The sequence below is a fragment of the Cryptomeria japonica genome, chromosome 10 (assembly GCF_030272615.1).
Source record: "Cryptomeria japonica chromosome 10, Sugi_1.0, whole genome shotgun sequence".
In the NCBI taxonomy this organism is placed as follows: Eukaryota; Viridiplantae; Streptophyta; class Pinopsida; order Cupressales; family Cupressaceae; genus Cryptomeria; species Cryptomeria japonica.
The window spans coordinates 492020976-492165154 of record NC_081414.1 but is presented as its reverse complement, the minus strand read 5'-3'; the positions used below and the strand labels follow the sequence as shown (position 1 = coordinate 492165154).

General features: G+C 37.2%; 1 protein-coding gene across 2 annotated transcripts; it reads left to right on the top strand.

The window, feature by feature from the left end:
* The first annotated feature begins 45216 nt into the window (after positions 1-45216).
* Positions 45217-120191, top strand: LOC131039444 (uncharacterized). Of its 2 annotated transcripts, XM_057972222.2 has the most exons (5): positions 45217-47219; positions 47388-49601; positions 88572-88849; positions 116071-116700; positions 117030-120191. In XM_057972222.2, the coding sequence occupies exons 1-5, from the start codon at positions 45969-45971 to the stop codon at positions 119590-119592; spliced, it is 6936 nt and encodes a 2311-aa protein (XP_057828205.2). In that variant the 5' UTR covers positions 45217-45968; the 3' UTR covers positions 119593-120191. The 2 variants fall into 2 exon arrangements, with proteins under 2 accessions (XP_057828205.2, XP_057828204.2); XM_057972221.2 differs by having other exon boundaries at positions 45217-49601.
* The last annotated feature ends 23988 nt before the right edge of the window (positions 120192-144179 follow it).

Sequence of the window (144179 nt, the reverse complement as noted above, 5' to 3'; positions counted from 1 at the left end):
ATAAATTCTACTTCCCCTGAAGATCAGTGGGGGCATTAATTTTAGTAAACAAGATATATTCCCCAGTCTCAAGACTAGAGGCAACCCCGAATAAAGAATATCTGGAAGTGACCCACCAAATAGGACAAATCCTCAAGGGGTTCCAAAGACAGGGCACCCCTCTCGAGGAGCCAACTGCCCCAATACACTGACACTCGCCTCTCCCCCATAGCTTCGGCACCACACCCAACATACTTTCCACAAAAAGTTTAGTTTCCTGCAAGAAAAGGACATCAGGAGAATGACTCCTTATCAACTCCCGAACAACTTTTTGTCTAGGGCCACTATTCAAGCCCCTCACATTCCATGATAGCACAATCATTTCGGAGGATTGAAAAAATGAGAATCCAGAGTCTTTATTGACCCTAACTCAACCAAATTCTCCCCCATCAATTTGATCTTATCCAGATCCTTCTTTCTACCAACCTTTGAAATCTTCTTCGTTGCTCCTTTCTTAATGTCTTTCTAATGAAGACCCAAATGTAAGGAGATCTTGTTACTTTTGACCCTAGCAGGTTCCAATTTCTGAGCTGCAGGAGAACCATCCCCCCCAGCCAACTTCACTTCAACATCTGAACTGGGTCCCAATTGAGCCACTACTAGTTGATCCATCTCCATTTGCTAACTCCCAACCTCTTGCAGAGTTTGGGTAGAGTCCCAATTCACACTATCAGGGACCAACCATGATGCACCTTGATCCAAAGGAATTAACCCTAGGTTCACCTCCTATTGGCTAAGGTCATCCAAGGCTTCAAATTTGTTAAAGGTATCCTCCTCATGTCTCTCCTGCAAGGACCTCTTTTATCCCTGATTCTTGTTATTTGTCTTAACTGAGACAAAGCCATCAGCACCGACTACCTCATTAGACATGGCAACTTTTCCTTTATCATCCCCATCTAGGTTACGGGTTGGTTGTTGAGGTTGGCGCACCACTGGTTTATACCTAGGACACTTGCGCTGAAAATGACCATACTCATGACATAGACGACACCGAAATGGTAAAGTCTCATAATCCAACTGTCGAACCCAAGAATAAGATCCCACACACATATCTATAGCATCTAGCAAAGGCTTACTAAGATCAATTTCAACACAGATACGAGAGAAAGTCATTACCTTTCTCCCCAAGGTTTGCGTTGAAGATCCAACTGGCTTCCCAAGCAATGAAGAGAGCATCTGCAACACATCCTCCCGACAACATTCCACTAGAAAGCATGGTAAATGAACCCACACTAGGGCCCTATTCAGGAGCTCCTCCAAAGGGTTAAACCCCACATGCCAAGGTTCGATGAACAACCCCATCTGGTTGTAAAAATATGGGCCTCCTTCAAAAACCCAATTGTGATCCTCTATGTATTTGAATGTAACCATGAAGTAGTTGTTTGCCAACAACATAATCTCCATTTCCCCTTTCGGTGCCCAAGTCCTCTGAGCCCAGTTCTCCAAAAACTGCAGAGAAACCCTCATCCCCAAAGACTTGCAATATAGCAAGTGTTTAGAAAAGTATTCAACATCTTCAGCTATCATCTCCAAAGGAATAACCAACCTCGGCCTCTCACTGCATCTCTCCAGATAGCCATTAATCTTCGTAATCCGAGAGCCACCAGCACTGCCAAAACCCGAATCTCAGACAAAAATATTATTATCAGGTCTTGATACTTTGGGATGGGGATTTTGAGCCCACCACAGCACGAAAATCCATAATAGGAGGTGCCTTCGAGGCCTCTCTACCAATACTAGACATTTCACCTCACAGTAAACACACACCCCAAAGGGAGATAAGCAAGGGATCCACACACCCGTGCAAGGCACCAAACACCCACCCCTCCCAAGCACCACCAAAGGGCAGATCAGACACAGCCCCCTTTCCCCACATGCTATCCATGAACCTGCAGGGAAACTTGAGCCCCTGTCGTGTGCAGCACAGACCCACCTCCCACAGGCCACCACACCTCCACCAATACCGGCCACCCCGTAAGCAGATCCTCCCCTCCCTGCAAGAAAACCCACAGTCCTCCCCCAAATGCACCAATAAGCAATGACCACCCACGAGCTAGGGCATCAATGCCCTAGCTCAAACCCTAGAACCTTCCTTCACACACGACGCCATCCATTTCTTGATCATTGAATGTTCAAGAATCATTTTATTTACTTAAGTGTTATTTTATAGTTAGCTTATTACTTTAAAGCTTGTTTTATTTTATTTTATTCACTTAACAATTACTTTATGATTTTAGTTTTAATATTTATTATTCTTGTATTTCGCTCTAAAGTTTTTAAAATAGTTTTTGTTAACACACTTACATCTCACTCCATGTTGCTACTATAGTTACACCTTTCTGTGTGGTGAAAATATATGGCTAAGGATTTAAACGATAAAATTATGCAGGTAAAAGGAATGAGTTGCAAAGGATGAATGTAACCATAGCTATATAAATAGTTGGTGAAGGTTTGGAAGAGGTTAAAGGAAGTAGAGGTTCCTTGTTAAAGTTGTGAAATACAACCTCATAGAACCCAATGAACATCTATATGCAAATAACCTGTACAAACAAAGGAAGATTCACACAAAAGTTTCTTTGAAACCCTAGAGAAAAAATATGCAATAATGATAAACAAATAAAGAATTACAAAATTGATCAATCCTTATAAAAGGAGATCAAACCTAAAACATAAACCCTAAAAGCAATTATTAATTAATAATGAATTAATTATTAATGGGCCTATGTTTAGCTTCCTAAATTTAGCTTAAGTGAAAAATAAAGTAAAAGGTCACTTAATTAAGAAATCAATATGATTTAATTAATTAAGTAAAGAGCCTTATTCTTATTACTCCAACACCCCCCCTTAAGATGAACTTAGGGAGAAGCTAAAAAACTAAGGACTAGATGCATGAAAGAAAAACATGGGTCCCGACAATAAAGCCTGATGAGGTACCCAAGTACAATGAAATCTCTATAAAGTGGAGAAAAGGAGAAAACCCTATAGGAAAAAAATCCTCTCCAAGAAGAGAAACACAAGTGAATAAGAAGCCTCCAAACAAGAATGTTCCAAAAGATAGGAACAAAACACAAGCATGAAGAATCACTGAAGCATTAAGAAGTTGCAAACATTGTTGTAGAATGAATGCTAAGAAGCTTAAATAAGAACCTCCTCTAAAACAAAAGATGATCAAGATCAAGAAGACATGAATCTGCATGAGTTCCCTTAATGACACTACTCGAATTTGAATCAGATGGCAAACACAGACAAAACATCTAGAACCCGAAGATACAAATGACACAAGTACCAATAGCCTGAAGAACTGATCAAGTGAAAAAATGGGAGGTTGCCTCCAAAAATAGGAATGCAAGAGTGTCCATATGGTAAGTATTTCATCTCACCAAAATACATGGGTAACCAGCCACTGCATCCGCCTAGTACATAGGAACAAATACTTAATACATAGGTCACTCCAACATGAAACCAAGGAATCATTAGCACAAACAGTAGAAACCCCCCCATAATGCTTACAAGGGAGAGGTATGACAGGTACACTGAATCTAAAAGGCATAATGTACTGCATGAAGAAGAACCAAGAACATCTGACTGTGCAAACATGAAAGTACAAGCAAATACAAATGGTGTGCAAACCATGCCACACATGCATGAGAAAGGTATGAAGGCAAAACAAAGGCAAACATCAAACCCCCATGGCACTTTATTTCATAGTGTGAGTACAATAAGGCACAAAACTGATGTGAAAGATCCCATAATACATGTGCAATACAGAGGGACTTTATCTCAATGCATTTATAAAATAATAAATGCTTCAATGGAAGCTCATAATGTCAAAAAAAGATACAAGACTGGAAATACATGAAGAACAACCAAAAAATGAGTCATCCCATGCAAACGAGAAGTTTCCACGAGCTCATATGTCCAAGTAATTCACTAGAGTGTGAAAACACAAAAAATTGAATAGATTGTACCTGGAGTAAAACCTGGAAAAAGTGCATGGATGGTTGTGAAGAGCTCTGAAACATTGTCCCAATGCCGCTGGAATCATGAAAAATGGAGAAACTAGCGAAAAATTATGAGCTTGGGACTGAAAACAACACCTCTAACTTCAAATGGTTGTAAAATGTACAAGAAGCAAAAAATGTGATGAAACCCACATATCTAAAAAGTAGATAAAACTAGCTTTTCGACAATATCTCGTTCGCCAAAAAATGATATTGTATGCCCAAGATATGGCCAAAAGAAAAATAAAAACACCTCTTTTAGGGCACAAAGAGGGCCATGTAGCAGTCCGTACTACTGACGTCAGTAGAATATTCCCTTCTGCTTGAAAAAACTTTGCCGAAAAAATTTTGTTGACAAAAATTTGCAGCTACTGCAAAAAGTGACGGTGCCGAAAAAAAGGGTCACTAGGGGCCAAGAAAATCGAACGACGCTGGAAAAACCATTGGTGTCAGGAAAGGGCCGCCGGTCAGAAAGTTCATTGGCCGCCAAAAAAATTTTGTAGGGTGCCTAAAATAACCGCGCAGGGGGGGGTGGGGCAAAAGTTTCTGTTGACGTGCGTTTTGACACACCCACCTACAGTCAAGTAGTTTATGCAAACACTCACCACCTCTCCTGAAAAGTAACAAGTTTAGAATAACTCACTACCCCAAGGTCTCTGTAGTCAGGTCTCAACGATGATGGATAGCTCAATGGTTGATGTGGTTATACCTGTAAAGGAGCCTGCTGGTTAGAAATAAATCTCGCTGGTTTACGAACAATTGCACTTCTTCTTTTTTTTGTATTTTATGATTTAAGACTCTCTGGGGAAATAAAATGCGAAGCGTAAGGGAAACAAGAAAATAACAATAAAGATTAATACAATGACAACTCAATACACTATTCAATTAGTTCCCTATAATTCGAGCAATTATCAGATATTATCCAAGTTAGCATTCAACAATGGACATCCATAAAACATGCAAAATCATCAATTTCACAAATCTGTGGACATAGAATCATCAACAATATGACCTATCACGGTAATTCCCATACACCACTGATGTGCGCAATATGGTTCATATCATAATAGACAAAAAGATTACCATATTGCTAACTCAAAATGATAGACGTTACCAATTACACAGAACAACTTGGTAGAATATAGATGTAAATCAGACAATCTACAAGCTGCTTTTCATATTAATCTCCATGAATGTATAGCAAAAATAACTCAAACTTCTTAACAATTTGCAAAAATCTCTAAAAATCTCTAAGTGGGCCACAAATCATCAATTTGGGGACCCCTACAAATGAATTCAACTTCTCAATTTATAGAAGTTTTTCACCCTATTATTTAGGAAATAACTCTATCCTAAATTAAGAACTAAAATTAGGAGTCGCAGTTAACTTACAAGTTTCTGCCTGGACACTCCACTTAACAACTACGAAACGGACGCTGCATGAGCATTACGAAGACCATGCTAGGTGAGCCACGCTTTTGTAACCATGTAGGATTTCTTTCAAAATTGGGACTTGAGTAAGAGGAGCAGTTTTAAAATCAAGAAAAAGCTTCGCTATCTTTAGCAATTGTGTGCCTAGCTTTTTTTTATTTCTTGGCAAATGCCTTATAATTTTCAATTATACATGCAACTGCTTGGACTGGCGGATTGGCTACATGCTTAATTCTAAATTTATACTTCTTCAAAGTCTCCTTTGCATGTACTCCTTGTTCCTCTAACTCCTTTACCGTATCTGCCACCTCTTGACACTGAGTAATCAGTTGTGTGTATCTATCCATAAGGGCAGCATCGAACTGGGCAGCAGGTCCTAAGTTTTGTGCCTCATATGCATCCCATTGATTCAAAACTTGTTACTAGTCCATTATTCTAGTATCAGCTATTCCAAGGCCAAAAGGCCCTAGTATATTCGTTACAAAATTTTCATATGAAAAAATCTCTATGAGAAGAGGGTCCCGAATATTAGTCATCTCCTTGACATACTACTGATACATCTCTACTTTCAACTCCAAAATGTATATGTAGGATTGTAGATTCTCACAACTATCCCCTCCTAAGAGGTCTTCTTGTACTATCAGCTCTTCTCCTAACTGTAGTATCCTTTTCAAAATTTGGAGTTGTTTATTAAAGGTGTTCTCCTTCCGCTCCCATTGTGTGGAACGGGTTGCCAAAGCTCCACCTGCCTATACCGCTTTATGGTATATTTCCATCGTGTCCTATAGAAACAACCTAATTTTGGCTGCATTTATTTGAGTCCAAGACTTAGTGGCCATAGCTACTCATCTCACCTCCAATAGTGCCTTTACATCTCCTTCTGGCAAGGATGAGGTTGTAGGTAGGTCATATGTCCTACAGGAGTCCAAAGGGTGGGAGGATGAAACGCGTTTAGCTCAAGTTCTTGTCTCGCTTTATCAAGGGAGGGCCTTCCTTCCATTCACCACAAGAAATATGGGAAGGGTTTCTTCTTAATTCTATACGATGAATGAATAGCAAGGCCATCTCAATTCCTCATTCCAGCCGGAGGCCCTGGGACTCTTCATGTGGTGAGGGGGGTCGGCTCATGTACCAAATCGAGTCGCCGGGGTGGGCAATAGTCTGAGGATTGTTCTCGATTGGGGCAATGGACTCAACCTACTCGAGGGAAGATTGTTGATACGCCAGCTTACCCGCAATCCCCTACGTCGGGACAACGACCTCTTCTTTGAGTCTGATTAGATCCAATGCATAGGTCGATCTTCCCATTCCCAGATCCGAAGAGCGGGACCTAACATCGGGCAGGAAACGAAGTCGAAGAGGCGGACCCCCAAGGATTTGAGATAAACTTGTCACTGACCAGGAGATGGAACAATCTGAAACCTATAGATCGGACCTCCTGCCCGCCAACTCTGAGTGCTTGCTGATTGGGACCGACACCCCATTGCTGGAAAGGTGACTCGACAGGAATTGTTCTTAGAGGCAGAGCACCTGATGCTTTGAGCTTACCAGAAAACCTTTGACATGAGTCACACTTCCTTACGTACCAAGAGGTGTTTATACTGCCCAAGCTGCGCTTTAAGTTCTACATTTGAGCTATGCTCCTTTTCCACGTGCCCTCTGACAACGCTTGTGGCTAGTTCCAAGGTATCTAACTCTCCCCACTTGGTCTGCTTACCTAGGTTTATCTGTGATACTTGGTATTTGGGAGAAGCTTGTCCCTCAGCCTGTGATGGAACCGCCACATCTGCAATCACTTCATCGGAAATAGTTTTCGACAGGTGGCGAACCATCTTCAACTTCTTAATCTTTGGTGGTTCCTCGGTGATTTCTTGTTGTAGAGTAACCTTGGGAAGCTCTGGTTTTCTCTTTTTCTTTCCAAAGGTAAACTCTAACCATTCTGGTATATCTTACGCTTTATCACCTTGATGTGATACAATCTCAGCAGTTATAACGTGCACCTCTGTTTGCTCCTCTACCTGCTCCTCTGCTTCAACTCCCGTTTGGCCAGGAACCTGGAATGATGAAATTTGGTGGGCTAAGTTAGCTTGGAGAGCTTTTTGTTTGTGTAACTCTCCTACCTTACCACTAACTTTCTCATTGAGTGTCATTTCTTCATTCCCTATCTCCATCTTTTCTTTGCCCAACTTCTATATCCTTAAGCAAGTCTTCTTGGTCTTGAGGAGTTAGAATCAACCTTTCATTCAGGATATCCTCTACTTCACCTCCTTCTTGCTCACTACCTAGAGGTTGTTGTTGGTTGAGATCCTCTTCCTCTTGGTCAGAGTTAGACTCAACATTTCTAATTTTCACTTTCTCAGTAGTGGATGTAAAACCTTGCACTCCAGGCTGCCCTGTGGATACATTAACAAATGGTGGTGCGGGAGCAATGGTGCCCGAAGCACTTGTTGTACCTGTGGAAGGTGGCTGAACAGGTACCTCCTTGGTGGCCTCTAGGTTCTCTTCCTATCCTTGAGTATCTTCTCCTTCAGAGTGGCCTATAGCAGTCCTTGGTGGGAGAACTCTAGCAAGTGGGACGACGCCTAGCCCATCGGTCACCCCTAGGTCTGCAGCCTTCTTCAGTAGTTCACACTCCTTCATCTTTTCTTGGAGTTTCTTTAGCAAGTCCTTAGTGCTTTCTTGAGGCTTGTCTTCCTCACTTGGGTCAGTGGAGGTATTCTATCTTGAAGCCGACCTTATTTTTCGGGCATACTCTTTATGGCCTCTTGACTGTGGTACCCCTGAGGTGGATTCCTTTTGCTTTGTTTTTGATGCACTGGGTCTGACCCTCTGGCTTAACCATTGTTTAGTCCTATTGATGACCACCTGGGAGACCTTCTCCATATCTGTATCTTTGCTTGCAGACCATTTTACTGGGGAGAGGGGCCTCTTGTCTATTCCTGATTCTTTATAAATTGGATCGAGTAACTCTCCATCATCCCTCAGGTCTTTAGGGAGGTTAGTCTCGATACCAAAGTCTCTAACCTGCAGCACAGAAAACCTATTATAATTCTTCTCCCTGACTTCAAAACTGTCCTGCAAGTTGGCCCAAAAGTCTTCCAAGTTGGGCCTATGCCCCTCATATGCCTTAGGCATAGCTTTCTTAAGTTTCTCGTAGGGATCATAAAATTCCCTAGTATGATTATATTCTTTCAGGTTCAAATCCTGAAGCTCTTGCTCGACCAATTTTGCCACTTGTATTTTAGAACAGGCGAATTACCCAATGGACACCGAGAAGTCAATACCTATTTTGTGTTTAGAAGATAGCAGTGATTAGAGAGCAAGAAGTTGTCTTACATACTCCAACAGGATTACCCTATCATTGCAATAACGAGGCAACAACATTGGATTCCCTGTGGATCCACTAACTCTTATGTAAGTGGAACGCGGGTTTTGGATGAACCAACATGCCCATTCCCGGATAGTAGCCATGGCTTCTGGGCTTATCCGATATCCTACATCTCCAGTCAACTTAATGATTATAGGGAAGATGAAGGCATCATTAACCCTCTTGTAGTGTGTCTTTGCATTTGTTAGAGTGAGCTGGGAATAATATTCCCATATCTTCTTTTGTCCCTCCTTCTCTCCTAACTGCCCTTCTACCTGTAGGCCAGGAAACTTTCCAGCTCTGGCAGCTACCCAAATGACATAGGACGTGAAAAAGAACTTTTGGGTGTGTTGCACCTCCTTCATCTGCTTACAAATGTTATCTGAAAGTATTTGCGACCAATCAAAGTATTGCTTTCCTACCAATATGGTACTCATAAATTGGAACATCTAAGGGTGGAAATGCTTGCAGTCAGGCTTGCCGAAGGCCCTGCTGAGCATAATAATCAATTCTCTTTGAGGCTCTTTGAAGTCTACCCTCAGGACCTCTATAGCTTTGAGCCCTGTTTTCCTCTCCTCTTCCAACCAGTTAATATTCATGTGTCTTTTGCTAGCTGACACCTTCTCGTTCCATGTTTTCAAGGCCTCTTCTTCCATGAGTAAGAATGCCTCTTCCCTAGTTGGGATTCCAAAGACGAACCCTAGCATATCCAGTGACAAGTCAATAACAGTCTTTCCATTTGCATCCATACACTTTCTTGTCCCTGGATTATAGAATGGAGCGATGGTCATTATAAACTCTGGTGCTTGAAGTGACTGCTGGAATACAGTAGCTTCCACAAGACCTGACCTCTTGATCCTTCGGTGGAGAGCATCTAGGTTAGGTTTATACAATTGGGTTCCAATATCCCCAATCTCTATGTGTCCCACTTCGGTGTCCATGACCCATTTAATTTGATAGTCCAGCTTTGAAACATTGACCTATTCCTGATATTGGTACTTCATGGTGGCTGGAAGTCTATCAATTTCTTTACCTCTCTTGTTGGCAGATGAGTCCATCTAACCACTGTAACCTGCAAGCAAAACACAAATTTTAGTCTTCAATACTAAACATAAAACTTGATCCATTTCGGGACTTCGGGGTCCCGGGGTAAGCACAAAGGAAAAAGGCTCAGAACTTTGGGGATCCGGGGTTATGGGGTGGAAGGCAAAATGAAATCCGAAACTCCAGGGATCCGAGGTGGAAGGCTAGGGCATGCCCACAAACAACAAACACAAAAGAACAAAAAAGAACAAAAACACGAAAAAAGACATCTAATCTAGAAAAACACAAGGAGAGAAAACTAATTCGCCAACCTAGTGAATCGAAAATCGAACGGACGCCAAGAGAGAAAGCTCGGGAGTCCAGAGGTTCGCGACTTGGAGCTAGGGAGGAGAAACTCTGAATGCACAAATGAACTCAAAAAGTTCATTATCTCCTATATATAGCCTCCCAAAACCCTTCCATACAAAAACCATAAACAGGACCCCGAGACTTCGGGGATCCGGGTTTCCGGGGTGGAAGGCTAAATCAAAACCACCTTGGGACTCCGGAGTATCGAGGTCGAAACAACAAGGAACCTCGGGACTCCGGGACTCCGGAGTTCCGAGGTAAAACCAAAAAGAACCTTGGGACTCCGGGATTCCGGAGTTCCGAGGTGAAACCAAAAAGAACCTCGGGACTCCGGGATTCCAGAGTTCCGAGGTGAAATCAAAAAGAACCTCAGGACTCCGGGATTCCAGAGTTTCGAGGTAAAACCCAAAAGGGACCTCGGGACTCCGAGACTCCGAAGTTCCGAGGTCGACACCAAAAAGGGAAGAAAGAAAGAAGAAAAAAGGGGGCCATATTTTGACTCAAGGAAACCAAAATGGGGAAATAGATATGCTAGGCATAACAGTTTCCACGAGCCCTATAGGGTCCACGACCTGCAGCAGTCCGTATGGACTTGCAAGGGTGAGACACCCCCCTTTTTGATAAAATAAAATTAAAAAAATTTCATGGTTTGTTTATAATATTTTTAAAAATTGTTCTAGGAAAAATAAACCAGAAAGAAATATTTTTAAAAATACCAGTTTTCTCAAAGTGCGTGCAGGCGGCGATACAACCGTACAGGTATTTGTTTTTTTACCTTAGAGGTCAACGATGCCCAAATATATCAAATTATATATCAAAATTTATGGAATCGGCCTCCTGAAGCCAACTATGCCATCCTTTTTTTCCCAAATTGCTCCAAAAAACAAGAGCCCTCTGAATCACAAAAAAAAGAACTAAATTTTCAAACCCTCACAGATCTGGCCCCATGAATCAAAAATTGAGAAACAAGAGGTCAATCTTGACTATTTAGCATGTGTGGATTTAATGGTGAGGTCCAAATCAGCCCAAATTGCACAAAAGACCTATTATAGGTAGAATCCCCCAATCAAATGAACAGAAAAACCTTAGTTTTGAAGCTCTAATACCATTTTAAAGTTGTGAAATACAACATCACAGAACCTACTGAACACCTTTATGCAAATAGCTTGTCACAACAATGGTAGATTCAGACAAAACACAAAAGTTGCTTTGAAACCCTAGAGAAAAAATATGCAATAATGATACATAGATAAAGAATTACAAAAGGGATCAATCCTTATAAAAGGAGATCAAACCTAAAACATAAACCCTAAAAGCAATTAATAATTAATAATGAATTAATTATTAATGGGCCTAAGTTTAGTTTCCTAAATTTGGCTTAAGCGAAAATTAAAGTAAAAGGTGACTTAATTAATAAATCAATATGATTTAATTAATTAAGTAAATAACCTTATTACTCCAACACTCCTAAATTATAATGTGGGAAAGATGAGAAAGTAGAAGAAGTTGGATCTATCAAGTAAGTGTTAGGAAAAGGAATGAGCTTAGGAACTTGTGAATTAAATAGGTAAGGAGTAGGAGGGGAAGGAATAATATTATCAATAGACATATTAATAGGTTGGGAATTAGGGCATAAGCATGGACAACATGTCTAACCCAACCCCCTCTATCATCCTTTATTTCATTATATAGTCTTGGACACGTCTCTGATATTGAAAATAGGCAATCTGGAACTCCGGTTCAGTGAATTTGTCTTCTACCTGCAAGGTTCTTTGATAATATTTTCGTTGTCTTCTTTGTTCAGCTCTCCTTCCAGATCCTGAAATCTTAAATTTCACTCTGCATGGCATTTCATTAAATATATTGCAAATCTAGCATTCATCTACGTGATCAATTAGAAAACTAACTAAGGTCAGAAATAAAGAGGCGACACAGTAATAAACAAAAATGATTTAAATGCTTTTCCCTACCTTAATATGGAGCGCATGCGAAATGCTTGAATCATGTATGTGAAACTCCATCTCAACACATGTGGAACACAATCTCAACACATGCGAAATACTAATCGTATTCATGTGAAAACCTGTGTGCAATTGTGAAATTTTGTACGTTGTATCTGCAAAGAACACATAAAATAAATAGAAAATTTAGTTTTTCATAGGTTCACGTTAGGTTCACCAAATGTGTTACTATAAAATTCATCATTGCTAATCTAAATAATAGGAAAATCACGAATCCTATCTATTTAACGAATTCCAAAACATCAATAAAAGCATGCAATCAAGAGAATAAAGTTATGGAATTATTCAATCAAAACTCCCTATTGCATAGATGCAAGTCACTTCCATTGTCCTTTTGCCTTTTGTGGTATGATGGCTCTCAGTATTGCGTTGCTAACTTGCAATGTGATACAAGAATTCAAAGTTCATGATTGTTGAAAATAGAGAATGAATGCTCAATTTATAGATTTTTGGGAGACATTGATCAATTGAGAGGTGGAATTGAAGTGAGCTAAAAAATTTGATTGATAGTTGAACTAAATTGATTGAGAGATAAACTGATTTGATTGATGAGTCAAGTGAATATATTGATTAGATGACTAGATAGATTGATTAGTTAATTTAGTTAACTGGTGAGATAACCAATTTGATTGCATTGTTAGAAAAAGATAGTTTGGAATTGAAAAGGTGATTGAGGATTTAACTGAGTTAACTGGTGAGATAACTGAATTGATTGATGAGTTATAATTTTAGCACATACTATAGGATTTTTTATTTGAAATTCAAATTCACTTGCATTTGATTTGAATTTTGATTTTCAAAATAATGAAATTGAAATGCACATTTATTGAAATTTGATGAAATTAGAATTTGGGGATTTGAATTAGAAGAATGAATTAAAATGAATTAGCTAATTAAATAATTTAAAGAAAGTATTTAATTATTAGAAATTGGAATTTAATTAAATAATAAATATTTAATTAATATAAAAGAAATGAGGTTAAATGATTAAATGATTAAGATAGAAATTGAATAATTAGTAATGTGGAAATGATGATTAAATTATTTTAGAAGAATTTAATTAGTTTAATTAAATAATTAAATAATTAATTAATAAAGGTGGACAATTAGCATGTTAATAATGAGACATTTTTAGGTGTCTACATTAGGCATAAGGTCTTTTACATGACACCATGAATTCAGTATCAATTATTTTGGTAAACTAAATATGTTTTGTCCTCTCTCGTTGCCTATATATGTGGGGTATGAAATAGCGATTTCGTATTATTTCTACAAGTATACAATGGTTGTAAGAGTGAAGAGAGTGTTAGTGTGTTATATTTATCTATTTGTTGAAGATTAATACTTGTTCTTTTTTTCATGTGGAGGTTTTCTTGAAAGGGTTTATCCATGTAAATCCTATGTTCATATTGTTTGATAATTTTATTCATATTACTTATTTCATTCAATCATATAACCAAAACACAATAATTATTGTATAAAAATATATATATAAGATTTTTATTCATACACTTGTAAGATATTTACTTGCAATAGATTCACCTTTTTTCTCGAGATTTAGCAGTGGAGCTAAAGGTTCTCCATAGAGAGGGACACCCTTTTATGAAGAGTTGAATATTTTTTATTTTTTGTCTTTCTATCACTCCATTAACCATGAAGGGAATATATTTTGAGGCTTCGAAGAGGGAAACACATGTACTTTCCCTCATGGATACATGTTTTTTCAATAATATGATCGACACAGTCTTCAAATACCTCTACTTCATTTTTTGAAATTGAATCTTTATGTAAAACCACTTCTATGTAGTATATTTTCCCTTTACCCAAGCATTTGTGACTAGGAGTTCATGACTCTCTATAAGAGAAACATAACTTCTACCTCCTAAGTTCATTCTTTGTCTCATCCATCTTGCTCTTTTTTGGGGGTAATGCCTTAAGTTGAGGGATGCTCTTAAAGGGAGTCTTTTGTTGTGGCATCAGTAATGCACTCTTGGAGTAGGATTTTATTTTGTTCACCAAGTCCTCCAAACTCAAAGCTCTTTTGATGGCTTCTTACAAGGATTTCAAATTAAACACATTTATCAAACCCTCAACGATTTGAAAAGGTCTTCTATAAAAATAAATATGAGTCTCCTTTGTGTCACATCTCAGACCATCATTGATAGCCTCTGAAATTTTACCACATAACACACTCAACTATATATACTTACCTTAACTGTGCTATATCCTTGAAGTAAATCTTTAGATCCTTCCTATCAAACCTTTCTATCAATTTTTTACTACTCTTCTAGGTTTATAATTGAGCTATGTCCTTAGGTTACCATAACATGGTACCACAATTCATGGGCCAGACCCTCTATGTGTAAGGTGACAAACTTAATGCTTCTTTTTCAAGCATGGGGTTCAAGAAGAGATATGTATCCAAATTTTGCAATCAAGCCTTGGTTAAGCAACTGCATGATCCATCAAATGTATTATATTGATCTTCGTCAAGTGATATTGAATGTATTTATGGGGTTTATCCTCATATCTTCATCTCCCTTATCCTTTTATTTAATACACGATACTATGCAAAATTCATGTCTTGATGGATGATTGGATCTAGGAAATTGTATTTGATGTGATACCCCACCACTTCATCTTGTTACTAGGTATGTGTGTGTTGTTCTTCCTCTACGGTTCTATATCCCATATTTCTAGAAATTTGGCTTTGAATATTTTTTGGGGCGGGTCAATTGAAAGCCTCAAAGTCATATTATTGATCCAATATTTTCTTCTTACCTCTACCCCGAATTCCATGGATATCTTATTAAGTGGCTACCTTTGATGTTTCTCTCTCTCTCTCTCTCTCTCTCTCTCTCTCTCTCTCTCTCTCTCTCTCTCTCTCTCTCTCTCTCTCTCTCTCTCTCTCTCTCTCTCTCTCTCTCTCTCTCTCTCTCTCTCTCTCTCTCTCTCTCTGACTTAGTTGCATACAACTCAATAACTTAGTACACTAGTAGGACTATTTCTCTAATAAAATTCAAATGTCCCTTTCTAGATTTCTAAAGAAAACAACAAAATTGCAACAATAAACAATATCTAAACACCAAATATTTAGTTATAAATTCAATAACATGAATCAAACTTGCTAGTTGACATGTACAAATTTGAACATAATAACACAAACTCTTGCAAAATAATGTATTGATTTGAATAATATCTCTATGATAATGAACTATTATAGCAATAACATGAGTAACTAAAAATCTAAACTACAATGCTCACACTAGACTTTCATGAAAATTGTTACATTCCAATGCACTCCTTGATTGAGAATATCTCCAAGGAATCAAAAGGTTTTCATCCTCTAATTCTATTAATCAATGGGTTTTTGTCCACTAATCACAATCTCTTGTGTTTTCATCCATAAAAGATTACTTGAACACAAATGGCCTAGAAAATACATAATATTTCTTATTAATTACACTTGAAATATTTCCTATGTTTAAATGCAGCCCAACCAAGAATAAACTAGTAAACCAAGGCCCAAAATTTAATACACACACTACATCATAGGTTGGCCTTATAGGCCTTACAAACTTTTTCATTGTCCCTATTGATTAGACACATGTTGTGTCACACCCCTCATATTGGATTACTATTGGTTTTGGGGCACACATCAGGCTACAGTACCCTTGATTGTTGACCATCATTGGATCCTAAGCATATGTTGGGGTACACCCTTGATCCCCAACCTCTAAAGGTTCCTTGACATGCACCGGGAAACAATGTTGACCCTCAACCTCCGATAATCCTTGGCACGGGTCATATTGTAGCTTTGATCATGAACTACAAAAGGGGACATTACAGTAAACTATAGTAAATCATGATAATACAACAAGGTAAGACCTCCTTATCACTATATCAAGAGAACATATGACATCGATAATGTTCATAATCATTCGTATACAACAAGCTTTTGGATCTCAACTTCAACCTCATGTAGTCTAGAGGAGAAGACAAAAGGATTAGATGATGATCTTGTAAGCCCCATTATTCATTTTGGTTATCTAGTAGACTAGATGAGTTTTAAAAATCAAAATAACACAATCATATCTTTAAGTGTAGGCATTTGAAGATTTTTGTCAAATTGATTGAGGCTCTCATAAGCCCCACTATCATATTAGATTGCTTGAATAAATTAACATAGATTATTAACATGACTTTTGAAACAATTCAAACAATTTGAATAAGTTAAATCAATTCAACCCTAATTGATACAAGAACGTATTCTAGACTACATAAATTCAAATATAGTTATACCTCTTAAACTTGATATTCTTTCACTAAAATGAGTCTAAGTTCATATGTCCAAAATATGTAGTCACACAAGACATTTTTGTGGATTTACATAGACCTGTGTCCTTAGAGTCATTAATTTCCCACTAACATAAATAATAAATCACAGTCAATAATTCATGGGTTGTGATGGAGGTGAGTCGCTAGTAGGACCTTACCCTTAAAGTTGAACCCCTCTCAAAAGCTAACAATTTTTTTATTTTTTTTAACTGATTTTATTTCCTTTCCTTATGTATTACACCCATGCCATTTAAAATTTTTAATCCTATTAAGTAGGCTAAGAAATTGTGGTTTCCCAACTTTGTTTTCATCGGGCCATCATCAATTACAAAATTTGAATACGAATTATTATTTCCCATTTATAATTTTAAAATGTATTTCATTAGCAAGCCATGGATAGTTAAAATAAAATCAACCCACCAAGATCAACACAAAAGACACATAAACACCAACACTCATACTGGGTGAACATCAATTGCACATCCAATTGACTCTAAACAAGTTATATGACACCATACACACTTAAACAATTATGAAGGACTACAATCTAGAATCTATATAAATGACATTGATAATGCTTATCACATGACACCAAATACAATGACAACACAACCATCAAGAAATAAGATGAATTCTAATAGGGATAAGTTTTCAAATGAGTTTCAATTAGCAACATTGACTCTTATAAATGGCCTTACCAAAATCAAAATAAAAAACCATCATTTTGATCTATGTTGTTGTAATAGTGTGACAACATATTTCTATGATACTCTTCCTTGTCAGGGACAAAACCTTGCACAAATAGAGAGACAAAATATTTGTCCAAATGGTAAACACATATCTAACATTTTTCAACATATACTAATTAGAAAAATGAATAATAAAGTCATCAATATAACTTAAAAAGGTTGATCATGTTTATTATATCCAACCATCACAAGATTAGACACAAACACATAATAATTAGTATTAAATATAGCGAACAATCCTCCTACAATAGTAATCATTGACTATCTATGCTACAAGCCAACAAATATTACAAGTTAATAATAGTTTTTTAAAGTCTAAAATAGGCTATTATAGGGAGGTTTTAGGTAGGAGAATATGATCACCTACCAAGTCACAAGCACCTTAAGTATTTTCTTAAAGAACACTTTAATGGATTTAGATATCATAAAAAGCAAAAGACGAATTCATTTATAGGCACACCTCCTTAGTTTAATCTTCACAACATATATCAATTTCATATGTAAGATTAAGTTCACAATAGTGAGGATTAAAATTATGAAACTTTAGATCAATCTTTATCATCTTCTATGCCAATTTGGATCTCAAGATAATCATGAAATTAAGACCATTAATTTTTTGATCTCCCCATTTAATTTTAATACATTTATTATAACTATTTCCAACCCTATTATTATTAATATTAATTTAATTAAATAATCTACGTAATGCAATTATTTTCATTATAATTAGTAAAAACACACATTTCTCACCCTACTTGGAAAAAGTTGAATCGCTAGAGGAAGAGCACCAGTAGTGGATCGTTTTTTGTCAACCTAACCCCCCATATTTTATAGTCATTACATAATTTTAATTAAACCAATAAATATTCTCTTATACACCAATACATGTTCACTAGATAATGTGGTGTAGACCAAAAAAAATTGAAAAACAAAACCACTATTGCTACATTTATTATTCCCATACAAGGCAAGTTGCACAAAATAAACAAAATTTTCATTTATAAAAAAGATTTATGTTTACAATTACCACTCAAAACAAGTGGCTCAAAAGTCTAAATACATTGAATTTACATTTACATGTGCATAGCTATTGGTGCATAGTATGATATAATGTAAAAAAACAATCAACTTTTCAAGGATGAAAACTACACTTTCTCCCAGACCTCCTTTCACCTCATCGTGTATTATCTCCATCTACTTTTGGTACCTGCATTTGCAATAACAAGTGTAAGGCTCCCCAATAAACAAAAAACAAGCATAAAATAAAATATAAAATTGAACTCATTGAAGCCATCGTAGAAATGAGACATAAATAGAATATAAAACTCAATTAATTGAAGCCATTGTAGAAATTAGACATAAATTGTAGATGCAAGTATGAAATGAATGATTGTTTCATACATATATTCAAATTTGAAAATTAACTACCACAAATTAATGCATTCATTCTCCACATTCAAATGATTTAATAAAAGGGAATTTCCAGGGTCATTTTCATTATGAATTCTTCTCTGTATTCAATAAATATCCTATACAATATTCAGAGCTCAGAAAGGCACCCTCTACAGATTCCTAGTTATTCAGGTTGGTACCTAGATGCTAATGCATCATGTTTTCATAAATTGATATACTATTTTGAGTCAATTTACTTTTATTATTCTTAGGGTCCAAATATATTAACAATAACATCAGTCATTTTTTAATCACATGCGAGTTGCATTTGTATCACCTGCATCTTATCAGTCATGTCAAGCAGCAACAATATCCATTTTTCAATCACATCACAGTTAAATCTTTAACTCTTGCATCTCCTGCTTTTATTCTGTCCCTGGTTTATAATAACGAAATTTAATGGGTATAGGGTTCTTGTCTACACACACATACGCACACACACATATGTACAATATATAAAAACTTATATCACAAACATATATACATTTCATTTACTATTAAATGATGATTTGTATGACATGGAGGGTTTCATTCAAATGATATATATATATATATATATATATATATATATATATATATATATATATATATATATATATATATATATATATATATATATATATATATATATATATATATATATATATATATATATATATATATATATATATATATATATATATATATATATATAAAATTCATATACATACATACATACATACAAACATAATCCATATACATACATATAGACATAATTTGATGTTCAATGTTGAATTCTGCTCCTTCCTGCATGCAATTTGCTTAGTTTTTTCATCATTTTTGTTTATGGTGTTGAGGGTTTCATTTCAATGATCTCTGTCACTTTATAATGTGAAAATTAATAAACATATTTATCAAATTTGTATCAATGATATGATTTCATGTAGGGTTTAAATACATAGAGTTATTGTCACAATATTTTCACTGATTTTTTCATCATTTGTCAAAATATTTTGACAGAGTTTCAATTCAATGATCTCTCTCACTTTATAATGCAAAAATCATTACACAGAATATAAAAAAAGATAGATTATTGTTTGCTTTTATTCGAAACCCCTGATTTTTAATCATCAAATTTAAAGGGAATATTGTTATTATTTCAATTAATGATATCAAATTTCCACAATCCATGACGATAATTGCAAAAATGTTTCTGGATTCAATTGTGTCAAAGAATTTTTTGCATCCATGTTTCAGATTACACTCTATGATCCATCACCAAGATGATACAAGAGAGCATAAGGAAAAAAAAGATGGATCACTGGTTGTGATCTGAAACGTTGATGCAAAATTTGTTTTGACACAATCAAATCTAGAAACATTTTTGCAATTATTGCCTCAATTTCTGACTTAGCGTGTACACCTATTATTGTCTCCACTTATAATGTGAAATTCATTACACCTATTTTGTCAAATTCACATCAATGATGTGATTTCAAGTAGGGATTAAATATACAAAGTTACTGCCATAACACATTTTAAATAGATGAGTACCAGTATGGGGGTAGTACCTCCATTCATTGATAAAACAAAAACAAAAACATTACATCAATTGCCATGGTCCAGGGATAAGGAAATTCCCGCACCAAACTCTTAGATACATTGCATATCCTCTTCAAAAAAGAGCTCAAGATTAGATACATGAAATATATCAATTGGGCCAAAATCATTCTTCATCACATAATGCTTGAAAATGGACCAAGCTTTGTGCATCTTCTCTTCCTTACCCTCCCTATTCAAATCAAAGATTTGTCCTAGATATCCAGAAATCTCACCCATCTAGATATCATCCAAAGCTTTTGAAATAGAAGGCTAGTTATCTTTAACAACCAACTTCCTCCCAGCCTTTCTTGCCACATCCAAGGAGCCAACCATCTAGGCTAGTGGAGTGAAAATTTGTCTACACACCTCTCCATCATGAACATGTTTATTAGAGGCATGACACCTGCCCGCCTAGCCTCATTATCCTCACAATTAAAGAGCCTTTCACATTGGTCTTCAGTGCTTTCATCACACTTACATTTTGCACCAAATATAGTTGTCATGGTTGCCCTTTGAATTTATAGTTGCTTAAAATGAATTTTCCCTTTCACTGACTATTGCTATCTGTAGAAATAGTCAATTGTCACAATGTCAAACAACAAATTATGTGTCTATTTTCCATTGTTGTTGTGGACTATTTTAAGGCCTTAATGACACCTGACATATGTATGCATATGTTTATTTTTCATTGTTGTTGTCCAGAATATATATGTCTACATATGTATGCATATGTTTATCTTCCATTGTTGTTGTCCATAATATATATGTCTACATATGTATGCATATGCATACGTATGATATGCATACATTTACTAATTTCAATAAAGAAGAGAACACACATATGCCCCAAATTTGCCAAAAAGAGATGTTTTTAGGGATCACTTAATATTTGAAATGTGTACCAACCAAGCTATATACATGGCTAATGGTGGACATAAAAGGGTGCTCACATAATTAAATGGCCACACACTCCTAACATTAAAGTGAAAAATGTGAGCGGGCCTAAATGGTAAAAACTTAGAATTAGGTGTTATTTAATTTTGTAATTGGTTATTTTTATAATTCTTATTGTTGTTTTCATACATATATCACTGTATATTACATTTTAGTCCCAAGCCTTACAGATTACAAAAAAATCACGACACTGTATATTACATTGTATGGGTGCAAGTTAAGTGAAATCACGACACAAGGTAAAAAGGGAAACAGTTCAAGAGGAAGATTAAGAGGAAGGCGATCGGTTAGAGTCACTTGTGGGGTACACTTCACTTAGGAAGTGAGTATAGAGCCCATTGTTGAACAAGAGCCTATTGTTGAACAAAAGCCTATTGTTGGAACTATTGTTCAACCTATTCATGAATCATGTAATGTGCAACTGCCCTTGAAGGTGTCCCTATAAAAGTGGTCAGTAGATGATATGAAAAGAGTAGTTGCTAGTGTATACTTGACAACAACATGTTAGTCATAGCTACACAATCAAGTATGGTATCCCCAATACCACTTTGAGGTCATGGGTGATGGAAATTACAAGCACAAAGAGGAGGGAACCACGTACCATCTTATCTATAGAGGAGGAGGTTGAAGTTGTCCAATGGTGCAAGGACATGGCTGAAATTGGCCATGGACTACAGGTAAACTAACTTCAATCTACCATCGCCCAAATTACTGGAAATAGTGCCAACTCGTTCACAAATGGGATGCCAGAAAGATCATGGTGGGTAGGTTTTCAATAGAGGAACCCTGATTTGACAATCAAAACAACCAAAGGTGTGGAAACTGATAGAGAAATCATGCTACAATATTCAATTGTGGCATCATTCTATGACAACCTGGAGAACATTTACAACTTGCATCAGTATGGTTCAAGCAGAATTTGGAACTGCGATGAGATTGGCGTGCAAGATGGTAAGAACTGTGGCATGAGGGTGAGTGCCAGATTGGGATAGATATATGCACCACACCTCATATAAAAAATTAAAGAGTGGATCACAATTTTGGCTTGTGTTAATGCAATTGGGAAAAGTATTTCTAGGTTTTACTTGTTCAAATATAAGAGACATGTATGTGAAACTACATTGTAAATTGTGAGCTAGGGGCATGCATGGTAGTCCAAGAATACTCAAGGATGACAAATGAGTTATTTCTTAATTGGTTAGAACATTTTGTAGCTTCAATCCCTGGTGGGGATTCACCCACTAATAGGGCCCTTCTTAACTTTGATGCTCATGGTAGCCACGTGGCCTTCAAGACAATTGAAGAGGCGAATCATTTAGAAATTGTATTACTAACACTATTTGCTCATACCAGCCATATAACCACTTGATGTGAGTGTTTTCTCACCTTTCAAGAATTATTCAAACAACAAAGGACCATATGGATGGAAAACAACTAGCACATTGAAATCAGATGAGAAGAGTTAGCAACTCTTGCAAGCAAAACAGTCAGGTAGACTTTGACACCATGGAACATTGTAAGTGGCTTTCGTAGGACTGTAATTTGGCCACTAAATCGGTCTACTCCTAAAAGGGATATGAGCCCAAGCGAGGCCTTTGATGTTTAAGAGGATGTTCAAATTGTTGGAACAAAGGCTGATGTAGTTACAATGGAGGATCAACTAGAGCACATTGTAGTAGAGGCCTGCTTGCAGTTGTTTGGTTACACTAAGGATCAGATTGATGTATTTGTTCAAAATTACAATGCTTCCAATGAGGGTAAACATATTGCACTAAAGGTGTCAGTTTGCTACAACAAACCAACCAACCAAACATCCTTGTTGTGCAAGTAGTCTACAATGAGGGTATGAATACTACATCAGGTGGTCTTAGCTTGCCAACACAAACTAGCCAACCAGAATGGTTTAAGGAGGAAACCACAAATATTGGATTGAAAACAAATTTTGGTACTGATGAAGTATCCCTTTCCATGCTAACCCTACCACAAATTGTTCCTGTTGAGGTAATCATTACTTCAAAAATGGAGCAAACTAGGACCAACAAACTGGTGTTGATTATGAAGATGAAAATGAAAACAATATTAGTGATAAAGAAGTTGACTTTGTGCCAAGCACCCAAGAGGATGGGCATCAATTGATAAGATAAACCACCCAATTCTTGAGACTTCCAGTGCACTAGGTGAATCAAACATCACGGGGAGGTCAGACATGAGTGCTTCGCCTTAGTAGGCAGTCTCAAATATTGACATCCGATGACTACATTGAAACACTCAACGAGAAAGAGGTGCAAAGGAAAATAAATGAAGAATTGCAAGAGCGTAAAAAGCAACAAATGAGGTAGAGGAAGGTAAAACATGAAGAATATTAGTTAGAAAGGGAAGCAATTAGGGTGGAGAAACAAGCAAGAAAAGTGCAAGAAGATAGGGAGAGGTTGATTAGAAAAGAGGAGAAGGCAAGGAAATAACAATAGGATAAGGTCGATCGAGAACAAAGGGAAGCTAAAAAGGAAGCAAAAAAAGAAAAGAGAAATAGACATATGTATACAATAGAGGATCCTCTATCCCCCCAACACCCAATTTTGATTGATATGATCAACCTCTTGTCCTTGACCTTTACAACTATCAATAATATGCAAGTTGGGACTGGCCCTGACTGCTCATACCACTAGAAACTAAATTCTTAGGCAAACCAAACAGTGCTTGCTTGTATAGCAAGTTGCATTCAATCCCCTCGTAACCAGTAAATTGCACCTACAACTAGACTGAAGAGTGTTGCCCATGGATACATGACACCTCCTCCTTTTCCTACTCATATGGACAATTGATTAAGTCTAACGAATTTTGCATTTTGATCGATGTTGCAACGCATTTTAGGCATCTGTTATACAAAGTAGATAAGATATTTTTGTTGCATACATGTTAATTTTGTGCAATCTATTGATGCAGACAGAGTTAGGATATAACTCTTATATGATTAAAAATTGTCATAATGTCGATGTAATATTTCAGACCTCACATTTGTAATGTCAAATGTTAAATTTGTGCTATCTATCATGATTATAAAATGTCATGATGCTACTATTGTTATATGTTGAACTTATATATCATGATTTATATATTGAACCTATTATAGTCATATGTGTTTATTGTTTTCTCAGTTTATTGTCTATGTTTCAATCATATATGTTATTGGCTATGTTTCAGTCATATATGTTTACTATTTTCTCAGTTTATTGTCTATATTTAAGTCATATATGTGTGCGTATATATATATATATATGCAAACCATACATATATGTGTGTGTACATGTGCATACAATTATTCATTTGAGTTAAAAAGAGATATACATTTTAGTAAAGAAGAGAACAAACAACAACATGTATACATGTGTATGTATACATATGCATATGCATACATTTATACTATCTAGTACAAAACAAAACAAACATGCATATATTTAGGTAAAGAAGAGAACATTTATACATTTGAATAAATAAAAGAACAAACATAAATACATTTAAGTAAAGAAGAGAAAAAAACATACAAATGAATGCATATGTATACATATGTATGCATATGGTATGCATAAATATGAATACATATGCATAAAATTCTACATTTGAGTAAAGAAGAGATATACATTTCAGTAAAGAAGAGAACAAACATACATATGCATACATTTATACATTTGAGTAAAGAAGAGAACAAACATAAATACATTTTAGTAAAGAAGAGAGCATTTATACATTTCAGTAAATAAAAGAACAAACATAAATACATAAATACAAAACACATTGTCTATTACGTCATTGCCAAAGTAAAGTCATAAAGACTTTACATGTCGTAAAGGCTTGTAGTCTTTTATATATTTTAGAGAAGTCCTTAATGCCTACCAAAACACACAAATGCATACACGTATCATACAAACATATTAGAAGAAAAAGTTTATGAGCAAAATGAAATCACAAAATACAAAATATTAAAGCCTATAGAGAAAAATCTCCCATAAAAAATTAAGTGTGTTAACAAACAAAATTACATGGAAGGCTTGATCAGCTACTTAGTTCATCTCTCAACGCTCTCACATGCCTAAATTTTTTTTGTAATAACTAGGGGTAGTAATCTCACATGAAATCATCCTTACAATATTGCATGCAATTGGATCCTTAATAAATTCATACATATCCATGCTGAGAAATTTATATCCATATGCATATGTATATATGTATATATGTATGTGCATGTGCATATACATATATACATATGCATATGTATATATGTATATATGTATATATGTATATATGTATGTGCATGTGCATATACATATATACATATGCATATACATACATACATACATACATACATACATACATATGCATATACATAGATACATATAGTTCATTGAAAACAATATATAGATCGCAAATAGTATATTGATTTATGAAACATGAAGATATCCTCATATCATAGAACTTGCATTCCTCGGCTCTGAATATTGCAAAGGATATTCAGTGAAAACATAGAAGAATTTGTAATGAAAATTACCATGGAAATTCTCCCTTATTAAATTATTTGAATGTGGAAAATGAATGCATTAATTTGTGGAAGTTTATTTTCAAATTTGAATATATGTGGGAAACAATTGGTCAATTCATACTTGCATCTGCAATTTATGTCTGATTACTACGACGGCTTCAATGAATTCAGTTTTATATTTTATTTTATGTTTATTTTGGAAGGCTTAGGACTAGAATGTAACTAGAATGTATCATGACTATATGTATACATCTATATGTAGACATAAATACACACATGTATATGTATGTATGTATGATGTATGAATGTATGCATACAATAATATTTTTTCTAAAAAATATCCAATTACAAAATTAAATAACACCTAATTCTAAGTATTTATCCATACAAACCCGCTCACATTTTTCACTTTAATGTTAGGAGTGTGTGGCCATTTAATTATGTGACCACCCTTTTATGTTGACCATCTACTATGTACATAGCTTGGTTGGTACACATTTCGAATATTAACTGAGCCCTAAAAACATCTCTTTTTGGTGAATTTGGGGAATATGTTTGTTCTCGTATTTACTTATATGTATAAATTTATGCATATCATATGCATACATATTTATGCATATTCATATGGATACATATGTATTCATATGTATGGTTATGCATACATACCCATTCATATGTATGTTTGTTCTTTTCTTTACTCAAATGTATAAATGTATGCATATGCATACATATTTATGGTATACATATGTACACACACATATATGACTGAAACATAGACAATAAACTGAGAAAACAATACATATATGACTGAAACATAGGCAATAAATTAAGAAAATAATAAACATATATGACTAAAACATAGACAATAAAATGAGAAAATAATAAACATATATGACTGAAACATAGACAATAAATTGAGAAAACAATAAACATATGGTTGAAACATATATGACTGATACATAGACAATAAACCGAGAAAATAATAAACATATATGACTGAAACATAGACAATAAAATGAGAAAACAATAAACACATATGACTATAATAGGTGTACTTAATTTCACCTATAGCCCAAGATGGAATCAAATCATGGATACGAATTTGACAAAATAGGTGTATTGAATTTCACATTACAAATGGAGACTACAATTTAGGTGTACACGCTAAGTCAGAAATGGAGACAATAACAATATACCCATTAAAATTCATGATTAAAAATTTGGGGTTTCAAATTAAAGTAGACAATAATCAATATTTTCTATAAGATTGTTAAGCAAATTGCAGATGCCATGGATACAATGGTGAACAACCTTGATAGTATGCAACAGGACAAAACTTTTGTTACCATTGGAGATGATAATGATGTGATCCAGGCTGACAAAGGACCCAATAAGAGGACTCGAGGCAATATGAAGAAGAAAATGACCACTCAAAATGTGGACTGCAAGGAAATGAAGGTTGTAGCTTACAAGATGAGTATCCTAGAGGTGGAGGTGGTTGAACCCTCAAGTGCATCATGTAGTTGGGTTGTTGGTTCTGTTAGTTTGTGGGTTCGGTCTTTGTGCTGGTTTTTTGCTACCCGTCTGGGCTTTTGCTATCTTTTTGGCTGCTATTTGTAATGTTCTATACTTCACAACCTATCTTGTTTTGGATACTTTTTATAAAGCTTTGATTCTAAATCTTTTAGAATCCTTTTTGTAAAGGGTTTCAGGGCCCCTTCAAAACTTGTTTTTGCCTTAATCCAAAACATAGACAATAAAATGGGAGAACAATGAACATATATGACTAAAACATAGACAATATCGATAAAACAATAAACATATGGTTTCTACAAAGACACTAAATTGAAAAAACAATAAACATATATGACTTAAACATATACAATAAATTGAGAAAACAATAAACACATATGACTGGAACATAGACAATAAACCGAGAAAACAATAAACACATATGACTATAATAGGTGTACTTAATTTCACCTGTAGCCCAAGATGAAATCAAATCATGGCTGCGAATTTGACAAAATAGGTGTATTGAATTTCACATTATAAATGGAAACCACAATTTAGGTGTACACGCTAAGTCAGAAATGGAGACAATAACAATATACCCATTAAAATTCATGATTAAAACTTTGGAGTTTCAAATTAAAGCAGACAATAATCAATATTTTCTGCATTCTCTATAATGATTTTCACATTATAATGTGAGAGACATAATTGAAATGAAACCCTCAACAACATAGACAAAAATGATGAAAAAATCGGTCAAAATATTGTGATAGTAACTCTACATATCTAAACCCTACTTGAAATCATATCATTGATGTGAATTTGACAAAATAGGTTTAATGAATTTCACATTATAAATGAAGACAATAATAGGTGTACTGCTAAGTCGGAAATGGCGACAATAACAGTATACCCATTAAATTTCATGATTCAAAAATTAGGGGTTTCGAATAAAAGTAGACAATAATCAATCTTTTTTGCATTTTGTGTAATGATTTTTGAAATATAAAGTGGGAGAGATCATTGAAATGAAACCCTCAACTCCATGACAATATTCCCATTAAATTTCATGATTGTTTCTGTAGTCACATAAATCTGTCCACTTAATTAAATGAATATTTAATATTTATTTGATTATTTAACCATCAATTAATAATTAATTACATTAATATATTTAATTAATTCATCTTAACCCTCTTCTCCTATTAATTAAATAAATTATTCAATTTATTTGATTTAATTCATTTAACCAAATTCAGACCATTAATTAAATAAATAAATCATATTTATTTAATTAAATATTCTCTCATATTTAAATAAATTAAATCCCCCAAAATCCCACCTCTCACATTTAAATAAATTAACATTTATTTAAATCACCTTTATCCTCTACCCACTTGCATTTTCCTACAAATGCAAGTTGCACAATTATTTTAAATAAATAATTTATTTAAATCACCTTTATCCCCCACCCACTTGTAGTTTCCTACAAATGCAAGTTGCACAATTATTTTAAATAAATAATTTATTTAAATCACCTTTATTTTCCACCCACTTGTATTTTCCTACAAAAGCAAGTTGCACAACTATTTTAAATAAATTATTTATTTAAAATCCTATTTATCCTCACCCACTTGAAACCTTTAATGGTTTCCCTTAAAGTCTTCAAAACTTGATGGCTTTAAAGCCTTCAAACTTGATGGCTTCCTTCTATAGTCTTCTTAAGCCTTTAATGGTTTCCCTTAAAGTCTTCAAACTTGATGGCTTTAAAGTCTTCAAACTTAATGGCTTCCCTTAAAGTCTTCTTAAGACTTTAATGGTTTTCCTTAAAGTCTTCAAGCCTTTAATGGTTTCCCTCAAAGTCTTCAAGCATTTTAATGCTTTATCTTCCTTTTTCTCATTTAAATGAATTAATATTTATTTGAATATTTATCCAAATGCAAATTACACCATTTAATTGAAATAAATGATTTTATTTTAATTGAAAATACCAAAATTTCTCCCACTTGCATTTTCCTACAAAATCCACTTGCATGCCTAAACCCCTTCTAGATTCTTCTAAACCCTTCCTAATTAACCTAATCCATCCCCTAAATATTGTCACATTCCTAAGCATATTGGAGTCACTTCTCAAAGACTCCAAAGTCTTTGAAAAGCAATTAATGCTTTGTGTGTTCAACAAATTAACCTCTAAAGTCTTCCAAACCACTTATAGCTCTTACATGACCATTAATGGTTAATTCCACTTGCACCCATGGTTAAGGACTTTGACCCCTAACTTAACCCTCATGTAACCCATGCGTCTCTTCAAAGCATTTATTTCTTTGACTAGGGTAACCATCATGTCCCCTCAAACATTTAATGCTCATTATCTCTCCTCTCAAGCCTCCTCATGGTGACACTTGTCAACATGGGATTGGGTTGAAAGTCTCACATGGATTGAATATCTTTCAATCATAACCCTTGTTAAGATTACTCAATCTTAACCCTTCATTTCCCCATTTCTTCTATAAATAGAACCCTTCTCCTCAAACAAAAAAGAGAAACATTAGAGTATTGTTGTTATACTGGTATTAGCATAGAGCTTTTTCATAGCATCACTATCTACACTTGCATAGCATTTGCTTATCATATTCAACTATCTTGAATCTCCATATGGCATCCATGGCTAGTGCTAAAAGCTGAGAGCTACACTCATTTGGGACTTGGAGAGGGGAGGAACAAGGGAGGAGCAACTATGAGCATCTTGATTAGCTATTTTATTCTATGTTTAGATGCTTTCTATTTCATGCTTAATATCTCTCTTGATATGCCTGTTTAGGATAATCTTTTGTTGCTAACACTAATGTTTGTTTTTTGTGCTCTTGTGTGTGTTGCCATCAAACAGATTTTCTAATCCTTTTTGCAGAGCATCATTTGGTGAACCCGACGTGAATCCAAACACCAAAAAGATCAACTTTTTTTTTTAACCAATAACATGTTTGAATGTTGAAAATGTCACATAGGTTGCGCTTTTGACACTATTTTGGTGCGTTTGACATTATTTTGGCGCTATTCACCCTGTTTCAATGCTTTTGCCTTCTCTGTCTTTCCCTTTCTTTTAGTGCGTTTGTGTTAAATAGTGCCTCTGTTCAAACGCAGACTAGTGCTATTGTAACAAAACGTTGTACAAATCACCTTGTAACCAAAAATAAAAATTAGGCTTGTAGAAGCCCACCAAATAGGCCGATTTTACTAACTATTTTTCTCTTTTGTGCAGATTTAAATTATATTAAAAGGTAGATTTATATTTTTTACTAACTTGTTTTTGAAGTTGGTTTTAAAAATAAATTCACTTTTTATTTTGGTTTAAAATTAACTTCACATTTCAAATTTGGGATTTTAAAAAAGAATCACACATTTGTTTGGGGCTCTTAAAAAGAATTTCATTGTTCCAAGGTAAAAAGAACCACAAACTTATACAAAACAACTTTATTTCTTGCAAGTTAGGAAACAAACTTCGTTTTGGTGCTTAAAATCAACAAGGCAAATTTTATTTCTTGCATCAAGATAAAACTCACAATCCACACTTCCATTTTTGGTGCAAATAAAATTCACAATCAACTTGTCTCATTTTTAAAGCAATTTTACTTCATGCAAACGTGTTTTTCATTAAGTTGACCATGATTTTCAAATTCTAGTTTACTCAAACAATTGCCTTTGAAAATTAAAAAGAACACCATGATTGTTGGAGCAACATCTCCAAATAGTTAGATCACATTGCAATGATAGATTAAAAAGAACAAGTGTTTTTCGTGCTTGGCACACTTGTGCAAAGAGTTGGTCGAGTGGTCCTACTTCTAACACACACTATCCTCTCCCTTGGCTTTCGTGGTCCTAGGTGCAAGAGAAAAGTGTTAGTAATACTCAAAATTTTATCTTTTTAAGAGAGGCCTGCCAAGAGACACATCACTCTTGGGAACGACCTTGAGCGGTAAATCCTTCGAGCCGCTATAGAAATCAGGTGAGAGCGAAAGCTGTAGCCTTGGGTATAGCTGTTCCTACAGTGTAACTGGCCGAAAGGACAAATGGGCCCCACCACCAGTTACAAGGCTCTTAAGTGAGTCACTGCAGAATGAACTTATGTCCAAAAACATCGAACATGACTAAACGCCTTTAAGTAGTAGCCCACCTGTTCTATTGATTGAGGATATTTGCGATATAATTTAGTGCAAGAGCATAGATGGTTTTGCTCCCAAGATACTCACCATACATATTTCCTTGAGTAGAAACATAGCTTTTTGAAAAGTCACTTGTGGCTTGATAAAAGTGGTGACTCCCCCATCATAGGGATCATCTATTTGTTATGCTCGTGCAAGACTTAGTATATCACATCCTTACCTGCCACGACGGGATTCATAAGGTATGTAATACCAAAGTCGAAGAAATATCAAGATGTGGGCTAAATTTATCACAACTAGCCATTTGATCTTAGGGATAAAAAGTGTTTGAAGTGTGTTCGTTTTACAGACCAAGTGCAAATTGAGCCGACTTCGGGCTTTGGAAATACACCTTAAAATACATCTAAAGGAAGGGTCATATACAAGTCCAAGGATTGGGTTAATATAGACCCATACTCATTTGTGCCTTTGGGGCAACATTCTTGTGTTTGTGTGCTTGCTTTGTTTTCTTGTCAAAGAAAAATCAGAAAATCACTTCCCAAAAACAAAGTATTCATCCAACCAAACATCTATCCAAACAACTAAAAAACATCAAAAAAAAAAAAAACAAGGTACAAACAACAAAAAGTCAAATTTTATGACCATTCTTCACATCTTGCGAAAGAAGTGTCATCAGAATATCAACTTGAAAAGAAGACCATTAAGCTCAAAGGCTTTGATCAAAAGGAGGAAATTCTTCTATATCAATCGACAAATCTTTGTCTCCCATAGAGTCTTTCTACATTGCATGCGTCTATACCTTCAAGGTAAAACAAACGAATTTGATTCAGAATCATTGAACCGTAGAGCTTTTATGCAATATAGAGCTCTGAGTTATCACAAAAATCAAGGAGGAAAGATTAATCCCAACTTTTTCCCCAAATCTGCATCACCTACAACACAGCTCGAGAAATACCTCCAACACCTGAAAGAGAAGAGGTAGAGTTCGTTCCATTTGTAACACAAAGCTTTTATTGAAGTTGAAAACACTTTCATCCATCATCTTTCTCATCCATCATCATTTCATCATCAATCCATTCCAACTCTCAAAACATTAAGAGGTTCTTGTCCCAAAGTTCTCTTTTAGATATTGCTTGAAATCAAACACATCACATCACTTTTTAGATTGTTTCTACATCTAGGATAAACTCATCCTAAGAAACACATCTACGCAGGTTAAAACTAGTTCATGAGTGAATCCTCTCATTACTAGGTAGTTAAATCTGTAACACATCTCAGATTTCTCTACACCTTATCACATCCAATCTTATCAAACAAGTAAGCAATTCAAGGAAGGAATTTCGGTTACATCTACCTTAAAAGTGCTAGAGATCCACATACAACACAATTCACCAACCATCAACCTCTCATTTCATCAAAAACTCATCATCATTTTCACTCAACTTCAACAAAGACTCATAAACAAAATGGCTCAAACCCGATCACAGTCCAAGCAACGAGAAATAGAAAGGGAAGAAGAAGAAGAGGAAAATCTCAATGAATTTCAAGAAGCACTTGGAGGAAATGCAGATGACGAAAACCCAAGTACTCCCACTCCTGCAACAATAGAAAGGGCTCAGCATAACCCTCTCTTTAACAGATTGTTTGACGAAATACTCAGGAGCAATGCGGATGCTCACTTCTTAAGACTCGCTCAAGAAGGAGCCAAACTCCCCTCTGACTTTGATCTTGCCCAATTAAGACAAGCATCAAAAAGACAAAGTCATCATGAAGAGGAAAGAGGTAGAGATCCCATCAGATATAACATTCCTCAAGGTAACCCACCACCTCCTCCTCCAAATGAAATGGAGATGTTGCGGCAACAAGTCGAGACTCTCGCCCAACAGCTTCATAGTGGTGTCAAGATTAACCAATTCTCCCTCAATGACATCTGTCCCTATCCTTTTGACAGGAATCTTTACATGCCACCCTTTCCAAGAGGATTCGAAACACCCAAATTTGAAAAATATAGAGGAAAGGGAGATCCTCGTGATCATGTCAGAGAATTTCATTCCGCTTGTCTTGAAGTGGCATATGAAGACACCTACCTAATGCGCCTTTTTCCCCAAAGCTTGGGAGGAACAACCACATCATGGTTTTCTCGACTACCAGGTGGCATTAGAACATTTGAGGAACTCATCCAGAAGTTCCTAGCTCATTACTCTCATAACATTGAACGCGACATCACCATGGCGGATCTGTGCAACACTAAACAAAAACCAAGTGAACAATTCTCAGTATTCCTGCAACGATGGCATCAAATGTCTAGCAGACGTTCTCTTCAGTTACCTAAACGAGAACTAGTGGAAATATTCATTTCCAACTTAAACGAAGAAATGGAATTTCACCTGGATGTCAAAGACACAGACTCTTTTAATGATATGATCACCAAGGGTTTAAAATGTGAACGAGCACTCATCAAGAAAGGACTCATAAAAATCTTTAACGAACCAAAAGATGGTCCTCTCCCACGCTTCAACAGCGATAAACCAAACTTCTGGAATAAAAACAAGAATATCGTCAACGATGGGGTTGTGGATGCCCAGACTATCCAAAATGCACAACCTGTGGTTTGGTTTGTAGGACAAAATCCTCCACCTCAGAATAACACAAATGTTCCGTCCAATCAAGGTCGCATCACATCTCATGATGAACCTAGACCTCGTCAGCAAAAACAGAAACGCACATACACTCCCTTAGGGGAACCCATTGAAACAGTGTTGCGACAACTCCTCTCTCAAAATTTGGTCACTCTACCTAAACTATCAAACTATGAGCCTCAAGTCAAACCAGCATGGTGGAGAGATACTGAACACTGTGAATTCCATCAAGGAAGAGGACACAAGACAAGTAATTGTCACCGATTGAAAGATCTCATTCAGGATCTTATTGATCGAGGAGAAATTGAAATTGAAGGACATGACCCAAAAACAACAAATAATGATCATTTGATGTTCAAAAATCCACTTCCATCACAAGATCAAAGGGATCCTTCCACTTCCAGGTGAGGCACTGATACCACTGATTATATGCAGGCTGCGTATAATTACACTGTAAATCATCTGTATGATGCCAATGAACAAATTGCAACTATAACCTTCAAAAATCCCAACTCAAATTGCAATGTTGTTACGCGTCGCGGCAAAGTTACCATCAAGGCAGCTCCACAAGGCACCACCTCCATCCCAAAGCAGTACAATCTTGTGGAACAATTAGACAAAACCCCTGCACTTATATCCATTTTAGAGCTTCTGCGCCTATCACCCTCTCATAAAACTATCTTGGATCAAGCAATCCAAGAGGCGTTAGTCCCTGCAAATCTGAATACAGACCAATTTCAAGCCATGGTTGGAAGTCTAAAGTCATCACCTTGTCTCACTTTTTCTGAAAGTGACAACTCTTCCTTCCAACAACCGCATAACGCCTCACTCCACATCGAAGGATTTATCAACCAGCATAGGATCAAGCGAGTCTTGATCGATAATGGAGCAGGCCTAAATATTTGTACACTGCAGTTGGTCACAGCATTGGGATATGCGGTAGAATCAGTGGATCCTCGTCAAAAGATCACAATCAAAGCCTATGACGATGCGGAGCGTTCATCCAAAGGAGCAGTGGTACTACCAATCCGAGTGGGCCCCGTGGTAAAGCACATCATTTGTCAAGTTCTGGACCTTCCTCTGCCATATAATCTATTGTTAGGAAGACCTTGGATACATGCCATGCAAGTCGTTCCATCTACCTACCATCAATGTATCAAGTTCCCACATAACGGTGTAGAGATCACAATCCTGGGCGATGCAAATCCCTTTGCATTTTTCCATAATATCAGCCATCAACCAAAGATTACCATTCCTAATAATAGAGAAGCCATTTCCTCCACATCATATATAAGTCCTGCCTCTCTTGCCAGTTCAAACACCACTATACCGAAGCAAGAAAAGCTTAAGATGAAGATCGTAGAGGAAGGTCCTGGGGAATACAACTTGAGTCAACTCTTTTGTGTGGGACAAATGCCCACTTCTCCTAGAACTCATGGTAAACCACAACAGGTACTCCAGCAACCACTAAACATACCAGCATGTGCTTTGACACCTTTCGTTCTTGGAAAGAGTCAAGAAAAAGAAACCCAAGATGAGGACTTAGCGGACTGGATCTATAAAGATCCCATCACCACTAATATACCGCAAGTTAGACTTCCTACAGATCAGTATGGCAAAGGTCTCCTCATTATGCAAAGAATGGGATATGATGGTCAAAGTGCTTTAGGATATTGCAAACAAGGACGACATGAACCTCTGCTACCAGAATTAAAGCCCAAAGGTAATACAAGCCTAGGCTTTGAAAAAGAGATCCTTCCTAAACTCAGATTCAAAGGAAAACCCAACAAACCATTTTGCCCACCTACTGCAAAGAGGACACATTTCATTATCAAAGCAGCTTCAAGCACCATCCCGACTGCCCCATTGAGGCTCACAACCCCATCACAACCATCTACAATACCAAACATCCCACCAATCAAACCAGTAATCCCATCCACAACACCCATCACATCAATAACACCGGTAACAACAACAACTATATCAGAACCCGCAGCAGCATCTATGGCACTAGCAGTTCCAGCAGAAGCAACTGAGTCAATATTACCGATACTCCCTGTACCATATTCTTTTATCCCCATCAATCTTCCTGCAACACCGATCACTACAAAGGTACATCAACCAATCACACCTGCAGTATTTAACTCAAAGGACATCCCAGTATGGTATAGTAATCGGATGCTAGAAAGTGACTCAGAGACCGACTCACATGAGTGGGAATTTGATTCTGTATAGCTTAACACTTCAGATGAGGAAGACACATCACCACCTCCACCACGCAAAGACATCCCTGTTTACGGAGAAGCGCAGATAAAGACCACTTGGGTTCCTGAACTGGAGACATCTTCCACAGACCCTACGTCTCATCCTATGCCTGATTCTGACAGGGAGAGTACCATTAATGACCTTCACCATAACGTCTTAACCTTCACTGATACATCTAACGCACTTAACCTAATCGATGAAGTAATGCCCATTATCCACCCTGAACTCATCGAATGGAACCAACCAAATTCCCCATGCCTTGACTCCTTCCAAAACGATGAGGCCATCATTGACTTTTTGGAATTAAGGGATAACCTACCAAGCGGGGATCACAAAGTTGGATTCGCCATCGAACTTAATAGCGCAGCATACTTCGGGGCGGATGCCAAACCTTTCAGCTGCAAAAATATAACAATAAAACATGGATCTTCCAGTGAAAACCACACTGTGGCACTGTTTGATCCAACAAAAGTAAAAGGAAAGAGCGTATCCAATGGTGAAAACCTCTCTGAGGTGCCTGAGGATGAAGGGTTTGACATTCTCCCTGCTAGTACACAACAGGAACGATCAACGATTCTCATCAAGTAAACCAAAGAATACAATGTGGGGACTCCTGAAAATCCTCATCTCATACATCTAGCATCTCTTCTCACTCTAGAGGAACAGCCTAAGTTTATAGAATTCTTCCAGAAGCGTCAGATCAACTTTGCATGGTCTTATGCAGACATGCCTGGGCTTGATCCCGATTTAGTCATGCATCACCTCACCGTCGCAGAAGGAGCCAAACCTGTCAAGCAGAAGCTTCGTAAGATGCATCCTCAGATTGCAGTACTAGTCAAAACAGAACTCAAGAAACTCCTAGACGTTGGTTTCATTAGACCAATTGATTACGCGGAGTGGATCTCCAATATTGTGCCTGTTGGCAAACCAAAAGGGGGCATCCGCATTTGTACTGACTTCAGAGATCTGAATAAGGCATGTCCTAAGGATGACTTCCCCCTTCCAAATATCAACATCATAGTGGATCTGACAGCAGGACATGCCATGCTTTCACTCATGGATGGCTTTTCAGGATACAATCAGATAAAGATCGCACCAGAAGATCAGCATAAGACAGCCTTCACCTGTCCATGGGGCACATATTGCTGGAATGTAATGCCTTTCGGTCTCAAGAATGCAGGAGCAACCTATCAGAGAGCAATGACCACCATCTTCCATGACATGATGCATACCATGATGGAAGATTATGTGGATGACTTACTAGCAAAATCACTCACCAGAGAAGGACATCTCCACATCTTAGATAAAATCTTTGATAGACTGGAACAATACCATGTTCGACTCAACCCAAAGAAATGTGTCTTTGGAGTAACCTCCGGGAAACTTCTAGGATACATTGTCTCAAACAAAGGTATTGAGGTCGATCCAGCAAAAGTTAAGGCAATCATGGACATGCCACCACCACAGAATATCAGTCAGCTAAGGACATTACAAGGACGCCTTCAATCCATTCGAAGATTCATCGCACAATTGGCTGATAAGTGTCACCCATTTACACATCTACTACACAAGAACATCTGCTTTCAGTGGGATGCCCGATGCCAACAAGCATTTCAGATGCTTAAAGACTATCTCATGAATCCACCATTGTTGATGCCACCAGATCCAAGTAGACCATTGTTACTCTATATCTCGGCAACAAGTACAACATTGGGTGTACTACTGGCACAACATAATGCAGAAGGCAAAGAGTGTGTTGTATACTACATCTCTCGCACACTGGTGGGCTATGAACTCAATTACACACCTATTGAGCGAGCTTGCCTAGCAGTAATCCTAGCAGCTACTAAATTGAGGCACTATTTGTTGACACATAAGGTACAACTCATTGCTTGATCCACTCAAGTATTTACTTAGCAAAGCAGCCTTGACAGTTCGCTTGGCCAAATGGGTGATGATTCTAAGTGAATTTGACATTGAGTATGTGGACCGAAAGACTATCAAAGGTCAAGTTATTGCAGATCAGTTGGCCGATGCACCCCTCACAGGCGATCATCCTCTTATTTCCAATTTTCCAGATGAAGAGATATTCATGATCACAACAGCACATCCATGGAAACTATATTTTGATGGGTCATACACTAGGCATGGCTCGGGGGCAGGCATTCTGTTTATCACACCTCAAGGTGACAGCATCCCGAAGTCTTACAGGCTCACATTTCCATGCACCAACAACATAGCAGAGTATGAGGCCTTGATCACAGGACTCAGGCTAGCCGTACAATGGAAATTACAAGAACTACAAGTATATGGCGATTCCCAACTAGTCATTCGACGAGCAACAGATGAATATCAGACCAAAGATGATAAACTCATGCCATATAAGCAAATGGTAGACAGTCTAAAGACATCATTTACTACTATCACTTTTGAGCAGATACCAAGAGATCAGAATCGAGCTGCTGACGCCATGGCTACCATCGCATCTCTCCTAGATCTTCCACAAAATTCAACACGCTACGAATTCTTGGTCGAACAGCTTTGGATCCCCGCTTATGATATCCCTGAATCTGAGATGATATGTCACCTTGTCGGTTCTGAATCCCCATGGTACGGTGAGTTCTACACCTATTCCGTGATCACACCCTTCCCCCCAACCAATCAAATAACCAACGAAAAACCTTCATTCGCCAAACTGCTCGATATACCATTATTGCCGAAACCCTATACCGACGCGGTCTTGATGGTACTCTCCTTCGATGTTTGGAACAAGATGAGATAACAAAGGCTTTGGAAGAGGTACATGAAGGAATTTGCGGGACTCATTCAAGTGGTCCATCACTAGCCAAGAAACTCCTGCGAGCTGGATATTATTGGCCATCTATGGAAAAAGATTCCTACTACTTTGTCAGGAAGTGCAAGAAATGCCAAGTTCATGGCGACCTGATACATGCACCAGCTCAGGAACTGCAACCAATCACGACACCATGGCCTTTTTGTCAATGGGGCCTTGACCTTGTGGGTAAGATTCATCCATCTTCATCTAACGGCCATAAATTCATTATTACCGCCACCGAATATTTCACAAAGTGGATCGAAGCTGTTCCACTTACCCAAGTCACCGGCAAGCAGATCGCCTCATTCATCCTTAATTACATCATCTGCCGGTATGGTGTACCCATGTCCATCATCACAGATAACGGTCTTCCTTTCAAAAATCAGGATGTCCGCGAACTTTGTGAAAAATTTCATATCCAACACCGCTTTTCCACTCCCTATTACCCACAAGGCAATGGTCAGGCCGAAGCATCCAATAAAAACATATTGAGGATCCTAAAGAAGACAGTCAATGATGCCGGCCGTGACTGACATGTTCAACTAAATCCGGCACTATGGGCATATTGAATTAGCATTCGAACCCCTACAGGTGCAACTCCTTATTCATTGGTCTATGGTGCAGAAGCTATCTTGCCTATTGAGGTCGAGATACCATCATTACGGGTTTCCTTGCACAATCTCATCGATGACGAAGCCCACAGAGTATCCCGTCTTCAGGACTTAGAGTTACTTGATGAGAAACGACAAGCTGCATACAATCACCTCAAAGCCTATCAGCAGCGCATGAGCAGAAGCTACAATCACCGAGTTAGACCTCGTACATTTGAGGTAGGTGATCTTGTTCTTTGAGAGAATCCTCGCAACCAACCAAACAAAGAACATCAGGGCAAGTTTGAATCAAACTGGCTGGGCCCATATGTTGTCACTGCTGTATTCGGATCCGGGGCATATCAGTTGGCTACTTCAGAAGGAGAACCGCTCGCAGATCCAATTAACAACATGCACCTCAAACAGTTTTATACCTAAGCTGAACAAAGCATCAGGCTCCCCTGCATACCAAAAAATACCAAAAACATTCAGAAAAATGTCCTGAAGAAAATACAAAAACATTAAAAAAAGTAAAGAAAAATCATGCATCCAAACGGTGAACAACCACTCTGGTGGCACCTTGGGTAAGTACGATGGTGAAAACCTGGAAAACAGGCACCACTCGTAAAGGCTATGGCTCCATTGTCTTTCAGACTTGTTGCGATCACATCTACTTCATACATACATCCATCCATCCGAAAACCATGGCTTGTTATTTCTCTGTAATTATGATAAATACTTCATGCGTCTAAGCATCCCGCTTTTTCATAGTCATGTCTAAAACTGGGGGCAATTCCCTTAACCTATTGATGGAAGTGGATTCTACATTGTATTATGATTCATTAAAGTTCTTCATTTAAAACTATCTCACAAAATCCAAAAAACATTCAAAACACTTCAAAAAACCAAAAAATTCAAAAACAATACAAAATCCAAAAAACATCAAAAAACATCAAAAATAAAACAAAAACATGGCAAAACATTGTACATACTCATCCGCACAGATGCCAAACAAACATTGTGATATACTCCACAAAATGATCACTTATCAATCGACCACACAATCAACATCAACACTCAAAACTGTCTTCAACAAGGATGCATCCTTCCTTACCAAAACAAAGACAAGATGAAATTTTCTTTGACAAGAAAATTTTGTTTATGCTATCGAATACTTGGTTGATTTATGGTCTAGTAATTTATATCAGGTTCCTACGGCATTGTTTGTGTATCTTCGACACATTATTCTGATGAAGTTCTGGGGCATGTACTAATGGTGTCTACGTGGGAAGTTCACTAAGTTACGTGATCATAGGCAAAAATACAGTCATAGATCACTACGGCTTGCTGACTACAGCGTATACCTCGACCATATGAGCATGAACCATTACCAAGGATCCTTATTCTTTATTCTTTATGTATATACTGTTTGTTTGCAGGTACAATGCTTTTTCTTTGGTTCCTCCTACCTCATCCAAACTGGATAAAGGTTTTATCTCTTATTACGGTATGCACTTGTCTCAGGATATGATCAGTCTAAGATCAAGGAGGACGTTCCAAGTCATGCATGAAAGGAGATAATCCTTGCTTGTTCTGCAAGCAATACTCAGGTCAACTTGATCCATTATATCAAGTTGCTTGTATTAACTTGCTATATCAAAATCCATGTAAGAAATACTCTGGTCATCTTGAATCTTTATGTCAAGTTGCTTGTATTTTCTTACAACATTTTAAAGCTCAATGATGAAAAATAAAACACCATGGATTATCATTCCATCTCATTTGTATATATTGCATTCCATCCATCCATACATTCATAAATAGCTGCATATCAATCATACATAGTAATGACAATGGATACTCTATTTTCCTCTTTTTCCATAGGAATGTAATAGGTCCTCCATTTCTTCTATCTAACATTGAACCCCTCCCCACCCTCCCCATCTCGATAATCACCATCACATACCCTATATCGTGTCCCAATCAACCTAATCAAGCCACGTTCATCACCATCCATCTCTAAATAGGAGGGATTGTGTTTCCTATCCTAAGTCATCCAATAAGTCAAGAAAGTTACTCTATCTGCACAGATACATCGACTCACACACACCTAGACTATCAACAGATACTTTGATCAAGTATCTTCGGGTCTCAACAGGTAATCCATTATGGTAATCCTATACTACATCAGCCATTTATCATAATGACCTGGTCTCAACGGGGCTGCTATGATTCACCACAATCATCCATCCCACGCACACACTATCAATTGATCAACCAATCAAACACAATTCAATGGACAATTACATCAATTGTCTAAGTCTCAACGAGTATTTTGCTTCATATACCTTGACTTCAACGGGCAATTACATCAATTGTCTAAGTCACATCAGGTCACTTTGATTCACTTACTCAGACTTTATCATGTCCAAGCGACCAACTGACATCAACTGTCACGCTTTGACTTGACCGGGGCAATTAAACCGATTGCACCAGATTGTCCAACCAATTTTGATCAATTGTATAGCATCAATCCAAACCCCACACTACATCTGCTATGTATCTCTTGCATGACCTCGGGGTACTCGTTGGCTTGTTGTTTCTTCATATTCACTCCATTTTCTCCCATTCTTTCATCATTAGTTCTAATTTCTTCTATTCTACCTCCCTTCCACTTTTCATTCTTTTTCGAGAGATCGCCCGATTTTTCAAAAAAAATTTAGCCCATCTCTCGAGGGGGCATACCACCCATTAAATTTACATTTTATGGGGCATTTCTTCACACCTATTTTTCTTTCTTTGAAACGACGCGATAAAACCGCACCGTCTCAAAGAGGGGCAAATGTAGTCATATAAATCTGTCCACTTAATTAAATGAATATTTAATATTTATTTGATTATTTAACCATCAATTAATAATTAATTAAATTAATATATTTAATTAATTCATCTTAACCCTCTTCTCCTATTAATTAAATAAATTATTCAATTTATTTGATTTAATTCACTTAACCAAATTCAGACCATTAATTAAATAAATAAATCATATTTATTTAATTAAATATTCTCTTATATTTAAATAAATTAAATCCCCCAAAATCTCACCTCTCACATTTAAATAAATTAACATTTATTTAAATCACCTTTATCCTCTAACCACTTGCATTTTCCTACAAATGCAAGTTGCACAATTATTTTAAATAAATAATTTATTTAAATCACCTTTATCCCCCACCCACTTGTAGTTTCCTACAAATGCAAGTTGCACAATTATTTTAAATAAATAATTTATTTAAATCATCTTTATTTTCCACCCACTTGTATTTTCCTACAAAAGCAAGTTGCACAACTATTTTAAATAAATTATTTATTTAAAATCCTATTTATCCTCACCCACTTGAAACCTTTAATGGTTTCCCTTAAAGTCTTCAAAACTTGATGGCTTTAAAGTCTTCAAACTTGATGGCTTTAAAGTCTTCAAACTTAATGGCTTCCTTTAAAGTCTTCTTAAGACTTTAATGGTTTTCCTTAAAGTCTTCAAGCCTTTAATGGTTTCCCTCAAAGTCTTCAAGCATTTTAATGCTTTATCTTCCTTTTTCTCATTTAAATAAATTAATATTTATTTGAATATTTATCCAAATGCAAATTACACCATTTAATTGAAATAAATGATTTTATTTTAATTGAAAATACCAAAATTTCTCCCATTTGCATTTTCTTACAAAATCCACTTGCATGCCTAAACCCCTTCTAGATTCTTCTAAACCCTTCCTAATTAACCTAATCCATCCCCTAAATATTGTCACATTCCTAAGCATATTGGAGTCACTTCTCAAAGACTCCAAAGTCTTTGAAAAGCAATTAATGCTTTGTGTGTTCAACAAATTAACCTCTAAAGTCTTCCAAACCACTTATGGCTCTTACATGACCATTAATGGTTAATTCCACTTGCACCCATGGTTAAGGACTTTGACCCCTAACTTAACCCTCATGTAACCCATGTGTCTCTTCAAAGCATTTATTTCTTTGACTAGGGTAACCATCATGTCCCCTCAAGCATTTAATGCTCCTTATCTCTCCTCTCAAGCCTCCTTATGGTGACACTTGTCAACATGGGATTGGGTTGAAAGTCTCACATGGATTGAATATCTTTCAATCCTAACCCTTGTTAAAATTACTCAATCTTAACCCTTCATTTCCCCATTTCTTCTATAAATAGAACCCTTCTCCTCAAACAAAAAAGAGAAACATTAGAGTATTGTTGTTATACTGGTATTAGCATAGAGCTTTTTCATAGCATCACTATCTACACTTGCATAGCATTTGCTTATCATATTCAACTATCTTGAATCTCCATATGACATCCATGGCTAGTGCTAAAAGCTGAGAGCTACACTCATTTGGGACTTGGAGAGGAGAGGAACAAGGGAGGAGCAACTATGAACATCTTGATTAGCTATTTTATTCTATGTTTATATGCTTTCTATTTCATGCTTAATATCTCTTTTGATATGCCTGTTTAGGATAATCTTTTGTTGCTAACACTAATGTTTGTTTTTTTGTGCTCTTGTGTGTGTTGCCATCAAACAGATTTTCTAATCCTTTTTGCAGAGCATCAGTTTCGAATAAAAGCAGATAGTAATCTATCTTTTTTACATTTTGTGTAATGATTTTTGAATTATAAAGCGAGAGAGATAATTGAAATAAAACCCTCAATGCCATAACAATAATCCCATTAAATCTCATGATTAAAAATGAGGGGTTTCGAATAAAATTAGACATTAATATATCCTTTTCATTTTCTGTGTTATGATTTATGCATTATAAAGTGAGAGAGATCTTTGAAATGAAACCCTCAACGTCATAAACAAAAATGATGAAAAAACAAAGCAAAATGCAAGTACGAAGGAGCAACAATCCATCATTGAACATGAAAATTAGGAGGAAGGATGCACAAACGTTATTTGTGCAGGTGCTATGAGGAAACGAAGTTTGTTGCACAACCATGGTGGGAGGAAAACAACGAAGAAAATAATCCCCAAATTTGCCAAAATGAGATGTATTTAGGGCTCAGTTAATATTTGAGATGCATGCCAGCCAATCTATGTACATCGCTGAGGATGGACATAAAATCGTGTGCCACCAATTCGATGACCACACATTCATAATGCTAAAGTGAAATATGTGAATGGATTCATACGGATAAACAATTAAAATTAGATGTTATTTAATTTAATAGTTTAATGAACCACTATTGATACAAAGTCTATCACATATCTGTCACTTTAAAATTATCACTTTTTAACCTTTTCACAGATAATAAATTCAAAGTACATCATTACCTTAATTATAAACAATCAAGTCGCATAGAAAAACATCGAAATGGAAATCCACTTCTGTGAGCTTCCCCTAGACCGTGTGCTTATGATTCCAGCAAACCTGAGTTGAAGGCACTCTCCGCGACAGGCTGCAGCGTTCACCAAGTCGGGAAGATTGCAGGGGAATCTGAGCTCATTGTAGTATTGGAATTTCAGCATCAAGGAGCTTGTTACTCAATGTAAGGTGAGCGAGCATTTCAGCCTATTTATCTGTATGCACGCTAATTTTTACGTTTAGCGATTTTGGATCCTCAGCATATTGAAATAGTGTTTCAGCAGCCATTCCCAAACCCTTAGAAAATAGGCCTTTAGAAGTTATACCTATCAGCTTTTAAGAATTCAGGAAGTAAAGTTGGATAATGTCGCAGTTGATTTTGATTGAAAGTTGCCAGAGGAGTTCATTTATTTTGTCCCCAGATTCTTCATCCATTCGGTGAGTCTAAAACCTATACCCCAACAAAATAAGAATTTGGTGGTCACATACATTTGCCTCTTGAAATCTCACGAGGGAAAGTTGGAATCAGTCACAGTGAAATTTTGGTTGAAAGGTCTATTGATATTATACCCGGTGGGGAGAAGTTACTGTATGTTCATGGAAAAGTGATGGAAGGGATGCTGGATTAGGAAGTATCCGTCTGCGATTACGCCCATAACGAAGTCTGTTCTGAGATGTCTATTTAATTTAGAAGGCTGTTTGCTATTTCCGAAAAATAAAAGTTAGCGAACATGTCGGCAAAATGGAGAGCACTTCAACGTCGGCACCAATGGACTTATGACTCGGTGATTCTGCCACCCGCATATATTGAATCTTTGCATTCTCTTTCTCCTCCAATTGCCAAGCTAAAGTTTATTGACGAGTTATGCAAATTATCAGCACTTACTTCAATTCATTCTCAAGTTACAGAATTTAAAAAAGTTGTAGCTGCCTTTTCAGAACTTGTGGTCAAGTCTAACACAGATGAGTATCTTCGTGCTGCGATGCCATTGTATCTTGAGATATTATTTGTGGAAAACTCTTTGCCATTGCATCGGAGTCTCCTTTCAGCTTTTTCTCAGAACTTCCCAATCAACCACCAGTCTCTTGTCAAAGACTGTTTTGAACATCTGTGTAAAGAATATGGATTAACGGGAAAAAAATGTCGTAGGTTTGGGTTGGCACGTGTAGCAACATCCATTCTTAGCCTGCCTAAATCTGGATTTTTCAAAGAAGTAACGGAACGATGCTCAACTATAATCTCCCTTCATTTGTGCAATGGATTGCAGTCTGTACTAAAAGAGGCTAATGAGGGAGTTTATCCTTCTCCTGCTACCATGGAACAATGTCAAGATGGCATGTCTTCTGTCTATTATTTGCTTCAACAGTTTCCACACAAATTTGCTCCACAAGTTATCCATGACGATTGTATTTCATTTTCAAATTCTCATCATGAAGGCCAAACTATTTATGAGATAGTTGTAAGCACCATTTTGGATGTTTTAAAGTCCTCTGTGTTTTCCAGGGACTGCATGCTGGCTGCAGGGGTCAGTTTTTGTGCTGCTGGTCAAATAATTTCTGAGCCACAACTTGCACTTTTGGTTTCCAATGCAATTTTTGAGCAACTGGACATTAAATTTGCTGTTGTTACATCTGATTTAGGTATAATTGAAACTTGTGATGGAGGGTGTTTAGAGGCTGTGGTTATGAAACTGTACAATAGAAATTTGGCTTCACAGGTGAAGCTTTTTACCGACTTTGGTAGACTATGTTTATTAAGGGGAATGCTAACTGCTATTCCGAGGTCTGTTCTGAACACAAATCTTCTTTTGTTTGAAAAAGACACAATTAAGGGCAGCAATACAGAGGACCAGAGAGTTTGGAGTCTTTGGACTATCCTGTTTGATGGCATACTGCCTTTCTTGTGCAATCTCTGTGAAAGCTCTGTGGACAGTCACTTTAATTTCCATGCAGTAACTGCATTGCAGATTTGTTTACAACAGGTAAAAGCTTCTTTTTTAAGTCATCTTCCCACCATTGCAAAAGGGGAACTAGATAATGCATTGAAACTGCACAGTATTTCTGTCAAACCTTACAATCCTTTTACAGAAGTTATGGTTTATCGTATACTAAAAATAATATGGAATAACTGGGAAGATCCTCTCAATCAGACTGTGAAACAGGCACAGGTTGTTTTTGAGTTACTGATAGATGTACAACTCCATCTCACCAAGAATTTGAAGAAAAAATCAGTGGAAATTAATGCAAAAGCTGAATTAAAAGAAGGAAATGATGTGTCAAGAGAATTTTTACACAGAATTACATCTGAACTATTATTGGTTGGTGGGCATCGCAAGGGGAGGTATATGCCCCTTTCAATCCTGACTCAGCGGTTAGGTGCCACCAATCTCCTAAACATGAGCCCAAATTTGCTTTTTGAGACTGTTCAAGCCTATGTAGATGATGATGTCTGCTGTTCTGCAACTTCATTCTTGAAATGCTTCCTTGAGCGCCTGCGAGAAGACTGTTGGAGTTCTGAGAGTGAGATTGAAGAGGGATATAGAGCCTTTAGGCGCCTATGGATACCTCCTATTATTTCTGGGTTAGTTTCTGGATCGGTCAGGCTCCGGTCTAATCTGAACACCTATGCTCTGCCAGTTGCACTGCAGATAGATGTTGATGGGATTTTTCCTATGCTTGGTTTTATTTTCAATAGTGAAACTGTTACGAATGACATACTTAGCTGGCATGAACTGGACGGTGCAGTTGGTCTTCCAGGAGCTTTAACCATTAACCAGAATGTGGCTGCAAGTATCTCTTTGTTGAAGGTAGCTCGTTTACTTGCTTTGGTTGAAGGTGATATTGACTGGTACCACCATCCTTCAGAACTTGCAGACAATAATAATGGTCTTGCACAGGAAAGCTTGGGCAGCTTGGCTGTGGTTCATATAAAAGGATTGGAGGTTCATGTGCCTGTGGAGTGGCTAAAGCTTGCATTGACACACATTGATGAGTCCCTTCGTATAGATGCTGCAGAATTGCTGTTTTTAAATCCCAAGACATCGAGTTTGGTCTCCACATTAGAACTGAATCTAATGCGAATTGCAATTCCTTTAAATATGCGCTGCTCTTCTACAGGTTTTCGAATGAAGTGGACCAGCCTTTTTAAAAAGTATTTTTCACGTGTACGAACTGCTATTGAAAGGAAGATGAAACAAGCTGCACACCAAACACATGTAAGTTCTAGCTGTTGTGAATCCCATAAGGGTCAAGGAATAGGCTGTTCATTGATGACAAATTGTAGTAAGAACGAGAATAAGAGTATACTGGAATCAGGGGTGAAGGAACTTGATCAGTTTATGAAGTGGTTGAGTCGTCTTCTTGTTTTTTCCTTATATCCTTCTGCTCCCTATGAAAGAAAGAGCATGGCTATGGAGCTTTTTTTGGTTATGATTGATATCTGGCATGTTAATCAACCTTTAAAACAAGAGAATGGTCATTTTGCATTGTCATCTTCTCAAGAGACTTGTCACTACTCTCCTTATGATGAAGGATTGCTTTTAGCAGACTCCACGTTGGTAGTGGTTGGAGCAATTGTAGATAGTTGGGATAAGTTGAGAGAAAATGCATTTCAAATCCTTTTACAGTTCCCAACGCCTCTACCTGGTATTTCTAATAAAATGGCAGTTCATGAAATTATATTGTGGGCAAAATCTCTTGTGAGTAGTCCACGTGTTAGAGAAAGTGATGCAGGAGCTTTGATTCTGCGTCTCATTTTCAAAAAGTATGTTCTAGACCTGGGGTGGATTGTCAAAATAGCTGAAAACTATGTTTCTGACTGTCAATTGTTTGGATGTAATTCACACTGCAATAGTGTTACAGAAACTAAAAAGATCAATTCACGTGACTATAATATTGGAACCCCAGTTGGGGAATACATCTTGTCCTTGGTTGACTGGTTGAATATGGGTATTGAAGAGGGTGAGAAGGATCTGGTCAAAGCGTGTGAACACAGCTTCATTCATGGGATATTGCTTGCGTTGCGATATACTATTGAAGAACTGGATTGGACTTCTGCTAGTACTCAAGCAAGTGCCTCTTTGCTGCAGCTTGCCATAGAGAAGCTGCTTGGGCTTGTGGTTCGTGTTTCAGCACTGGCACTTTGGGTAGTTTCTTCAAATGCATTGAGTGTGCCAGAAAACATAGAAAGTTTAATTGAAGATTTACATTCAAGAAGTCAGAGTTTGCCAGATGATGTAGAGGAGAAAGAATCAGTGAATGCAATGCAAGAACAGGATGCTGAAGATAATGATGCTGAAGCTATCGAGGCTGTGGGACCAGTGGATCAGGTTGTCATGGTTGGTTGCTGGCTTGCCATGAAAGAGGTCAGTATTATTGTGCAAATGTTCTATCTCTGGGTTTTGTATATCTCTAATCTGTCTGATGCACATGACATGTTTCATCAAATTAATTCTCTGACGTTCTGTATCTGCAACAAGATTTTGCCAGCACTTTGATAGGTGATAATTATATATTTGGAAAATAAGGTACAAATTAAATTCCTTTGATCTTATTAATTTAAGGAAAACGTAATTTATAATTAGTTTATAACTGGAATTGTCCCCAAAATAAGTTTAAATGGTTTAACGAGTTTCAATCAGGCAGGACTTAGGATTCCAGTTTAATTTTGTTAAGTTTTATGCTTTTTTAATGTTGGGCATGCATGTATATGGAAACATAAAGTAATCTTAAATGCGTTTTTAATTTTTTTTTTAAAATAAGGGTTTGTAAATAGAAATGAAATGGTAACATATGAACATCGGTCTGTATTTATGGGGGTGTGCAGTTACAGGATTTGGGGATTGCATGTAACCATAGGAGGAATAAATTATATCAACTGTCATATGGTATTTCTTAGACAAATTTGTATGAACATTGTCCATGGACATGGCGTTGTTTAGAACGTGGGACTAAGCTTGTTTGTACAGAGAAGTTGGTCTTACAGTGATTCAAGACAGCAAATTTAAATATCTAGTAAAGGTGTACTAATAACAGTGAAGGGTTTTTTGGTAATTTGTTGCATACTGAAATGCTCTGATATCAGTCTTATGTTTCTGATAATAATCTACTGCTGGAAATACTCTGCACAAAAAATCTGAAATTCAAAAATCTGAAATTTGAGTACTGGAATCTGCTGACAATGGCAATTCTTCCAAGATACCTGCTACTATAATTGCTCCAATCTGAATCGAAGAATTCTGATTTAGAAAGCAATTAAAATATAGAACATGGAAGATAGATTGAAACGATGAAATTTGCTTTTTCTTTCTTTCTTTGAATTGAGTCTGGAGTTTATGAGGCAAGTCTAAACTATTTCAACAGCAAGGTGGAAAACACCAATATAATTCAAACTACAAAATAAGGCTTAAATATCATCATAATTAGCAATTTAGTAAAAGTACATAAGATTAAAAAATAAATTTCTGAGAAGGTTTGGGTGCCAACCTGATCCAATCTAAGAGGAGTATTGGTGTTGCACTTGTCCTTGAACAGTCCTTCCATGCACTATCTGCTTACTGCCATTGGCATTCTAAGAATTTGGGATCCTCAAGTGGGATGCTAGATAGTTAAAGAGCCCTTAAATGACTTGTTTCTTCCATGTGGGATGGTTGATTCTTTAACTTCCTCATCATGGTAAAATTCTCTTCAACTCTTTAGACACCTAAGATATATTTTACCTCTCATTTATCCTTGGTAACTCCCACGACAAGATTCCTTTTTAACTCCATTGTGACCTCTATGAAAAGATTTTCTGTGACCACTATGATAAGATCCTTGTAAGCCCTTTATTATGGCCTCCATTATGGCGCTGGAAAATCAAGAAAATCCTTTTTGGCTTGCTTGTTATAATGTCTTGTTTAAATTTTCCTTATTTTTCTTTACATAATAAAATCTAACTCAAAATTATAGCAGCACAATTAATTATAGATATGATATCAACTTCAGAAACTGCAGTTTTAACAGTTTATTTTAATTCAGATATAAAATATAAATATACTTCAGAAAGGAGGGAATATATCCTTTGCATCTGCTGTTAATTATCCCAAATCTGCAGTGTTCTATCTCACTAAAATGTCTTTGAAATGTCTCAACTCTGTCTGAGGGTTTTTTGTCCTCTAATTTCAGACCTTGAGAGGTTTTGTCCTCAGGTTGTTGAACAACAGTCCATGTTCCGCAAAGGGTAAGATTTAGATATACAAAATTTAATAATTTATTCAATGATGCTTCCTTCTCCCTTTTGATCTCTCTTATATACCTTCTTTCCCTCATAGACATGACTCTTTATAATGCTCCTTGACTTTTGATAAAATTAAACTCTAATTTAATTCCAGTTTGTTATAAGTTAACCACTCAATGAAATTGCAGGTACCCTCCCTTTTAAAGGTTCAAAATATGGATAACCATTGCTGGCCTAGAATGGTTGTGGATTAAGTTGTAGGAAGAAAACATGGATTAAATAGGACGACAAATAGATGAATAAATGGGAGGTGAAGTTGCAAGAGTGTCCTAACACCAATGAGGAAATAACAAAATATGTGAGAGAAAAATATATGATAGATGACAAAGCAAATTGGTTGAAAGAAAGCTTATCACGTCAAAATATTTAATGCCACTTGGGAACATGATGAAAAGCTTACTTGAAAGCTGCAATTAAGGGGAAAGCAAAGTTGTTAATTGCACAGTTGAAGGATGGATCACATCATCTTAGGTGTGAGATTGGTAGATGGATTGTAATGTCGCCAAATTGGGGTATACTTGATTTTTTCCCGAAGTAGCAATTCCACAACATAATTTGTTTACAAATAGTATTCTATATTTAAATCATATAATAGCTATTGAACTTTTAAATAAATAAGCAATTAAGTTAAATAACATCACATATTTTAATCTATAGCTTCATTTTCTATAATCAACCATAGTAGGGATTGGAGATAAGAGCACGATAGGGTGCTCAGAACATTCGCTGCAACTAAGGTCAAGGGCGTGATATGACACCCCTTGGCCCACAAGGGGTGGGCTACTTAGATGGAGAACCCATTTCTGCCCTCCCAATTGTTTCTCCTTACTAACCCATACATGATTGCTTCTAACACCAACCATCATAGGGATTGGAGAGGAAAGCATGATAGGGTGCTTGGAACATTTGCCGCAACTAAGCCCAAGGGTGTGATATAACACCCCTTGGCCGACAGGTGGTAGTAACTCTTGTCCATCCAACATGGGGTGGCCTACTTAGATGGGGAACTCGTCTCTGTTCTCCCAATCGTTTTTCCTTACTAATCCCTACATGAACGTTTGTAGGAGAATAAATAGATAGATTAGCAATTCTCATTATTAACTATATCAAAAATTCATAAGAGATTATATGTTAAACAATATCATCACATTGCATACCACAACACCTGTTAGATTCAAGACTGCTGTATTCTGAAAGCAGATTACTGCTATCAAATTTGATCTCCTTTGATGCCTTTCTTCAAAGGAAGTTCTGCCATATATAGCCTTTAAGAGGAACGTAGAGACACAACTCTTACCAAGAGTCTCTTCACAAAGAGGCGTCCTTTGATAATTAATGGCTGTCTCTTCCCTTAATCGCAGCTGCTTGGAAATGGTTTGGTTTAGATATTATTCTTTATGCTACACAAATTGCTGCTTTGACAAAGCTGATCCTTATTGTAATACTCAGATCCAGGGTGTATATATATATTTTTTCATATATTGTCTTTTACTCCTTAGGGTCGGGGCATGACACTGATGATACTAAATCAGATTTCGGTTTTTTATTGGTTATTTCCTTATTTCCTATCAATGCTTGTTTCATTCCTTTATTATTCTATTTTCCCTTTCTGGATTTCTTATACAGTTGATGTTTCAGATTTATTATTCTTCCTTTCCCTTCATCATTCGATGTCCTCTACAATTTGCTGCTTACTCCCTTTTATACCCCTCATGGTGGAAAGGTCGTGCCTTTTTATTTATGAAGGGATGCACTGATTCAACGGCTGTCTTTTCATTACACCTGCTGCCTTTTGATTGTTATTACTTACGGTTGGGGAATGACACTTTCTTAATAGGTTTCCTTTATTCTTTTGCTTTTTAATATATTTTGTCTTCTAGTGTCTTTTGTCTGATAGCATCTTTTGTCTCCTTGTGTGGCTGAGCGGTTTGTCTTATTTGGCAAAAACATTTAATCATTTTTGTTTCCTTTAGGATTCTAGGGGAGATGTACAAGAGGTGTTGGCTAAGGGATGTTGATTAATTTCTTTCAAATTTAGGGATATTACATGGATCAAGAATCTCATCTGAAGTAAACAATGGGGGCTTCTCTTTCTACCTTGTTCAATTGCTATAAGGATCAATGTCATCCAAATTAATGACCTCCTTTGATTTGTCCTCTACCTTTCTTGTGCGAAGCAGAATGTTGTACTGTACAAAGACAAGGTCATTGAGGCATTTTTTGAATTAATTTATTCCACTTCTTCATTTGGATGGCCTCAAACAAACAACAGTTGCACTCATAGCAAGATGCGCTACAAGGCCGACTTTAAATGCTGAGTGCTAATCTTTGAAGATTTGGAGTATCTGCACCCCAATCTGCCAACCAAGAACCTACAAAATAATAAATTCAAGAGTTCGTAAGCAAACCATATTCTATCAATAGTTGTAAATTTGAAATTTGTAACTTGTAAGATGCATGTAATGTAAATACTTCAATTTTTGTTACTTTATGATTGAGTGGTTCTTCCTTGAATAGCTAGAGATTACCCCTATCGGTTCTCTAATTTTTCAATTCTTGACAATGAGGTCTCTCACCTCAACCTCGAGTGTCATCCTCTCAATGCATGTCATGAGGCCCTCCATAACCTATTCATTAGGGTTAATGAAGCCACTCAAATAGAAAAAATGGGGGTTGGGAAAGTACTCCGTTGCCTGAATCCACCCTATCTTCTTTAAGCTTCTTTGAATATGATGAGTCTAGCTATGCTTGACTCACAAACATTTGTTTCAAAGAAGTCAACAAAACAATAATACTTTGCGATGTTAGGAAGATCATTGCAAATCTTGTGACACTCGATCACATTGGCTTTTTCCTTTTGGTGTGACCTCTCATTGATCATTAATAAATTTTTTGTTATGCTTTTTGCATCTACTACACCCAGTCTCACCCAATCAATTTTGTCTCTATCCTCAAAAAGAAGGTCAAAGCAATGTGTTGCACAAGGGTTCCAAAAGAGTGATGGATGCCTCTTTAGGAGCAATCTCCTAGCCACCACACACACTGCTGTATTGTCATTTATAATTTCCACTACATTATCTATGCCCACCTCTAAGGCAACTTCCTCCAACTTTAGACTCTTTTTGCATTTTTTACTTTGTTAGATGCATTAATTGACTTCAAAAATATTACCTCAATCATTTGAAGCTACCCAAAAGTTGATAAGGGTGCAGTTCTTTGCATCCGTCCACCCCCATCTAAAAGAATAGTTCAACCATATTTTTGCTATTGCTTCTTTTGTTCTTCCACAACTAACTTTGCCTCTTTAGTTGCATCCACAGGCAACTTTCCACTTAAGTCTTTTTGAGAAGGTGTGTTGTAGCCTTTTCTTGAAATTGTCAATGCAGCTACCAAATTCTCCTAGTAAGAGTTGTTTGCAACATTGAAGGGAAGGTTGTTGAAATACTACAAATTAATTGATGCCTTATTTGCTTCTTAGTGCAGCTCCCTATTCCACCTTGTACCTGTTGACGGGTGTTTTATGACCACACCAACACAAAATAAAATACCAAGGTACCTTATCCTCTCTTGAGCAAAATCTTGTGTATGCTAAGATTGCGAAAGATCATACAGGTGACTCCAAGATTCATCTCTGTCAGGTACTAACATGTGGATAAGCTCAATGGTCGTAGTGATATGCTGGTAACACAAAGGGACTTACACTTGAATCGTTCTTCACTTCTTCTGCAGTGATGGCTAGAACCTCTTCACCAAATATTGCAATCTTGGGATGCTTCTTCTTCAAATGAACACAATGGAAATGAACTAAAATTAAAGGGGAAAGGGTTAGAGAATCTATTCTACTCCTAAGGACAATGATGTCAATGGATAGTTCTCTAATGGACAAATTCCAAATAAACCAAGTTCTGCTTCGCCAAGATCAACTACAACTCCACAAGAATTGGTGCAATCTTCCAAGGATAATGAAGGATTTTCACATCGAGAAAGTGCATTTGAATACCCAAAATGACTCAATCCAAATGACTATCCACAATCGAACTTAGCACAAATTTGGTGGCTCAGGCTAACTTTACATTGCAACTTATAATCAACAAGATGCAAAAAGTATGAACCATGGAAATTCATCAAACACCATTACATTCTCCATTGAAATCAAAGCACTTTATTTAACAATTAAGACATTGGAAGAACACCATGCAACAAGTTGAAATAAACATGAATCCACCATATCTTCAATGAAATCAAATTTTATTTCTCCAAATCTTACAACAATGTCTTCTCCTTCTCCTATTTTACTTCTACTTTAACGAGCAAGAGCTCTCTGCTTCTAATGAGCTAACTATCTAATGAATTACAAATGAGAAGACAAGCCTTTTATAGAGATCCTCCTACAAATGAATGACCAAGATTGATTTGAAATCGAGGGCCGAAATTACAAGATGCAAAACCCTAATTAGGGTTTGACCAAAAATGAACCCTTTGTGGTGCCAAGTAGTGGGTCTAGTAATAAATAAGGCATACGCCTACTTTGCATTAAATGACCCATTATTCCAAGTAAGGTGACCACTATGCATTAAATGAGCCGCCACTCCATCAAGCATTTAATAGATTCTCGCCCAAAATAGCACACCCACTATCCCTCTCCTTGGTGGCAAATGCATTGAATTTGGTCATGACGGTTTGGAAACACATGATTGGCCGGAGAACATGACAGGGCGCCACCTCAACATGTTGGACACCTAGTGGACCCGGTAATTCATTAAAAAGAATATTCCATTTTGATTGATTGTGATGGGAGTATATTCCCAAATTGCATCATTTGGACCGACAGTCTAACTTTGATCAACTTTTCTGAAATTATCCTTCCTTGATCATTTTCTTCCTTCCATGTACTTGCTTGGGAATTCACCTTCTTGGAATATCTTTCCGTGTTGACAATTCTGTCAATCTTGAAGTCTTTCATACTTGAACTAGATCTCATGAACTTTGAATGATTAGAATTGGAATTCTTCCTCCTTGCTCTTTCTTGACTGGGATCTTGGACCTTCGAAAGAAATTCAAGATAGTCGTAAATTCTTCTCATCTGAATTTGTTTGAATCTTGAGGTCTTTCAATTGGCGTTCTTTGGAATAGAAATCGTCCTCCATGAACTTCCTGAGACTGGATTTCTTCTTGAACTTGGAATGCCATAAACTAGATGTGCTCATCTTGGACCCGTTGACATGTTTTTTATGACAACACCTAGCATAGAATAAAGTTACCCAACGGTCACTTCACTCTCTCTTGATCAAAGTATGATTGTATGCTAAAATTGCAGTAAGTTCAAACAATCGACTCTAAGGTTCCTATATGCGACGAACGTGACTCAATTGGCTTGATGTGAAATGTTGGTAATCCAAGGGGACTTACGTTTGAATCATTCTTTCACTTCTTTGTTGTGGTTGGAACTTTATCATCAGATATAAAAATTCTATGATGCTTCTGCTTCAAATGAACTGAACTGGAATGAACTGAAATTAAGGGGGAAAGGGTTTAGAAGGATCTAAATCTACTCCTAAGGGCAGTGATATCAACAAATAGTTCTCTAATGGACGAATTCTAGATAAACCAAATTCTGCTTCGCCAAGATTAACTACAACTCCACAAGAACTGGTGCAATCTTCCGAGGATGTTGAAGGATTTTCAAATCGAGAAAGTGCATTTGAATACCCAAAATGGCACAATCCAAATGACTATCCACAACCGAACTCAGCACAAATTTAGTGGCTCAGGCTAACTTTACACTACAACTTATAATCAACAAGATGCAAAAAGTATAATCCATGGAAATTCATCAAACACCATTACCTTTTCCATTGAATCGAAACACTATTCTACTTCTACTCTGAGGAAGGTGAAACCATGCAAGTTTTGAAAAATAACTTAAGTGGACACCATCAGAGAACAATGTTTCATTGTTATTATCTCGAAAACATATCGCAACAATTCCATTCAAATCTCCCTTCTTTTACAAATGAGAGGGGCCACCCCTTTATGTAAGCTTCAAGCCTTGAGGACATGCAAACCCTAATTAGGGTTTTCCCTAAAAGATTCTCCACACATGATGCAACAAGGTGGGAATCAACAATAAATGCCCATTATGCCCATATACAATTAATTCCAGCCTATTACAATTGGTATCTAAAATGCATTAAATGCACCACTCTTCACTAAATTCGCCCAACATGCAATGAATATTCCTCCATGCAAAAATCGCCCATACTGTCGTAAATGTTCATCATCTCCTAAATACAACGGCTACATGCAAAAGATGCTCCATTAGTTCAGCATGCGTTGACCCAACCGCCACTTGGTCAAATATTCCTGCCATGAATGCGCCACTACGTCATGTAGCCAAAAGATTCTCACCATGCAAATGGATTTTGCCGTCATAGGCACTTTATAATTTTCCGGGTTGTGCTTCATCAATGGAGAATATTCTCCTTGCTTGTTACCAATTCATCCTTTACAAGAATCTTTCAATTTCGGGTTCACAAAAGATACTTTAGAAGATTTTCCTGCCTTGGAACAATCTTTTCACTTTTGAAGAATTCTTGAATGCCTGGAAATTTTGGAGAGAGAATTTTCTATCTTGAAGGAATTTTTTCGTGTTTTTGAGTTCATCTTGTCCTGAAGGATAATTTTGATCAATTTTCCACATTTCCTATTTTTTAGGATTTTTTTCAAATTTTAGTTCCGGGGTCCAGGAGAGAGAAAACTCTATTTCTTAGCCAATTTTGTCGTCACCTTGAAATTTGGACAAATTTTCTCTCCTTAAAGAGGATTTTCCGAAATTTTTCACAAGGGGATTTTCCTTTCTCATTCTTATCCTTGACTTCAAATTTCCATGCCTTGGAATTCAACCTTCAATCTTGGGTGATGGAATGACCCTGTGGAGGAATTTGACTTCAAATTTCCATGCCTTGGAATTTGACCTTCAATCTTGGGCGCTAGAATGACCTCGTGGAAGAATTTTCTTTGGAAGGAAAATTCCTTGACTTCAAATTTCCATGCCTTGGAATTCAACCTTCAATCTTGGGCGTTGGAATGACCTTGTGGAGGAATTTTCTTTGGAAGGGAAATTCCTTGACTTCGAATTTCCATGCCTTGGAATTCAACCTTCAATCTTGGGTGCTGGAATGACCTTGTGGCGGAATTTTCTTTGGAAGGGAAATTCCTTGACTTCAAATTTCCATGCCTTGGAATTCATCCTTCAACCTTGGGCGTGGAATTCATGTCATGGAGGAATTCATGTCCGAAAGGAATTCCTTCCTAACCTCCCCCTAGCGCTCCACAACATGTTTGGGTGTGAAAATTACCAAGTGGAGGAATTTATGCTTGTGGATAGAATTCCATTACCCCCTCTGTTTGGCGCCCTGAAGTGCCTTGGGTGGAATTTTGGTAGCACGGAGGAATTTGTGTATGTTTTAGCACTCCCCCTTGCTCTTAGGCATTGTTTTGGTGTGGCCATGGAATTTTGGGGGTGGAGGAAAATTCCTCCACCACCCCTTTCTAGCACCCACTTTTCCTTTCGAGCGCCAAATTCACCTTGTGCTGGAAAATTTGCCATGGAGGAAAATTCCTCCATGGCCTCATTTTGGCACTCACTTGCATTTGGATGCATTTCTTTGGTGAGGGATTCTTGCTTGGTTTTTACCTAGACTTAGCCATTTTTGCTCTTCCAGATTGGGATACCATCTTGGATCGAAGTGGATTTTCGTGCCAGACTTAGAAGATTTTTCAATGCTTTCCCCTTTTGGAATGAATTCCACACATCCATTTCTTGATCAATTAGCCTGCTTTTTCAACTTTCTGGATTTAGAAAAATATTCTGGAATGCCCAGTCTTTAGTGCCGGAACCCCTGCTTGTGAAGAACTTGCCAAAAATAGACTTACTAAAACCAGTAAGTACTTCAAAATGTTATTAGGGCAAAACAAGACAAGATAACACTTACTAAAAATAGAAACTCCTAAAAATTGTAAGTTTAATTTTTGGCAAAATAAAGACAATCCGGAAGGCAATGAAATCCCTAAAAAATAGGAACTTTTTGAAAATAGAAAGTTGCTCAGAATTCACTCAAATATCACTGGTAGGTTCTTTGAAGGGTCTTGATTTCAATGCAATGCTCATTTTTTCCAAAACCCTAAGGAAAAGACCTCAAATCTAAGTCTGAAGGGTGAAACCCTAAAATGGACCACAAGAGTTCCAGACTTAGCCAAATTCACTCAAACGACTTGCTGACTTGATCAAATTCACCCAAAACACTTGCAAACCGAGGAGATCGAAGAGATCATTTTGAAAAGACCCAAAGAACCAAAACCAAAAGACCAAGAGGACCTAAAAAGTAGGGGGTTCCCATTTGCAATGGGGCAATGTGTGAAAACATCACAGTAGGACCTTTGTGTCTCTTGACGCCTTGATGTTGTCATTGGATTGGATAGATGAATTCTTGATGCTTTATCATTTTTTAACATTTTGCAGATGAGCGCATTTGGAGCTTGGAGAAGGAATTTCTTCATACTTAGTCAAATTTTTGAGTTTCCATTTCCGAGGAATCCTTGAGTGCCTGTCCATCTTGGAGAAGGAAAACTCCTTCCTGTGTGAACTTTTGCCATTTCATGTTCTGTGAATGCCTGTGCGTGCTTTGTCCTGAAGGAAGAATTTTCTAACACTCAACCACTTTTTTCCCATTTTCAAGGAATTCTATCCAGTCTGGAGTCCGGCGGAGGAGGATTCCCGACACTTAGCCATTTTTTTCACTTTCCAGGAACTCTACATACTTGGGCCCATTTTGGCATGGAAGGAGGAATTTGGTCTAGGAGGAAAAAATCCTCCTTAGCAGTGGAATTGTGCCCTCCATCTAGTCCTAGGCGCACTTGGGGTGAAGTGGAGGATTTTCCAAAAAATGGAAAATTCCTTTCTTGCTTGTGTTTTGCGCCCTCCACTTGGCTGTGAGTGCATTTGAGGGGTAGTGGAAGAATTTCCTCCAAGAGGAAAAATCCTCCTTGACATGTATTTGACGCCCTTCACCTTGCCTTGAGTGCATTTTGCTGATGGAGGAGGAATTTGGGGGATTTTGGAAAATATTTCTTGCCTAGTGAAATGCGCCCTTCATTGAGTCCAGGTGCCATTTAGACCTGGAGGAGGAATTTTTAGATCATGAAGAATCCTTCACTACTTGGATTTTGTGCCCAGGAATAGACTTTTTCATGCCTTGTTATTTCGGAATTGAATTCCAGACAACCAAAATTTTGATCTTCAGCCTACTTTTCAGCTTTTCCAGATTTAGAACTAGATATTTAGGAATGTTCTGCCGTTGGTGTCCTGCCAGCTGCCAGAGATAGACTTTCAAAAAATAGTCTTACTAAAAATAGTAAGTTCTTCCAAACATCAAATTAGGGTAGACTGGGACATAGTGACACTTACTAAAAATAGGCATTGCTAAAAATAGTAAGTTTGTTTAAATGCAAAATTAAGCCAATCTGGGCCGTAGTGAAATTCTCAGAATTCGCTCAAATTTTCACTGGTAGCTTCCTTGAAGGCTTCTCATTTCAACGCTTTGTTCAAATTTCACTAAACCCTAGTCTATTGACTCCATTTCTAAGTCTAAAGGATAAAAACCCTAAAATAGACAATACAAGCTTCCAGACTTAGCCAAATTTCTCCAAAACACTTGCAGACTTAGCCAAAATTTGGCTGTTTCTCTTTCATTTCTTCATATCAATTTTCAGGGTTATCCTGACACTTAGCCAAATATCCATCATTCCATTCCTCTGCACGTGCATTCGTTGTTCTATCATTGCAATCTCTTCCTTGGATGATGATATCATCCACTCAATGATGTCCTCCTTTTAGCATCCAAAGTTCTACTCTCCGCAATGTACCTGAAAAAGACAAGGAAACATTATGAAGTACAAGTATCAATCAAGTTCATAGTTAGCAAAATGCAAACTTCGAAGGCTATAGCAATAATCACTATGTAAAGTTTTATTCAATTGCAATAAAAGAACAAATTATATATGTGAGAATTTTATATGATTATATTGTCTGATAATCTGATTGTTTTGTTGCAGGCTGAAGGAGAGAGATCATTAATATTTTTATATATCTTCTCCAAATGATTCATGTCGGGCTTTATATGTTTTAGAAGACCGGTCAATAGATGTCTTGATCGGTCATGTCTTTTAGACATGACCGATCAAGGCACCTATTGATCGGTGTCTTTCCATATCCCGATTTCGGTTATGTTTGGTAACTAACATTTAATACTTAAACACTCGGTTGAAACGGTGTTAGTTATGATGCTTTGTTAATGGCACGATTATAAATGTTTATCGGTATGAACTAAACCCGATAACAAATAGCTTTACATATGCTATCGGGTTAATACCCCGATAGCATATTAATGCCGATTCATAAATGAATCGACATTAATATGCTATCGGGTTATTAGCCCGATAGCATTTAGATCGACGCTTAACTATGTTAAGCAAGTCGTAGCCCGATAGCATTTAGATCGACGCTTAACTATGTTAAGCAAGTCGTCGATCTAATCCATCTTTATCCAATGCCAATATCATAATCAGGATCAATGTTACAATCTGATAAACATATTCAGTTCGGAAAGCATAAATCAGATAATCTAATAGCATAGATGAATAAACCATAACAGAATAAAGGAGATTAACGGGTTAGAGAAGTCTTATCTTGCAGAAGCTACTAATGCATTAACACACAATGCATTTCTCAATACATCAAAATCCTAATTCTCAACTTGATGACATTATTAAGACTGTATCCTGTCTAGGCTGTATATTCCTTAAGAATCCATTCCCTGCTTGGTCATTTTATTACTTTCAAAGATCAAAATCTAGAACGACAAGACCTTACAACTCATTCCTTAGGGACGGGAGACGACACAAATTACAAAAGACTTGGTTTATTCAGCAAAAAGAGGGATCTCCATTTGCAATGGGGCGATGTGTGAAAACGTCACAAGTACCCTTCAATGACGGTTGTGCTCCAGCTATGTTTTTGGGTACAAAAATGCTATGTGGTGTTTGTGTAGGCACTCTTGCTGATGCTCTTCATATTTGTAGACCACGAATGAAGCCCACAATGCCTTTGAATATTGTATTTTCATTTGTTTCGTCTTGCAATTGAGGACCATGAGCACTAGCTGTGGATGTTGCTATGGCTGCTCATCTTGTCCTTTGTAATTTTTTTACTTCTCATCTCTCATTTTATCTCGTTTGTGGTTTTGTCACAAGGCTTCGTATAATGATGAGTAATGCTTGCAGGATGGATTTGAGGCAATTAATTATTCCATGGTATAGGTTTTGGCATCTTATGTAAATGAGTGTCCCAAATGTCAGTCCCTGTACTACATATTTCCATGTGGAGGCTCTAGCTCTAGGGGGATGAGTTCTTGTAACCAGCATCAATTGGGTTGAGCCTCAGCTTGATGCAGAGTGGGAGCTTGTTCTAGAGGCTAAGGCATCTCTATATGCCATTGTATCTAACGTACAAATACAAAGTACAACATTATACTTTTTAGATACAAAAAAATTACCATAAATTCAACAAAAAATACTATAAATCAACACAAATTTAGCATAATTTAGTATAAATCAGCATATATCCTATTGGTTTTATTTCCAAAAAGAGTAAATAATCAGAAAAATAATCTGTTTATACAAAAAACAATGATTTTATTCAAAAAACAGTATAAATGAACAAAAAAGTGTTCATAAATCCAATATTTTGTAAGTAAAATTGTAAATACTACTAAACTTGTAATGGAAATCTGTCTTGTTTGTATGCAAACAGAGTTTACATCTGTCCATTTTTGTGGTGAAAATCTTTTCTGATTCATGGATGAAGGGATGGGCAATATAAATTTTATGGGATGATGCCTAAGCTGTCATACACAGTGAAATGTTTTGAGAAGTCAACAAATTTGAGTTCTTTACGAAGAAGTAGGGCCTAATTGGACATATAAATCGGGATGATTACTATTTTCTTTTATTCTAATTTTAACAATTGGCGAAGTATATGAATAACAGTTCTTGTATAGAGAGTAGGGCGCTAGGACTTATAATGAGCTTGTAATATGAATGCAATGTGGCATGTTTAATTCTTTGCTTAGAAATGATATGGGAAGGTAATATAGAGAGATAGTTTACTTCATATTATAGAAGTTGCAGATATTGAAATACCATACATGCGTTTCAAAAGGTACTTGAACGTAGCAGGGGTCTTGTAATGTGGGGTGGTTTGTATTTCCTAAGATCTATTGCAACTGATGCATTGAATTTTGCAAATTGACAAGCCATAAACTGTTACCCAATGCATATTATAACACTGGCAAAAAATCAATAACTTGAGCTCAACCCATCATCCAAATTTGATTTGTTTGAGTGTTTTTTTGAACTTTTTTGTTCATTTATATTGGAATTAGTTTACAAAAATAGCTCATATGAGCACCCAATCACAAAGATGTACAGATCAAATCTCAAGATACAAAATAGAACAGAACCACCCCATCAGTCCAAACAACAGTCTACTCCACCCTTCAAACATACCAAAAAAAGGGGGCAAATTACAAATGCTTAGCAAAATCATCAAACTGTAATATCCCTTGCCAAATCTGATTGAAAATTTCTGATTTAAATGCTCAAGGAATATTGTCAAACACTTGTCATGAAACTTCTGTACTTGCTGATTGTGGTTTCTTTTTGATATTCTGATTTCAGAGATGATAATATGCATTCATTGAACTCAAAAGGACATATATCAAAGTCTGAAGTTAAATGAGAATGCAATGTAACACCTACCACTAACCTTTCAATGACAATGTGTGACTGAAATCGTATGAAATATGCATCTACAGCTGCTAGACATTTCTACGAACATTTGGCATGCATTCTAAGAGACCAAAATGCACTTACAGCAGATTGTCATTAACACAAACACTTGTCATACATACATGTAATTCCCACGTGCCAATGAGTGGTACTAACAGCAATAAATGTAGCCTCCAACAATCTGAAATCGCTCTTCAATCCCCTTTGAATTTATGTAGATTAACTCTTCTAAAATGCATTAGTACTGTAGTGTTTACTATTCACGGGTATTGTAGCGATTTACTATTCACAGGTACTGTAGCGCACTGTTCACAGGCATTGTAGTAGCAAATAAATCTCTGAATATAATCCCTTTCAATCTGCAAACAAACTCTGAAATAAACCCTCCAATCAGCTCAATATTGACTTTTGAATGAAGCCAACTCTCACAAGCATAATCAGATGATATCGCACACCCTCTATATGTTGTTACAATGAAGAAGTCACGTTCTCCAATGCCGATGAGCCTTGAATCCTGCAGAAACCCTTGGTATTCTACACTTCAATGCTCTAGAGAAACTTCAATTAAAAACTCCCATCACATAATGAAGTTCGATTCCTTTTGCACACTTATATTTCCTCCAGTAGTTCAACTTCTTCAAAAAGTTCTTAATTAACATTAAAATGTTATAATATTTCATTGGCATCAATAATGTAATTAAACCTTGGGTTATGTGCTCATAAATTATTAATAAACTTGGCCCCCTTCTCATGATAAATAGATCCTGATTTAAGTGCTTTATAATATAAAGTCATTTTATAACTTAATAATATAATCTCCAAATAATTAATGTTTAGTTGAGCCAATTAAACATTAATATCTCCATGAATACTCTGTATTTTCGAACGCCGTCTGAACTGGGAGCTAACATGAGGAGACTGCATATGACCATACCCCCTTTACTAAAAATAGCAGGGGTCCATCTCTAACATCCCAAGACTTACTAAAAATAGTAAGTAGAGCAAATGATGTCCGAATGATGCCAAACGAAGACCAAACTGAAGCACTCTGAACATTGGGGATGATACCAATCCTCAAAAGACCCTCTAACCAATCGCATTAGCCTACGAGGGTCAGGGTAATAGGCTAATCCTCTCTAAAGAATTGATGTCAACAAAAAGGGGACATCACAGTCTGCCCCTCCTAAGATTGCTTGTCCCCAAGCAATCTCGACGGCAAATAAAATTCTCCACCCGGATCTCGGGGCAATCTATACACACATCCATCCATACCATGGAGATAGGAATACTTGGAAACATCTGCCACGCAACGTCCCTGCACAACCTCTGCTAAATTCCCATGGATGTGATATCCAACTAAACCATGATGCCTACTGTCACCATAGTCTCTCTGAAGCCATGTATCCAAAGATAGTCGCTGTGTCACAGGAGTAACAATCTCCACCAGATACACATCAGCATGATGGGAAACTGAACACTGATCCAGTAAGTAGCCCCCAACAAACAACTGAGTCGGGTACTTGTGACTGCTAATTCCATCTACGGAAGATGGTAACTCTCCATCCCACAATGGATGGTATACCCTTGAAGCCAATCCACACTGATGCATCACCAAGTCCTCCACATGTGGATCAAAGGAAAAGTGGTGAGCACTCCTCACAATGTAATTCCTGTAGCAGGCTCCAACCTCGATCAACGACTCATCACTAACAGCTCTGGAATCAAAAGATGACTCCAAACTCTGGCCCCGAAAAGCGGATTGGGTAGGGCCTCTGGCAACATGCTCAATGAACCCAATCGCAAAACTTCTATTTGGAAGTATTGTAGCCAGAGTATCTACAATTGCTCCCACAAGACGCCTGATGGCATGAGAACCTCGAACGAGAGTATCCCCAGTAGCTCCATACAGACCATCCTGAAACTCGGAACTCTCAAGTAAGTGCTCAACAAATAAGTTGGCGCCGTAAAAACGAAATAAGGTTGAGTCAACCTTATCTCCAGAAACCTGCAGTGGATGACTCTGACTGTGAGTCGCAACAAGCTGTCCACCCAAATCAACTGCATGAGATGAGGAAACAGATTTGGTTCTAGGAGAGGGAAACAAATTAGTGTGAGAGCCATACTCCCAACCAGGTAACGCTTTACCAGTCACTTGTGTAGATGAGGAAGTGTGACGATGCACCAACTCACAACTCTCTGGAGAACCCATCACCGCCATACTAGCACTATCAACAATTTGACCTGCATCACCTGTTGTAGCACCGATCATTGAAGAACCTGGTGCAACATGCGGTTCTCCACTGCTCTCAACCAAGATGCTCATCCCATCTGAATCAACTCCACCTAACTCAGTGATGGAGACAACAACATCCTCAACATATCCATCACCACATCCTTGATCCGTGGATATAAGACCATCACCAACTGCCACTGTAGGAGACTGTACTGTATATGTAATTGGTGAAGACTGAGCTTGGCTCAACTCCACAGTAAGATTATCAACCCGTGCCTGCGACTCCTGAAGGGCCAACTGAGTGCTCTCCAACGAGTCCAAAGTCACCTCAAGCTTGTGAGTGAGCTCGTCAACCTCCTCTTCCTTCCCCCTCAATGCATCATAATAGATACTGTCAAGCATAAGGAGATGATCTCTATCTGATAATATTTGTAGGTAATGATTCCGCATTACCCCAACGACATCTCTTAGCGACTGAAACTCTGCAAGGGTAAGCCCACCATCCAAGTGCTCACATATACCAGGAGTCCAACAACAATGTGCCACCAATTGCTTCACAACATTGAAGTGTTCTAAGGCTGAAGTTATCATACTTTCGTTCACCTTTAGTTGCCCTACTAAATGGTGAGAACCCTGGAACTTCTCACTTCCATTCAAATTTCCTGGTTTGAAATCTACACTCTGGTAAGAGGCGGAGTCGTCATCGCTCACTAAGTGATAAGCATCATCATGTGTGCTATCTACTTCGCACACATCCTCAATAAGTGTACCGCTGTCATGTACCTCTTGGGATGGCTTGAATAACATGTTAGAGACCGCTGAACCGCCAATGTCAATGCTCACGTTCCCTATCCATATAGATGTGTGCACATCGGTCAAACAATCCTCGAAACCATCACCAGTAGGCAAATTTTCGGATTTGTTTTCCATGGTCTGATTGGAAAAATCAGACTTGTTGTGGTTTGAATCAACAACACCTATGGCCTCAACATCACCCGTAACTTGAGTGTCTGCATTAGGTGCCTCCACACAACCATCAATCTCACCTGAGATGGCTGCTAACTCACGATTAGGAAATGAAATATGACTGCTATTGCAAAAATCAGAATTGTTATCATGACTGATAACGACTTCTAAAGTGCTATCAGTGTCAACATTCTCTTCAAATCTGACCCTCACTTCCTGGACATGTGCCTCCTCACTCTTGGAGTCATCATGAAGTGTCTTGTGCCAAACATCTTTCTCCATGTAAGTCTGATTTTTGCTCGCCATAGGTACAGCTGTATGCTGGTCACAAGTTGCTAGAAATTCATTACAGAGGTTTCTAGATACTTCCTATGTAAAGTCCTCTTGTTTCTCCTTCCCCTTAAAAATAGATGTCATGTACCGAGCAATTCTATCAAGTTTTGCAGGGTGTGAAATCAATTCATCCAGCTTCTTTTGGTTTTGTTTTAACTTTTCCAATGAGGAATACACTTGCTTCATATTCTAGTCCCACTGATTCTGGGTACTTGAAGTAACCATGATTAACTAGCTAAATCAATCTACCCAATAGGTTGGTAGGAAACCGCTTTGATACCACTGTAATATCCCTTGCCAAATCTGATTGAAAATTTCTGATTTAAATGCTCAAGGAATATTGTCAAACACTTGTCATGAAACTTCTGTACTTGCTGATTGTGGTTTCTTTTTGATATTCTGATTTAAGAGGATGATAATATGCATTCATTGAACTCAAAAGGACATATATCAAAGTCTGAAGTTAAATGAGAATGCAATGTAACACCTACCACTAACCTTTCAATGACAATGTGTGACTGAAATCGTATGAAATATGCATCTACAACTGCTAGACATTTCTACGAACATTTGGCATGCATTCTAAGAGACCAAAATGCACTTACAGCAGATTGTCATTAACACAAACACTTGTCATACATACATGTAATTCCCACGTGCCAATGAGTGGTACTAACAGCAATAAATTTAGCCTCCAACAATCTGAAATCGCTCTTCAAACCCCTTTGAATTTATGTAGATTAACTCTTCTAAAATGCATTAGTACTGTAGCATTTACTATTCATGGGTACTGTAGCGATTTACTATTCACGGGTACTGTAGTGCACTGTTCACGGGCACTGTAGTAGCAAATAAATCTTTGAATATAATCCCTTTCAATCTGCAAACAAACTCTGAAATAAACCCTCCAATCAGCTCAATATTGACTCCTGAATGAAGCCAACTCTCACAAGCATAATCAGATGATATCGCACACCCTCTATATGCTGTTACAATGAAGAAGCCACGCTCTCCAATGTCGACGAGCCTTGAATCCTACAGAAACCTTTGGTATTCTACATTTCAATGCTCTAGAGAAACTTCAATCAAAAATTCCCATCACATAATGAAGTTCGATTCCTTTGGCACACTTATATTTCCTCCAGAAGTTCGACTTCCTCAAAAAGCTCTTAATTAACATTAAAATGTTATAATATTTCATTGGCATCAATAATGTAATTAAACCTTGGGTTATGTGCTCATAAATTATCAATAAACTTGACCCCCTTCTCATGATAAATAGATCCTCATTTAAGTGCTTTATAATATAAAATCATTTTTTAACTTAATAATATAATCTCCAAATAATTAATGTTTAATTGAGCCAATTAAACATTAATATCTCCATGAATACTCTGTATTTTCGAATGCCGTTTGAACTGGGAGCTAATATGAGGAGATTGCATATGACCATACCCCCTTTACTAAAATTAGCAGGGGTCCATCTCTAACATCCCAAGACTTACTAAAAATAGTAAGTAGAGCAAATGATGTCTGAATGATGCCAAACGAAGACCAAACTGAAGCACTCTGAACATTGGGGATGATACCAATCCTCAAAAGACCCTCTAACCAATCCCATTAGCCTACGAGGGTCAGGGTAATAGGCTAATCCTCACTAAAGAACTGATGTCAACAAAAAGGGGACATCACACAAACTATAACAACAACCTATACAACTATATACCAAAACAAGATCAGCATCTTGGCCAAAACAAAACTTATGTCTCACGATAACAAAAAAATAGGATATGAAACTCCAAACAGAGCCACAACACATATCCTCCAAGCAGCAAACCAAACAGGAAAATATGTACATATAAACTGTCCAGCCCAACTGTCAGGGTCAGTAAGATACTACTAATGACAGTCCAGAAAATTAACAACTGCATATCAAGCACCATCCAAGACAAACTTTATTTGACAACTTTCCATCCTTCCTTTTTTCCAAACTATCAACAGGAACCTTGACATTCTTCTTCAAGGACTGAATGCTGAAGTCTACACATTCTTGCAGCCATGATTCAGGATACATGCTATTTAGAACAGCCAGGAAGGGGGTAGAAACAACATCCTCATCACTATCAGAGAAGTTGCCACCTGCAACCTGTACACCATCCTGCTAGAAAAATCATCAGCCACACACTTCCTTTAATCACCAATCAAAACAGAATCAGCATTAACATCAACACCTAGCAGTGCACCTGGATCAACAAAATGCAGCGAAACAGCTGGGATACCATCAACATTTGCAACACCAACTTTGTCACGCCCCCCAAATTATGGGCACAACACAACCATTTCTTTTTTTGAAAGGCCACAACTTCTTCCTGTCATGATGTCATGACATCCTATTGTGCACACTTAGTGGCATTTCGTGTGCAACGTCATGCAAGCATGCCACCCAAAAGGTGGGGAGAGAGAGAGATAGAGACAAGTGTGGTGAATCTAGTTCACCCACTCTAAAGTGAAGGCTGACCTAATAGAATATGGTGGTCTGGAAATTTCAGAGCACTTCAAGGGAAATATGGGTTGATTTTCCTTGGGGTCACTATATGAGTGGTATGGGTCGAGTTTGGATGATGAGACTTAAACCTGAAGCTGACTAATAACACTTAAATTACTTAATTAAATTGTGTAAAACTCTCTTCTTCCCCAGGGTTCACTAAATTTAAGAGATAATAAAGAATTCTGCTAATCCATTCTTTATTGTTTTCTCTTGAGTTTTCAAGTTGCAATTATTTTAATTAGCCATTTGAAAGCAGTTCCACATCTTTAAATGAATCGATATCAACAACCTTTGGTTAATTGAGACTTAAGTTCATTTTAATTTCCAAGGTTAACTAAATATTTACCTAGATATTATGCTTGTTTAGATAATAAAACCCCAACATTATTATTTTATAATTAGACAATCCACTAAGCATCACTAGTATTAGACTTATTAGTATTATTATTATATATATTTTTTCAAATACTTCCGTTTGGTACACTAATGATGATGATATCATGAATTCTTGTAGTTAGATTTTTAACTAAGCTTATGCCTCAATGCATCTAGGGTTAATTTATCTCACCATTTTGAATCAATTTATTGCCTAGTTTTGACTAGTCAATTCTTTCTTTAACTGAGGAACTCAAGTCATCCATTAAAATCTAGTCATCACACTACATTTATAAAGTGTTAAAGATGGCACAAGGTAGTATTTAATACCTACTTAAGTGCCACTAAAAAGGATTAATTTAGACATCCAAAAATTTATTTTATAAAATTGGGTGACAATCTTCAACACCAAAATAGGCAATAGTAACACTAGGAGGAACAAAAAGAGTGAAACCGAAATCTTGAGGATCAAAAGGCTAGTAAGCAAGTGATCACCAGCATTTTCAACCACCTCAATAGTCCTTTGCATAGGGCAATCATCCTGATCATATTGAACATTATTGGTGATTACTACCCACTGCAAAGACTGAGATTCAGGTACAAGCTTACCATCATAAACAAATTTTTTAGTATCATCACTCCTATGAACCCACAAGGCCACATTATTTGCAACAAAAGATTTTGTGACCTTTTTAGAAAAGTTAGTGAGCATATGTTTACATCCTTGAAAATCTCATTGTCTAGCAATCCAAATGTACCATAAAGTTTTAGAAGACACAACCAACCACAACCTATCTAAAAACTTAGCAAGAGGAACAATGAAGTTTACCAAATAAAATATCATGCCAATCAATTACACATTTACTAGAACACAAGAACTAGTTGGGAAGAAAAAACTGCCAGACCTTCTTAGCATAAGGGCATTTTTGGGTTCAAAATAGCTAGACCAAATTCTCTTTAACCTTTTAGACCAAACATCTTTTGGGTCATGAAGGCTCCATAATAAGTGGAACTTGCTGAACCAATTCATTGTCAAAGATAGTAAGGCACACAAATATTTAGGAGTAATCTGCAGAATTGTTTTGCCTCCCACCCAGTGGATCTCATCCCAAAGATTATCATTAAATCAGCGACCTCAGCTTGCCAGCTAAACTAGCCGTCTTAAGGATAGGATAAGCATCCTTCTGCTTATATGGAATACCAAATTTGCTTTGAATAAGTTTATAGTTCGTCAAACCACTCTTTCAAAAGAATTCTGCCAATACAATCAATCTCCTTTGTTATACCAAATAGTTGCAGAATTGGCTACAGTTGAAGCAAGACAAGCACTTTACCCTTTATAGTCCACCATAAAGATCTAAAACCAAGCACCTTATCCTTAGTACCAGGAAAAACACCATGACCTTCAGTTTTTCCTTTAACATAGAGCCAAGCTTTCTAGATAGAGTAGAAAACAACAAACCCAAAATGCTTACTTTTAAAATTAACAAAAAGAATATCCACAATTTCAAACCTTCCCAATTAGGATTCAATTTAAGAACACAGTTGGCAATATTTTTATCTAAAAAGTTGCTTGCAAGGTTCATTACCATGGCTTTAATAATCCATTTGATATCAAAAGAAACCCCATGCTTAAAATGTCTTTCAAACCCATCCTCCTTACAATCCTTGTCTTAATCAGTTGCTCCCAAGAAAGAACATTCCACATTTTATTACCTTCCCCATTAGAACAAGAAAGCTCCTAATAAGCTTGTTTAATTGATTAACATGAGAAGAAGCCACAAGCCAACAAGAAGAGAAATAAATGATGTAAGAAGAAAACACTTTTTGGCAAGCCTGAAACCTTTCAGCAAGAGACAACGAATTACTCTGCCATTTAACAATTTTGTTGCTTTCTCCAAAACCCAATTCCACATATATTTTAAAGAAGGATTAAGGGAAAATAGGATCCCTAGATACTTGATGATCTCATCAGGGCCTAAACAATTGTAGCCTTTGTTGAAAAGCCATTTCAGAAACTTAATATTTAAGCAAAGAATTTTAGATTGATACACTACAATTTTTGACTCAGAAGTAACATAATAAATGCTCGATCTCTTATCCAGATTACTAAATTTAATCTTATCCAGATCAGCAAAAATAGAAGTATTATTGAGAAAATGAAGCTCTATGACAGAGTCACCAAAGATTAAGGTCAACCCTTTAATAGGGGCCCCAAGGAATAATCCCTTAATAGATAATAAGTAGCTTTAGTTGCTACAACAAAGAGATAAGGGGCAAGTGGACACCCTTGCCTAATAAACCTATGCCGGGGAAAGGATTCATAAAGTTGACCATTAACATAAATTTGAGCCAAAGCATCTTTGAAAAGAACACTCACCATCTTACAAAAGAACTCCCTTTAGTATCAAAATAATAAAAGGCCTATCAATCCCATCATAAACCTTCACCTCAAAATCCAAAAGAGCCATAGCAATATTCTGATTGGAAAAGTTATCCCAATGCATCCCTTCCCAACTAGTAATCAAATTGCAAAACATGCACTACTTTTTACCAAAGCAGTTTGAGAGAGGAAGATTATATTAGCTAAAATATTTTGAACTCTTAAAGCCAAGGCTTTAATACAATTTGTTTTGGATACATTGAGCAAAGTAATTGGTCTGTAATTCTTTAATTGAGTGGGGTCTCCACCCTTAGGCAACAATTTGATGATGCTTCTATTAATCCAACTACCAAGAGAACTAGTAACAATTGTCTCCTTATAAACCTCAAGCAGGATTTACTGATTTAGTTGCCATTAGCCTTATGGAACTCCACAAGAAAGAAATCCATCACAATTAGGTTGCCATTCTTCATATGACAGACTATATTATTGATCCCATTCAAGGTGAGATCCTTATCAAGATCAACAAAATTGCTAAGTTTGATAGGAATAATAGGAATTTTTTTAAAAACAATGTTCCTAGCATTGTCCACAACAACATCACTATCATTTTTAAAAAAAAATTATCGAAGAATTATGGAAAATTTTCCTAATACCAAGCTCATTTTTATTAGTACATCACCATCTTCAATAACATTAATCCTCCCCTTTTTATGCTTCACCTTCAAATTTTTAAATTTTTTTTTAGCACCCTTGTTACATAAGTGCAACCACATAAGCCTCAAGTTGTACCTAGCTCCCCTAGCCCTGTAAAATTGGTCACCCCTCAGAAAATTCTTAACTTCCATAGCTTCCTCAAGAAACATCATATCAAAAGGCCTAACTTGAAGACCACTTCCCACTCTTAAAATATCCTCTTGCAAACTTCTAACCCTAGCAGCTCTTTCTTTGGCTTTACATTTACCAAGGATTCTCATAAAATTAACAGAAACATCAATTTCTTTATTCTATGTACTAACATTCTCCCTTCTAAAACTTGTGAAAATTTAATACCTGAAGGTTAAACAAGGTATTATAACAAGGAGGATCTTTCAAATGAGAAACATTAAGCTTATAAAGACCCCTTAAATGCACAAGGTCGCTTAGGAGGATTGGAAAGAGGGAAAAAATCAAATTCTATAGGACAATGATTTGAAAGTGTAGTGAGAATAAACTATACTGCATTACTACCTGTTGTGCCTTGCACACACTCCTCGTCGTCGATAGGGTCCCCCCCCTTTCTCTGTTTGCCTCGTTGAGGTCCTGAGTAGGAGTTTTCGTAAGAAGGTAGGGTAAGCTGCAGCAGTGAGAAATTTGAAATTTGAGCTTGGAGACAATGATTCAAACTTGAAATTGAGCTAGCTTGAGTCCTAAGTCTTAAGGATTTCGCGCCTTGAAAGTAGGGATTTGGCAAGCAACCCAGATACATTTAAAAGTTGAGTGCAATTCCTTTTGCAAGTGGATATTGAATGAGAGAGGGACTGCCACTTTTGAGGCCATCATGAGGATGGAGAAACTGTGCAAGTCAAGCAAAACACCTAAGGCAAAGTATATTGCAAATTTGACGCAATTGTCAAGTCAAAATCATGCTAGTGAACAAAGAGTTGCAAACTCGCCTGATGGTCTAAAGTCAAAATCGCACATTTCGTGCTAAATGCCTGAAGTTTGCATCACAACAAGGAGATGTTAGAAAGGGACATTAAAATAAAGAGAAAACAAGTCAAAATCACGCTTTTGAGGCAAATCATCCACAAAGAGAAAATCGCACAAGTGAACCAAAATGCGCAAAGTTTGCATAAAGGGTGTTTTAGCTTAAGTGCAAAATTGCGCAAAATGTTAAAAAGGCCCGAAATTAACAAGGGGGCATTTCAACTTAAAAGGGCAAACAAAAGCAAAGCCGCTCATTTTGATCAAATAACCCGAAATTTTAAAGGGAAAGCGTTTTGGTTTAAAAGACAAAGTTCGCACAAAAGTTTCTAAAGGCTCGAATTTTATAAGAGGATGTTTAAAACACAAAATCGCCCAAAACATAAAAAAAGCCCGAATTCCACAAGAAAGGGGGCACTTAAACGGGAAAGAAACAAAGTCGCACATTTCGTGCTAAATGCCCAAAATTGAGAAGGCGTTTTGACTTAGAGAATAAAACTTAAAAGCGAAACCTCAAAATCGCGCAAATAAGGTAAGGTGAAAATCGTGCAAATAAGGTAAGATGAAAGTGGCGCAAAAAGGTTAAAATGTCCAATTTTTTTAAAGAAGGGTGTGTAAAACCAAAATCTCGCACTTCACCCAAATAGCCTGAAATTAAAGAGCAAGCCGAAAAACAAAGGCATTCAAAATTGCGCATGATTGTATAATTCCTCGAATTTCTCACAAAGATAGAGGTAAATCGCGCCAAAAACAAGGTTCTCTCGTTTCCTTTCAAAACCCCGAGTTTTTTCTTTTTTGTTGTGAACGAAGGGTGAATGAAGTTCAAGAGGACATTGTAAAGTTTGATAGCTGAGGAAAGAAGGGCGAAAATTAACAGAGAAATCACGTGTTTGGGTAAAAATCGCCAGGTCTGGTCTAGGGCAAAGCCAAAAGTCGCCGATTCTTCAGGTAATTCAAGTTCGCAAACAAAGCATGTTTGTTGTTATTAGGTTGAGTTTGCATTCTATTTTGAACATCCGAGTTTTATTACTAGGAGGGCGTTCTCTCATTCCAATACATTAGGCCGAAGTTGCTTAGTGAGTAGGAGTCGCAAGTTTTAGTTTTGTTCTCAAACGGCAAGTTCACTCAGCAGTTTTGCAATCAATAAACTTCTTCAATCCGCGGCCAGGTAAGTTTAAAAAAGCCCTTCAGTTGTTTTGAAATCTTGCATTTGATAAGTATGGTCATGTTGTTTAACCTGGGGTTAATATTCGAAACAAATTGCATTGTGAAGAATTTTAAAGATTGAACCCAAGGAAACATCAACAGTCAAACAATCATTCGCCAAAATCGGCCACCTCAGCCGAAAATTCAAAACTTAGGCAAATTTAGGGATAGTGGTCTAAATAGCTGCAAAATGTAAAATCATCTTTTTTAAACGCACACTCAAAACGTTCAAAGCAAACAAATTGAAAACTAAACGCTGATAATCAAAAGCGTTCCCAACTTTCACAACATCAACAAAATAAGGAGCAACGATATTTTGAAAATTCGCTCAAACCAAAACCACTTGATTTTCAGAATCCAAATTACATTTATCTCCAAAATGCAGAATCCAGATTGTTTAAATAGCGAGTTTTAACATATTTTCAAATTTTGAATTACCTTGTTGATCAATGATTTTAGTGCTAACGTCGTCTTCTGGCACTGCTAACCCACGTTTTCACCTTATCTCGTCTCGTAATTCATGTCCGGGTGTGCAGGATAGATGCCTAATCAGGTGGCAGAATCTTCCAAGGCACCCGACGCACTAGGGACATCAAAGACGTCCAAAGCCGACATTCGCCTCAAGCTTGAAAAGATGAAGTATCAATATCAGGGGGTAATAAAAGAGTTGAAGGTATAGAGCAATTGGGAAAATGTTGGAGATACAGACCTAAGGCATGTAGACATTCGAGACTTCAGAGAGAGGGTATATGCTCCAAATGCATACGGAAAGCCCAAACGGATGCTAGATAGCGGCATTGCATAGGCTGCAGGTTTCCCATCGACAATTTAGAATTATGAGCTTGTGGTCGAGGCTGCAAAGAACTATTGGCTGGAGAGTAGGGTGGTAGTTGCAAATGGATTGGTGATGGCTGATTTCACTCCAGAGGCTATCGGAGAAGCATTTGACATCTCGATTCCCAAGGGCGCCAGTGCGGTAACCATAGATGAGGCCCAACTCGCTTTTGATATGAATCCCAATAAGTGCAAGGTGATAGTAAACGAAGAATGGTTCAAAGTAAGAAGAGCCCCAAGCACTAGGATCGTCAAGAAGACCTATAGACGCGAGTTCATTGAGGAATAGGGGGACATGGTAACACTGCTTAGTTGAGTCATGGGGCTCCCCCACTCTAACTTGTTTGAGGAATGAATGTTTTACTTCACAAAGCAGGTCTTCAATGGAAAGGCTAAGTTCGATTGAGCTTAAATCATAAGCGACAACATCCATACGCAGTTGGTCGAGTTCTCAGAGTAGAAATACTTCACTATGACTTCCTACTTGGTTTACATGTTTGCTAGTCATCAGTAGCTGCCAAGGTTGATCCGAATAGGAGAAATTGGGAATGGACCAAATCAGGTGAAGGTATATGACTGTTACCCTCTGCTGCATTATTACAACATAGCTCGGAGGGAGAAAACCAACATCGCCTATGCAATCGGCCAGTATGAGCGCGTGAATGATGCATTCACGATGCACATGGTCCGAATGATGCAAGGAGGATTGCATATAAGGTTGTCAAAGCAGGCTAATGCGCTAATATGGAGTATGAAGCATGGTTCATTCAGTTCCATCGTTTTTCCTATATCAGAATTTCAAGCTTCGAGGGAACACCATTCCGACTTCCCTGTTATCCGTCAGATAGAATGGTCCTCTTAGAAGTTGCAAGACAGGTGCACTCAGGTGGACACATACTCAGAGAGAAGAAGCAATTAGGATTCACATTCCCAATGGCCATAGGGAAAAATGATGTGTACTTCAAAAAATCTGTGCATGCCGAGGAATCCTTCGACGAGATAGCATCATACTGCCTACAAGAACACCTCCCCAAGAAGTACTTCGACCTCGCTGGATTAGGGAAGAAGGCTTATGGTGGACATTACAGAGGTAAAGCATCCATAAAGGACTATTGGACTAACTGCCTAGATGACTTTGAGGTCCGTCGGCGAGAATACTCAAGGTTAAGTATTCAACAAATGAGAATTTTCAAGTACCGCCGGGTCCCAGATCAGATAGTTGATTATGGGGATTGCTTGCAGACCCAAGATTATGAGGTAGTCAAAGACCTTCCACTTGGGCCCAAGACCCGATCATAGATTTGGAAGCCATAATGGAAGGTCCCAGGAGATATACAGATAGTTGGCTATACCAGCAGATAGCGAGACTAACCCATGAGGTGACCCAGTTCACATACAATTTGATGGGCAACCTTGAGTCCCAGTCTTCAGAAGACGAGGAAGCGTCAAGTGTGCCGAGGGAGGAAGAAGTTGAAAAGCTTGAGAAGAAAAGAAAGAAAGCAAAGGTCAGCAGGGGAACCCGAACATCAAAGAGGACAAAGACGAACCCCAGCCAATCACCCGAAGCCCATGTGCGGGAAAAGATCCCAATAAGAAGGCCAGAGGTCGCCACTTCATCTAAGGACCCCAACTCAGACGATGAAGTAGTTGAGCTTGATCATTTGCCAACCCCACCTTCGTAGAATGATCTAGTTGCCGCAGAGGCAAATGAGCCACTAAAGACAGATGATCCGTAGCAGTACAATGAGCAAGAAACAGAGACGTGGATCATCAATTTGGATGGGCCTGAAAATCAGGCCGAGGAGGGGGAAATTATGCCAAGTGAGGGGACTAGCAGGCAAGAGCACATGCAAGAAAGCGCGTGTGAGAAGCAGAAACATCAAGAAGACAAACATGAGGCGCGGCAGGAAGGAGGTAACACAAGGGATAACACCACAGTTGAAGGAGAAAAGGAGGAAGATTGAACTGAAGAACCCCATGAGACTGAGGAGCAACCTCCATTGGAAGCTACTCAACAGTTGCTCAGTGAGGTGGGAGAAAACTCAATTGTGAGTAAAGGACCAGATACAATGCCCAATCCACCTTCTACGTCTGATTTGCCACGGATAGGCAATGAGTCCACTGAGGTGTCCAGAGAAGAAGGTGGGGAGTTGGTAGTCACGTTAGGACAAACCATCCCTCACGAATGGTTAATAGCTCGAGCCAAGCGAAAGGCAGCTGTCAAGCCACCAATCAACCTGGAGGACATATTTTCTCGGGTAGGGGAATCTCAGGCCAGAGGAAAGAAGAAGCCGAGAACTTATTCTAGGATCACCAAGGACGAGCAAAGGAATCAGACGATCCATATTGCTGCCTTGCCTAAGGATAAACCAGTAGATGAGGTCGGCCTGGCTGATTACAGCATCACTTCTATCCCAATTGGGAAGGCGACTAAGGAGCAGGAGAGAGAAGAGTTCAAGGACTATGTTCATGTAATGTCCCTACTAGTTAGAGATCATTGTCCTGCAAAACAGATTGTTAGAACACAAAAATATATACATATTTAATCTCATTTGCAATTAAAGTTCAATTACTTAATTACACTAATCTCAATTCTTAAAAAGGATACGTGTGCAGCACTGGGACATGTCCTTAGGCGGTTGTGAAGCTCGCCTTCTTAGAACCCATCTTGGTTCCAAGCCCTCCAAGAAATCGAAGGTTAATTCGATTCCTGTCTTGGATGTAATTTCTTACACCCAAGCCATCCAAGAAATTGAAGGTTAATTCAATTCCTGTCTTGGATGTAACTTCTTACACCCAAGCCATCCAGGAAATCGAAGGTTAATTCGATTCTTGTCTTGGGTGTAATTTCTTACACCCAAGCCATCCAAGGAAGACCATATGTCAATTCCTTGCCTTGGATGATGCATCCCATCATCCAAGTCTTCAGAGGGGATCGGCCAGATCGGTCTCTTCTTGGATGAACTTAGTCAACCAAGCCATATATATGCATATAGATATTCAGTATATATACTGCCCTAGGGATTATCATAATCCCTCCTTTAGACTAAGGGAGTTTCCCCCCTATAGCCTCCATCATGTAATTTAATTTTTAATACATTTTTGCATTTTATTACTATTTTCCATTTGACAATCCACATTTACATATTCCTGATTTACTTGTATTTCCTAACATATATTCATAAAAATGTTCATTATCCAATATTCACATTTATTTCTTAACATATATTCCTACTATTCATTGATATGTATTAATTACTTATGTTCATACATATTTATTAACATCTAAGAACCTTACATTAACATATGTATTCAGATGTTCATTATTTATATTCATTAATATATATATTAAACTATTCATTATATTCATTAATATATATATTAAAATATTATTACTTATATCTATTTACACCTACATTTTGTACATCTCTTACCCTACTAAACAATTAATCTTGTTCTGATTCATTTATAAATCATTTACGTATTTATAATTACTAGTTATATGAATTATTAGTAATCTCTAAAAGTACTGTATTAATAGTAATTATGATATTAATATTTATTATTATCAATATCCATATTTACAATATTTATATTATTCCTTATTCTGATATATATATATAACTTATTATATAAATTATTAACGTCCCACTACCTAAAAACATTAGTTGTTATAATTCTGGTTGTAAGAGCTTAACACCACCACTGCCTAATTACATTAGTTATTATAATTCTGGCTGTAAGAGCAGACAGACCTGACGTGTCAGATCTGGTCTGCCACAATAAAGAAATTAAATGACTGTCATACGTATTGCAGTCTACCTAAATCTTATTATTAAATTCTGCATAATATCATTTCAAACTTCATATATCAGCCTACGTATTAAGCACCTTCTTTTCTTTCTCTTTCTATATTTCTTTTTCCTCCTTATATCTTTGCAATTAGATTGGATGCCTCCAAGAGACATGTCCGATGTCTCTTCCTAAACTCATCTTGTATTGCTCCAAAATTAATCGATTGTAATTGCTTAATCAGTCATCAATATCCTTATTGATATTAACATGATCGCTTGTGTTATTCATTGGAAACTATACTGTAGCGGTGTCTTAAGAGGAAACTATTATGTGAACTTCCTTAGAGAAGAATCGGCTCCTTAATCTTTGACGTCATTTATGCCATCCGTATTAACCTTCCATGATGCCCATAAATAATAAATGGTATGCTTGCATCCTATCTAAAATGTATAAACTATTGATTGTTTATACTTCAAGTCTTAATCGAGTCTTTGACCAATGATTGGGCTAGTGAACATATCGTATATCCAAAACTAGATGATTCTTCCTTTGGCGATCAAGGTAAACTTATGTGGTAGAATCATTACGACACTTGAATGATGTGATAGTATTTCATTAAAACATTTTATGAATATCATTGATTAACAAATATTAATTAATTAATAATAATTGTTATATTTATTTTATTATATCATTTGTATATAATGAATAAATTAAAATATTAAATTAATAAACAATTAACAATATTTTAATTGCTATATTTAGGTCATATTTCTTGGTTAGGAAAAATATGATGATTAAGGATGGGGCATGACATAGAAAGAATACACCTCCATTTGTGCTCTTTGTAATGTGCACCTTCATAAGTAATATTTAATTAATCATTCATTAGTAATTATTATATTAATTAATAATAATAATTTCTTCATTTAGGGTCTCTCTCTTTCTCTCCTTATATATATAACGATCCAGGAGGGGACATGACAGTTCACAACATTCTTCGGCAACAGGATGAGATGATTGCTGAACAGGATGCGTATCGAGCTCGTGCCGAGTAGGCTGAGGGATACATAGATCACTTGCTAAGGCCGCTGCAACATACTGCTGAATCTCACGTTCCTCCATTGGCATTGGCGCAGAAAACTACAGTTGAGTTTGAGGGAGTGTGCGACACAGCTAAGGTAGTTAGAGAATGGATCAAGAGCGTCAAGGCAAGAGGAAGGCAAGTTATCAGGGATGTACTCAACATGGCAATCGATCTACAGTCAACCCGCATGAAGATGCTGGAGGTCAAGAAAGAATACGTCAAATTTTAGGAAACAATTGGTATGGCTCTACCCATCATGAGAGCCTTATTTTGTACTCACGCCCGGATTCTCACGCTGCAAGCAATCCTGGATCCCCATAGTATCAGTACTTTTAAAGAATGGTATTGAATTATTAGCGCAAAGACTAACATGGCAAGCACCATTGACAAAATGCAGGAGGAAAGCGAGGAAGCCCTGTCTGATGTCAGTAGTTTTGGCGAGAGTGTCCTTAAGGCATTGGTCACTGATTGGAATGATAACATGGAGTTGAGCGATATGATATCGCGCTGGAATGGCATGTTTAAAATCGATAAAATCACATACTCCACGGTTGACATAGAATTCGTTAGTAGGCTGCAAGCGGAGGTGCTGCGTTTTGAAACTTATCAGGTAGAATGGTGTGGGCAGTTGAGAATTGTGGGCAGCTGAGAGTTATGGACAGCCATCGAGAGGGCATCCAGTTTAAAATGCATAATCCTCCCATTCCTCCTAGTAAGGAATTGTTTCCTGTGTGCATAAAGTTTCAAGAATATGTTCGGGCGGAGCGCACAGCAAACCGGGATATCTGGAAAGATCATTTGGATGGAGAAATGACTTTTTGGAGAAAGAATCAACCTTGTGATCATAAAAGGCACTTTTCTCGAAATAGTTATTTCTTCCCATCACTAAAGTGCTTTTGCGAATTTTGAGCTCCGTGCAGGTGCACTTTTTTTGGGGGGGGCAGCTTTATGTTAGGTAGTTATTAGTTAGTTGGTAGTTGGTAAGGAGATATTTTTCCTATTAAATAGGTATGGACAGCCACTTCTTGATCTTGAAGGATGAATCTGGGCCACTTGTATGATTAAATCTGGACCATTCATCCAATTTTGAAAACCTATATAAAGGGATTGGAGTTCCCTTGTTTTTGTAAGAAGTTCTAGAATTGTTGCTGAAACTCTGCCAAATTTATACAGAATTAATGGAAGTTAAAGATGTTATAATTTTATGTGAGTGCATGGTCTTCTTCACCATTTGATTTTATGCTATGTATTTTGTTTTCAGATAGTGTATTCAGGTTAATATTTGATAGAAGTCTTTAAGTATATATCATTAAGGGCTGGCTGATTGCCATTCCCTCTGTATGGTTAGTCTGAACTCATATATATGCTTAGTTCGGTTATTAGATGTTGAATGGATGGATGTAAAAGTTCAGTATTCATGTTTAATAGCTTGAAAATCTAGTTTCCCTTGAAGATTGCATCAAATTTTACATAGTTGTGCTATATTAGCTGTCAAAGTTAAATCTGTTTTTTTCAAAGGTTTCCGTCTATTCACCTGAATATGCTGTTTTAGATAAATTAGTTAGTTTCTTTCTTCCTCTGTCTCCCTTTTTTTCCCTTTTTTTAATGATCTAAAAGTTGAGGTCTAAAATAGCATCATGTTAAAGAACAATTTGATGAAGTCAAGACTATAGAGTCTTAGGGAACCTATGCAGTCAGAAACTGATTTTATCTAACCATGTAAGTCCCCTTGTGTTTCCAGCAAAACGCATTAAATCACTGAGCTATCCTGCAGTCATGACCTGACGATTGGAACGTTGAGGTTGTCCCCACTGATCAATTAGAACAACATTAGGGATTCCTTATTCAAGAGAGGATAGAACACTTAGCAAGAACATTCTATTTTGCGTTGACTGGGGAGTTGGCTATCTGACTTTAGCCTCGTCAACACTACCCAACCTATACTACATTGTTACCTTGAATAGGGGGCATACCAAAAAAATAACTACCAATTATGAACCTTTTGAATCTGGAAAACACACTTTTATTGCTTTTTTGAAAATTGGACCAACTAAACCAAATCCCCTTGCTGTCATATGTACAGACCATTAAAGGATCAGCTAAAATTTTCTTCCTCCTGAATTTATCCCAAAAGATTTTTTCATCATCTTATTCAAATCTACATCCTCTAGTTTTGTCAACATTATTTTCAATAATATTAAAATCACCACCACAAACCTAGGGAATACATATCAAATTATTTTTCAACCAATTCCATAATTCTTTATCAACATGATATTTGTTAATAATGATTCTTTGTTAGTAATTTGTTGTCCCCTACTAGGAAGGCTGCCAATTACTAATAATTAACATATATTATTATACATTCTTATACTTCGATTCATATTTCCTTAAATTATTACATGAATTAGTATTATAACACATTTAACCTTCATTACATTAAGTTCTATCTTAGCTTATTTCCTAATCCTAATGAGGGAAGGGGAATTTACTCTCATAGGATGCTGACACCAATTACTGATCTGTAGTAACAGTAGTTGACTGCCAATGATGTAATTCAAACTTCTTTGTTAATATTCCTCCCCTTACTGAGCATCTAACTATACTTATATTCCTTATATTATTAGCACTATATGAGTTTACAGTATTACAACAATTTGTGCAAACTGAATTTTGATTCATTAACTGATATATATATATATATATATATATTCATTTTAAAGCTGTTTGAATAATTAGATATTGATTGCTTCCTCAGCTTTTATACCATTTTAATGCCACTAATTTAATTAAGTTCATATAGGATTTAATATATAGATTATTCATATTGGCTGTTATTTTCCATAAAATCTGAAATTCTCTCCATACGTACCTGTCACTGAGCTTTTCCTATCCTTGTTGGCTGCCTAATAACATTTGTTGTTAGTATAATAGTGATTGTAAGGCAGACAGATCTGACATGCGTCAGATCTGGTCTGCCATTATATATAAAATGAATTATGATTCATACGTATTGCAGCCTATAATAATATTACTATTAAATTCTGCATACAGACATTATCAGGCTTCATATAGTAAGCCTACGTATTAAGCACATCCCCTATGCCTAACACCAGGAATAAGGATGTTACTGCCTGCACATTAATAATAGTTCTGATCTGAGCTGTTCTCTTCCCTTCCAGCTCTTCCAAACTGGAATAAAGAAACCAAAAAAAATATATTCCCCTCTATAATCTGAATCAGGGCCTTCTTATAATCTGCAGTGAACTTTTGTGTGCCCATTCAAGAAGATTTGTATCTTCTCATAACAACCGATTGTGACTTTTCATAATTACATTTTCTTCCTTAATGATAATAATCTCTGCCTTAGTGTATTCGATCTTATTTCTAATCACAACCGAAAATGAATCGTAGCTTTAGTTAATACGTGAAGTTTACCTTGGAAGCCGTTTCTCTTTATGAGTACGTGACTTTCCAAATAGACGTGTTATTCAAAATAATTTGTTTTATTATTAACTAAACGCGGCATCTTAAACTGATTAAATTATCACTTAAAGGTGATAATAATATATTGACTAAATTATCTAAGACCAGATTTACCATTTTATCAAATCGTGGCACAAATGATTATTATCTTGTCTTGTGGGACCTGCTCTATTTGACCTGTTCCAAGATTTGTTTTGTTCAATCTGTCTTTTCTCTTACAGTCTTCCTTGCACATAATGTATTCTTCAAGAATTCATCGTGAGGATCGTGAGAATTAGATTATAATAAATCGTGTTTATGAATTAAATTTTAAATATATAAATTATGTTTATAATATAAAACATTAAGATGTAATATTATAAGATAGAAATACACTATAAGGTTCATCACATTAATAATAAATATTAATTGGAAAATAATATTTAATAATTTCAAATAATCTTTTGTTGATAATCATCATATTGATTAATAATAATTACTTTATTTAGGTTATATATATATAACGATCAAGGAGGGGACATGACAGTGTAGGTAGATGAAACAAATACCAAAAATTTTATTACCCAAATTGAGCTCAACCCACACCATCCTACAAGGGGAAATGTCGTGACTGATCACAGAGTAAAACCCAAGAGAGAGTTCAGAAGAACAGAGATCTACCCTTTCCCTTTAGCATGCTTTGAAGAAAACACAATAGCGTTAGGTCAAATGATCTTACAAGCACCAACTAAACAACAACCAACTGATTTGACCTCTTGGAAAAGAACACAATCCAAATTCACCTTTGGTTCCACACACAGATTTAATCAAATGTCTATCATGGGCGTCAAGGCCTCTTCGTTCTGACTCAAGATTTTCATCGAAGCAAGACAAAGAGGAAGACATGGCAATTACTGGTTTCGTGGGTTTATTTCCCTCCTTTTCATCCTTACAAAATAAGAGGGAAAATCCAATTGAAGAAAATCCAGTCTTAACTTAATCAATTACCGTGGCACCTCCATTATTCCCAACATTTCAAGTTTAGAAACACCATCAATATTAATACTTTTCTACCTTTTAGAAGATTGTTTACTACCATTAGAACCAGGGTCACCAATTTTACCACCAGCCCCCCTTTGCTAGTATTTTGGATGGAAGGCCTGACCTTTACAGGATTAATGACAAGCCAAAGTCCTTTTGTTATTGTCATTTAATCAAGAAATCGAGGAAGGCACGTTTGAGGAATGGCAGAATTCTTAGAACAAAGTTGCAAACCAGAACTAGCAGGGATAACAATATGGTCTTCTTGACTTTCTTTAGCAATTTAAGGTGGTATCAATCTTCTTCAACACAACCAATTAATTCCTTACGACCAAGAACCAAGATGCCCTCTACCACTTGATTTACATTATTAGTTACAATAGGTTTACTGATATGACTTCTACTTAACTGGGGGCAAGCCATTCTCAAATGTACATCGTTTTTTTGTAAGAAAAAACAAACATTTAGTGCACCAAATTACTTTACAAGAATGCACGTATCCATGCAATGGAATAGAAATAAAATCAGGAAGATACATATTGTGTTTTAAAGAAATTAGAATTCTTGCATTCATGTGAGGAAGAGAAGACCCAGTGTCATTCATTTTAGTAAATTCACCTAGAGGTTTTAGAACTTGAGGAAGCAATATTCACAATGAAGGAGGCACATTGTAGATTTCAACTTTTTTATGGGACAAATTTAAAATTACATCTTCAGGATTTTCAATAGGGTCCTGAGCAAAGGACCTAAGAAAAGATTTTGCTACATTCCAAAATCTCTTATCCAGATCCCTTTTCTGCATGCTTTTATTCTTTAGACAAATAAAGAAAAAATTTATGCAATATTTGACTAAATGTTACATACAACCCCAACTTCTTACCTCAAATTGAAGACAATCAAAAAACTTGCTTGCATGAAAAGCATCAAGAATAAGGCAAAAAAAGAATATACCAATAGATTTGAGCCCAATTCTCTCTTTCTGTAAAACACCAATCATATATTCACTAGGCAACAAGGATAAGGTAATTGCATGTCCACCTTGCATGCCTTCATCTTGAGTACCTTTGTGTGAATATTGTTGGTGTTGGAAATAAGCCACACCCGGACCGATGATGGACTGGTCCAAGAGGGGGCCAGTAGCTCAGTGGTAGAGCACTCCAGCAGCGTATGGAAGGTCCTAGGTTCGATTCCTAGCTGGTCCATGTCTCAACATGGTATCAGAGCCAGGTCCAGGCTAGGAGCCCCAAGCACACGAGAGGTGTGGCTTAAGGGGGGGTGTTGGTGTTGGAAATAAGCCACACCCGGACCGATGATGGACTGGTCCAAGAGGGGCCAGTAGCTCAGTGGTAGAGCATTCCAGCAGCGTATGGAAGGTCCTAGGTTCGAGTCCTAGCTGGTCCATGTCTCAAAAAATATACCATCCATCTTGAATGAAGAATGCAGCTCCTTTGCCCACCACTGGCCAGGCACCAGCAACTGAAGCTTCCTTGAAAGATTTGATACCACCATTCCCATTATTTCCTTCATTAGCAATCTCCTTAAAAAACTCACAACATCTGGATGCTGCCAACCATCCTGCAACAAGCTCAGGAGAGGCCTTCACATGCTAGAATTAATGAGAGCTATAGCCAAGAGTTAAGGAGAATTGGTCTAGCATATAAACATAGCCAAGATAAAAAATGCCTCCCCCACATTCAAACATAGAAAACATTAACTAGTAACCAAACACAAAGACCATAATACCCAAAACACCAGAAACACAACTACAACGGGACCCAAAATACAAATGAAACAAAGAAAAAGATAGCTAGACAAAGATAACAAAGTTGGTTTAAAAAAACAGAAGATAGCAAAGGTGGATGACTCTTCAACTTCCACCAAAACTCACCATAGCAGCTCTTCTTTCAATTTATATCTTTTTAGTTGGCCTTCATTCAGGTGTTTTTCAATTTTTACACTGCTTATAATTGATGCTTTAAAATTTGTTCCTCGTTTGCAATGACCTTTGAATAATTAATGCCTGTTGTCAAGATTTATCATATGGTTGATTTTTTTGTAACCATGTTTTTGAGTCTGGCATTTGTTCTGTGATTGATAGGTGCTCAGAGTTACCCAATATTTGAGTTGGTTGATTTAGATATTTGTTTTTCTATTTATACTGAAGTTACTTCTTGCTTGTGTAATTGTCTTTTGCTGCAGGTGAGTCTTCTGCTAGGAACTCTAACAAGGAAAGTTCCCTTACCAGGATGTATTTCAGGGTTTGACAGGTTTCAAGATAGAAGAGAAACTGGAAAGCTTATTGACAACTCTCAACAAATTGGAAGCTTTAGCGCAACGCTTGATGTAAAACAACTTGAAATTATAGGAGAGCATTTCCTGAAGGTGCTTTTAGCTATGAAACATAATGGTGCAATTGACAAGACAAGAGCAGGGTTCACAGCTCTCTGCAATCGCCTTCTTTGTTCAAGTGACCCAAGGTTAGTGTTATGCTCTTTCTTTCTCTTAGACATGCTATTCTTGTGCTTGATTAAATGGCCAATTTATTATAAAATTTTATTCCCATGACATTACTCCATCTGCATAAATATGTATATTTCTTGAACTGATCATGTTTTCATTTTGTTGCTTGCATTATGAAGATAATATTCTATATAAATTTAATGCCACAAGGTACATTAAGAAAACATGGACGTAAAACATGAACTCTGACATCCTAAAGAATTACCAAAAAATACAAACAATTTGGGAGTGGGATAGTCAGTACTCAGCTGCTTGGGTTTGGGCACAGGGACTCTGGCCTCAAGCATGTACGTGGCAGATTTTAGGTTTCTGTATGCTTCTTGGTGCTGTGGATTATTGATGGATAATTTTATGGTTTGTAATTTCTAGTTTTAGGCTGAATGTTTGATCCTATTTTCAATTGTTTTCAGGTTTGAGACATGCCTGTTTTATTTTTGTTGGTTTTTGTTTTGGATCGAGTGTTACTATGTGCAGGGAAGGCATGTGTGGATTTCATTCAAGGCTTATAGGAATTTATGATACTTTTCATGTGGGATTTATTTTAGTCGTTTCTCAATCCACCTCCTCTTGGTTTCTGAGGATGAGGAAATGAATTTTGGTAATGTAGCCCCCATATGTGAATGCTTACATGTCTAGTGTTGTCTTAGAGGTGGAACACTCAATAGATGCCAGCTCGCCAAAGGCATTCAAACTGTTGTGGTATTGGAAGAAACTGCTACCTCAAATGGAAGTTTAGTGAGGAAAGATCTGCAGCCTACAGCCTCTTCATGGAGGTAACCTCCCTATTGCACCGTCTAGGGAATACTGTTTTATACTTTCTTCTGGGAGAAGTTCTATTATTGAGAAAACAAATGTCATTACCTTCAGTTTTCCTTGACTATTATTCCCAATAGTAGGAGATATTGGACAATAGCAAAAACATGCCTTAATATGTAGGATCACTAGTGTTTGCTGGTTTCAATACTTGTTATGCACTATGTTCCATGGAGTTTCCTGATGAGGTGATGGGGGGACCAAGGGCCTAAGTTTGGAGACAACGGGGGAATGGCGGTGGAGGGGTGGTGCAAATATATATAGTACCTGGAAAATTAGTTTTAAAAAGGTGTATAAGAAATAAGTACAAGAATTACAAATGAAACTTTGGCATACTAAGTAAACTACTAAACAATAAAAAGATTGCAATGATTGCATTGAACGTTAACAATGGTGGGTGGAGGTTTTTGGGTTGAGCCTCTAGTGGGGTCGAGGGGCAGCACCCCCAAAGGGGTTTGGGGGTCAAGCCCCCAGTAAGCTTGAGGGATAACACCCCTTGTGGTGGTGTGGGGGCAGAGCTCCCATTGGGTTTGAGGGGCAGCGCCCCTTTTGGGGGTTTGGAGAGTCCCTAGACGGGGTCGAGGGGCAGAAGCCCTTGTGGGGTTGAGGTATTGCGCCCCTTGCAAGGTTTGGGGGTAGCAACATTAACCTTCATGGCAAATGCCATTTTCACAATTAATCACCTTTGTTTTAAAACACCAATTCCTAACTATTTCTCAAACTTAGGAATGATTTGAAATGAGGCTTAGATGCCCATTTATAAGTTTTTTGTGAGTGCTTGTTATGTCCCAGTCTAAATGCTGCAGTGGTGTGGATTCCTGTTGGGTGTGTACCCTGGGCTGGGACCCACCCATGATCGAGCAGCCATGTGTCCACGAGGGGGCTGATCTACTGAGTTGGACGAAAACCCCACTCTTAATGCTAGTGGGCACCATTCACCACCAGTCCAGGCATTTGGTGTAGTAGTTGCCTCACTTGGTATTAGAGTCGAGGTCTCGAGGTTGAGCCCTACGAAGCATGGTGGGCTGTGATGTCCCAGTCTAAATGCTGCGGTGGTGGGGATTCCTGTTGGGCGTGTACCCAGGGTTGGGACCCACCCTCGATTGAGCAACCATGTGTCCATGAGGGGGCTGACCTGCTAAGTGGGATGAAAACCCCACTCTTAATGCTAGTGGGCACCATTCACCACCAGTCTGGGCTTTTGGCGTAGTGGTTGCCTTGCTATTGAAATATCCTACCCTGATCTGGATATTTAATTTCTAACTGTTTTGTGTTTTGAAGTATAAATGCTATAAAATAAAATAACATTTCCAAACAATATAACCAACAATTACTTCAAACCCTTCCTCCAAATTGCATTATAATATTTTAATAAACATACCCATATCAGCTATAGGCCAGAATATCAATTCTGAAAGTGCTGATTAAATACCAAGTACGACCTGAATAGAAGCTGAAATTATGTTCAAACAGCAACCTAGAACCTCATGCCCAACCTTGGAAACTGTATGGCCTTCACTAGAAATGGTACAACCTGGTTAGAAATGTATGGATAATGGACACAAAAATTCTTCCATTCTGCAAATAACCTGCCCAATCTGCCTTCAATCACACAATGTTTGTAAATTCTTATTTAAAAACTCTTAATATTTTGCTCTCCTGCAACCCCTGAATTGGAGCCACCTGTAAAATGCCTTTGGGTGATCTCTCACACCTGCAAGCACTGTTCTTCTTGAGATTTTTTGTTCTTAAAAAAGCCTGGAACTCAGCTGCAAACCCTTGCATTCTTCAAACTTCATCAAAAGCAAATGATCAAAAGGTGAATTGAAAAAGCACAAGTCTTGAATATATTTATCTCTCCCAAAAGGCAATTGAATTATTTCATGTGCCTTCTTAATATTAATTAATAATTAAATAACAATTTGCTTTTGATGCTTTTCATATCCCAAGGTTGGCGTCACCCTTGGCTTTAATAAATGATTTTTATATCATTAAATGAATATATGCAGTTAATGCCCTTATAACACCATCAATTATAAAGTCGCTTTTAATTTTTAATATCATTGTTTACAGTCTCGGCGAGTAATCGCCGAGTTTGTGAAAACTCGCTAGATGGAAGCCCTAAAGAGCGTCTTGCCATTCACACAAAGAAGCATAATAAGTTGACTCAAAAACGCCTCAATGATCTTGTTTTTGTGCAATATAACCTTTGGCTTCGCACAAGAAAGGTGCAGGACCAGCCAGATGAACTCATTGATTTAGACAAAATTGATCCTTTCAGTGATTGGACCGTGTAGGATGATGATTATGAGGCTCCTTATTTACAGAGGATGAGATTGCTGATTTCAAGAGGCAAGCTATGGAGGATTTGGCTGCAGTAGAAGCAGGGGAGATTGGATTGAATGACATTGATATGGTGGAGGAGGAGCCCCTACCACCTACCAGCATGGTGGAGCCATAGGCACAATCTTCTACACCAAGCAGGGAGCCAGTGTCGAGATCAAGAACCATACCTTCTACCTCCCATTATTTCTCTAGGGCGGGGAAGAGGAAGATTTAAAAACTTATAATGTCCGAGTTGTCTAGATATAAAATTTATGATGATGATTTTCAAATACAATCATCATAAATTCATAATAGTTTTTAGTTAGTAGCTAGCTATTGCATCCAATTCTACTATCGAGCTCCGTAAGATGATGCCATTTTGTAATCCATATGTATTAAATAATCAAATTTAATAGAAAACACTTCCTCATTGTTTTTAGATTCATTTAATACATTTTGTAATTGAATTTTGCAAATAAAGTGTTTTTTATAAGAAATTTTAGTACTTGTCGAGTTTTTGCTGAGTCAAAAAAGTTGGGCTTGCTGAGTACTCTCCGAGTCCGAGTATGCAATCTATGTTTAATATTGTTAAAGTCATTACTTTAATAATAATAAATAAATCATAAACTCCAATTAAAGCCAATATAAAAACAATTAATTAATTCTGCCAACACCATAGGGGTAACCACAGTGTCTGCTGACCATCCAGATGGTTTACTATAAATAGTAAGGCCTAGCCCAATGTCCATGTGACTTACTAAATATAGTGAGTGTAAATAGAGCCTGAATGACCCTTGGAAGGCAAATGTCAAATATCTCAATGCACTAGAAAGGAGAACACGAGAAAATGACACCCAAAGTGTCAGCTGAAGAACCTCGAATGGCATCCAAATCAATTCATTAGCCTATAGAGACCAATTAGATAGGCTAATCCCTGAAAAACACTGATGCTAAGGAAGGCACAAAAATGGGGACATTACAGTGCTAAGGGTTTGTGTGATGTTTCCGATTTTTAAAGTGACAATTAATTAAATTGATATTTACTAAGTTGTCAAAAATAAAGATAATATTTAAGTGATGACTTGATATTAATTAATTTAATAACAATAAAATGATAAAATATTATTATTTCACTTTATTAAATATATTTCTCCAAGTCGGCCTATCTTCTAGATACTTTCGGGAGACCTTTATAAGGGAGTTCCTGTTGATGGATTGCTCATGCTGGGAATTGGAAAAACATTTTATGCTTTCTGGAGACGAAAACCTTCAAGAGTGGATAGAAGGGTTGGACGAAAACCTGACTCTTCCTAGGAGTAGATTCGCAACGGAGTTCATAGCTGTGCCAAATTTGAGAAGTCTCCGTTGGAGACAAATTTGTAAGGGTTTGTTTATGAAATAAAGATATTGCATTTAAGAGTAAGATTTATTTTTTTGATTGTGTGATGGATATTTCTGAAGAATAATATTGGCCACTTTGGTTGATTTTATGAGTTGTCGGGTTGTTAAGGTTGGAAATATTTATTAAAGCTTGATATCAAGTTTATTAATTTCTAAGCTTATATCGGCCATTGCACTATATTGGCACATTAATAATGTGAAGTTGTGGCTGGAGGAGTATCACAGATAAATTAATATTATTGGGGCATCTTATAATTGCGTAGCTCAAGGTTCATTTTAATATTTATGTGAAGTGCTATGCCTGCTGGTAAATCTTGGCAGAAGCTTTGACTTAATATTTGCTTGGGAGCGGATATATTATTTCGATGTTTTATTTGAATTTTCATCCATAAAGTGCCAAGGTCAGGAACATTATCGAGCAGCCAGAGACTTCTTTCCAGAGACCCTTCATTATCTATCACTGCAAATGCAGAGGCAGTGGTAATTGTAGAAGTTCAATTCAGTAAGACGGTCGCTACGGGAGAACCATTCCATCTGTGCGCATGGTTATATTGAGGCTGCTTTGAAATCATTGCTGAGTGTAATCTTGAAGCTGCTCTGAGCTTTTTGATGAAGCATTCTATTAATGCCAGTAACTGTCAAACGCTGAGGATTAATACCAGCGACTCACAACTCTGGGTATTAATTAATCGATTACAACGAAAGGGGCATAATACAAGTTTGTGCAATCCTTTATTACTGGAGCTTAAGGTCAGGTTGCAATTTGGTTTTATTCAATACAAATTCTGAACTTATATGTTTACTGTTTTAAAGAGGTCATACGGCACATTTCTGAATGAATGAACTGTTTACTTATAACTGGGTTTGCTTTGGATTTCAGTATTAAAACTCAGTAGTCAAAACAACTGCTGTTCAAAATTGAATGTTATAGTAATTAAGCTATTTCCCTTGCGTCTGTTGTCACTATATCTGGTATCTTAAATCTTCATTATATTTGTCTGCAAGAAATACTTGGGATTTGTTAATGCTGATGTACTTGTCAGAATTATTGAGTTGTAAGACCTATTTCAGTTTGGATGGGGTCCATAGGCCATTAGGGTTAGGGTTTGTGGCATGTAGATCAAAAATACTTTTAGATTTTCAAAGAAGATTTATTTTCCATTTTCTTGCCATGGGGGATGCTTGGAAGTCATGAGTATGGTTGGGAGACTTTTGGAGTCCCATAGATCTCTCAGGGATGACTTAGATTTCCCAAGATGTCCCCAAACCAAGGGGACGCCTTGGAAATGTCCTTTCCTTGAAGGGGGCATCTGGAAATGTCCTAGAGTCTTGAGTGGTGATGGTGGGACAGTAGGGGGGGTGTCTCCTCCAAGTCCTTGTGTAATAGGGATGTCCCTATCTTGAAAATATGGGGATTTTTGGGGAGGGGGGGACATGTCCTTGTGGAATGAACATTGGTTATGAAGCATAGAATGATTCAGTGGCATAATAACTTTACATTTAGATTGCTTGAATATTTATTTCACTAATTACTTGGAGGCTCATATCTTGTACCCTTGAAGTCATCACCCATATTGGAAACATATCTGTCTTTGAGATCCATATGGGGATGTCTCTAGATAGTTGTAAACTTCAAATAAAGTTTCTATGTATCTCTATATGTCTCTTAGAAGTGTTGGGATTAAGATGTCTCAAACTTTGCAAATCCTAACCTTGATTTTGTATTTATTTATTATTTGCTTATACAAATGTCTAGTCATCTAGTGGGACCTGTTGTTACCATTTCACACATCGCCCCATCAAAATGGGGACCCCCCTTTTTTTAGGTCCTAGCCTCTTAGTCTAGTCTCTCCCTCTCACAGGTGAAATGAGTGAGTTCGTAGGGTCTAGATTTCATGTGAGTCAGTCAGGAGCTCAACCGATGAGTTTAAGGGGCTGCTAGTTAGTGACACCCCAAGTGCTCGAGGTTAAAGACAAAAGCTTCAAATGCTTCAAATGAGAAGGAAAATTCACTTCGAATACCCTTGACTGAGAGCAAAGTTGTTCCAAAAGCCTTATCTTGTAAGTTTGATTGGAGAGAAGTGAAACAAGGTGAATGAGCAAACACTTAGTATTCAATTTCAATCTACTTCATCTCCAAGCCCACAGGAGAAAACTTAGGAGAGCGAACTTCAGGAATTGAGCTATAGGAGCGAACTTCAGGTTTGGAGGTATGAGAGTGAATTTCCCTTAAGAGCCTTATTTGAGTATGTGTGTGTGTGAGTTTGAGTGTTTGAAACCCAAGGATTGAAACAATAAAGCACCTAAGAGCGAATTTCATGTTTGAAAGTGGAAGAGCGAAGCATGTGAGAACATTTACCTCGAGCTGATCCGATTTGGAGTTGAAAGATAACTTCATGAGCTCAAGGAGGAGAGCGAACTTCAAGGGAGGAGAGCGAACTTCAAGGTAGCAGAGCGAACTTCAAGACTTGAGGAAGTGGAGTGGATTTCTTACTTCATGAATTCCCTAGTAGGAGCGAATTCCTTTCATATGCCTTGAAGCAGATTTGATTTTGAGATCAAAGAAAACTTCGTCTTCAAGACTAGATGAGCGAACTTCACCTTTAGGCCTACATGAGTGAACTTCACAAACTAAGTAGGATGAGTGAACTTCACAAACTAAGCAGGATGAGCGAACTTCATGATTTGAAGGAGGAGAGTGAATTCATAGTAGAGGAGCGAAGGAGATTTGAGAGCATTTACCTTGAGTTGATTCAATTTGGAGCAAACTTCATGTTCAAACACCCAAGAGCGAACTTCACAAATTGGAGGAGATGAGCGAATTTCACATTCGGGCCTAGGGGAGTGAATTTGTTTCATTTGTCTAAAAAAAGATACAAAGTGGCTAATATATCATTTCCTTAAGATGAATTGATGCCTTAACATGTTTAGGAGAAAACAATTTCGAATTTAGGATGATGAAAGGCGAGTTTACTTCATGTTTGGAGGTACATGAGCGAACATCACAAATCAAGGTACATGAGCGAACTTCACAAATCAAGGTACTAGAGCGAACTTCACAAATCAAGGTACATGAGCGGACTTCAAGAATCAAGGTACATGAGCGAACTTCAAGAATCAAGGTACATGAGCAAACCTCAAGAATCAAGGTACATGAGCGAACTTCAAGAATCAAGGTACATGAGCGAACTTCATGATTTGAAGGAGATGAGCAAACTTCATGTTTGAGAGGAGTGGAGCGGACTTCATGTATTCCTAAATGAGAGTGAATGTCCTTCATTTGCCCAAGAGATGATATAAGAGTATTTACCTTGAGTTGATCTAATTTTCAGTTGAAAGCAAACTTCATGTTCAAGCCCATTAGAGCGAACTTCGTGAATGGACAGAGGGGAGCGAACTTCATGTTCTAAACTTTAAGAGCGAATTTCAAGTGTAAAAGTTATGGAGTGAACTCTACTCCATGTGTTCCTAATTGAAGGCGAATTTGCAAGATTGATTACACGACCACTACCTTGAACTGATTTGATGTTTGGAAAGAGTCATTTTGAGTTGAGAAGATGAAAGGTGAAAGTTCAAAGATCACTTCATGTGAAGCAAGTTTAAGGGTAACTTCATGAGCATCAGTGATGGAGCGAACTTCAAGTGCTCCTCTCTAGGAGCGAAAAACAACTTCAATAACTCCTTCATGAGAGTGAATTCTCTCTAAATGCTCTTATTAAACCTGCAAATCACATAAAACCACATAATTACATCAAACTAGGAGATTATATAGAAGGTATATCATGTGTGTTTGATGCTCATTTGTTTGTTTTGCAGGAGATGAAGAAAGAAATCAAGGGGATCACATTGGAGGAGGATTGAAACAAGTTGCTCAAGGATCAAATTTCAACATCAAGGTTAAGATACAAGGAAGATATCCTCAAGGGAACTTCATAAACAAGCACACGGACGTGATTACACAAGAAGTATTCACTTACACAAAGACATGATCCACAACACCAACAACATGAAAGGAGTCACAAAGGAGGAATTCTAAAGTAGAAAAACAGTTGTGCCATGAAGAATTCGTCCCAAAGCAACATCAAATACTTCAAAACTAAGAGGAAGACAAGATCTATACCTTGCACCTCCATGATTGAAGCCCTCAAGAGGATAGTTTCAGAAGAGTTAATCAAAGTTAGAAGATCATCATCATCATCATTGCTGAAGCTGGATAATGTTGAGTATCAAGAAATATTCCTTCATGATGATCTATCAAGCCTACAAGTGAATTGAAGTGGAATCCTAGTCATCATCCCAGTCACCACTCGCCAATCAGAGAAGTTCCACGTCAGCCTGTCTAGATGCAATGTACATGATTCACCCATGATGGCACAAACTTCGAGGTACCTACCCTTATTATCTATTGGTCATGCCAAAGTGTTGTAATTATTTCATTGGCTAGAATTGAGTTTGTTGTAACAAACCCTAATTAGTGTTTTCATTGTAAAATCTCGGCCATTGATCTCAAATTGATCTAAGCCATTGGATTGTATTGAGAGCATTATAAAAGGCTCAGGCTCTTCATTTGTAAAGGTTAATAGTTAGTAGAAGAAGAATAGAATAGAAGATAGAATAGAAGTTAGAGTAGATTAGGAGAAGGAAGAATTGTTGTCATGACTTGTAAATGAGATACTCTTTTCATTGAAGTTGTGGTGAAATTTGTTATTTCAACAAGCCTCATGGTTCTACTTCTCATTTTGTTTCATGTTGATTAGATTGAATGGGAGAATTCGTTGAATGCATTTATGTGGAATTAGTTTAGTCCATACCACTAGCCTCTTGCTGATTGTGAGTGCGCCTTGCATGGTCAACTAGAATGATACGAGCTTAACTTCCAATTGTTATGCATCCATGGTTTATGCATTAACTTGAATGGTGATCAATGTTTGATGATAATGATTTGAACATCTTTGAAATGTCCTTAGAAGATTGCACGGAGCTTGTGTCAAATTGTTCAGTTTGATGGTGAGACCTCGCTCAGTAGGATTCCATTGGATCATTCACTCATCTTCTTGCATTCTAGGCCTTTGGATCATTCACTCATCTTCTTACATTCTAGGCCTTAGAATAGACTCTCTCAACCCTTCATCTTTTGCCATTTTTTCAATTCAAGCTAGTTTAGGATCAAAAAGCATCACCAAATTGCAACATCAGATGATCAAGTTCTAGTGATTCAAGCATTCGACAATTCAACGTAAGTCCCTTTGTGATTCCAGCATAATCACATCAACCAACTGTGCTTATCCACACATCAAGACTTGACATTTATGAACCTTGGAGTTGTCTCAAGTGATCCTTAGGCCAATCTTTAGCATTTGAGAAGCTTTGTTCAATAGAGGATAAGATACTTTTGGGTATTTTATTCTGTGTTCACATGTGTGTAAAAAACACATCAACAGGATCCACAGGCTTGGTGGCATCCTACTTGGTGATGACTGTATGACACATATGTTGCACATGTGGAGGTAGGCTTCCCACTTTGAGGATCTTGACAAGTGTCAGCCTATGATAGATTCTATGACATATTGGACAAGTGGCAGGAGATACTTTTTGCATGGAGAAGGTGGGTGCCCAAGTTGGGTTATGACAAGTTGTAAGAGAATAAGCTAATATTAGTCATTTATGACAGATTCTCTTACAACTGTAAGTGTTGTAAGTTATGATGGTTGTAAGATGTGTGAGAGCATTTGTCATACCTCCAAATAGTAAATTTTGGGTGCCCAACTTAGGAGGTTTGAATGGGGAGTCATTTGGAGGTTTGAATGGGGAGTCATTTGGAGGTGTACATGTGTCATTTGCATACTTTTTGGTGGCCGAAAAATAGGGCCAAAGCTTTGCACGACCCCATCTTGTAATTTCATCTAGAAGCTTCCTCTTGAGTTGTATTTCTCTATAAAAGGTAGCCTTGGATTGTTGTAGTTATGTTAAGTTTTCAGGGAAGTGTTATGCTACCAGAATTAATCTAAGTTGTGGATTGTAATTGTAGACTCCTGTTGAAGAAGCTAAGTGCTGATATTGTATTGTAACAAATTGTTTACTAGAATACAAAGTCTTGTGCTTTTGGAGTGTGGGGTTTTTTACTCGAAAGGGTTTCCCCCACGATATATCTTGTGTTCATTGTGTTTATCTTTATGCATGTTTATTATCTACCCGTGAGTGTGTTTTTGATCTTGTTATAGAAGATTTTTAAAGAAAATTTGCATTCTCCCCTACTAGATTAGAATAGGAAGCGTTTTTCGCACGTTATCTTCCTTTCAATTGGTATCAGAGCCTAGCCAGTTTTGGTTCCGTTGGGTAGCGGGTTTTTTGTACTGATCTCAATTTGTGTGGGAGCTTTTGCGGAGTATTTTCAAAACCTTGTTGTAGGAAGAAAATGGCAAGCACATCCGCAAAGGTTGATATGAAGTTTAATGGTAGCAACTTCGAACTTTGGAAGTTGAAAATAGAGGATATGCTCGTGGATAGATATCTATGGGTGACAATATTTGGAACAAAATCCTAGAACACAACGCAAGATTGGGATACGATGGATCGAAAAGCTAAGGGCCTCATAAGGCTTTGTTTAGCAGACTCTGTTCTGTTGAATGTCTATGAAGATAAGACTGTGAAAGATCTTTGGAAGAAGCTTGGAGATGTTTATTAGGCTAAATCCCTAGTAAACAAGCTTTTTTTGAGAAAGATGTATTCTTTAAAGATGGAAGATGGAGGATCCATTGCTGATCATCTCAATGCTTTCAATATGGTTGTTGCTCAGTTGGGTTCTGTTGGTGACAAGATTGAGGAGGATCATTGCATGCTTCTATTGTGTTCTTTGCCTGATTCATGGGACCACCTTGTTATGGCTTTTGGGAGTACAACCACCAAGTTCAAGATGGATGAGGTGGTAGCATTGTTTCTTTCTGAAGAGATGTGGAGGAAGACTTCTTAGTCAACTAAGGAGGCTCTTGTAGTTCATGGTAGATCAAAAGATAAAGGCAAGAGGAAGGACAAGAAAGATGAAAGAGGCAGATCCAAATCTCGTGGGAGATCTAAGTCTCCTGGAAAGTCCAAGGCAAAGTGTTGGAACTGCGGCAAAATCGGTCATTTCCGTAAAGTATGTAAGGAGGAAAAAAAGAAGAGACCCTCTGATTTAGATTTAGACAAATCTTATCAAGATGACAGTGAAGCATTTGTTGCAGCCTTGTCAACACATGCATCGAAAGTTGTTTGGTTGATAGATTCGGGTGCATCTTTTCACATGACCTCACATTGGGGTTGGTTTTCAAAGTATGAAGAATATGTTGGTGGAAAGGTGTATCTCGGTGATGACTTTCATTTGAAGGTTGTTGACCGTGGAAGAGTCAATTAGATTCCCTAATGGCAGAGTGAAGGGGATCGATGGTGTAATGCACATCTTGGGTTTGGCATGGAATCTATTCTCTGTAAGTAAGTTGAGTGATGTGGGTGTGCAGGCTGTTTTCTCGCAAGGTGGATGTAAGATGACAAGAGGTTCTATGGTGCTTGTTAAGGGTGTTTGGATAGGTACCTTGTATAAGCTAGATGCATGCACTGTACAGTGTAATAGTGCTTCTGTGGAGTCCAAGAAGAGGGTCTTAGATTCTTCATCCTTACCATTAGATCGAGTTGTGAAGAGGATTGTTGCTTCTACATTTGTTGGGCATGCCTTCTGGGTACCTAAGGGTGCCAATGCTTTGGATATGAAACTCCCAGCAGAGAAGACAATGTTATGGCACCAAAGACTTGGTCACTTTGATGAGAAGGGCCTCAAAACCTTGAAAAATAAATGTCTCGTTGAGGGGCTTGATGATTGTAATCTTGAGTTCGATTTCTATGAACACTGCATCTATGGTAAACAAAATCGTGTTCAGTTTTACTTTAGTTCTCACAAATCTTTTGGGTTGTTGGACATGATACATTATGATGTTTTTGGTCCTGTTAATGTTTCTTCGAATTCAAAATCTATGTATTTTGTATCATTCATTGATGATTACAGTAGGACATTTGTTTATTTTCTCAAAAGAAAATCTGAAGTTTTTAGTCGTTTTAAGGAGTTTAAGGCTCTTGTTGAGAATCAGACTAGTAGAAAGATTAAATGTTTGAGGATTGACAATGGTGGTGAGTTTTTCTCAGTAGATTTGGACAGGTCCTGTAAGGATCATGGGATTGAGAGGCATAAGACAACTCCATACAGCCCTCAACAAAATGGACTTGCAGAGAAGATGAACAGGATGTTGATGGAGAGGGCTGGGAGTATGCTTAGTGGTGCTGGCCTCGAACAAAAGTTTTGGGTTGAAGTAGTAGCCATTGCCTGCTATCTGGTAAACAAATCTCTTACGTCAACACTCGTTGATAAGACACCTATGGAGGTGTGGTCAAGAAAGAAGCCCTCGGTGAGACATCTCAAAGTATTTGGTTGTGAAGCTTATGCTCATGTTCCGAGTGAAAAGAGATCTAAGTTGGAGAACAAGGCAGTGAAGTGTATCTTTATCAGTTATGGTGTCGGTGTAAAAGGGTACAAGCTTTGGGATCTAGTGACAGAGAAGGTTATCTATGGTAGAAGTGTTATTTTTAGAGAGATGAAACCTTCCACTATTGAGCTACAACCAAAGAAAGAGGAGAAACAGAATAAGGAGGTAGTTCAGATTCCTTCTATCCATGAGAAAGAAGAACTATGAGCTCTTGGTGGACCTGATGATGAGGAGAGCTCTAGCAGCTTTGAAAGTTTAGAAGAAGATGAAGATCCTCAAACTTAGCCTTTGAGGAGATCTACTTGTGATAGGCGACAACCTAGTAGATATGGGTATTCACCAGAAAGGTTTGGTTATTCATTGTTAGATTCAAGTTGTATTTTTGCTTTGATTGCTAACACTGATGAGCCTAGGATTGTTAGAGAGGCCATGGGTACGCATGATGCAGATTCTTGGATGGAAGCCATGAATGATGAGATGTCATCTTTGAAGAAGAACAATACTTGGGATTTGGTACCTTTGCCTAAAGGATGTAAGCCCGCAGGATGCAAATGGGTGTTCAAGAAAAAAATGGGTCTTGATGGTAGTGTGCACAGTTGGTTGTGAAGGGGTATTCCCAGGTTCAAAGAATAGATTATGGTGTGATTTTCTCTCCTGTTGCAATGCTGACATCCGTTCGGTTCTTGTTATCACTTGCTATAGTTCATGATTGGGAAATTGAGCAAATGGATGTGAAGACAACATTCCTTCATGGTGATTTGGAGGAAGAGATTTATATGTCACAGCTAGAGCATTTCGTAGTGAAAGGTAAAGAAAACCTGGTTTGCAAGTTGAAAAAGTCTTTGTATGGTTTGAAACAATCTCCTAGGATGTGGTACCAAAAGTTTGATACCTATGTGTTGAGTTTGGGATTTTAGAGGTCTAAATTTGATCATTGTGTTTACTTCAAAACTGATAATGATTGCATTCTCATTATTGCATTATATTTGAAAGATATGTTGCTGTTTGGGAATGGATATTTAATTTCGAACTTGAAGTCCTAGTTGTTAGCACAGTTTGAGACGAAAGGTTTAGGTGCAGCTAGGTACATTTTGGAAATGGAGATTAGAAGAGAGAGATCTAACAAAAAGCTTTGGTGAAGCCAAAGTAAGTATGTGAATTCAGTGTTGGAGAGATTCAGCATGACAACTTGTAGATCCATGATAGTTCCTATTACATTGGGAACAAAATCTGTGGAGGATTGTCCAAAATATCCTATTGAGGTGGAGGACATGGCCAATGTACCATATGCAGGTGCGGTTGTCAGTCTCATGTATGCTATGGCCTGTACAAGACCAAACATTGCCCAAGTAGTGGGAGTCTTGAGTCGATATATGGCTAATCTTGAACCGATGCATTGGGATGCAGTTAAGAGAGTGTTCAGATATTTGAGGGGTACTTTTGAGTATTGCTTGTGTTATCATGGTTATCCTCCTGGACCTCGACATTCTGTAAGTATTCGTGGCTATGTGGATTCAAATTGGGCAGGAGATATTAACAATAGAAGATCCACCAGTGGTTATGTCTTTACTATGAATGGTGGTGCTATTAGTTGGATGAGTAAGCGACAAGCTGTAGTTGCTTTGTCCATGATGGAAGCAAAGTATATGGCAGCTATTCATGCTTGTAAGAAAGCCATTTGGCTTAGACGGTTGTGTTTAGATATTGGGTTTGATGCAGGATTGATTACTATCTGTTGTGACAGTCAGAGTGCTATTTGCTTAGCAAAAATTTCGACTTTCCATGCCAGAACAAAGCACATTGTTAAAATTAGTCTCAGTCGTAACTCTAAACAAAATCGTAATCTGATTATTAGCACCCAGAAATTCGATTTTATGTTACTTGCGATTTATTGGGATTTAATTAAGTTAGTATTAAACTAACATATTAGTTTGCTAAATGTGATGTTTGGTTTAAAGTAATTCCGCCGGTGTAGAAGGATCGTGGCTCCACACAGGGGTCACGACCCTATGTGGAACCACGTGGTTCCACATAGGATCGCGACCCCCTGTGGAGGCACGATCCTATGAAGACAAAAGATATATATCCGCCTCCCATTATTGAATAAGATAGTAAGTATGATACATGCGGTGAAAGGGAGAATACATATAATTGCTTGGTCTTCGTATCTACAGAGGCAAACTGATAAGACATAAAAATCAGTTTTATATTTCTTCATATCAAACAATAACAGTATAAATTCATTGTCTCAGAGTTCTGATTGTTTTGAAAGTCATCACAGTCTATTTACATGTACATGGTATCAGAGCCTAACTACTTAAAGATCCGAATAGACTGAAAGCGAAGTTTACAAAATTGAAGAGTTCTAAAATGGCGAACACAATCAAATTCGAGGACAGACTCGAAGGAGCAGCAAATTTTTTGGCTTGGAAAGTCAGAATTATGATAGTGTTAAAAGAGAACAAAGTAATCAAATTCATAAAAGAAGACAAGCCTGAACTTGTAGACGAACCTGAGAAAACTGTATGGAATGAAGGAAATGATAAAGCTGTAAAAATCGTGATAGATGCAGTAAGGGATCACATAATACCACTTATATTAAAATATGACAACGCATATGAAATGTTCAAAACCCTTGAAAGGATGTATGAAATAAACAATCCAAGCAAAACCCTAGCTCTAAAAAGACAGTTGAACCACATAAGTATAAATAAAGGTGAAACAATAAACTCATACTTCATGAGGATAGGTTCACTCAGAGATCAACTGCAAAAACTTGATTATCATGTCGAGAAGCAAGAACTATCAATGATTACCCTAGACAGATTACCTGAATCTTGGGAATCATTCAAACAAGGCATAAATGCAAGGGATAAATTCACAGAATTTGATCGACTAAGGGATGACTGTCTCCTTGAAGAATCAAGGCAAATGAAAGGGGGAAATCACAAAACTAAAGATGAAGACCTCCACATTCTGAATACCGACTCCCATAAGGAAGGCAAGAAGAGAAACTTCAAGAAGAGAAAATCCCATCATGGGAAAAGCTTTCATAAGAAAGACATGTCAAAAATCCAATGTCATAGATGTGATCAGTACAGACATATGTCATTTAACTGTCCTGATAAAGTAAAACAGCAGGCATCATTCGCCAAAGTAGAGAGGAACACAAAACTTGAATCTGAGAAGTTTGTATTATATTCAGCACTATCAAGTCAAGCTTCAAACAAGTCTAACACTTGGGTGATAGACTGTGGATCGTCAAGACATGTCACCGGATTCAGGGAATTACTAGACTCAATGGAAAAGGGATCAAATGAAGAGGTAACAATAGGGGATGACTCTGCACATCCTATAAAGGGTGTCTGGACATGTACAATTAGACTGAAGTCTGGAATCTCAATCCAACTCACCGGGGTACTATTTGTACCAAGCATCAAAAGGAACTTAGTCTCTATCTCTGCACTTGAGGACGACGGATATAGAGTCTCATTCATAGAAGGAAAGGTAATGGCATGGCCAAAAACAACCACCTTCAAAAGAGCACAAGTGATTGGTTACAGACAAGGGCACCTATATGAATTGTGTAATGAGCCAAATCAAACCTTACTTCATGAAGTCATAGATCAAGCAGAACTTTGGCATAGAAGACTAGGGCACTTACATTTTCGTGCTCTACCCTCTATGGAGAAATTAGTCACAGGACTACCTAAACTAAAGCCAATTCATTCAGATGTTTGTAAAGGATGTGCACTAGGGAAAAACACTAAAAGCTCTTTTCCTTGCAGTTCTAGAAAAACTAAAGGGGTACTAGAACTAGTTCACTCTGACTTATGTGGGCCTATGTCTGAACCATCACTAGGAAACGCATTATACTATGTAATCTTTGTAGACGATTTTTCGAGGAAAACTTGGATTTATTTCCTTAAAAGTAAAGAATCTGAAGACATTCTTAGCAAATTTAAAGAGTTCAAATCTATTACAGAAAATCACTCTGGTTGGAAAATCAAAACTCTTAGGACTGACAATGGTAGGGAATACACATCAGAAGTGTTTAAAGAGTTTTGTAAAGATGTTGGGATTTAGAGGGAGTTCACTGTACCTTACAATCCTCAACAAAACGGGGTTGCTGAAAGAAAAAATAGAACAATAGTAGAAGCGGCAAGAGCTATGTTGTTAGATCAAAACCTAGAAATTGCACTTTGGGGAGAAGCCACTAATACCACTGTATACATTCAAAACATATGTCCTCACTCTCATATTGGTGACAAAACTCCTGAAGAAGTCTTTACTGGAATTAAACCTGATATTAGCCATCTCAAAATATTTGGATGTCCTGTTTATATTCATGTACCTAAGGAGAAAAGAACTAAATTAGAACCTACTGGACAAAAAGGGATTTTTGTAGGATATAGTGAAACATCTAAAGCCTACCGAATATTCATCCCTGGTCAAAGACAAATAGAATTAAGCAGAGATGTCATATTTGAGGAAGATATAGCTATTAACAAAACAAGGAGTTCCATCACACTTGAAATCCCAACTAATTCCATTAATTTGGAAGAAGATTCTCTTTCTGAAACTCAGAGGGAGCATCTTGAGGATAACACCTTGGAACTTGAGAACACTACAACAGAGAATCCCAGGAAGAGACCACTATGGGCCACTAAAACAGTACAGGAAGCAGAATCCTTTGCAGCACCTAGAGGAACAGCTAGAGAAAGCAAAAGACCTTCAAAGCTTTCTAGCTATGTTACTCTAATGATAGACCTCATAAATGCTGAACCTTCAAGTGCCAGAGAGGCTCTTAAACAACAAGTATGGAAGGATGCCATGATAGAGGAATATCAATCTATCTTAAAGAATGATGTGTGGAAAATTGTGCCTAGACCTAAAGGAAAATCAGTTGTATCTTCTAAATGGCTCTTTAAAATTAAGCATGCTGCTGATGGCAGTATAGAAAAACATAAGGCAAGATTTGTTGCTCGAGGCTTCTCACAGAAGGAATTGACTATGAAGAAACATTTGCACCTGTTGCACGATACACTTCTGTCAGAACAATCCTGGCTATAGCAACATCTAAAGGATGGAAAGTTCATCAAATGGATGTAAAAACTGCATTTTTGAATGGAACAATTGAAGAAGAAGTATATCTAGAGCAACCTGAGGGATTTGAGGTAAATAATGCTAAAACACATGTATGCAAGTTAGAGAAAGCACTGTATGGATTAAAACAAGCTCCCAGAGCATGGTACGAAAGAATTGACAGTTACTTATTAGAGATAGGTTTCTCTAAGAACATTGCTGATCCAAATCTGTATTTCAAAATAATCAAAGGTGAAATGTTGATACTCATATTATATGTAGATGACTTATTAATTACAGGCAAAGATCATCTCATTGCAAAATGCAAACAGGAACTAGCTTCAGAGTTTGAGATGAAGGATTTAGGTCTACTCCATTATTTCCTTGGATTAGAAGTATGGCAAAAACCAAATGGTATTTATCTAAATCAAGGTAAATATACCATTGACATTCTGAAGAGATTTGGAATGATGAATTGTAAGCCAATGTCATCTCCTATGGAAACAAACCTACATAAACTAAAAGAAGCTATAGCAGATTCCAAATTTGCAGATTCAACATTATACAGACAGATTATTGGATCATTAATGTACCTAGTCAATACCAGACCTGATATATGTTATGCAGTAAATGCACTCAGCCAACACATGGTTGAACCCAAAGAAATACATTTGGTTGCAGTAAAGCATATATTGAGATATCTACAAGGTACCTTGGACTATGGACTGCTTTATGAACACACTGCATTGAACCTACATGGATACTCTGATTCAGACTGGGCTGGAAGCGTGATAGACAGGAAGAGCACTTCAAGATGTTGTTTCAGCTTAGGATCAGCTAAGGTATCTTGGTATGGTTAAAATATAATTGATGTCTAAAATAATGTAAACTTCTTGGTCATATATTTGAGTATATGAAGTATGTAACCTTTCCTTGTGTTCATTCCTAAAGGATGACGATTCTTTAGTTAATGAACACTTGTATTTTAACATTGTAAGGTGACGATCTTATAAATGTTTGGAAGATCATATAAACTGAAAATCAGACAATTTGAATATCAGTAATATGATAAGTTATAGTAGACATTATGTAAGCGGATTAATGTCAGTGCACATACTATAACAATGATATCAAAGTGAGTATATCCTTAGTATCATAGGCTGATACTTAAAACAAGGATATCAAAGTGAGTATATCCTTAGTATCATAGGCTGATACTTAAAATTGGATATCAAAGTGAGTATATCCTTAGAATCACAGGATGATTCTTCACACCTAGGTGATGTAATTATCTTGAGATTAGTGTTGAGCTAAATTAAGTTTTAGATCTATACTCCTAAGACTAGAGGGAGTGTTAAAATTAGTCTCAGTCGTAACTCTAAACAAAATCGTAATCTGATTATTAGCACCCAGAAATTCAATTTTATGTTACTTGCGATTTATTGGGATTTAATTAAGTTAGTATTAAACTAACTAAAGTAATTCTACCGGTGTAGAAGGATCGTGGCTCCACACAGGGGTCACGACCCTATGTGGAACCACGTGGTTCCACATAGGATCGCGACCCCCTGTGGAGGCACGATCCAATGAAGACAAAAGATATATATCCGCCTCCCATTATTGAATAAGATAATAAGTACGATACATGCGGTGAAAGGGAGAATACATATAATTGCTTGGTCTTCGTATCTACAGAGGCAAACTGATAAGACATAAAAATCAGTTTTATATTTCTTCATATCAAACAAAAACAGTATAAATTCATTGTCTCAGAATTCTGATTGTTCTGAAAGTCATCACAGTCTATTTACATTTACACACATTGATGTTCAATTTCATTTTGTTCGAGATATGGTAGAGGATGGGAAGGTAAAATTGGAGAAGGTTGACACTTTGACGAATGTTGCAGATGCATTGACAAAACCAGTGAGCACATAAAAGTTTAGATGGTGTTCTAGTTCTATGGGCCTCTCGGCCTCCTATAGTTGATCTATGGGTTATTTGAAAGGTCTTCGACAATTGGGAGAATGTTGGGATTAAGATGTCTCAACCTTTGCAAATCCTAACATTGATTTTGTATTTATTTATTATTTGCCTACAAATGTCTAGTCATCTAGTGGGACCCACAGGCTTGGTGGCATCCTACTTGGCGATGACTATATGACACATATGTTGCACTTGTGGAGGTAGGCTTCCCACTTTGAGGATCTTGACAAGTGTTAGCCTATGATAGATTCTATGACATATTGGACAAGTGGCAGGAGATACATTTGCATGGAGAAGGTGGGTGCCCAAGTTGGGTTATGACAAGTTGTAAGAGAATAAGCTAATATTAGTAATTTATGACGGGTTCTCTTACAGCTGTAAGTGTTGTAAGTTATGATGGTTGTAAGATGCGTAAGAGCATTTGTCATACCTCCAAATAGTAAATTTTGGGTGCCCAACTTAGGAGGTTTGAATGGGGAGTCATTTGGAGGTGTACATGTGTCATTTGCATACTTTTTGGTGGCCGAAAAATAGGGCCAAATGCTTTGCACGGCCCCATCTTGTAACTTCATCTAGAAGCTTCCTCTTGAGTTGTATTTCTTTATAAAAGGTATCCTTGGAGAGTTGTAGTTATGTTAAGTTTTCAAGTGAAGTGTTATGTTGCCGGAATCAATCCAGGTTGTGGGTTGTAGTTGTAGACTGTTGTTGAAGAAGCTAAGTGCTGATTTGTATTGTAAGAATTTCTTTATTGGAATACAAAGTACTGTGCTTTTGGAGTGTGGGGTTTTTCACTTGAAAGGGTTTTCCCCACGATATATCTTGTGTTCATCTTTATGCATGTTTATTATCTACTTGTGAATGTGTTTTTGATTCTGTAATAGAAGATTTTGTAAAGAAAATTTGCACCGTCTCCCCCACTAGATTAGCGTTACGAAGCGTTTTCTGCACCTTAGCTTCCTTTTAAGAAGCATCCTTGAAAAATGGGAATTTTGTATTAGATGTTTCTAAGATATATCACATAATATACATTGGGGTTTTTTATAATGCTTATATGTGGTTGACAAAAGCTTAAAAAACAGAATAAATTATTAAATACACTAAGAGACTTGTAATTTTCTATATTTTTCATAAAAAATTATATGTTTATTTGTTGCAGAAATTTTTCATATCAAATTCCAAAGACGTAATAATACAAAGAAAAACTATAATGTAAAGAAATTTTTTTCTTATGGGTTGCATAATTTTTTCTAATATTAATATGTTTCTCACTTTATCAAATATTAATTAATCCATTTTATAAATATCATTTGTTCTTAATTTTTGTTCTCTCTCCTCATCCATCCTCACATTTGTTCCTTGCTTTCCGGTTCTGTCCTTGCTAGCCCCTCTTTTAAAGACTTTGTCTGCAACCCAAATCTTTACTTTTCCTCTTTCTAATGATGGATTGCTGAGTGCAATCCGAAATGTTGATACAAAAAACATACATAGTTTGTCTTAGAAACACTCAACACATACTATAATGAGGCTTAAGACATGTAAATGTAATTAAGTTTTATCAATTGATTGAAAAAATAGTCATCTCCAAGGACTCCTATGCAATGTGTTTAAAATAATGTCATTCTTCTCATAGTTTCTATTTGCAATATCCAAGTGATTATGGTTGAAAATCTAATTGTTTATAGTAGTTTATACTATGATGATGATTATCAAATATCAATATAATTTATCTTTCCCTTTGTTCACATCTATTTTCAATATTTCAAAATATAGTTTCAGAAGTCCATATCTAATTGCGATCAATCACTTCTTAGGACCTAAGTTGCCGGTTCGGATTCTGGTTCGAGATTCTGGTTCACTTTGGGTTCGGCCGTACAAAAACATATAGAAATAAAAAAATAAAAATATATACATATATGCAGCAGCAAATAAATAGCAAAATACACCACCATATATATCAATGTTGTAGACTTTTAGTCCAAATGACAAATAACATAGCAAAATGCCAAAATAGACCACCATATCAATGTTTATGTTCAAAAATAATAATGTCAACATTAACAATCAGCCATCACTGATCAAATATCATCAAAAGTTATCAAACATATCATCATCATCCTCCTGTGGCAAATTAGAAGCACAAACAATGCCACTGGCAGTGGTACTAGCAATCTCAGCCTCGGGAGCAGCCTCATGATCACTAAGTAGCTCATCATCATCATCATCAACTCCAAGTGCATTAAGGTGGGCAATTGAATCATCCAACTTTGCATGCTCTGGTTCAACATCCCAATGCTTTGCCTCCCCTTGTTTGTAGGTATTGTCTTTGTGTGTTAGGAGCCTCAAGTTTGAATGCACATAGACCAAGTCTTCCGCCTTCTTGGAATGTAGTTTATTGCGTTTTATTGAGTGGATGAAGGAGTATGTGCTCCAATTCCTCTCGGATGATGATGAACTAGCAACTTATCAAGATTTTCAATTTTGAAATCAGAGTTAAGAGTTACAGTTATGATTCTATGAATCATTGAATACAAATTTTAAGAATGAAGAAATTAGAAATTAGAACCTTAAGAGTTAAGAGCTTACTTGTGACAAAACTTTGATGGCAATGGTTGTAGGTTCTGGTATATTTCTCCATGGTAGTACCACCATTTATGAGCATCAACATTTGCCTTGTCTTCAAGAGCCTCAATACCGCAATCATCCGTGCTTGTGAAACTCATGACTTCAGCCCTCACCACAGCCCGTAATGAATCTGGAAAGAGTCTACGAAGGGCTGCCTTGTACCCAATAGAAACTTCATGATCTCTATATGGGGCAACTCTAGTGCTACTCTTATTGAGGACCTCCCGACTATAGTATTTGGGGCTCAATGCAAAGGCAAGGAGATGCAAAGGGGTAGTCATTTTGTTCCATCTCTCCACCATGATTTTTTGTATTTCCTTGAAGAATTTTTCTTTAGTATCTTGGTCTTTCTCATTTATGATTGTTTTCATATCCTCAATCATGGAGTCAATGCCATCATATACCTCACCCAAGCAAGGCCTATCCATGTCAGTGTATCGGATCATGCTCAATATGGGCTCAGTAAATCTCAGGAGGTACTCAGCAAGATCCCACCAAGAGTCATCTAGTATCATTGCCTTAATGGCAGCTCCCCTTGTACCACTAGATTGCCTCCATATGCTCCAATTAGCACTGGTTACCATTCTAGACAATGCCTCTTTAACCTTCACAAGACGTCTCAGAACAATAGTGTTGGAGGCAAAATGGGTCTCGACAACCTTTTTCAAAATCAAAACCAATAATAAATTATAAATCAAAATAAAAATTTAAAACTTTGAAAGTTTACTAAATAGTAAATACTAAACTAAAGTCTAAAACATATTTAAATTTTAAATAATTTAACTTACCTTCAAGAGCTCCAATCTCGAGAATTGTCTAAATATGGCTTGTGACATATGGTGATTCGTGATGAACATATGGATCTCTTGGGCATCACCATACATTTTTTTGATCCACTCAATTTTATTGCCAATTTTTTTGCAGCATTAGGTTGAGTGAGTGGACAGCACAAGGTGTCCAAAAAATGTGTTTATAACGCTCTTCAACCAATAACCCGGCAGCCCTACAATTTTTTGCATTGTCTGTTATCACTTGAACAACATTTTGAGGGCCAACTTGCTCAATGGCTTGGAAAAGAATGTTTGCAATGAATGGACCGTCCTTCACTTGCCCTTCACAATCCACTGCTCTCAAAAACATTGCACCTCTGGTGGACACTGCAAGAACATTGACCAAAGGGCGATTTCTTGCATCTTTCCATCCATCTGATACTATGGACACACCTGTTTCAATCCATGAATCCCTAATAGGCTTCAATGAATTCTCTACATTTTTCACCTCTTTGTCCAATAAAGTTGTGCGCACGGCCCTTGAACCCCCTTGGAGCCTCATTAATTGATTTCACCATTTTTTGCCAATACGGTGAGCGAACAACATTAAATGCCAATCCATTTGCATAGATGCATCTACCTATGTCTTCCTCGGCAATGTCTCTAGCCTCATTTTGAAATGACATTTCCAAGGGCCCCTTTGCTCTTTTATTTGTCACCGGTTGTTCAGGAAGATTCAAGAACGGATGGCCTCTACGGATTGTTCATTGGAAGTTGAAGACATAGAGGCCTTTGTTGCTTTTTTACTTCTAGACCTTTCCAAAGTATGAGTAACTACATTCCCAACTGCTTCATCTGCTTGTCTTTGCTCTTCAATACATTTTAGTCAGAGTTCCGTGACTCGCCATGACTCGCCAAAACTCGACGAGTCATGGGCCGAGTGACCCTCGGTGAGTCCTGGGTGGCTCGGACCTGGACTCGACGAGTCATGGCGAGTCATGGTAGAGTCATGGCGAGTCATGGATTAGACGCCTTTGTAGGAAGGACCCAGGCTCCTCTGAGTCATAGACTTGTAGTTGTTTTACTTTTGATATATGTGTGGAACTGGAACATTTGAATTTTGATGTCATGGATCTCATATTCCATGAGTTTTGTAATATTTTTACATTTGACACTATTTATATATCTATGGTTACTGGTTGCTATTTCCTTCAGCGACAATTTGTGTTTATACTAATGTGATCGATGTATACATGTGTATGTGATCAAATTAACTACTATTTGATGATGTTATTGTGTATTTAAGGTTTGTTTAATAAAGGGTGCATGAAACAAAATTTAAATCCTTAAAAATCGCTAAATTTCGTGGGTTTTTCACTTTGCCGAGTCCTGGCCGATCTGAGTCCCGAGTCCTGAGTCGAGTCACCCTTGCGGAGTCCGCACCGAGTCCGAGTCCCGAGTCGAATCACCCTTGCCGAGTCCGCGCCGAGTCTGAGTCCCGTTTCTATGATTTTAGTACAATAGAGTTTGCAAGCAAGGTTTTAGGTGCAGGCTGCCTTGGAACTTTTGGCTTGCCTGGACAAAACTTGATGCCTTTTTGAGGGATAAAGCACAAATGTGCTTTCACTCTACTATAAGAGCTTTTATATTCCTCTTTGCAATGGCTGCAAATCCAAAGGAAACCTCCTCCACTTGGTAGTTGTTGAACCAGTTCCACATATTTCCATAGTGGAGAGCCTGGCTCTGTTTAGAACCGGGAGTTCCTAGTGCTAGAAGCACTTGCCATTCTATGAATGTTGAATCTATAAACATTAAACAACATACAAAGCCACAAACCAAAATGAAAAAATAAAATAAAAGTAGAACTAGAGAAATCATTTCATTTTGTAAAACTATGTAAAGAAAAATTTAAAAAACAAACAAAATCAACAAAAACCTACCTCTTTTGGTGAAATCTTCCTCTTCAATGTCTTTGAGGAGTTCTCAACACTTGCAACTACATAGGAATAACTCACAAACCAGCTCAGAGCATGCAACTATCACCCTTCAACACTCCTTCAGCTATGGCAAACAAACAAGAAAGTTTAGAAATGGAGCCAACGAGTTTTGTTTTTCATTCACAAATGCACAAATGAGATAGGTTTTACCTATTTGACCTTTTTAGTGGTCTAATTTAGGGTTGGAGGGTCGAATAGACTAAATTAGGCAAAAAAAAAACTTTAAAAAAGTTTTAAAAAATGTCTTTTTCACCTAGATTCTTCCCGGGTTCTGCCGCTGGCACTGAAATTCGTCCAAAATACGTCAAAATTCGGCCAGGGTTCCTCTGAGAGAATTTGCTGGGCCAAAATCGAACCCTGACAGAATTTGGGGAGAATTTGTAACGGACCAGTATTTGGTGCGAACCGAACCAGGACCTGTGGGATTTTTTGCAGAATCTGGCAACTTAGCTCAGGACTAATCCTGATTTTTTTAATTCAAATTTTTTGATTTCAATAAAAAATCTGGTCAGCAAGTCTTTGACTTGCAAAATCTGGAGAAAAATGCTAGCTACAATAAAATCACAATTTTCCATCATTTATTGGTAAAAAAATTTAGGGTTTCTAGTTTTTTTCTTATATTTCTATGGCAAATGTTCTGATATTTCCTAATCCCAGTCCTAACTCTAACCCATTTTTTTCTGAATTAATTAAAGAAGCCTTTATCTTTTGGTTTGCTGATTTATTCCCAAGAAAGATGTTTTCTACTATGCTTTAAAATGTTAATTTTTTATTTCTTAAGCATTTGCCTTTTACATTCTTTTGAGTTGCATGTCCATTGTATCGTTTTTTTTTCTAAATTTAAATTATATATATTTTGTTATTCTGTCTTCAAGTACCTATCTCCAACTTTTCTTGAAAATCATGTACTGGTACATCCTTGTCTCCCGTACCAGTGCCAACCCCTATTTTATGTGGTTATGAATGTTTTATTGTTTATTTTATTGTTTATTGGAAGCCAATGATTGGTAAAAGATATTGGATGAGGCATACTGTCTTGACAGATAGATTTTCATGAAATCTTGAACTCTTGGTCTTTAGCCTAGCAATCTATACTTGCCAAATTTGACTTACCACTACTGTGCTTGAATCACAAATGGTAGCAACATGTGTGGTTCAGATTGATTGAATAGGTGGTGGACTATTGTTGTTTGCCAGACAACAAGGTTAATTTTGCATTTGTTGTGTTTGTGTAACCCTTGGATTAATTTTGTGAGCCCTATGTGGGTAGTGTGCAACATGTGCATTGGTGTTTCACTGAAATCCTAAGATGAGAGGAGTTTTGGTCTCTTTGTTGAGCTTAGGACTTCCTTACCTGTTTTAGTTATGAAGTAACCGGCAACAGAACCCTTACATACCACAAAGGAAAAATAATACATACATACATACAAAAAAATAATACATTCATACATACATGCATGCATGCATCCATGCATACATACATACATATAATTGCGATTCTCTTAGATTTATTTTTGGTTGAAAGTAAAAAATACAATTACAACTTCAACATCATTCTCTTCTCATAAAATATTTGCTGTAGAGCCTTGTTTTTATGAAGTGAACTGACTACTCTATTTTCCTTGGATTATGGATGTTCTTGTGATTTTCTCATGATTTTAAATATCAGGTTAAATCAGATGCCTGAAACATGGATGAAACAACTTATGGAAAGGACAATTGCAAAGGGTCAAACTGTTGATGACCTGTTGAGGAGGAGTGCTGGGATTCCAGCTGCATTTATTGCATTTTTTCTTTCAGAGCCAGAAGGCACGCCCAAAAAGCTTCTTCCTTCAGCAATGAGGTGGTTGATTGATCTTGCAAAGTCTTTTTTGTCAAAATCAGGTAATCTTTGCAGAAGTTGTGTCTCAAATTGTGATCCACCAAGATTGGATGAGGAAGATAAATCATGGAGTACAGAATCTGTACCTTTGCTACCTCAGCCTGACATAAGACATATGGTAGCTGAAGAATCTCAAAACTTTTCTAAGCAGCGAGATGAAGGTGTGGTGCCCACAGTACATGCATTTAATGCACTAAAGGTTGCTTTTCATGATAAAAATCTGTCCACAGATACTTCAGGCTTCTGTGCAGAAGTTCTTATAATTGCAATATGCTCATTTTCTTCTCATTATTGGGAAGTGCGAAATAGTGCCACTCTTGCCTTTACTGCTTTGGTTCATCGTATGATTGGTTTTCTAAATGACCATAAACAAGAATCGGCACGTCGTGCCATGACTGGGTTTGAATTCTTCCACAGGTATTTCTCATACATTCTACTGATTATTTCATACATATTTGGCCCATTCAGTTTGAAACTTTACATCAAGATATATATGTAGTCTGTCTCAGGAGAACATCTTGACTCTTGACAATGAAGTGTCAAATGATAGATTCTGAATAGATGTAATCTTGTTTAAAGCTTTCAGTGTTACTGATTTGTTTCTGTTCTCTGAATGCCTCTTTTTAAACTATGTGAGATTCCCTTCCTTTTTTTAAGGAATCTAGGTGGTTATTTAATCAACTGCTCTTTGGTACTTGATTTCAGTTAACAGTTAATGCTATGATAATTTGTTTTGTATTTTGAAGGTATCCAACATTACATCCTTTCCTTCTAAAGGAGCTACATAATGCAACAAAGCAGCTAGAAGAAGGCGTCTCCCAAAATTGGAGATACAATAAGCTGGGAAAAAGCTTGCATCCAAGCTTGGTTCCTGTTTTAATCATTCTCTCTCGACTGAAGCCTTCCATAATCAGCAGTGGAACTGAAGATTGGTTGAATCCTTCTGTCTTCATGCCTTATATCAGAAGATGTGCAACTCAGTGCAACTTAAGAGTTCGTATTCTTGCATCAAAAGCTTTAGTGCCATTAGTATCTGGGGAGAATTTGTTGAATATCTTGTTAGATATTGCCAGTGGATTGCCCAAAGCAGATATCCAAATGGGGCACAGGGAGCTTGGGAATTCTGGTCCGAGGACGACTCTGAATTTTGATAATGTACCCCCATTGAACAGGCAGTCTATTTCTTTCAATTCCATTCATGGAATACTGCTACAAATTGATTCTCTTCTAAGTAATAACTGTATGATTATACCAGATGTGGTTAAGAAAGATGAGATTGTCAATGCATTGCTTCCAGCACTTGAAAGTTGCTCAGGGCTTGGCAGTAACAAGCTTTGTTCTTGTCCTATGGTCACTGCTGTCTATCTGCAGGTTTTAGAAGACTTGCTTAAAATTGCAGGAACTTGTCCTGCAAGCAGTCATATCAAGAAAATCCAAAGTATGCTTATATATTTTAGCTCTGAATGTTTAGATGTTTCTGGTGTGCTCCAATCTGATATTTATGATTCTACAAGAATAGATCTTCGTCAGCAGGCAGTTGCATTATATTTTAATACGATGATGATGAAGCATCCAATCTTATGTGCAGAAGGTTCAGGAGCAGATACTAGTATGCATAGTTTAATTCCAAACAGTTTACCTTCTTGCTATAACTTTGAGTCTTCAAATTTGGCATCCAGATATGAAGATTCTTCAAGTTTCCTTGAAAGGTTAAAAGGCTGCTTATCTGATTCTACATATGAAGTCAGGCTGATTTCATTAAAGATGCTTTATCAATTTATCAAATCTCTCGAGTCAAAGACTGTCAATGAAGGATTTGGTACATTTGTTGATAGTATCCATCAGTGGCTCCAAGCTAATTTGCAAGCCACTTTATTAGAGCGACTAGAATTGGAGACAAATCCTAAATGTCTCCGCCACACTCTCCAAGTTCTTTTCGTCTGTTATCAAAATAATCTTTGCTGGATGGATCATCAAGCTGTCTTGGATTTCTGGTCTAAGCTTGTGAAAATTCAGGGAACTGCAAGGCATGAAAAGATAGAAGAAACATTGATCCTGTGCCTTGGAGTCTGTATTAAGCAAGTCAGCAAATATGTTAAATCTTCACTTGTGTCAGAGATTTTACTCAGTGAAGTGAAAAACCATGCTGAACAGTGTGAGAAGTCAGACCAGTGGAGAAAAACCTATGAGTGCATTTGTTCTTGGAGTGTAATAATGAAGAAATACAGTGATCCATGTGAATCTGTAAACATGAGGAATGCAACTGCAGAGGGTATTGTAGCCTCTGGACTCCTGGAAGAGGTTAGCTGGATAGGCTCAAGAATATCCAATAAGAGACCACCTCTTCAGACAAGCTTCTCTATGACCACTTATGAGGAAAGTATAGATCAGTTAGAAAGGCTGGACTTGTTTGCCAGAACCATTCTGGATGCATGGTTCACATGTATTAAGCTCCTGGAAGATGAAGATATCAACCTGAGACAGAGGCTTGCTGTTGCAGTAGTAAGATCTATGAGTTCCGCACCATGTAGCTATAGCAATGTGAAGAACATTGTGCCTGCCCAAGTTGAAAGAGTGCTTGAGTTATGCTTTGATTTTCTGACATTGAGCTTTACTCACTGGCCAGTATATTTTTATTGTCTTGCTAATTGGGTGCTTGGTTCAGAAGATCATATCATTGGGATGAAAAAAAGTGGGGACATGGTCCGCAGATTATTTGACAAAGAACTTGATAACCATCATGAAGAAAGACTTCTGACCTCTCAGCTTTGTTGTTTGCATTTGCAGAGGCTTCTTAATGACCAAGTATTGGAATCTGACCTTCAAGGTACCAAAATAATTTGTCCCACTATGGTGGAAACTACCCATGTGAATAGTAGAGAAGAAATGCATCTATCAATCCACAAATGGAGGATGAAATATTTGTCTAAGATAATATCATTTGTCAAGCATTGTATAGCCTTAGAGTGCAGTATGAGCTGGGTGGGTGGCATAGGTAATCACCAGGATGTATTTAAGGTTATATATCCCTGTCTTCTGGGACTTTATACCTTTGCATGTCATCCGCATGGGAAGGAACATCACAATTCATCTCAAAATAATTGTCAGAGGGAATTGCTTTGCAGCTTTACTGAACTTACTGAATTGATGATTCCATTGCTTTCAAATCCTCTCATTTTAAATCTCTATATAAAAATGCTTCAAGCTTATGAGAATCAACTGACCATCAACCTTGGGTCAAAGGATCTACAGGATTTGAAGAGTGGTTCCTGGTGTCAAGATTTTGATCCATACTTTCTTATCAAATAAAGAGATCTCTTGGCCATTTGATGAACATTTTAATGGCATTCACTGCATTTACAGTCAGTCACATTGAGAATATTTTTGCTTGTGGCATAATTGACGAAGAAAAAGTATTTCTATTATTCTTATGGTTTTCTGCTTCTATGGCAATGATAAACATGAGTGGATAGAGTCATTGATCCATGAGATCATAAACCCTTGAACATAGTGGCTGGTTGAGCAACCTGTTTTATATGGATGCATACCTTGATGTATGTGAAAGCAATTTTGGAACCTTAAAAAAATAATGTTTGGCCATTCGTAAAGAGGAGACTGCCACCTCAAAAAGATGATGCAGATTGGAGTGGACATTTGTGCACTACAACGTTTCTGCTAATTATGTAAAATATGCCAGTGCATTCTTTTGGTAATGAATGAGGGGATAAAAGGTTTGAACTCATCTCGCGACACCTAGAATGCTAAAATTTGACAGGAGCCTTTTGTATGCAGATCATGTTTTCCTACTCTTAATCATGCATGCAGGAAGCAATAATGATGCATCTATTCTATGTTTAATTGCATACTGTCAAATATTATTATACAATTTTTTTTGTTTGGTGCTGGTTTACGAAGCTTCTCATCTTTGTTCTTTTAACTGTTAGTGAATACTTTTAAAATCAAGATTTAATATAACTGAGAGTAAATTGTAATGGTTTTTATGATGAAATAACAAATGCAAATTTCAATGTAAGATCACAATTCTAGGTAGTTAAGTGTTGTTCATATATTTCCTCTAGGCAGAAATAGAGAACACCCAAAAGCATGCCAATGTAAGATCACAACTCTAGGAGGTTAAAGTATTGAGTTCATATATTCTCTTAGCAGGAATATAGCACACCCAAAAGCAAATGTTGAAGAACAAGAAAAAAATGAAATTGTGAAGAACATAGAATGCAAGAACACTAAGTACTGTTGGTGACACCCTAGAATATATTTATTCACATAATGTGACACAAGCCCTAGAATGTAAACTATAATGCATGGACTCAGGTCAAATTTTTTACAGTGTTCCCTGGCGGATGTGTCTCCATTGTTTTTAAGGTATTCCCCTAAAAGCAAATGCGCTTGAGATGTGGGGATAGGGATAGAACATGCCCTCCCCCCTCGTTGCTGAAATTTTAGAAAAAAAAGACATCTTGGGGATGCCCCATTTGGGTATGCTAGGGGAGCACCAAATCATCCCAGATATGTCTTAATACCCCTCTGCACTATCACTGTTTAAAACTTTTTTTTAATAATGTCAATTTTTGCTCCATTCGTTCATTTTGCTTGCTCATAGACAGGGATAATGCTCAAAATGCAAAGATCAATAGATGGATATAAGAATTCACAGAGCATATTGCTGAGGAAAAATGTGGCCATTAATCCTCAGTTTGCTTGCTCATGTGATTTTCTCACCTATTAAAAGAGAACGAAGGGTTGGTTGACAAGTAGCAGTCCAGGGTATTGCCATGGAATACATTACAATGGGTAGCATGGGTAGAGATGGGGCATTTGCAGTACAGTGTAACTTCAAAAACCTTTTCAAATATTTAACATGTTTTTATCTTTTTTGTTCTTTATAAAGCCAGTGATCAATAGTCATATTTTTTATCTGATTCATAATCCTGCCTGGCCATTAGCTCGAGACTATTGTGATTCCATTTACACAAGACCAAAGTTGCATGGACACAGATACAGATACGGATACAAATACGGATACGGTATTGGATACGGATATGGCCATTTCTCAAGACCCCCAATATGGATACGACTGGATACGACATTCATAAAAAACTCATACACATATTTAACACAATTTTCCAAGTTATTAGAGGAGATTTTCATTACTTCAAAAGCAATATAGACATATAATTGCTACATAAATAATTATACGTTGATTTAACAATTTACAATATGCAAAAATAGTAGAGTTGCATTGGAAGATAATTCTCATTTGATGTAGGTTTTGTTTATGCCAATTTTTTTTTAAAAAAATGTATGAGTGAAGTTTTGTTAAATTAAATTAAGAAGATTTATGTCAAATTTTGAAAAAATCAAATCACATAGTATTTGGCACGGTTGGAAATTAAGGTTTTTTGGGCATGCATGGGTACATTATCCTACGTGTATTCGAGTTGTATCAGATACGTATCCGTTTTGGATACAGGGATACGTGTGCCCAAGGAGGGAAAGAGGATTTTCCGGCTACTCTGCGCAAGACATTTATTAGCATTTTTCAAAGCTTGTAAAATTAATATTATTTTAATATTAAATTACTCTAGGGTCAAATTATATAGGTATAATAGATAATGTTAGGTGTTATCTGGATTGGAATCTGAATGAACTTAGTGATAGTAAGCTTTTATATATATATGCTACTGAAGGGGGTAGCTCCCTTCCATTAATAACCAAGAAATATTACATAGTTCAATTACAAAGAATGTGCAGCAGAATCTGATAGCTTTAGGAACCTCTTGAAGCTGTTTGATCGAGTAGGAGTCAATGTGTCCTTGTTAAAATGCACTAGGTAGGTACCACTTGTCTCTTGTGGTATGCTAGCCATTGTAGACAAATCTCTCCAATATTTCTGTATTATGTATGTGAGCCCATGACAAATTCTCATCTCCACAAACACCCTTATAACATCTTCCTCCACATTGCCAACTTCTAACGATTTTGTTCGCAACTACAAACACAATCGAGCATAGTGAAAAGCTTCCAAATGCATTGGCCATGTTTCTGCAACTCGAATGCTCCCACACCTTGTGCCAAGTCAAAAATATAAAATAGTTCTGTTATGTTTTCAAGACAAATCTCAAATCGTCTCTTGCTCTCTGAGAGGTGCAGAAGCAGAGAGGCACAAAGCGTAGAAACGAAAATCAGACTTCTGGAAACCTTAGCATAGAAGGAATAAGCAGAGAAGATTGTGAGATTCATCTATCCGATATTGTGGAGGACATTTTTACTTTCAAATGCTTTGCGATTATAGGGAAGAACAAATGCAAGGAAGATATATGGCGTTGGGTAAAACAAAATTGGTATATGGTGAAGGAGATTTACTTCATGGCAAGCCAATTTTTCATGGTGGAATTTGGAAGCGAGGTAGAACAAAATGAAATATTGGAGAAAGGGTCATGGTGTATGGGGAATAATTATGTATACACACAGAGGTGGGTATCGAATTTTGATCCCACCATCTTATGCCCTGGGAAAAAATCGTTATGGTTATGCCTCTTCAACCTCCCTTTCGAATTTTGGAGCGAAGGTAGCTTGAGGAAGATTGGTGATAATATTGGTGAAACCCTTGAAATTGACAAGTGTAATGATGATCAAATCTTATATGTTCGATTGAAAGTTTTAACAATGTTCCCCCTTCTGAAGAATTTAAAATTGAAAACCGTGATTGTCAGTTGGCTGCAAAAATTAGAAGTGGAAGATGAAAAGTTTTTTTGCATGTGATGCAAAAAATGAAACCACAATGAAGGGAATTATAAGATCCCCCCAAAAAAACAATGGAAACCGGTAACACAATAGGTGAAAGAACAATGTTAGGGAAAGGAAACACAATCAAATGTTTCGATCCCTACATCTCCCAAGGGTGCAATGGTGGTAGTGGATTTGAATTTAATAGAGAAGAGTACCCATGATGAAGCTGAAAAGGTCGAGCAAGCGATGAGAGAATTTTCACGAATGACAATTGATCTGGGTGATCAATTTGAAGAGGAAAAGATGAAAACTTTGATGGTGATGGACAAAAAAGTGAGTCAAATGGACAATACTTAGGAGGAGACGAGCGACAAATTGGATATTATAGAGAATAGAACCATAAGCCAAACGTTGGCAAAACTGCAAAAGGTTGAAACTGCGAGACCCAAAACTGGGAGAAACACAAACAGTAGGAAAAGGGTGGAGGATGACTTATTGCCAGAACAAACATCCATTAGAACCTACATGACAAGGTCTAAGGGAGGTGATTCCTCCCTTGGGGGACAATGAAGGTCCTCATTTGGAATGTTAGGGGCCTTAATGTCCCTAACAAACGACACATGATCAAGCACCAATTGGAAAATTAGTTGATTGAAATTATTCTATTGTCAGAAACCAAATCATCGAAGGAGGATGTGATGGAAATTGTTAAACACTGTTATGGTTGGATAGGGGAAGCCACATATGCAATTGGTGCATCTGGGTGACTATGCATTATGTGGAAAGCCAAAAAAGTTAAGTTACAACTATTAAATTTAGAGCAAAATTGGATGAAAGTAGGGACAAGTAGTTTGATGTCCAATCTTCAATTTATCTTATACAACATATATGGCTTGGTCAAAATAGGGGAGAAGCAAGAATTATGGAATAAAATACGTAGACTTACAAAGACATGATGAAAAAGTTATTTTGGGAGGAGATTTTATAATGTCCCCTTCTCAGCAGTAATCAACTCAGTTGACCGTTAGCCTATTCCGAAGACTCGTAGGCTAGTCGGAAGCATAAATTAGGGTTTCCTACCTTTGGGAGGATGTTTCGGCATTTTCGATGGCTTGTATGTGGGAGTTTGTCAGTTTTGGTTTTGGATTCCTTACGAGTTTTCGAAAAGCTTCGTGATGATGGTACATGCATAGCAAGGAACAAAGTTTGGCGAACTTACTATTCTTAGTAAGTGGAGGAGAAGGCAACTTACTTCTTTGGGTTTTTTTGGGTTTTCTGAGAGCTTTGCGATGGTATAACATGCAAATCAATTTGAAGACTTTTTTCAGACTAATTATTTTTAGTAAGTTGCGACGACTACTCAGAATGTGGTCAAAATCACTTTGGAAACACTTACTATTTTTAGCACTATGCTATTTATAGTAAGTACTATTTTTGGCAAGTTCCTGTGCTTTAGCTTAGATGACTATTTTTAGCAATACAGTTTAGTAGTCCGGCCTTTGCTCAATGTTGGCAATTGTCAGTAATTGAACAAAGGTATATTTTATTGATTAAGGCTTACATGTATTTTATTTAGACTTGGACGACTTGAAGAGGGGAAATATTATTTTTTATCCTAAGTCTATTTGGGCGAAATATTTAACCTTCCTAATGGGACACCAAAATGCAATTTTATCAATGTTATTTTATAAGCCTTATATTTATCAAAAGGGATGGTGACTAAGGGTGGATAGGAGTTGGGCGCCACATGTCAAGGAGGTGAAATGAAAGGTCATGTGAATTTGGGCGCCATTTGGAGTGGATTTGAATTTGAATTTGGCATGGTGAGAGGCTATAAATAAAGGTCTTGGGTTCTCATTTTGGGGTATCCATGAATATTGCAATGAAGTGCTGCCAGAATTTCAATTGAATGCTTCGAGGAATGCTTACCTCTTAATTGAACGCTTAGCTTCTCACTTGAAAGATAGCGACTAGTTGAGAGTGTGAGATTATTCTTCACTCAAGAGAATAGATGGAGTTCATTGAGGAGTTTATGTTTGACGTTTACTGATTTTTGGTGTGAAGTGTATGAGTTGCAGGTTGCTGGCTTTTAGTGTGGTTGTAAGTGTGTTTTATTTATAAGTCTTTGCGTGGTTCTCCAATGGTTCAAGGTATTCACTCAACCTTTCCCTTTGTCCTAGGCGATTCTTCATGTCAGTTTTCAACTCTTAATTTGGAGTCTTGATTTTTATATTGCAAATCGTAGTTTCTGCCCTAGTCATTCCTTGCGAGAGCTGTCTTGGGATGCATGCAAAATATGTTTGTGTGAGTATGTTGCATTTGGTGGGTCTTAGCATGATCACCTACCTCCTAGATTTCATTTGTAATCAATTTTGAGTTAGTTCGTGGAGTATTGATTGAGTTGTGAGCATTTTAATGTGGTTTAGTATTGCTAGTCTGCGTTTTCCATCTTGTTATTCTTGCATATCAGATCCTGAAAATTGAAGTGTGTAGTGTGTTTTTGAGAGTAGTTAGTCTTTGTAGCTTTGGGTGTGCATAACACATCATTTGTAACGATGGACAGTGATATTCTCTAATATGAAATTCATGCTATGTAATGTAAAGATGATTAGTAGTACTAACAACTATCTTATTCTGAATTGTATCACAAGACCCATTGAATAAGTGGAAGAGGCTGGCTTTGTCGCCTATCTTATCTTATTGTAATGTTGTCCTCCCACTGAATAAGCAGTTGAGTAGATTGTTATTATCATTTTCAGTCCTCTCGCTAAATAAGTGGTTGAGTGATTGTTGTTTACTTCAATCATTTTGGATTTGTAATTGGCTAGTTACACTGCCAAATTGTTGTTAAAATTTCTATTACCTGTTGGATAAGCAGAAGGGGATGGGTTGCCGCCTAACATTGTAATTTCTAGTGGATTATTGAAGCTAACGTTCCCCTTATCACCGTATGCTCTCACCTTCCCACATTGGGCTCTTGGTGATCAGAAAGTGGAAGGGTTACCTTTCAACAGTGTTGTGATTATCTTTTCTAACCCTAATAGGTGCTTTGTGATGTTTGTAACTAGAAATAATTGAAAAAATATATTTCAATGGTATCAGAGTTGGTTTTCCTACTAGCTTGTGCATTCAGTTAATCATAGATCTCCATGAGTGATAGAGAAGTCTATTACTACAACAGAGAGCAGAAGAGACAACAATACCAGATTCCAACAATGCCAGTTGAGGAGACTTTTTCTGAAGTCCTCAGAAACAGAGAATCGATAGTTGACACTATGGCAGAGAGAACAACAAAACAAAATGAGGCTCCTGATGCCAGAACAGAAAGACAGTTTAATGCCATGATGGATATGATTTCACAGTTATTGGCTAAGCTTAATCAAAATGTTGTTGGAACTCTTAACCAACCCACTAATGGCCATGAAGCTAGCACTTCTAACACTCCTGGAGGAAATGGAAGCAATCAAGGGAGTAACCAAGGAGGTCCTAATGGCGGAATTCCTGGAGGACCAGTCTCTAGGCCTTTGCAACTCGTCTTCATACCCAAGGAAGCACCTCAAGATGAAGTGGAGATTCCTACAACTAATGAAATAAGGAATAGCTACATCGAATATGCTTCCCTCCCTACTGAGATCCGGGATATACTCACCTTGGATCAGTTCATGAATCAAAAGATGAAGAGAGGTAGAAGATATGATAAACACCCTCATGCTCCAAGAGACTACCAACAAGCCCTTGGAAAGGTGACTCTAGCCCACTTTGATGGGAGTGATAAGTGTTTCGCTATAGCATGGGTTCAGAAGCTGGACAATTACTTGTCTTTGAGACCAATGATGAAGGAAGATGCCATCAAGTTTGCTACTTTGCATTTGGATGGAGCTGCTCATGAGTGGTGGTATCATGGGTTGGTCACCCTTGGCCATAATTTGATTAACACCTACAATGAGTTCACCAACAAGCTCATTGAAAGATTTGACACTAGGATCGAAATTTCGAGAGCTTGCACAACTGAAACAACAAGGATCATTGGACACCTACATAGCTGATTTCCAAAGACTTGATGTAATGGTGCCAAACATCATGAAGAAGAGACTTGTGGTTCTTTTTATTGAAGGTTTGGAGGAGCCGTTGAAGGGCTGGGTGAAGGCGTTTGATCCACCAACGTTGAATGAAGCTATCAAAAAATCAAGAAGCATGGAGTTGGCTGCCCCTAAGTCTAAATTTCAGTCCAAGCCCTTCCCCTATCGAAAGGACAAGAAGAAATTTTTAAATTAGTCCAAGAAGTTTCCCTCTAGGATGGATGATGAATTGCGAAGAGAGCTCCAGAGGAAGAATCTATGCTACCCTTGCAAGGAACCATGGGCCCTGGGTCACAAGTATCATGGAAAGGGCAATGCGCACTATATGGAAGCCTATTCTGCTGATGGATCGGATTCTGAAAATTCAGAACAACATACTGAAATAGGGGAAAGTGAGTATGAAGAGGTTCCATAAGAGGTTGAAGACAACCATGAAGATAGGGGTGTAGTTGCTCAACTATCCAGTCTTCATAAAAAGGAATCATTTAGAGTCTGGGGAGTGTTGGGAGAGCATCGAGTGATTGCACTTATTGATACTAGAGCAACTCATAACTTCGTAGATGAAAGGATTGTTGCAAAGAGAGGCCTTGTTACTGATGAGGTTGAAGGATTCAAAGTAATGGTGGCAGATGGTTCTACCATCTCTTGCAACCAGATGGTCTCTAATATGTCTTTAAAGTTGGGAAATTATGAAGTCAAGGATGACTTCTTTGTGGTTAGCATTGGAGGAACTGATGATGCAGTGTTTGGCATACAATGGCTGTGATCTCTTGGTGAGATCACTCTCAATATGCAAGCAATGGAGTTGAAGTTTATGTTTGAAGGGAAGAGAGTGGTGTTAAGAGGGATGTCTAATGGAGTCCCTCAAATTGTGTCATTGAAGAGGATGGAGAGGCTAATCCATCATGATCAAGTGGAGTGGGCAGCGGAATGCATGATCATGCCATCCAATCCAATAGAAGAAAAGAGACACTATCCTCCCGATATTCAAGAATTGATCACTAAGAGGAGTAAGGTCTTTGAAAGTCCACCCCCTGAGAGACCTCCTGAGAGAGGAACTGAGCATATCATTGAACTAGAAGAAGGAGCTAAGTCGGTCATCACAAATCCATACCCGTATCCAAAGAAGCAGAAGGATGAGATAGAAAAAGCTATAAAAGAAATTTTGGATATGTGATACATCTGGCCGAGTAAGAGCCCCTTTGCTTTAGCAGTGGTGCTATGTAAGAAGAAGGATGAATTCATGCACATGTGCGTGGATTACCGAGCTCTCAATTAGAAAACCATCAAGAATCAGTACCCTATTCCTAGGATTGATGAGCTCATTGATGAGCTACACGGTGCTATTTTCTTTTCTAAGATTGATCTCAGATTCGGCTATCATCAGATTAGAATGAGGGAATGTGATATTGAGAAGACAACCTTTAGATGCCACTTTGGGCATTTTGAGTTCCTAGTAATTCCCTTTGTGATAACTAATGCTCATGTGACCTTCCAATCTTGTATGAACAATATTTTTCAGAAGCAGTTGAGGAAGTTCGTGCTTATCTTCTTTGATGACATCCTCATTTTCAGTAAGTCATGGAAGGAGCATTTGAAACGCTTGGAGGAAGTACTCAACATTCTAGAGTGAGTCATTGTTTTCCAAAGAGTCTAAGTGTGAATTTGGGATGAAGGAGTTGCTTTAACTTGGCCACATCATCAGTGCAGAAGGAGTTAAGGTTGATCTTGAGAAGATCAAGGCGATAGTTGATTGGCCTCCACCTGAGAACTTGACACATCTGAAGGGGTTCTTGGGTCTATGTGGCTTCTACATGAGGTTTGTGAGGGGCTACTCTCAAATGTCTGCCCCCCTCACGGACATCAGTAAGAAAGGAGATTTTGTATGGTCAGAAAAGGCACAAGAAATGTTTGACAAGTTCAAGGAGATTATGAGCTCGTGCCTCATTTTGGCTATACCAGATTTGACCAAGCCCTTTGAGCTATAATGTGATGCATCAGGAGAAGGTATTGGTGTTGTTTTGATGCAAGAGAAGCATCCAATTGTGTTTGAGAGCAGAAAATTAAGAGGAGTTGAAAGAACTTATTCTATCTATGACAATGAGATGCTTGCAATCATGCATGCATTAGCCAAGTTTAGGCAATACTTGATGGGAAGCAAATTTGTTGTCAAGACAGATCATAATAGTCTCAAACACTTCACGCATCAGAAGGATTTGAATGAATGGAAGAAGAAGTGGGTAAGCTGCATGCTTACAATTTTGACATTGAGTATGTCAAGCGTAAGAACAATATTGTAGTTGATGCACTTTCAAGAAGGCCCCATTTGAGCTCATTGTGTGAGCTTACTGCTGATTGAAAGGACTTGTTGCTTGCTGATTATGCCAAAAATTAGTTTGCAACCAACATTATTGAGGGTACTTTTCATGATGAAAGGTACAAGGTGGTTGATGGGTTGATACTCTACAAGGGGAGAATCTTTTTGTTGCCTGAATCTAAGCTTAAGGAGAAGATCTTGCAGATTTTCCATGACATTCCTCTTGGTGGTCATCAAGGTTATTTCAAGACCTATAGGAAGATTTGTGAGAGGTTCTCATGGAAGGGGTTGAAAAATGAAGTGTTGAGCTATATTAAGGAGTGCCATACTTGACAAATGAACAAAAATAAGCACACTTTTCCAGCTGGTTTGTTGCAACCCTTGCCTATTCCCAATCAAAAGTGGGAAAGTATTCGATGGTCTTCATCACGGGGTTGCTGTGAGCTCATCGCAACGACTGTATCTATGTTGTGGTGGATACATTGACCAAGTTTGCTCTTTTTTTTGCCATCACTAGCTCATTTATATCAACTCAAGTTGCTGAAGTATTCTTTCATGAGGTGTTTAGATTGCATGGGCTGCCTAAGAACACTATAAGTGATAGGGACAACAAGTTCCTAAGCACTTTTTGGAAAGAGGTTTTCAGATTGTGTGGCACAATGCTTACTCCAAGCACGAGCTATCACCCACAGACTGATGGGCAAACAGAGATTGTGAACAAATGGTTGGAAGACTATCTCCGAAGTTATGTTTCAGAGCAACATAAAGCATGGGTGAGATGGCTACATTTAGGGGAGTACTGCTACAATTCTTCCTACCACATGTCCATCAGAATGCCACCTTTCATGGCACTCTATGGCTACAAGGCTCCTAGCTTTGCTAATTTGATGTTTGGAGATAGCAAATCTCCTCAAGAAAAGGATATGGTGCAGCAGTGTAAGAATATTTTGAAGGCTTTGAAGAATAACCTCCGGATTGCACAAAATCAACATAAGTTGTAGGTTGATAAACAGTGTGTTGAGTTCTCATTTGAGGTTGGAGACATGGTCTACCTTAGACTTCAACTCTTTAGATATTCTGCTCTCAAGAAGAGTGGAGCAGAAAAACTCAAGCCACGTTTTTATGGGCCATTTAGAGTCATCAAGAGAGTTGGTGCAATGGCTTATGAGTTGGAGCTACCAATGAGTAGCAAAGTTCATAATGTCTTCCATGTGTCTCACCTCAAGAAGGCACTTGGACACAATGTTGTGGTGGTTTCTTCAGATTTACCTCCCTTGGATGAGGAAGGAGAGTTGGTGTTGATTCCAGAGGAGATCATTGATTTTTGAGAACACTCTTTGAGGAAAAGGACAATCAAAGAGTATTTGGTGAAGTGGAATAATTTGCCTGTGGAGGATGCTACTTGGGAGAATAAGGAGATTCTGCAGCTTCCTGACTTGCGGTTGTTTGAGGACAAGCAATCTTGGGGAGGGTGGGTTGTAATGTCCCCTTCTTAGTAGTAATCAACTAAGTTGACTGTTAGCCTATTCCAGAGACCCGTAGGTTAGTCGGAAGAAAAAATAGGGTTTCCTACCTCTGGGAGGATGTTTCAGCATTTTCGATGGCTTGTATGTGGGAGTTTGTCACTTTTGGTTCTGGATTCCTTGTGGGTTTTCGGAAAGATTCGTGATCATGGTACATGCATAAAATGCAATGAAGTTTGGAAAACTTACTATTCTTAGTAAGTGGAGGCTAAGACAACTTACTTCTCTGGGTTTTTCTAGATTTTTTGAGAACTTCGCGATGGTATAACATGCAAATCAATCTAAAGACTTTTTCCAGACTTACTATTTTTATTAAGTTGCGACGACTACTCAGAATGTGGTCAAAATCACTTTGGAAATACTTACTATTTTTAGCAGTATGCTATTTATAGTAAGTACTATTTTTGGCAGGTTCCTGTGTTCCACCTCAGATGGATATTTTTAGCAATGCAGTTTAGTACTTCGGCCTTAGCTCAATGTTGGCAGTTGTCAGTAATTGAAAAAAGGTATATTTTATTGATCAAGGCTTACATGTATTTTATTTAGACTTGGACGACTTAGAGAGGGGAAATATTATTTTTTATCCTAAGTCTATTTGGGCAAAATATTTAACCTTCCTAATGGGACGCCAAAATGCAATTTTATCAATGTTATTTTATAATCCTTATATTTATCAAAAGGGATGGCGACTAAGGGTGGATAGGAGTTGGGTGCCATATGCCAAGGAGGTGAAATGAAAGGTCATGTGGATTTGGGCACCATTTGGAGTGGAGTTGAATTTGAATTTGGCATGGTGAGAGGCTATAGATAAAGGCCTTGGGCTCTCATTTTGGGGTATCCATGAACATTGCAACGAAGCGCTGTCGGAATTTTGATTGAATGCTTTGAGGAATGCTTACCTCCTAGTTGAATGCTTAGCTTCTCGCTTGAAAGATAGCGACTAGTTGAGAGTGTGAGACTATTCTTCACTCAGGAGAATAGATGGAGTTCATTGAGGAGTTTGTGTTTGATGTTTTCTGATTTTTGGTGTGAAGTGTGTGAGTTGTAGGTTGCTGGTTTTCAGTGTGGTTGTAGGCGTGTTTTATTCATAAGTCTCTGTGTGGTTCTCCAATGGTTCTGGGTATTCACTCATCCTTTCCCTATGTCTTAGGTGATTCTTCCTATCAGTTTTCAACTCTTAATTTGGAGTCTTGATTTTTTATATTGCAAATCTTACTTTCTGCCCTAGTCGTTCAATGCTAGAGTTGTCTTGGGATGCGTGCAAAATATGTTTGTGTGAGTATGTTGCATTTTGTGGGTCTTAGCATGATCACCTACCTTCTAGCTTTGATTTGCAATCAATTTTGAGTCAGTCTGTAGAGTATTCATTGAGTTGTGAGCATTTTAATGTGGTTTAGTATTGCTGGTCTGCGTTTTCTAGCTTGTTGTTCTTGCACATCAGATTCTGAAAATTGAAGTGTCTAGTGTGGTTTTTAGAGTAGTTAGTCTTTGTAGATTTGGGAGTGCATAACACATCATTTGTAGCGATGGATAGTGATATTCTCTAATCTGAAATTCATGTTATGCAACGTAAGGTTGATTAGTAGTACTAACAACTATCTCATTCTGAATTGTATCACAAGACCCACTGAATAAGTGGAAGAGGCTGGCTTTGCCACTTATCTTATCTTATTGTAATGTTGTCCTCTCGCTGAATAAGTGGTTGAGTAGATTGTTATTATCATTTTCAGTCCTCTTGCTGAATAAGTGGTTGAGTGATTGTTGTTTACTTCAATAATTTTGGATTTGTAATTGGCTGGTTACACCGCCAAATTGTTGTTAGAATTTCAATTACCCGCTGGACAAGCGGAAGGGGCTGGCTTGCTGCCAACATTGAAATTTCCATTTGATTATTGAAGCTAACGATCCCCTTATCACCGTATGCTCTCACCTTCCCACATTGGGCTCTTGGTGATCGGAAAGTGGAAAGGTTACCTTTCAATAGTGTTGTGATTATCTTTTCTAACCCTAAGGGGTGCTTTGTGATGTTTGTAACTGGAAATAATTGAAAAAAAAGTAAGGGGATATTTAAGATTTTAATGCAACACTTTACCCGAGCAAGAAAGTTGGGGGACTTGGGAGAATAAATCGGGCACATGAAGACTTTGCTGACTTTGCAAGGAATAGTGGGTTATCTGATATAATTCTATCAAACGACAAATATACCTGGAGAAATAAAAGGAGGACATTCAAATATAGCTGAGAGGCTTGATCGGTTCCTCATATCAAACATATGGATTAGTATAAACTTACAACCAAGCACCTTGATTATAGCGATACCAATCTCACATCATTTTTTCGATGGAATTAAATCTGATAGAGGAAATGCACCCTGTAAAGAGTCAATTCAAATTTGAAAAGATGTGGTTTAGATGGATGAGACTGACAAAAAAATTGAAGAACTAGTGGGAAGAATCAAAGCATATAAAAGGGACAAGAATGTTTGTATTCTGCAAAAGATTACAAGCGTTAAAAGAAAAAGTGAAGGACTGGAATAAGCAAGTGTTTAAAAATATCTATTAGGAAAAGAGTAGGATCAGATAGGAGCTGGAGAGGCTGACTGAGTTTGTAATAAGCAACTGTATGTCGTAGACTAAATTTCTGAAGGAGAAAGAACTATTGATAGAATACGATGAGATTTTGGCTTGTGAGGAGTTCTATTGGCATTCCAAATCTAGGGATGATTGTTTGAAAGAAGGGGATCACAATACTAAATTTTTCACAACTCAACCATAATGAGGAGAAGTTGGAATGGAGTCAATCAGATTTAGGATAGCGAAGGGAAGATATTGACTGATTTGGCTAAGATTGAGAATGAAGGAGTAATATTCTTCAACAATCTCTTAGGAGGGGAAGATAGATCAAAACAATTGAACTGTGATTTCATCAATGAAATTCTGACATTGATTACAAAGGATGACAACACTTTTCTAATTGCAACTGCCACATTAGAAGAAGTTAAATTAGCCACCTTCCAGCTTGGACCAGAGAAGCCTCCTACCCAGACGACTTCACGACATTGGTATTCCAAAAGTGTTGAGAATTTATGGCGACTGATATTCTTGGGGTCGTGTAAGAATCGAGGAAGGAAGGCTTGATTTTGAAGGAGATGAACAATACAAACATATCACTTATCCCCAAGAAGCAAAACTGTATTACTTTAAGATATTTTTGCCCAATATCTTTATCCAATACCATTTACAAAATCATTTCAAAAGTGACGGCGAATCGATTGAAAGTTCTACTACCAAAACTGATTTCATTAGAATAGAGCGGTTCATCTTAGATAGAAACATTGTTGATGGCATAATAATGGCCCACAAAGTTCTGCATTCGATAAAAGACAACCACAAAGGTATGATTCTTAAACTTAATATATGTAAAGCATATGATCATGTTCAATGGATATTTTTATTGCTCATTTTAAAAAGTATGGATTTTGTAAAAAATGGATAGGATGGATTTGGGGTTGCATTTCATCGCACCGCTATTCAATCTTGGTCAATGGTGCACCATGCAACTTCTTCCAAGGTGCTAGAGGGTTGAGGCAAGGTGACCCTCTGCCACCTTTCCTTTTCATCTTAATGACAAACTCACTTAGCCAGAAGATTAAAGCTATGGCAGAGGATAGTTCATGGATTGGGCTTAGGGTCATTCCCACATTACAACCCTTTTTTCATCAACTCTTTGTAGATGACACACTGTTATATGGTCAATCTACGATGATGGAGGCCACAAAAATGAAGCAAATGCTAGATGATTGCTGCCTTGCATCGAGGCAACAGATAAATAAAGATAAGTCCATTTTTTTTTAATACTAGATTGACAATTCAGAGAAGAGTTTTGGCCATATTAGATTTCACAATTACTAAAATCCCTTTTACCTATCTGGGCATCCCACTTTTCAATGGAACAATAAGAAATAAGTTATGGAGTGGGATCATAGAAAAATTTAGCAAAAAAAATGAAAAATTGTAATGTCTCGTTATCTTAAGGCTTATAGATTTAGGGACAATTAACTTATGAGAATCAATTGCAAGAGACTTCCTTCCTTGAAGCCTCTATAATTACTATGAATTATTCTTAATGATATATGGTACCACTTGGAACACTCTAATTATGCAAATAATAATATGTTAATTGAATAACAATATATAAGTTAGATGTTTATAAGATAATTGTTCTTATCAATTTCATGGTTATTTCTGTTTGGACACTAGGTATATGTTGAGTGAATTGATCTAATCATATATTTGCATAACAATCTCCTTTCTTGGTGTGATATCAATAAAAAATTTCAGATTCCCCCTTCTAATTGGCGGATCTATGCCATGATTAGAGAGGCCTTCTCAAAACTTGATCTACCCAGAGCATGTAGCTTGAGAGAGGATAGATTCCTCTTCCTCTCATACACATGCGTGGATGGATCAGTGCCGAATAAGACTAAGGCCAAGTCGATTTATCAATCTTTAACCTCTAACTCTGATATTATTATACATCCAAACTCTATGTGGAACACGCAATATTTTAATAAGATCTGGAATAAAGTTGTTTCTCTTCTTTGGCATTCTAATATTTCCCCTAAGAAAAAATGTTTTAAATGACAACTATTGCTTCATAGACTTCCTATTAAAGATTCTCATAATGATCTGGTTATATGTAATTTATGTAGAGTTCCTAAAAATGTTTTGCACATCTTTTTTAGTTGTACATTTGCTAAAGAAATCTAGAATATGTTTGGAATTAGCTTTAACAATGGTTTTTCCCTCTTGGATGTCATGCATGGCTATATTAAAGACATGAAAAAAGATTGTAATCTCTTTTGGTCTATTCTTTCATGCGAAATTTTATGGAAATTTAGAAATGAAGCATTATTTTAAAACAGGGACAAAACGCTTACCGAGTCTCTAAGGAGACTCATATTCTACAATGTTGATATGCAGGTTACATTGGTGATCAAGCTTATGCCCAAGAAGTTTGAGAGATTCATTAATGATGGAGAAGTCCGTGTCTATTTATCAAAGCTCTCCCATGGATATACGTGGTCAAATTTCACAGGCAAAAGATATTCGTTTGTGAGTGCGCTGGAGGCCCATGTGAAGGAGATTAATGAAGGAAAAAATATGGAGCAACAATATCATGACCAGCTAGTGGAGGCCGAAATTGTACCAGGGTACAAGACTACTATTTGGATGGAAGGTCCATTGGATTGGACCTCATGGATGGATACTTGAGGGGATCTTCAACAGTTACTTTTTGTCTGCTTTTTGCCAATGTGTAGATCCACTGTGCAATCAAACTTGGTCCACTGTTCGGGTTAATCTGTAATTTTGAGAATCAATGTCCATCTATACAAGTTGACTATTCCAGATGAAACTCTCTAATTGAAACTGTATTTTGGTGTATAGTTGACTAGGATGTAGTTGAAACTCTACTTGGATATATTGTACATGTTTACTCTCTATATTTAATATAAAAAAATTATATATTTGTACTTAGTGCAATGACCAATAAGACCTCTATTATATCAAATATGACAATGTGAATATGCAAGATGATATTGTTATATTACTATGTTTGATGTATTCCTTTGAATATATGCAATGAGATGTAGGACAATATTACTTGTAGCAAGATTGATTGCTTCTTCAATTTTTTATGACTCTAAATTCATACAGATTCTGATATATGTAATATCGCTTTATAGTGAAGTAGCTATTGTGTTAAATATGGATATATAACCTTGCAACACTAAATTGTTGTTGTGTCTGATATATATGGTCTTCCCTTGCAACAAATGGTGTTGTCTCTGATTTCTAATTATCGATTCCTCCTTCCTTAAGTTTCCAATTTGATCCATAATATATATCTTGTAATTTGAATGGTTGCATCTCTTGACTATATAAAAGACATGTCTTGCCCTAACCGTGTCTCTCCACGACATATCACATCTTTTGAATGTGTCGATGATTATTGTATTCCCTTAATTGGTGTCATTATTATTTCTATTCAGGTCACTACCTTTGACTTAATTAATCTCCTTTTTAAGCGCCACCTTCCCTTATGGATTATCGTCGTCGAGTAAGCACTTCAATATTCATTTTTTTTTGATCTCCAAATCGCTATCTTATCAATGGTTTACTACTAATTATTTGATTAGCCAATTCTTTCTTTTAATTGACATTCTTTGTTTTGTATCTCTTTGGCTAAATGTTGATTCTTCATTCATTAATAGTATGTCTTATTGAATTTATCGTTCCTTAAATCGATATCTGCTGGCATGCTATGATTCTCATCGGTTCTTAATCACTACCATTGATTTGTTTCCTTAGCCAATTTCCTTTGATGGTTTGTTATATATCTTCTTCTTGAGATTATACTACAATTTGTAATAGAATATATGATCGGGTACTTACTGTTATTATGTTGATGCTCATGATCATCTTCATAAGATTACTTAATTTTTCACTACTTGAATATCAATCTTCTCTAAGCAAGTCTCATCGATTTCTTGTGCCTTCAAGTTTCATCACCTTCATATTTTAATCTTGTATCCATGGTGGGGACATGACAATCCGCCCTTCTCGAAATCGCTTGTCCTCAAGCAATGTTCATAGATATATTATTCACAATGTCTTCCACCTAACTTGTAGATTGAGATGAACTGTGAAGAGGTCCAATTTGTATTAGGAACTTCGTACTATAAGGAAAAGATGCTATTGCCTATAAATTAATATTAGTTCTGATCTGATCGATGGTGATGCACTGCACTCCAAGCTCTCGTTTTATTGGGGATATCACTGATGCAAAGCCTGATATAGGTATAGGACAGGTTCCCCTAATCCAAGAGCACACCAAGGACCCTAGAAATCACAAAAAACTACAAGGGGTCAAGGAATATCAGCTTGACAAGTCCCACATCCCTTTCTTCCAAAAAGACTTCCTCACAAGGTCTCTTTCATTGAGCATCTCATCAGGTCTTCAAGAGGCTCCTAACGATCCTATGGCCAACAATGGTTTGGCCTCTTCCCTAATGCAAAAATAGCTATTCAAGGTTTGGTTTGAATTACCTTAGGCCAGGGAGACCCCCTTCAATCATTAATTTAGGTTCCCTCTACTGGTTTGGAGTAACTGCTGCAACAAGGCCTACTAATCCTAGTAGCCCTGCCAGACCGATTTACTACACTTAACTCCTTATTTATCCAAAAGACCTAGACAAAAAATACCAAATTTATATACCCTTTTGAGAGTTACAAAACATATCCTAAGGGTTCTGACCAGTTGGGACCATAAGAATCCAAACCCTATTTTGGCTAGGAGACCTAATAGCCCCAATTAGGCCTATTTTACAAAGGAGTGTGTAGACACAGACCTTAAATCACCAAAAAAACTCAAGGAACACTCTTAGGACATGGAAAATACACCAATTACTAAGTCTTAGTCCATGATCAGACCTTTAAACCTTGACGTGATACCTATTTTCTTGTACTTGCATGGTGGCCACATGGAGTTGCCCACCTTAATGCATCAAACCCTTGCCTCCAACTAGTCCTAACCTAAAAAAGGCCTTCAAAATCCTAAAATACATTGGGCATACTTGAATCCCCTCCAAATCCGTGAACCACCAATGAAGGATCAACAAGATGAGGTCATTTCTTTGCAAAACCCTAAGCAAAACTGTAAAGTCTAGACCACTTCCAGAAAATTGCAGGTTTCTTCCTTGTCTTGGCAAGTTAGGACCTTAGACTTGATGAATTTGAAAGGTTATTGGCCACTCTAGCACATACCACTAATTTCCTAATCCCAAAATGTTAGTATAGTACCGTACACCATGTAGAATAACAAAATTGCAGGAGATTTGTAGAATTGTATTACTTCAATGATGCCAAAAGTTTACAAAGTCTTCCTCTCCCCCTAATGATGATTGGGAATGAAATTTTATACCTTCCTCAATGGTTATCAATCACTTTTTGAACTGAGGTGACCGTTGGAAGGAAGTTGCTATTTGCAACCAAAAGTTGTCAACAAAAGTTGTCATGTTGAGCAACTTTTGACACATTAAATCCGCCTACCTAGGGATGTTTCAACATGTCCTAAACCTTCCTAAGACATCTCCAACACACAAAAACCTATACAATACTCAACTAGATACCCCTAGGCCCATATGCCCATGGTGGTTTATCAATTTGCCAAATCCATGACATTGGGTGACAAGGTGGGGTTTATTACAAAAATCAAACAAACAAGAGTACCCTATTACATAGATTGAAAGGTCACATTCCCAGGTGTGGCCTTTAGCCTTTATTTCTCTTATCATCTTAGTCATGAGGTGCTCCTGCACCATACGCCCAGGGTGAATGAATCTCAAGTCCACTTGAGATGAGGTCATGTAATGTAGTGTGATGCTTCTTGATCTAATATTCATCCAACCAAATGGCTTCAGAGTCTGGTTTTCCTTTCCATTTGACCAAGTATTGTTTGTACTCATTGGTTCTGGTCTTCTTTACAATCTTGGTGTCGAACACTTTCTCAAGTCTAGGTGGCTCATGTTTGGGAAGATCTATATCTGCTGCATCTTTTAGGACCTGCTGTGAGTTACCTGCATTAGAATCACCTTTAAAAGGAGTTAGATCACAAGCATTAAAAATAGGAGATATGCCAAGGTCTGGTGGTAATTAAATTTCATAAGCATTGGTGCCAAACTTATTCAATATTTGACATGGTCCTACTTTCCTTTGCATGAGCTTAGTGTGTTTGCCCTTGGGTAACCTTTCCTTCTTCAAATTTGCCCAAACCAAATCTCCAACCTGAAACTATACATCTCTCCTCTTTTGATCTGCATGTTCCTTGTACTTGTCTGATGACCTTTGAAGTTGTATTTTGACCTGCTCATGAACTTCCTTTATGGCTTCAACAAACCTCTCACCATCTGCACTTATTGGATCCGTATGGGGCAATTTTCTCAACTCCACTACCCCTCTTGGGCGTAACCCATACACAATTTGAAATGGTGACTTCCTTGTGCTTCTGTTTATAGTGTCATTGTAGGCAAACTCAGCCTGAGGTAAGATTGAATCCCACTTCTTACCATGTTGTCTTGTAAGACATCTCAACAAATTCCCTAATGATTTGTTTACTACCTCTATGTGTCCATCCGTTTGTGGATGATAGGCAAGTGAGAAGGACATATTGGTGCCAAGTTTCCTCCATAAAGTTCTCCAAATATGACCAACAAATTTGACATCCCTGTCAGACACTATGTTCAATGGAAGTCCATGAATCCTTGCTACTTCTTTGAAAAACAAATCTGCTATATAGGATGCATCACTAGTGGACTTACATGGCAAGAAATGTGCCATTTTACTAAACCTATCCACTACCACAAATACATTGTCAAACCCCTTTTGGGTCCTAGGTAAACCCATTACAAAGTCCATTGACACACTTTCCCAAGGTCTTGAGGGAATGGGTAAGGGTTGATAGAGACCAACATTGGTACTTCTTCCTTTTGCCTTTTGGCAAATGGTGCATGCATCGACAAACTTTCTTACATCAACTTGCAATTTGGGCCAAAAGTAGTGCCTCCTTACCAATTCAAGTGTCTTGTCCAAGCCAAAATGACCTGCCATAGGGGTGAACTCACAAAGTTGGTTCCCACTTTTTGGTACGTCCTGATTTTTGCTGAAATCATACATTTTTTAGAAAATATAATGATTTAATCTTTAAGAGGTCCCATTTTAAGTAATTAATTGAAGAGATTTAAATCAAAGGCTCTTAGATAAAAATTCCTTGGATAGAACCTCTCTACTTCTAAATCATACTTGCAATGGAGTCTCCTTTGCATCTATCAAATGCTGATAAAAAACCAATTTTACATTAGCTTTTGGGGGGTCAAATTAATTCATTTAAAAGTTTTTTTAAAAAAGTATTTAGTCCTTATTATAAGCTTTCCAAATAGTATAACTTTTAATATATTTAATTTCATTAATATATTTTTATTTTATTTCTTATGAATGTAGGTTTTTTACCAAACATGAACTTCTTTGTTCAATGCATTGGGAAAAATAGTAAACTAATTCAAAAAAAAATTGAAAAATATCTATGCACTAGGTATTGATGTTTTCTTTCTGACAAAAAAAAGAAAATTGAATTTTGATATATATAGAACAAGTTATGTGTTCAAACATACACCTATATCTAAATTATAATTAGTCAAACTTCAAAACTTAATAAAATGAAAAATATTCAACATATCACTGCATGCCCTGGGTATTGATGTTACAAACCAAAATTCAAAAGAATTAAGTTTTTATCATTTATTGAAAAAAAATTATGCGTTTCAGGATACACATCACTCTTAAAAAATGTTGTTTGCTGTAAAAAACTACTTTTTGAGGGAGATGGAAAAATCAATAAAATTTTATTCAAACAAATTTGAAAAAAATATATTTATAATCTACAAACAAGATGTTAAAAATCACTAGTTTATATCATCTTCAAATTCTTAACGGTTTAAAAGTTATAGGTGTCGGAAAGTGAAGGTTTCTTTTCAAAATATTCATATAAGTGTCAAAGTTGGTTAAAAAGTGGGAACCAGTATTGTGAGTTCACCCATAGCCCCACCATGTTTTTCCTTGATGATATTAGTCCTCATTGAGAACTTTGGTATACACAATTGCCCACCTTTGAAAAGAAGTCCATCTTGGATCAGAAAATTAGAAAACTCCACATGATACCTTTCACCAAATTTAGTACATGCCTTGTAGATCTCCTTAAAGTCCTCATCTGCAACATACACATCTTTCATTGCATCAATACCAATGCTTTCTAATTGGATTTCAGATATGGTTAGCACTCTCCTACTCAGTGCATCGACCACTTTTGTTGGCTACTCCTTTCTTGTGTTTAATGGAAAAGGTATAGGCTTGTAGGGATTCTACCCACTTCATATGCCTATGGCTTAACTTTTCTTGGCTATTAATGAAACTCAAGGCTTGGTTGTCAGTATAGACCACAAATTCCTTTGGTAACAGATAGTGCCCCCATTTTTTCAAAGCTTGAACTAGTGCATACATTTCTAGGTCATAAGAAGAATATTTTCTCTTTGCCTCATTGAGCTTCACTAAAGAATTCTATAGGTCTGCCTTCTTGGCTTATGACTACTCCTATGGGCACATGACTAGCATCACATTCAATCTGAAACACTTTGTTAAAATCAGGTAAGGCAAGTATCGGTTGTTGGGATACCTTTTTCTTGAGAGTTTCAAATGCCTCATCCACCTCCTTTGTCCAAGAAAACCTGCTCTTTTGATCATCTTTTATGGTTTCCAACACTGGACCACATATCTGACTGAAACCTCTTATGAACTTTCTATAAAATGTGGCTAATCCATGGAAACTTCTAACCTCACCAATAGTCTTAGGAGTAGGCCAAGAAAGAATTGCATTTACCTTATCCTAATCCATCTTGAAGTGTCCTTTGGAGATCACAAATCCAAGGTAGATGATTTCTTCCTGCATGAACAAACACTTCTCCATATTGATCATCAATTCCTCTTCACTCAACTTCCTCAAAACCATGTCTATATGTCTCAAGTGTTCTTCCTCTATCCTGCTAAATAATAGGATGTCATCCAAATATACTATTACAAACTTCCCTGTGAATTCTTTCAAAACTTCATTCATGAGTCTCATGAATGTATTTGGGGTATTAGACAAACCAAATGGCATAACCTTCCACTCATACAACCCTTCATTTGTTTTGAAGGCTGTTTTCCACTCATCACCAGGCCTAATTCTAGTTTGGTGGTATCCACTCTTTAAATCAATTTTAGAAAAATATTTTGCACCCCTCAAACAATCAAGCAAATCCTCTATCCTAGGCATTGGAAATCTATACCTTATGGTGATCTTGTTAAGAGATCTTGAGTCAATACAAAGCCTCCATGTTCCATCCTTTTTGGGTGCCAAAACTACATGGACTTCACATGGGCTAAGGCTCTTTCCAATCAGGTCAGAATTTAGCAACTCTTGAATCTGCCTTGCCATCACCTCATTTTGCTATGGTGTGAGTTTGTATGCTGCCTTGTTAGGTAATGTGGCCACTGGGATCAAGTCAATACAGTGATTGATCTATCTCATTGGCGGAAAACTCCTTGGCATTCCATCTGCAATTATTCCTTGGTATCTGCTAATGATCTCCTTCACTTCCAGACTGAGATCCTTGTCCTTTCCTTCTGCCCTTTCATCTCTAGCAGGCTTCTCCTTTGAGGTTGTTATTGGAAGCAATGCAAAGTATATTCCTTCCTCCATCTTTATCTCGTTGAGGAATGGTTTGCCTTCCATCATCATCACTTTGGACTCAGTTTCTTTTTGCTCTTCATTGCTTTCAGTCAGGGGCAGTAGCTCTATGACCTTGCCATTCTTTGTGATGGAGTAGGTATTCCTAAAGCCATCATGGTGTGTTTTGAGATCATACTGCCATGGTCTTCCAAACAAGAGGTGACAAGCATCCATGTTAACAACATCAAACAAAATCTTATCTTTATATGCACCTATCTAGAATTCTACCCATGATTTCTCCTCTACAAGTGTTTGTTGCCCCTTTGTGAGCCAAGACACCTTATAGGGGTATGGATGGGGTATCCTTCTCAATTTCAACTTCTCTACCATTTCTATTGACACAAAATTCTCAGTAGACTCTGATTCAATCAAAACTTTACATACCTTTCCTCCTGATTGGCAAGTGGTGCAAAAGATAGACTTCCTCTGAGGTGGCTCCATAGGTGTTGGTACTTTCAAGAGGGTTCTTCTCAACATTAGTGTCTCTCCTATCTCTAGATAGCCATATGAATCATGTTTACTACTGCCTTGGTAATCTGATTCTTGGGTTAGGTTGGCTCTCCTTTCTCCTTGGGAACTAGACCCCATCTTCTCCGGGTATCTATTGGCAATGTGTCCCTCTTGGTTGCAGTTAAAACATTTTATTGGTCCTTCTTCTCTTACTGATGACCTACCTCTAAAATTAGGCCTTCTCACTCTGAAGTTGCCTTTGTTGTTGCTGTCATTCCTTGAGGAGTCTTGACTTCTCTCTCCTTGAAACTCCAAATTTGATCCTCTTCCTCTGAAGTTGCTCCTTCCTCTTGGTTGCTTACCTCTTCCTCTACTGCTCTGCTCTAGTCTTCTTTT

Excerpts from the sequence above, each read along its gene's own strand:
- LOC131039444 (XM_057972221.2), top strand. The coding sequence starts at position 45,969 with ATGTCGGCAAAATGGAGAGCACTTCAACGTCGGCACCAATGGACTTAT. Across the intron at positions 49,602-88,571 it reads GCTGGCTTGCCATGAAAGAG|GTGAGTCTTCTGCTAGGAAC; the intron begins GTCAGTATTATT and ends CTTTTGCTGCAG. Across the intron at positions 116,701-117,029 it reads GGGTTTGAATTCTTCCACAG|GTATCCAACATTACATCCTT; the intron begins GTATTTCTCATA and ends TGTATTTTGAAG.